Genomic DNA, 115,586 nt, shown 5'->3' with positions numbered 1-115,586 from the left:
ATCCACTATATAAACATTTCCCCACAGGGAGGAAGCCAGTCCTGGATGCTATAGGATTTGGTGAACTTCAGAAACAGCAGCAATGTGTTACATTAGCCTTCCACATTGATTAGTCCTCATTCTAAAAGCGTTTTCTTTTGTAAAATTAGAGTGAAAATATACTGTTTGAGAATATAATATGAACCATACAGGTTGGAACAATATGTATGCTAAGTAGCCAAGCAGGGTTGTGCATACATTTGCTGACCATATTTATGAGGCTAACTACCTCCACATGGCCCTGAGATGGACTGGTGACCCCACCTTTTGCCCGATGTAAGCTAGGATTGGCTCCAGCGATTTGTACACGGGATAAGCGGTTGACAATGGATGGATGGATGGACTACCTCCACACTGCAACTTGAGAACAAACAACATTTGGTCTGGGACATGCAGCTTTAGCATCAGTCTTTTGGCACAATATCACAAGTAGCCATCAGGTGCACATTTAAGACACCTTTTCCAGGATTCTTGTTTCAAACAAGTCAGCTGGAAACAAAAAAGTCAACCAGAGACTGAGTGTTCAACCAACTCATCCAGCAAACATTAACTTAGTTAGCTATTTGCTATAACATTAGCTAAGAATATCTGCCTATTGTGATTCAGTGTGTGGACTAGAAATGAGAAGCCTGCTTTTGAACTCAAGGAAGTATTTTTCAAATTATTGGGAATTACTATGGTAAATCTGCCAACGTTATCATTTAACATCTATTTATGTGTTGTAAAACCTTAGCATGAGTAACAAAGGCTTAACGAACAGTTTCTTCAGTGCTTCCTCAAATTTTTTTTAATTTGGAAATCAAATCTGTGAAGTGGAGTTTATGTTGCTTTGATATTATGCTGTTCAGCCTCTGATTCTGTGCCTGCCCACTGTTCAAAAACACCTTTCAGGCACAACCACAGTCAACGACATGAGCCATATTCTGCTTTGTCCTTGTTCAGCGTGCCTGAGCGTGTTTTCCAGCTAGCTGACCTCTGCCACTGCTTAGAAGGCACTTTCCAGCTATTAGACTAATTTGTTCTGGGCTCCTGCAGTCCTGCACAAGGAGCAGTGGAAGGGGTTTCAGAGTACAGTGTACCTTCACAGTGGGGTTGTAATTAGCACAGACTGAAGCGCTGTGCGTTACCTACCCCTGTGCAGCACGACAGATGACTTGAATGATAAACACAATGTGCACACGTGAGACAGCATTTAAAATTACATTTTAAAAATCTGAACAAACATGAAATATGAAGAGTGTTGACATTCGGTTTTATGGAAGGATATTACAGTGTGAGTAGGATCACTTAACTGTTTCATTTAACCTCTTAATGTGTTTTTATTTTATTTTATTTTATTCAGTTTTGTTTCAGTGCAATTTTAAAGGGGTCACCACTTGACCTTCAGCTCCTGTAATAGTGTCAGTACTCAATAAGACAACTTGTAACATTGGCTGGAAGATTAAATGGGTTCAAATGTGTGTGTGCAGCTAATGTGTGTGAGTGCTTGTACCTGCCTGTGTAGGACGGGTCAATGTCACCGGATCACTGGGAATAGCCTTCTTATCTACCTTGCCGTTGCTGTTCCTCTTGACACAAGGGACGGTTGTCAAATGAATCAAAGTTTAAAGGCCTCCGCCACAACAAGTAACCCCATTACCTTTGTGGGAGGATTGAGAGATGACTCCCATGGACTCTTCCCTATTAATAATTAAAAACACTGATGCTGTTGTCACTTTTCATAAATCATATTTAACAATGTGGTGATGGAGGGTTTGTGTGTGTTCGTCAGTGGGCACTTTCATGTTTGTGTCTGTGTGTGCGCTGAGAGATGTAAAATGCACAGGAAATGACCTACATCGTGACCTTAGCTGTTTGATGATGGATTGCCATGTTGTTTAACATCCATAACAGAATTCTACTGTTGAGCTGCTTACAATTGGACCAGTGGTTTCTTCCACAGGGTGTGAAAAACTAAACCCGATGTTACATTCACTCAATAAAAATGCGTCAGTAAAAATTAATCAATGTCTAAAACATAATTGGTGTAATTGGTTTTTATGCTAATGTTGCGTAGCACCAAGAAGTGAGAGGTTTGTTTACCTGCAAAATGAAAACTAATAAAATGAAAAAACAAAACAAAACATGATATTAATAGAAACCAATTTGCTGGTCACTCTGCCAACAATTCAGCAAATGAATTTCTGCCTGTGAGTGTGTGTGTGAGTCTCTGAAAGAGCCATTCCAAACCTTCCTCAAGGCACTCAGCGTTATCACGAAGGACAGAAAGGTAATATGCTGTCACACTGACACCTTTGTGTCTTTGAGGCTCCATGCATGTGCGTGACTTTGTGCGCTAACCTTTATATTTGTGGCTATACTTTCGTGTGTGTGTGCGTGCATGTGTGCAGTCACATCCAGCCTCTGTGCAGGAGCCCATGGGACCTCTGTGAAACATTGTTGACAACCTGCAGTAATTACTGATCTGTGCTCTGATAGCTTCAGCCACTGAGTCTGAGGATGAGCGATAAAACAGTAGATAGTTTTCAATCTACCAGTTTGTCATATATAATAAATTGTCCCATTTGATCATCACAGAAATCTGCTCAAATAAATTAATAATGCACTCCACCAGAAAGCGTTTGTTGTTGGAGCAAAAAAAAAAATTCAGACACTTTCCTTTGCAGTGACTTTTAACTTTGCTTTTCCAGTTTCTCTTCTTCTGTGAGTCACGTTCCTTTGACAGAGTGGCGCAGAGATGAAAATAGATGGAAATAATAAATTCACTGTGCACGTTCTTCTCACACAGGCTCTGTAGCTACAGTGCACCTGATGACATTTAGATAGTATTTGTGTTTCTCTGTGGGTGACCCGTGTCAAAGAGCAAATCCTCTCTTTTCATCTCACTGAATCTCTAATTACAGTGCAGTGAATCATGTTATTTCCTGCTATTGATATCTTCTCACTGAGTCATTCGCAAGCCCATTCAATTGCAGAAGGAGCAGGAAATCAAGTAAATTGTGTACAGCTGATGTTAAGAATGTGACGCATTTCTTGTGGCATCTGTTTGTATTATCAGACCGCATGTTTTCAAGCTTTAAAAAGAAAAAAATCGCTATTTTGGCAGGGCGTGTCCTGCTAGCAAGCTAGCATAATGGGAAATTATCCCCTCAAAGGCAAAGAAAAAACTTTAGATCAAACAATTTGCATAATGAGGCTGTTATAATGTAGTTCTGGCATGAATGGGTTAATTGAGATGATTTCTAATTGTGCATTCACACTTCTTCTCCAGTGTGTTGCTATAATGCATGGCAATGGGAGGTGTGAGAGGCTGTGATTGCATGTGGCAAGCTTTGACCATATCATGTATTTAGTGCTTTTGTATTTTCTTTCATAACTTTATTCTAAAGCGTTAACATCAACCTCAAGTGATGCAACCATTCCCCAAACATCAAATGAAGTGGCTGTAATCAACCTCTCACCAGCTCCTGAGAAAAATAAATATTTTTATATTTCATCACAACTCTGCTCACTATTTATCTTTGTATGAGCATCTATTGTTTCCCAAATTCTCCCACAGCTGGACATAAGGCTCCAACTGTGGCTTTGAATTGTTGGCCTGGCTCCATAGATTTTTACTTTTTACTGCATTTCATTCACTTTAATTCTTTATGCTTTATTACTTGTGGCCTCCACATTGACACCATTAACATGTATTAGCCAATAAATAGGTGCACTGAGGGGTACCAAAGTTATGATGCATCAGCTTGACAACAGAGCTGTAAGATGAAGCATTCCAAATTAAGCCAGCCAAATTCTGTGTGAGTTTTTTCCAAATCACTTGTCTTATATGTTGATTTAAACTTGACATAATGATTTAAACTTCAACAGAAAATTTATTAGTTCAGTTATACTTTCAGTGACTCTGTTTTTATCATCTAATTTTCTGACGTTGCTCCCGTCATTGCGGCCAACTATTTTTGGCCACCGAGTCTGTTCTCTGTCATCATGTTGGCAGAGTCTCCCTGTTCATTGAGCTCTGTAGGAAATGAATGGACCTCTAGTGACTTGCTGATCACGTTGCTCACAGTGGGAACATATGGTGGAATCTTCGAAAACTGAGAGAAACATGTTGCTGCAACAAAATCGGATTCTCAAAGGTCACTGTGTTTGTCTGTTGTTGTCTGTATTTGTTTTGTAATTACACATATATCACAATGATGCATTGACGAACAGTGATATTGGACAGAATGCAAAAGTAATTTCCCATACAGTTAAAACAAATCATCTACTCTATGTCCAACATTTTTTGTTGCTCAGACTGTGTGTCAGTACTGTTTCTGTGTTAGTTTTGTGTCCATTCTACAACAGAATCACCTACTGAGAGAGGCCGAGGGACTTGAAATCCTTCTCCACCAAATGAATGGCTTTAATGTAACAATTAACATCTGGTCATGCAACTGATTAGCTGTATATCACACTACTGAGGCCTGGTAGAGAGCTCTGATTTGAAAAGTTAACATTTCGAGCAGTTGGGGTGAATCAGCAGGTAGAAACACGACCAATTTAAGTAGTTTTTGGATTTCTTGACCCCAAATCAAACAAAAATAAAGCAAAACATGATGAGTTTTACTAAGCAAAACGAACACCCATGGTTTTGACTGTGTATGCCAACTGCATTTAGGTTACAGTTTGTAAAGTAACCTCTTTCACCTCGCAGAACTCTGCTTCCTAAAGCAATGAAAGGTTAATGTTCTCTCTGACCTCCACTTGACACTATCAACATTTCTCTGCACTCCATCCACTTCCTGCCCTGCTGCTCCACTGCCAAAATGTTTGCAAACCCTGCACTACTAATACAGGATAGATTTGGACTCTAACATACCTCTCAAAATGTCCTCTCATGTGAATATCACATCCAAGAGGACCAAGAAAATACACTCTACAAGTGATGTTCTGGAGGACAATAAACCTCTCATAATAGAGAAGTCTGGACAGCATTTTCCCCCCACACAGATGCAACTGGCTCTGCACAAACACATGTTCTAATGTGATGAACGATGGAGCATATATCCCCTTGGTGCATTTTGTTTGTGTTGGTGTGAATGCCATACTCAAACTCTGGTGTGGACCAAACAATCGCTCTCTGGTTCCCCTCGAAGGGGTGATCTTGGATCACTGTCAAGTAAACTCTGGAGCAGATCACTTCTGGTGTGAACACCATTCGAACCAATAACAGTAGGCATGCTAATTGTATGTATTATTTCATTGGTTAAAACTGCTGTTGGATATTGCATCAATGAATCGAGGAAGACACAAGAATATGTACTGAGACAGGCTCATCTAGAGCTTTACACTGGGGACGCTGGGGACATGTCCCCACCACTTTTTTAAAGGATAATTTGTTAAATATTATCCGAAAAATAGCTTGCACCAAGAAATGTTAAATAACAAATGAAAATGCTTTGAGTAAGCTTAATTTGCACAATAAGAAAACATGTAATGCAATTTGAATATAGAAAAAACACATGTGCATTGTCCAAAAAAGTAACAAGCTGCTGATTACTGCATTATATTCCATTATATTTTTATGTTTTAAATTATCACCTGCCACCTTAATTTTGTTTCCCTTTATATAAATAAAGACATTTCCACCATAAATTGGTGCAGAAAATGTCTCCAGAATGCAGGAAATTAAGAGTTTGATGCTCAAAATCTTCTGCGGACCCCAGACCCTACCACCCATATATTTCATCAATGAATATTTCTTCAAAATGCTGTGAAAATATCTTCTTATTTACTTCTATTCTTTGTCTTGTTCTCGTGACCATAGTCTTACATCACACCCCTAATCTCAGACCTTGTGTCCCCACCACTTTTCAACACAAAGTGATGCCCTTGCTGAAACAATTGGTCAATCAACAGAAAAATTACTTGCAACCTTTTTCATCATCAATTAGTTGTTTCAAAACAAGACATTTGAAGATGTCACCTTGTGCTTTAGAAGTTGTGATGGGTATTTATTCACTTTTTTTATATTTCAAAGACTAAACAATTTATAGATGAATCTAGAAAATAATCGGCAGCTTAATCAAAAATCAAAAATAATCTTTAGTTGCAGCCCTGTCTCATCTCTTTCCCTTCTCATCAGCATAACAGTGTGAATCACATTAAAATACTCAATTTGATTGATATTTTTGATTTTGTGGAGTCATAATCAGTGTGAACAAATGAACATACGCCCACAGGTTCACAATGCTATTTTAAATCAATGCGGTTTATTTAGTTCCTGCAGCAAGTTTCTGATTTTCCTCACATGCTATAATTAGTTGCATCTGCTTGATTGCATGGATTTTCTTTCTTCGTTTAGTGTTTCGGAAATATACAAAGTGTAATGAATAGATAGGTACAATAAACTCAGGGGATGAGTTGAACCCTGATCTATCATCAATATGTATGCTGGAGGGATTATTGGTGATAATCAGGCACAATTACACATGAAGGAGGTTTTGTTGAACTAGATGTTTGCACACATTAATTCTTTGCTGCCACCACTGTAGGTGCTTATTTCTTAGCAATGGCCATGACCAGGCTCTGTACTCAGGTGGCAGACAGAGCATAGGAATTTGAATGCTTATAGTGTATCCTCTATCTCTCTGATGCTACAGCAGCTGTGAGCTCAGCCGTGATACAGCCACTAATTAGACACAATGGTTTAATCAGCCTTACAAAGCACAGTCAGTCAGTCACTCTGACAGGCTCCTAATGAACCAACAAGTGTTTGTAGTGAAAGGAAACCTCATACTGTGTGCAAACTCTCTCGGTCCTGTGAATGGATGAAGAAGGGAAGTCTTGGTCCCTTGAGAGGATTTCTTTTCTCCTTACTTCCCGCAGCATGTTGCCAAAAGCTGATAGATAATTGACAATGCTGATAAAAATACAGAAGATGCACCTGATTCTTGGTCAGCAAGTGCCTCGAGGATTATACAGAGCAGTGGGAGAAGATGATAAATGCAGACACCTACATGATTCAATATAATAACTGCAGATGTCATAGCGACTGTCCTTCACTTTAAGGAGGGCTATTTAAATAAATCCCGTTATCAATATGCTGAGGCAGTTTTTACATCACAGGGAAAAAGACGTAGAGAAATAGTGAGCGTGATTGAAAAAGTGAATGACAAAGAGGAGTCAGACGGACAAGGAGAGCGAGCGAGATGTAAAATGGTGTCTAACAGAGATGAGAAACAAAGAAGGAGGGGCGAGGAGATATGATAATAGATTCACTACAGAGCCAAACCAATTTCCATTCTTAACCTCATCCAGACCAGCTGATGATTAAGAACACAGATGGGGTCACCTTGCTCCAGCTCGCCTTTCTCCATCCCAAATTGCAGACACTTATGGATTCATGACATGCACATAGTGGGTCACTCTGAATTATATGCCAATATATAAACCAGTTAATAAGTGATATTTGCCAAGATAGCATATGTATGAGAGTATGTAAAGGAGGCAGAATGACTGAGCTTGATCTTTTCCTGTGCTGTATGCGGAAGGGTAGAGTTTAGAGATCCACATTTATAATCAGGAGACTTTGGTTGTGTTCAAGAGGTGCTGGAGTTCACCTGCATGTGACCTCAGAGCTCAAGGTTATTTTTGCACTTGTCATGCAGATCTAAAAGAGGGAATCCAGTAATTAAGTATTACACTTTCAAAAAGTTGAAGGGCTTGTGAGAGACAGATTTTTGAAAGAATAATTGGACATTCTGGGAAATACACTTCTTCACTTTCTTGCCAAGACTGATGCCGCTCTCATGTCTGTACGGTAAATATGAAGCTATCAGCAGCAGCTGCTTAGCATAACTTATCACAGAGACTGAAAACAGGGGAAAACGGCTAGCCTGATCTGTTCAAAGGTAACAGAATCTGCCTACCAGCACCTCTGAAGCTGAGTAAATAACATGTGATATCTTGTTTGTTTAATCTGTACAAAAACAAAAGTATGTCAAACAAAAATATATAATGTGTTTTTTTTACGTGGGGTTAATGTGCTGTGCAGTTTCCTGGAAGTTACAATGCCCAACCAAGAAATAGTTAGGCACATAACCCCTGATTAAACCACGTCATTTTTACACTTTATTTGGTACATTTGTAAGTTTTTGTATGGATTAAACAAATTAGATATAAAGTGTTAATTAGTGGGCTTTACAGGTGCTGTTTGGTGGACTTACGGGAAGAGCTAGGCAACCTGCTTCTAGTCGCTGTGCTAAGCTCAGCTCAGCTAGCTTCATATCTACTATACAGACATTGGAGTGGTATCAATTTTCTCACCTAACTCTTTGTGAGCAAGCAAATAAGCATATTTCCCAAAATGCCGTACTATTCCTTTCAAAAGAATAGTCAAAATTGAAGCAGTAAAGGCCACGAAACCGTGACTTTGTTTAGGTCACACCCCAAAACTCTGAATACTACAATTCCCATAATGCAACTCAGTAGCGCCTACATTAGACCATGTCTTCCTGAAGAACACCCACATCTATCAAACTCCTCAACCCGAGTTTGTAATTTCCATTAGAAATGTGAAGTCCAAGCTAAGATAACCCTGATGACATCATCATGATTGTTTTCTCAGACTTCAGAAAGCACATCTGAGGCCACAGAAGACATTTTACAGCTGTTTCCACAGAATAGAAGTTCCTAGTAGTTTTAGGAGTGCCTGGTACTCCTAATGAGTAAGTACAAGTGTAAAAAAAATTTGTCTGTAACACATTTGCTTCATTTGGTTCATTTTATCCCATTTCTACAGTTTTTAGTTGTTGTATGAATCAATTAAGCTAATTAAGACCAGACAGGGTTTGTAAATTAAGCAGATTCACTTACCAGCAGCAATATTTTACTAATTTGTTTTCGTATGTTTGTTTAGATCAGTTTGAATGCTCACCAGCATACAATACTGTTAGTAGTATTAGTAGTAATAGTAGTAGTAGTAGTAGTGGTACGGTATAAATGGAGTAAAATTGGCAACCTTCAAATGTGTAATTGGAACATATTACTCTGTTTCAGCTTCACAGTTCCATTAAAGAGTGACAAACCATTCCAGACTGAGGTATTTATGCAGCTTATGTATGTATTTATTGTGCACTTTTATTATTTATTGTGTTTTTAATTTTGCACTTTTCCACATGTCCCAGATGGTCACTTTTGACACTTTTGATTTCTTATATGTTGTTTAATGCTTTTGTAAAGCGCTTTATGACTTATGTCTGTGAAAATTGCTATATAAATTCATTTTACAGAACATCAGATGAGGACAGGATATTGCTCTAAATTTGTGGAGTGCTCTTTAACAGTATACAGTTTACATTTGAGTTGAGGTTTGACATGAAGTTTGCTGTTTTCTTTGTCTTATCAGTCATGCTGGATATCACTGCTCATTCAAACTTTCCAGTCAGTTCTTCCTCCAATTATTCCAAACAAGCCAGATTTGCTGCTTTGAAAACTCCTCGAGCAGCTATGTTTCTTCACTCCAGGACCTTGTTAGAGCAGTATAGTAGCAGGATTTTGTTTTTCAGGACACCATTATTAGAAGCTAATCTGGTATTCAGTGAAATCTCACACTGTACTGATCTGAGGAAGGGCTGTGTTGCTACAACCAACAGATCCATCTCTTCTTTCATCCATCCCCCCCTCTGATATCCTTTTTCTTCTGTGGGCTCATTTATCCCATTTTGGTATAGCCTAGTGTAATTGACTCCCAAGTGCAAAGTAGAGCTGAAATTGTTCACACAAGTACCAAAATTTCCAGTGTTATAGCAGGAAAATGGCATGGGAAGTCTTTTTTTTTCTTTTTTCTTTTTGAATAATTGCGGCCATTTTTATTACAGTAGGTTTCACTCCCTGATGTGAGTTCTGTCTGATCCTTCAGGAATATTTTATACATATTTGGTGTATAACACTTCACATTTTCAACCAGGTAAGCTACAGCCTTCATTCTCATGAGCCCGCTATTCAGCTTTAGTGATTGTTGGTCTTATATTTAATATTATAATTAGCTGAGAACATTCAAATAATCCCCCAAATGGTGAAAAAAACAGTACAGGAAAAGAAATCTTGTCCAGAGGAAAAAAACAATTAACAGCATAATCAGTGGGACCTACTAGCAGCTCTGTAATTGCTGCCTATTCTAACTGACCTTGTTATCACACACACAAACTCACACAGAGGTAAATTCGCTGGCCTTACAGTGACAATGTCCCCCTGATGTTGGAGCTATTTCCATGTGATTTAATGTGTTTCCGATTATGTTACACTATCAGTTAAGGCCAGGTCTCTGGACAGGAAATTAAATATAGGACCTGAGAGGGACTAAATTTTGGTTTGGTATTTCAAATAAATTACAGTGATCTATTGGATTATGTTCCTGATTACAAGTTTGATAACTGTAACACAGGCTACCGGGTATCCTGGAATCCCATGCACACATACACCCCACCTCGCAATCTTATTTTGCTCCACCTGAAGGGCACACGTAACATGATTTACATTAGAAAACACCACATAACATCCTTCCTCCAGCAGCCAATTTCCTTGTGGTGGCTGTGCAGCCCGACGACTTAATAGGTTCAGTGGTAACCCCGTGGTAAATTGGTTGCTCTGCAGTGGTTAAGGGAGTAATCTATGTGGCTGATTGCGGCCCACTCACCTGTCCTGATCCCCGGGGTCACATCATCAAATGGGCTGGTCACACCGCTACCGCTGCTGGCCGCCTAGCAGATGGCTAATTGAACAAGCCGGGGCTTTCAGAAGGCAGATAGAGGAGATGAAAAAAGCTGACTGAGGGACAAAGGACGAAGGTAGGGAGGAATGGAAGGACGGATATAAGGTCAGGTGTGAAAAATAATACATCAGTTATTGTCCAAAGCTGCATCATGCATCATGTTGTGACTCTATGACTTAGATGCCATTTGATTTCAATTTAACACTTTTTTCATGTGTGCTAAACATAATATTATGTAATGCTTGTATTGGATAACATGGAGCTCAATTTTTCCACATTACTGTCAGGGAGCAGGGTGGAAGACTTATTTCCCCACATGCAGTATAATTAACAGTCAATGCCCACTGTGTTATTGTATAGCCCAACAGATTTTGGGAAATCCCATATGGATTCCTACCAAACGTAAGATGAAAATATCTATACCAGTCTCTGTTGGGTAAATATGAAGCTAACACCATGACAGTTAGCTAAGCTTAACACAAAGACTGGAAACAGCAAAAACAGCCAGCCTGGCTCTGTCCAAACTCAAAAATACATCTAGCTCACTAATTAACACATTTAACACTCATTGTTTGACAAAAAACAGAATTGTGAAAAATTATTTCTTGGCAGTTAGAAATATTGTTTTACCTTCGGACAGAGCTAGCTCCTCCTGCTTTCAGTCTTAAAGCCAACCTTCTCCTGGCTGTAATTTCATATTTTGCATACTGATATGAGCAAGGTATCGTCTCATTTAACTCTCTACATTAGAGATTAGCTAAATATTATTAAAATAGGAAACAAGGGTGGTAAAATGATCAGTAGCCTACATGTGTATGCAACATCTCTGGAATATTTCTAAATTGATGGCTTGTGTGAACTCTCTTCACACAAAGTGTCTTGTCTGGTCAGAGCAATGTGGCCATGTGGCTAGATATTAGCTGTATGTACAGTAAATTTGAAGCTAACGCCAGCAGTTAGCTTAGCATAAAGACTGGCTCTGTCAAAAGTTAACTAAATTCAACCCTAAAGCTCACTAATTTGCCGACTTCTCGTTTGTTAAAGAAACCAAAATGTAAGAGTGCATAACATACACAACATAAGACATGTGGTTCTGGTTTGTTTGAGTATTAAAGGCAGAAGGACGGGCATACAGTGTATGCACGGAAGCCGTGTTTCCACCAAATCTCTTCTCAAGGAACTAAAAGGTTCCTTTAGCCCATTGTTGTTCCAGCGTTGTCTAAAGACCTGCAAAGATTAGGCAAATTAACCAGCTGAAATAGGCCTTTACGCCATACAAAGCGATGCACAGGCACCATTATTTAGTAACCACTATCCATAAGCAAAATTTATATGTATAAATGAACATCAGATTTGATTGAAATATATTGAAAAACTATAGGCTATGCTTTTTGTGTGGGAGTATAATGAAGAGACACAAAATAAAGTTTGTTACAAATTTTAATTACAAACTGGATAAAGACATCAAGTTATTAAAATAACTGAACCACAGAGAAAACAACACAAAAATAAAATCACAACAATTTGGAAGGTTATTAAGACATTTCCAGCCAATAATAATAATAATAATAATCCTTATTTGTAGAGCACTTTTCAAAAACAAGTTACAAAGTGCTTTAACAAGTGTAAAGAATAATACAAAAAAAACAAGATAAGAGCATGAACAATTAATATAAAATTAGTAAAATACAATAAAATAAAAGGGATAAAATAAAGTCAAATAAGATCGGGAAAAGCTCTCCTATAAAAGTATGTTTTAAGAAGGGACTTAAAAGAGTTCACTGACTCAGCCGACCTGGTTTCCTTGGGCAGGCTGTTCCAGAGCCTCGGGGCCCTGACAGCAAACGCTCTGTCCCCTTTAGTTTTCAGTCGAGACTCTGGAACAGACAACAGACCTCTGCCCGAGGATCTCAAGGTACGTGCTGGTGCGTATGGGACTAAAAGGTCAGAAATATAACAAGGCGAGAGGCCATGAAGAGCTTTAAAAGTGATCAATAGAATTTTAAAGTCAATTCTAAAACATACTGGGAGCCAGTGTAATGAAGCTAAAATAGGAGTAATGTGGTCATATTTCTTTGTTCTGGTTAAAAGCCTGGCAGCTGAGTTCCGGACAGTCTGGAGTCGATCAATAGATTTTTGGGTTAAACAGGTTGTTGCAATAATCCAGGCGTGATGAGACGAAGGCGTGTAAAATGGTCTCGGTGTCCTTAAAAGTTAACATAGATCGAATTTTTGCTATATTTCTAAGTTGATAAAAACATGATTGAACAAGCTTTGTGGTGTGCTGCTCGAAATTGAAATTACTATCAAACCAAACACCAAGGTTCTTTGCCACAGGCTTAATGTGATTTACTAGGGAACCAGCAGATGGCAGTATTTGATTTGCCATCTGCTGAGACCCGGTGACCAGGATTTCTGTTTTGTCTGAGTTCAGCTGGAGGAAATTATTTGACATCCATTTTTTAACTTCACAAAGGCAGTTGTTAAGTGAACTCAGCATTCCAGGGTCTGTGGATCTGACGGGCAAGTATATTTGTGTGTCATCAGCATAAATATGAAAAGAAATGCCATGTTTATGGATAATATGTCCAAGGGGAAGCAGATACAAGGAAAACAAAATGGGTCCTAAGACGGACCCCTGAGGCACACCATATTTAACTGGACAGAATGAGGAGACATAGTTGTTTACAGACACGCAAAACTTCCTATTTGACAGGTAGGATGAAAACCATTCTAGGGCAGTACCAGAGATCCCCACCCAGTGCCTCAGTCTGTCTAACATGATGTTGTGATCAATGGTGTCAAAAGCAGCGCTAAGGTCCAGGAGTACCAGGACTGAGCACATGCCTTCATCAGCAGACATTAAAAGGTCATTGGTGACTTTAAGCAGGGCAGTCTCAGTGCTGTGGTACTTCCTAAAACCAGACTGAAACTTTTCAAATGTTTTGTTATTTTCCAGTACAGTGAGCAGCTGTTTGGACACAATTCTTTCTAGAATCTTTGCAATAAAAGGCAGTTTTGAAATTGGTCTAAAATTATGTGGGAGGGAGGGATCTAAACCAGGTTTCTTTAAAAGTGGGTTTACGCAAGCCGTTTTAAAATAATCAGGGACACAACCAGTAGATAGGGAGCTGTTGAAAACAGAGATCAAATGGGGGCCAACAGAATCCATTACTTTCAGTAAAAATTTTGTAGGTATTACATCAAGTGGGCTGGAGGACACTCTCATTTGTGATACTGTTTTTAAAAGCTCAGACAAGTCGATGGGATAAAACTGGTTAAAACTCTCTTGTTGCTGGTGAGGAACCTCTGAGTAAGAGGCAGTGGGGGTAATAGAGGCTCTGATTGACAATAGAGGCTCTGATTGACAACAAGAGCTGCAGATCAGCTGCCAGCACTCATGTCTGTGTCCGCCTGAGCATCGGAGGAATATGATTTTTAACGAGCTTTATTACCTGGTGTAATCAACTGTTCCGCTTGTTTTGGAGAGGAGGAGACTGACTTCAGCTCTGTGTAAAAACGTCCTGATTGCTGAAAACTTAAAACAACAACTTCGGACCCACTATTTAGCGTAGACTACCTCCATCAGCTGTTTGCTGTAAACACGCCGCTGCACGCTGGTTGCTATTTCTGTGCAATACATTTAATGTTGACGTACGATCTCAGGCGGACATCGGCGAGATTGTGTGTGCTATCTGACTATTGATTGTGATTTGTTTGTTTGCAAACAACGGCGGAAAACAGCTGACATGCTCGATTAAAGCCAGTGGCCTCTACTGACCCATTCAGAAGCCCCACCCCCCGAAAGTACTGGTACTTTCGGAAAGAACTACCCCCCGAGCAGGGACTTTTTGGGGGGTAAAATAAAGACCCTAGAACTAAATTTAGACCCTGGTCCCTTCAGTGGAAACACAGTGAGTTCCTCCAAAGGTTCCTAGTACGGGGTATAGTTCCTTTGGTCAAAATGCGGCTAGAGTCAGAGAGAAGAATAGGCAGAGGTGAACAATGATGACAAAGTAAAGGTTGAGTGAGGTAGCCAACAGGATGAAAATAGATACAGTGATGTAAGGTTTAGAAAAGAGAGGAGAGAGAACAAGTACAATAGAGGATTCTATTAAATATTATGCAAAGAAGAAATCAGTCAGGCTGTAGGGTCATTCAGTCAACATGAACTATATCAACCTTTTGAAAAACGCTGTTTGACTAACCACTGCTTTCCTTTTGCCAAGCATGACCTGTGGACTGTGGGTCTGAATATTTATAGAGACAACATGCAGAGGAAGAATCTCTGCTGCACATTATCCCAGTGAGAAATTCGTCTGCTAGTCCCTCTCACTGCAATAAATGCTTTACAAAGCATTTTTCATCTAATAAAAATATAATAATAATGCACCACATGCAATTTTTTCCCAGCGAGAGATCCATTTCAGCGCTGGCTGTGGCCAGTTTCCCTTGCTCCGATTATCACAGTGGCACTGAGCTTTTCACCTTGAATGTCCAGTCATATCTGCAGTAAACTCGACATAGTTAATGACTTTTGTTTGAAGGACAAAATGTTTAAAAAGGAATGATTTGCAGTGAATCACATGGCATATGAGTTGTTTTTGGAGATGCTCTGTCAGATACTAACTTTACTTTGCTTTTTCCTGATAAATCTTTTACCATTTGATGTGTGATGGCAAGTTGTACTAATTAAGTTCCTTTCAGCTTCATTTTTCTGTCACTTGGTGTGATTATGTGTGATACGCTTTCTAGTTTAACACAAGAAGGCTGGAAGGGAGACAGGTGTGCACTGTCAAATAGTCAAATGTTCAGGCATTTGGGGAGTCAAGCAGAAGCTGTCAGACAGACAGGTAGTCACGCAGTTCAGCCTTTAGTCAGGAATTCCAAATGGGTTTTCAATGGTTTTCAGATACAAAGGCAGACATTTTGGAAATTCAATGTTGATGCAGTCAGACAGGCAGTTAGACTCAATCAGGTGTTCAGACAGGTAGTCAGTCAATGCAGATTTTTATGCCAGTCAGAGAGACAGACAAGCAGTTAGGAAGGTAGGTTGCTGTGTAGGGAATACAAATAGCATTCAGTCAGTGCTGTTACAGCCCTACAAACACAGCAGATTAGCCACTCTCCGCTGACCAGAAACTCTGGACGAGCCAAAGAAGCCACTGAGAATGAATGGATCATTTAACAATAGCTCCCTCTTCTTGGAATGGGTGGAGCGGGGTAGAGGTGGTGGGGAAACGACCATTATGGCTGCCAGAAAGACAACTGTGAACACTGGAGAAATGAGCATGGCAAGGTTTGTCTTGGTTAGGGGCACAGGATTTGGTGATGCAGTTGTGCACAGTGAAAGCCTTGAGCTTAGGGGAATGTACATGAAGATCTATGAGGTATATTTTGTACTTCATGTGATCACAATGCAGACTGAGGAATGAGTGTTTGGTTAAATTAACTGGAATGGTGCTGTTTCAGCATCATTAGCCAATCGCTGCCCATTAATTCTATTAGAACCAGTGTTGTGATGCAGTGTTTCTGGTGTGGACATTATCCATGATGTTCTCTTCAACAACATTAGTGATCAGGCATTCTTAAAATAGATCACCTTTTTTACTATCTGCATTAAGCATAGAAGGAAATTGTGATAGCATGGTAAGAGCAAAACAGCACGTTATTCTCCTCAATTCTATTCAAACAATTTATTAAAAATACAACATGACCTGTCGTTGCACTGCATTGTGGTTGACTAAAGCTAGTGTGGGTGGAGAAATTATATCTCTGTCTCTTCTGTGATGAATTTGTATCTGTTGCTTAGGGGCTGATGTCAAAACCTGACACCATGATGTTCACATTTAACCACCAAAGGGTAGAAGTAGTGTTGTAGTAAAGACCACCCAAACCGAGACCAAGTCAAGACCGAGACCAGGGTGTATTGAGACCGACAGAAGACCAACACTTTGAGGAGCTGAGACCAAGTCAAGACCAAGAGCAAGGGAGGGCGAGACCGAGTCAGACCAGACCAGTCCCCCTCACTACATGACACGCGAAAAAATGTGGAACATCATAGGCGCTTCTCAAACTGATCTGAAAGATCCACATTCCCATAAAAAACAACCACACACTAAGAGCTGAAATCAATCATATTTATTCAACACTCCTTAACTGAACACTTGTGCAAGCATTAGGTTTTCTCTTTGACTCTTGTCTTCCTTATTTGATCCTTTATATTTGATCTGCAACTGTGTATTCAAACTCAAAATCAATCTCTCACAAAGTTAACGCTGCATTAGCTATTTCCCTCAATATGTTAACCTGACAAACCCCTGAAATTAGGTAATGTGGTCCCAGCCGTCTCAATAAGTGTTGCAGAATTTACAGATTGCCGTGTGTTTTCTTCCGGGCGAAATTTTCACAAATTTGTTATGGTTTAGGTAGCTAAATGTTATTACAAAGATTTTGCTGACATATCCTTCTGGTCCCAGACAGCGACAGTTTCTCCTGTTTCCCACATTTACTTTCTTGGAGTGTGTGTTAAGGCGGGCAGGGAGGGGCGACAGCCATTAACGGTAAGAACATTTTTTATGACTCACATTATTGGTTGCATTTGAAGCAGTAAGTTCTACATACATTCAAAGTTTAGATGTTAACAAATAAATCAGAAAATGCACAAACAGTTGACCAGACAGTTGACCAATGTGGCCGAATCTGAGACAAGACAGAGACCTTCAAAAAGTAGTCTTGAGACCGGTCTCGAGACCCAGACCTATCTCAAGTATTACAACACTGGGTAGAAGTTTCAGTACAATTGTGGTCAGTACCAGTCTGGCGTGGGTTGCACCACCTGTTCATTGAGTTCAAACTTCTCTTACATATAATGTAAATCTTTAATAAGTGGAAACGCATCGCTGAATTTAAAAGGCACCACACAAATGTTGTTATGCAGAGAAAGTTGTTACTAATTATTTGCACCAGTTACGGCCAGGTGTAACTGTAACTTTAGCTAACTGAATTTGCAAACTGGCAAAACTAACATTAGCTTGTTAATATGTGTCCCAGGATTATCTGTGATTGACAAGTCGTTACCCTGGTGACCTGTCAATCAGGCAGGAGTGACTCCTACCCACGGCACTGTGTAAATTTAACCAGCGCCGTTGAAAAAACGTATAAGGAGTTGGCTGTTGACTTTCTCTGGTGAGTACATTTAGTTTAAAGACTGTTGTTTGCTCGAGAAAATCATCAGCCCTGTTAAAATGACAATGTGAATTACAGATGCACACACACGGCTGTTAGCTCCGCCGACTTGTCCAAATATAGTCATGTCTGGGACATGGCGGCACCCTATCGGCCAAACTCAAGGCTTCAAAACCGCAGTCCACAAACCAACGGGTGACATCACAATGACTACGTCCACTTATTATATACAGTCTATGGTTTGACTATATCTTGGGGGAAAAAAAGCTTGAAAATGAACTTGCATACAAGTCAGTGGAGCGCAACTATGAAAGTGTCTGACCTCAGATCGAGACCTATACTACGCTGTGACTGGCCAGCTGTGTATTCGGAGTGTGGCTTAGTGAATGATCAATTGCAAATCACTATGTCTAGTGATGGTTTCATAATCCAGCTCATTCTTCACATACTAACTCTGAAATGCACATATGTCATACCTACACTTATACAGGATTGACCCAATTAAGTTTATTATATTGTTGTCCTTTGTTAACTGTTATTTTTGGCAGTTTTATTATAGCTTCTGCTGGAGCACTGCCGATTTTTACTAAAAGCTCTATTTTAGCTTAGACATAAACTTCTAATGGTACAACCAAATTTGGTAATCACTAGTTTGAAACAAATCAAGTCAAGTTTTATTGTCAAATTTACAGTATAGCAGATATAGTATGTAATGCTGCAATCATTTTCAATATTGTGTGTGCGTTTCAAAAATTTTCAAAGTGAAATAAAATAGCATAGTTATAACAATAGAGAGAAAAGTCTGTTGTTTCGGTGACGGAGGTCTTTTATGATCCTCTCATCCCTCGTTCTGCACCTCCTGATGTAAATGTCTTGTAGGGCTGAGAGTTGACATATGATGGTGTGTTCTGCTGACCACACCATCATCTGCAGGGCCAGGAAGTCCCTCTTGGTGCTGTTCCTAATAAGATAAGATAAGATAAGATATACTTTATTGTCCCCGAAGGGAAATTTGTTTTGGACTATGTCCGTTCTGCAGCTTTACAAGACAACACAAAATACAGAAATAAAGCATCTCTCACACATATTCTCATGCAACACAACACATGCTGTCATATACATTAGACATTTCCCTATATAGTAGCACATTGACTCCTTCTTCCGATGCCAGTTTTGATTGAACAACCCTGTCGGCTGCATTTCCCGCAATGTAGCACAACCCTTGCACAATGAGATATTGGCGGTGATGCTGCCTGTCAGGATGCTCTCTATGGTGCAGCTGTAGAATGTCTTTAGCACCTTGAGGGGTAGCCTGAAATCTCTTAGGCGTCTGAGGTGGTAGAGAAGCTGACTGGCTTTCTTCTCCAAGGTGCCCTCTTGACTGGGGAGGACAGCAGGGGTCCCTAGCTAGCATAGCTAGCAAGTATAGTTAGTGTAAAAAGAACTTAGGTAGTAAATAAAGTCAAACAAAATGGCATTTCAGATTGATATGCCTTTTTCACAGCAGACATTTTGACTTGTCACAGCAGGAAAAGCATAGGTGTTGCAAATGACATTAACGATTTATCTATTCAAGCGTGCCAGCTGTCTTTCATATTCTACTTTATTGTGTTCTTTGGATCTGTGAATCTGTGCTCACCACAGAGACTTATACATATATTCAAAACTCTGCAAACTCCATCAGCTCCTCTAAATTCTCCTCACATACCTCCTTCTGCCAGGTTGTTTGTTAAGGTATTTCGCCTGCTCACGGCCGCTAAATGATAGAGAGAGATTTATTTCAACTCCTGCTCAGGTCAAAAGGCTTGTTTTGCTTCCGGATGCAGTTTAATAATACCCATAACGAGGGCTGACAGAGAATTAATATAAATTAAAATGGACCAAAGAGTGCCTGCAAACTTGTCTTCATTAATAGGTAAGTGACAATATAATTTTTGTGGGCTACTCTTGCCAACAGGCTCATACAATAAGCTCTGTGCAGGCTGCCGTCCTATGAGTTATTTCATTGTTTTTGAGCATAATTAGCTTTTGATAAAGCTTTATGAGGGGGTGTAGACGAAGGCAGGAAAGAGGAAGGGTAAAATAAAAGTGCTCTAACAGGGTATTAGCCTCTGGGGGGTCTGAGCTCTTCACATTGTGTATTAGGTTATATTAATTTGGAGAGCGGTATCTCTTGCAGGGAAGGGGGCCTTTCTTTGATGTGCTCTCCTCTGCGGTTTCCCCTGAACCATTTTTCATGTAGGTGCTCCGCTCTGTATTGATTAAGCCTCATAAATTGTGAAAGAGTATAGGGGCGATGGGGAGGCCTAAAAGCTGCCCTAAATAAGTTAATGCTGGGGAGCGAGAGCCAGCAGGGAGCAAAGCAGCAATGAGAGCTTCTTCTCAGAGCGGCTCATTTGAAGGCACTGCTGAGACCATGTATAATCCCCTTATGAAATTAACTAAACATGCAAGGAGCTCTTTATCCATGTCTGCCTTTGTCTCATACAAATACAGATATTGGCTATGTGCACACTGGTGCTGAAAACCTAGATTTTTTCCCTCAGATTTTCTGCAGATTGCATTGTTTATCATCAGTGTGGAAAGCAAAAAGATGCACAGAGTTGTAGTTTTTCAGTTCCACGTTGAAACAAATAAATGTGGGATCGCAACACAGGCTAAGCCCTTAAGATACTCATAGACACTAGTTTATTCTATATTGTGTCGTAAATTTAGATAATGGAGACTTATAAATCTTCGTCATTTAGCAGAAAGTTCTGTATAGGCTGTGGACACCACTTTTTGTGTTCCGTTGTGGGATTTGTTTGAGGCACTCAAATTGCACATTGTAAATATAGTGCACTATATATTGTATTTGATAACTCAAACTGAAATTTGTCAGTGTTACCATAGCAACAAGCAAATGTGTCACTTTTTTGTTGCTCAGAGTCTAAAACTATAGATCACCATATTTCAGGTATTCCTGGTAGGATTTGATCTAGGTTCAGCTTAGACTGTCTAAGCTGTTAAGAGCTGTTAGATGAAAATTTGTAATTTGAAGAAACACATCCTCCATAAGAAATACTAAGACTTGTAACTGAAAACTTTCAGTCAAATTAGCGCTTGTCAAGAACTTACCCAGCAGTTTTCATAATAATGTCATCCTCTGTATGGAGATGGTTTCTCCTTTTCATGCTAGAGGAGGAAATCATCTTTGCCTCAGTCTTTAGCCTAATACAAATCATGTGAGATTTGTTCAAGTGTATTCTTTCACTAGTGGGTAGATTCCCTATGTTTCTCAAAATGACTGTGGCGCACAGACAGCCAAACGAAATATGTTAACTATTGCTGGAGTTCTTTGTTATTACATGACAATGACACAACATATAGAATGAGAAAGAAAATCTTTCATTGCGTGAATTAAGCAGAAGTCTGTAATATCTGCTGCTCTTTTCAACACCATTTCAAAATAATATAAAATCACTTACATTGTTGAATAGATATGAATATTCAGCCTTATCAAGTCAGATATAAGCAGCAGTCTGCAATTGAGCTGTGAATGCCAACACACACAATCAGTCATGTGTACCACTGTATATGTTTCCTGCTGTGTATGTTGTTTGTCAAGACTGAATATACGCTCACAGACATGTGATCTGATGCCACAGATTCTGATATATTTAGATTAAAACCACCTCTCTCCGTTTCCCTGTATCACATTGGACTGCTGGCTGTCATGTTAGTGTGGAGAGGACAGAAAGATGAATGTCTGTGTTACTGTATTTGTTTGGTGCTGTGTACACTATATTAGAATGTAGGCTGTGTTTGTGGTGAGTGTCCTACATGCGTGTGCGTGCGTCCTCCGCCTCATCCCATGCATGGAAACAAGGTATGAGTTGTAATGGCAAAGCAGGGAGCCACAGTCATCTGTCTTTGTTCAACGCTGATGTCCTGTTATATATCAGAGGTAAAGATGAATGCAGTTAATAGACTGTGACACAGCCATTAACTACAGCTGTAATAGAAGTGTAATGGAATCAAACAGCCATTTCTCCCCTCAGCGTAGGCCGGCACAGGTAAATGTTTAAAGACCAGACGCTGTTGAGGCACCAATTTCTTCCTTTCTCTCTCTCGTTATGTTTCTCTTTTATCTCATGGTATTTGCTCTTTTCTTGTGCGTGTGTACGCATGTGAATTGCCCCACCCCACCCCACCAATCCCATGCATCAGCCCCACCTGCCCCACCCCTCCTCAGTTCCTCCCCTCCCATGACGTTGCAGTCGTCCTTGAACCTCAATCAGCCTCCTCACCAACATCAAAGCCAACAGATAAAAGTGTCCAGTTGTCCATTGTCCTGGTGATACTCACTGCCGGCAGACAGGCCCACTGATGTCTACTTTTAGCCCTGTGTCTTGGGGATAAAATGTGACATATCCTGCCCACTCTCTACCCGCTGTAACTCCTTGTATATTCCTGTATGAAATTACAGTATTGATTGGTGAAATTGTCGTTTATGGTCTAGCTCTAGAGTTTCAGGAGATAATGGAAGGGGTGTTATGCACCAAACTGGACAGAAAATCATTGAAAATGGAGAGCAGTCATCTTTGCACTATAATAATATCCATGTATGAACAGTGTGGGGAAGGATCACTGCGAGCTTACATGAACTTGTAAATGGTATAAGGTTTTTCAGTACGTACATTAACAATGTTTGTTATTGGTATCGAAATCCTACTTTCATGTGATTTTGACTTTATGCATTTCTGTGGGCCTAAATGTGTTCAGTTTTATGCTTGAACTGTTGTTGTCAACAAGCATTTGACATTTTCATCTAAAGCCAAAGAATTTTCAGTACATTTCCCAGCAAACATAGTGCTATATATAGTAAACTGTAATGTAGAGATTTCACTGATACTGTACAGGAATACAGTTGGCACAGTTGATACAACCCGTTTTTTGAAAGAAACTGACTTGTTGACAAAAAAACTAAAACATCCAGGCCTCTGTATCTACAGATACCAACCAAAGGAATATGCTTTGCATCCAGAGAGGGATAATGGGGTTCAGGTGCTGTTGCTCATCCCATCAGAATACTCTTCATCTTCTTTTTCCTCCTGTCAGCGTGGCCCTACCACTAATCTCCACAGATATACATGAAGGAAAGCAGGTCCAGAGACATATACTGTAAATGAATATATATCTACACAATGCAGTCTGTGGCAATATAGTTACCTTGATGACTAGGTGGTTTTAATGTTTTTATTGTTGCATGTTATTCAATGCTTCTGCTGTATTTATTTTTGCTCACACTTAGCTCTTTATGAATGTACACTTTAAGGATGCAGTTTAGCATTTTAAAGGTGCCCTGTGGAGTTTTCTTGTAAACAAGTTAGGTTTACATTTGGTGTAATTTTGGTGTGTTTTCGAAAACACATTGTTTGTGTCCTCAATGTCTAACAAAAATGTGTTGAATCCATTTCCTGCTTTGTTTACATTCATCTAATTCAATTCAATTCAGCTTTATTGGCATGAATGTAAAACAACAATATTGCCAAAGCTACGAAGCTTTCTTCTTCACTGCCTTTGTCGCTGCGATAGTGTAAAGCCGATGCGCACGTGTCCTCGTGCATGCATGGTACCAACTAAACAGGGACTCCCTTGTAAAAACATTACTCCATACTGCTAGTAGTCAAAAACTCCACATGGTACCTTTAAGAAAATTAATTGTACCTCAATTGCCCATAGGGATTTGTAAGTGAGACAAGTTGTGCCAACATATCTTTCCAAGGGATTCTACATAAGGAGATGGAGCATTGCAGAAGTAGACCATTTTTTGGAGGCACTTTTGTGGACCCGTGTCAGTCCTGTACCAGAAAATAAAAGTATAATCATCTTGAGCCTTTTTCCAAATGAACAAGCACAGAACCTCTCTAGAAAATGAGATGTGTGACAGGTTAATTTATTAAATTATCTTATTTTTGATGAAAAAGTCAGATTTTGAGTAAAACTGAGCTGGCCAAAATGTATTTCAAGAAACCATGATGTCTGTTTGTATCCAAACCATTATTTTGAACTGTGTTTGTATGTCTGACTGTCAAAAAAAAACAAACAAAAAAAACAATTAACACCTGTTTTCCACCTATTTTCCCACCTTTCTCCATCACACCAATCGATTCTGACCAAAATATACAGTACACAGCCTGACATGCCTGTGTGCGCGTCTCTCCAATACAACGCAAAATCAATCAGAAAGCACGTCTCCAAAATATTGATGATAGCTCTGTAATGAAATATGCCTTTGACCATTGACCGCTACCTGGGCTCTTGTCAACTCATGGATAAACTGAGAAATATCTTTAAAATGTAATATTATTGATATGCCATGTAGGCTGTCGTCCTTGGAGACATACTTGAAATAAAAATAACCTCAGCTTGATACCACGTGTATCTCATTACAATATGCAAAGATGTGTGCTGAAAAGATAAGAGTTGTGTGACTTTTAGTGCCATTGGCCTTGAAGGACAGTATTAGATGTCAGTGGCTTGTGAAGCAGTTGATGAGATTTTTGTCAGAATCAACTTGCATGATGGGAAAATATCATCTGAGCTGTTCCAAAGAGACTATTTATGCTTAAAAGCAAGACTTAGAACCAAAGACAAAATCACTCTCCACAATCACACAACTCTTTGCAGAGATTTTTTGTTTGCTAACAGGGACATATTTCAGGAATGATTAAGGGTGAATAAGCTCCATCCTGTCCAGCTGAGAACAATCATCCAAGGATATATGAATTGTGTCTGCTTGGTGTTTACCAGAGCTGTGTAGCTCCTGATTAATCAGACTCACCTGTTTTCAGCCCCGTCTGGGACTGGACAAACCGAGCAGCGCATCATTACCTGGTCTGATTAGACCTGGATGGCTGCAGACGGCCACTACGGGGCTCTCCACCTGCCTCTTCTGCCAATTGAAACTGCATCAGATCTTCCTGCTGCTCCTTCATTTAGCTTGTTAGCTGATTGGTTTGCCCATCTTTCTTTCCCACTTTCCGTCCTTCTTTAAAACAAATCATTTTAATTTCACCTCTTTCTTTAAATGTGTGGTCTGCATTTTTCTGAGATAAAAGCAAAATAATTCAAATGTTTAGATGCAACGAAGTCCAAAGCCCGAACTGAAGACTGATGTTAACATCGTAGTAGGCAGAGCGGCTCCACTGTTGGCTGAGACGTAAATCAAGCCCAACTTGTCCTTCCACCTACTGTCCCCCCATCAGTGTTACGAGTCATTGCTCTCTGGAGCACAATCCACCATTCTGGCCGCTTATGTGGCTGCCTGCTCGGGATTTAGTAGACTTGTAAATGATGTCATCCATAGTACATGCACATACACACTCAAGGCCTCTGTCGTTTCTCGTGCCTAAAAGTCTTGTCAGACAGATGGAGAATTACAGGCCTGAAAATTGTGGTTTGCTCACATTCTGCAAACAGTCACTCACACAAAAACACACTACGACTCGGACCGGAGACGTGCAAAAGGCAGGGCCCGAGCAACAGTCCATTTGACCTCTTTGGCTGAGCTGCCCCTCTGGAAGAAAACAATTATAATAATTGTTTTATCTATTCTGTTGAGGCTGCATAAATAAGAGAAAGCAATAATTGCTAAAGTTAGACTAAATTAAATGCCCATATCATCCAAACTTTTATTGCTTTGATGGGCATGACTCCTTGAGACACAGAGATGGGTCTGTGCGTGTTACACATTGCATCCAAACTTGCTGTTGTTGCCATTGTGTGAGGGCTCCGGTGAGTCTTTTGAAGTTCTGGAAATTATTAATGATGAATGGTATAACCAAAGGGATGCCCTGTGAATAAAAATCACGTTGCACAATATTGCCTTCTAGCATGAACCAATCTTTGTAAAATATTATTTCCATCAATAATAAATACCCAGTTGTTATATCTGTGCATAGTAATGTGAATGTGTTCACATCTTTACCATATATGTTATAGAGAGTGCTTTTCTGTAGAGGTCTGGAGAGCCTGGTGATCAGTAAAATAATTCTAATAGATATAGCGAAATATGGGAATCCATTTTGTAATTGTTCTGTAACCTAGTACATATTTTTACATTAAAAATTAAATATAGCCTTCTTCAGTCTAACTCCCGGGCTTCACCAGGAAGCACAGAGACGTGCCACTGCCACTAAAGTGCACTGTTGTCTCAGTTCATTTTTTGCAGTGTGAGATGAAGTAAAAAAAATAATTACAACTGTTGAGCCGGCAAATTATGTATAAGGTACTTGTTATTTTAAATAGTAGTTGTACGATCCCCAAGCTATTCTGAATGGAACATGCTGTGGACAGTGATATTCTGATTCTAATAATTCAATTTTAATATGAGCTGCAACCACAAGGCTCCAGACCAGACAGTGAGGTAGAGCAAGCTGAGCATCAGGAGACACATGAAACAGATACATATGAGGGTGGTAATGGTTGAGTGTGAGAGAATTATAATGGGCCACGCCAGTAAGAGTGGGACAAAGAGTATTGTATTCTTTATAATTCTAAACTGTATGTATGCCTATAAAGTGTCTGTGAAAAAAGCTTTTTAAAACGCTATAGAAATAAAATGGAATTGGATTGAAAAGAATGAAAGCATTTTGCCCCACAGTGTCTTTTTTTGTCTCTGGAAATTTCATAGACAGAAATGTTTATTATTGTATTTCAGACATTTTCTGGTATTCACTCATGGAGATAAGATACAATCAAATACTTGATTTTGTATCATACAGTAAAGTATGTTAAATTTCCAATTATTTGAATTTACAAAATCTACTTTTAAATTTTACTTTACATGATGTATACAATCAACTCAAGCAGTGTTTCCCACAGGATTTTAAGAGACTTTGGTGGATGGGCCTCGAACCCTCTCGGGGAGTCCGGGGCATGCCCCCCCCCCCGGAAGAAAATTGTGTACATTTTAAAGTAAAAGTCAACAAATTTATTTAATGTTTTTTCAGCAACCCTAATTCAAAGAATAGGGTTTTAATGTACACATGTAATATGTTTTATACTTTCTGTGAATATAATCCAATTAATCTTATAGACACCTTATTTTGAAAATCGGGCATCACATGTCACATGTGTATCCTTGCGCTAAATTCATCAAGTCCGGCCCAATTAGATAAATAATGTTGTATGTGGTTCTCATATCACGTAACATGAAGACTTCTTAGCCTCTCTTCAGGTAGGCCTCTCATACTGCAACACTTGTCTTTGTAAAGAGAGTAATTGACAGGATAAAGTCGCTAACCTTTCTGTCAGCTCGGTCTGGTCCGTTTCAGTGACTTTACCATAAAGGCTTTAATACGTGTGCACTCCAAATTTAGGAGCAGCTAGCTTAATCGCCTTCTCAAACGAGTGACAGAAACAGACCATTAACGTTACCGTAGTTACCTCAAAATGAAAGTTGTTGTCTCGAGTCGGATGCCAAAGTGTGTGAGCATACGAGCTTACAGCAGCGTGGAGCAGCTCCCACATAACACAACGTTAGAGGTCTGTAAGTTATTATAAGATGTGTAAAAATATTTTCGGTTCATTTTGAAACTATGGCGGAACAAATTAGACCGTGGCGGGCCGCCATGGTCTCGTTAATTAATGGGGAACACTGACTCAAGTTTGAATAGTGTGGTTTTCACTTTTTTTTTTACGTTTGAATGCTTTACATAGTTTCTGCAGAAGTAATTAAATTAAGGACCATTGTACCATGTTGAAATGGTGTGATCACCATACAGGTTTTTTTATTTATAAATAAACTGATAGATGGCAAAGGTCAAAACGCAAAATCATAGTGCTGCTGTTACAAGAAACTACAATAATGTGTTAACTTGCAGACTGTGTGCGTTTTTTAAAATTTCATTCATCTTAATTCTTAAAATCGCGGATAGTTAAACTATCAAATTTCACATCATACAGATAATTACTACTAAATTTTGGTGTGTGTTAGGTGTGCCCTTTTTTCAGATTTCAGACAAAAATGTCTTTGCACGTCTCTGCCGGAGTACACAGACGGAGTCAGATTAAGATGTTTTTCTGTCAAATGCATGGAGTTAAACACAGGGTTAGAAATTACAAGGGCACAAAAATGCCCTGACGTAAGATACCATAAAAATTTCACTTTAAGATTAAGAATTAGCTCTTTTCCATTACACCTCGTTCATATTTTATTCATTAATCTGTCAGTTTTTGTGCCTACATAATCTAGGGCTTCTTTCTACAGGGTGAGTACTTTTTGATCAGAAAACAACTGAGTATGCAGTATGAAGTGGTAGAAAATGTTGGCAGAAAGAAGTGCCAACTCCACACAAACCACTCTGCTAGCAAGAAAATAACTAATATGTTTAGAAAACTTAAGGAAGATAGTTGGTGGCAGAGAAAAACAACTGCATCCACTTCAATGAGGCCTGCTGGGAGAGGAACTTCTACTTACATTTATGTAATGAATATACAGTATTATTAAACCTGTTGCCTTTAGTACTGCTGCAGACACACTTGTATCCACACACGAACGGTACTGGAGAGAAGACAATATAGAGAATGAAAAGCAAGCGTGCACAAGCACTGACACACACACACACACAAACACACACATGCAGACAGGAGCAATAAAGCAGGCAGGCTCACCTTGCTGTGTACTCTGTGAATGAGATGTAAATGCTCTGCTCACCTTGCCACTGCAGGATCCTGCTGTGATCAAAGCGTTTTTAGAGACATGACTGCTCTGTGAAAATCTGCTCAGAAGAATCTCACTGCAGGTGGAGACACTGGCATTTTAATTACATTGTTTGTGTGAGTGTGTATGTGTGTGTGCCCGCTCAGATACACACGTATATTCATGTGAATGATTGTTTGTATGCATGCAAGTGTTGGCCGTACAAGGGTTCATATTTTGTGTGTGTTTGCACTCGAGCTTTTCTTTGTGTGTTTCCATATAGTACATGTGGGTTTGGATTGTGTGTGTGTTTATGTGCATATGTTAGAAGGCTAAAGTGTGACTCCAGGCTGCCAATGGTATCTCAAAGAGGCAGGTGGATCTCTTAGAAGCATCTTTTTGCAGCAGTAGCCAAAGTGCTCAGAGGCTCAGCCACCTGTTGTTTACATTACACGCCTCCAGACCATAAAGCGTATCATGCAGGTCTTTGTGTCAGCATATTTAACAATGTTTCAGCATTTGGGTCCCTTTTTGTGGTTCACATTTATAAATTCATTTGAGTGTGAAAGGTTGTGCGAACTATATCTGGGCGACAACAGATATTAGCAACTTCATAAATGGTTAATGACACCGACAAAACAACAGTATATGAAACCCACGACGCAGAAGAGGCCAGGAGAGAGAGAGAGCGCTGCCACAAAACTCTGCGGAGTCTTGAAGATAGTCAAACAATTTTCAAGACCAGCAACTTTCAAGTCTATAAAAATTGATCTGTTTGTCATGAGAGGAGACCCATTTGGGATTCCTCAAGCGTGAAATCTTTGTGAAATGGGTGTATCAATCAGAAAAACAGAGAGACAGAGATTGAATGACGATAGAGGGAAAGAGAGTGATGAGAAAAAAAGACCATATCGCTTTAATTTAGTCATTGTTCCAGCTTTCCTAAATCCTTTCAAGAAGAAAGGCATTCTTCCAGCCGTCTCTCTGAGCTAAGTGCAGCAGAATATCACTGCACTGTCACAGCAGATATGATCGGCTCCCGTTACATGTACGAGTGTGTGATGTCTGGTATCTTCTTCATGTTCCTAATAACGCAGAGCTGCTGTCGGATAAATGCTACAGTATTGGAGTAGCATCTGTTTAAATAAAAATGCACTGCAACTTCCGCATCCATTAGGCTGATTCTTCTCTGTGGATACTCAGATACAGCCAGGCCCAAAAGCAGCTCAACAAGCATCTGCTCATGTTTGCAAAGCTGCCAGAAAACATTATCCCCCAACAAAGTCACATTCTTGACTCTTGATTTTGAGAGCTTCTGAAGTGAGGTGGATGAAACCTTGGGTTATGGGTTATTGTACATCTACATGTACAAGTAAGAATAGGTACATTTATGGAGTGATGATGAGAAACCCAATGGTGGCAGATTTACCGTTCAAAACTCACAGTACTTTCTGAAACAATTGGCCTCCGATTTCATGCAGAAGTAAACAAAAGGAGGCTTTTCATTTCTAACCGACAACCGTGGAATTTGTTCGCTAAAATGATGAGAGCATGTCTGTGTTCCCTCCCTCCCTCCCTCCATGTTCCCCAGCTCAATATCCCTTTAATATGACACATTAAGGAGACCTTTCAAAGGGTTGAATGTTCTCAGCACTGCTTTTTCAAATCAAGTCAAATGTAGGTTTCCCTGGGTCAATATGTTGAAATCACCCACCTACCACCATGAAACCTATACCCTCAAATTTATGGGCTAGACCATTATCTTTACTTCAGACATTAAAATCACCACAGTGGCTGAACAGATTTTTACCATTCAAACTGCAATATCCATCTCCCTTTACTCTTTTGCAATTTAGACTGCGATGAGAGCCCTTGCCAATCTCTTACAGTGTTAGTCTAGATCAAAGACCTTACCTGGTAAAATCAAAGTAAAATACATTTTGCAGGCTAGAGCTAGTTAGCCCTAGTGTATTATGTGTAGTATTATAAAAGTATAACTAATATATTTTTTGCTCTAACATAACCCATGAATGGTTGGATGCTTACAGTAGAAAAACATACCTGGGAAAGCAAAACAGTGTTTAGATTTATATTCTATTGTATTTTCAAACAGGGGGATGAGAGTAACCGATGAGTTTTAAGAATTAATAGCAAGTAAACTTAGCCAAACAAAGAGCAGGACAGAGCCGCTATCGTAACTCTGATATTTTAGCAGTCCATGTACCAATCCTGAACAGGTATTTTTCAAACGTATGCAAATGTATTCTGCTTACATTAGAGCAGATAAACACACAGTTCACAATCCATTCCTGATACATTTGCTTTTCTGTTCGGGGCTGGGGTCATTTAGGAGGAATGGCGTAATTGTGGCTTTTAAGTGTATAGTGGATTAATATCATTACAACCTTCTGACTTAAGCGACATAATGGGACATTACCTGCAATATTATGGAAATAATCATTGAGCATTTTCAATTAAACCCAAAGTACAAGCGAGTTCAGGCCTTGCACACAATCTTTTTGTTTTCATTAAAAATCATTTAAATACATCTTGTTGATGGTATGGTCCTTGGTAGTGAATGAGTACCCTTAAGGACCTAAAAATTCAGTGTTTGTCAATTTTTTATAGCATTATATGCACGCATTAGCATTAGCATTAGCCGATTTTATTTTGTATAGCACAACATCACAGGTTCCTCTTAGAGGGATTTACAATCTGTACCACATACGACACATTTTGATGCTCAAATCCATCCATCCATCCATCGTCAACCGGTACAGGGTCGCGGGGATGCTCAAATCATACAAAGAAAAACTCAACAAAATACCTTTAAAGGAAAAAAAAAATGGGACAATCTTAGAAAGGGCAACAGGGAACCCTTTCATGTGGCAGTTCTATAAGATTTGAATGTGCTGTTGTATTGTTTGATACGGTGATGTTAAACTGCATACTGTGGCATGTAAACAATTTCATTCATCCACTTTTGCTTTTCAGTGTCTGCAAACCCTGATGCACAAAGTGTTTGTCGAGAGATTGCATCTTGTACCGAAATTGTTTGTTCTTCACTCCTTTGAATGATCTGTCATGATACACTGTGTGAACAGATTCACTTTAGTAGCTTGCAAGCTCACATTTTTTGAAGAGACAAAGAAACATAATACTTCAGGGTTCACCAAGTGTCATCCTTCTTAATATTTTTTTTGCAGCTTCTAGGAGAAGAATGAACAATACTGCATGCATTTGCACCCACAAGGGAAATCACATCAGTAGGAAAACAAGCAAGAGCAAAATTCAGAACTGCTGTCATTCCGACAGTCATGTCCAATGTCAACCGGTAACACATAAGCTTTCGGTTTTCTTCACCTCTTTAAGGAATCACATAATTTGCGATCAGATCATTCAGACTTCGAATGTGGTTGGAAAAAGCATTTTATGTCAACAAACCTGAAGAAGCAGCTAGATAACCTGCATAAGTTGCTATAAACCTGCTCTATTATTGTCTTAAAACAACAATCATAAGCTTTTGAGAATGATTCAAATTATTTATAATCACTATACCCACAAGCATGATTTTTGGTTTTCCAGATGAAATCCTTGTTTAATGTTTTGTTTACAGGTGTATGTATGTCATCATCAAATTACTTGTCAGTATTGCAGTGAGTTGCAGTGTGTTAAAATCAGTATGTTCCCCTCCAAATTTTTACTACAAAGATGATTTGGAGTGCAAATTTTGGAGTAGCAACACATCTTCATGCATATGTAGTAGAGAGCAAAGGCAGGCAGAAATACATATGACAATGTCAGCCCCTAATTTACACTCTGCTTTCTACAACTGCTGTTGACTGTGGTCCTCTGTGCTGCCACACCTTCACTTTGAATGTCTGTCACACTCCCTGAATGTTGTGAATGTGTTGTCAGGATCAGCAGTATGATAGTCATATCCGGCCTCTGTCTGAGAGGAAGATTCGGTCGATAACAATACATCCTTACTTGAAGCAGATAAGGAGCTGTCATGGAAACATAATGGCGAGCAATAGCCACACTCTCCAGCCATTATGGTCACAGAATGCATGTTATTATTAGTAACAGGGACACTGTTTCTGGTGAGTTTTTTTTAAGTTAAGAAATTTTAATTCTCCTGATGTTTTATGTAAGGGAACATAAGCAATATTGACACTAGGCTATTGTGCACATTTTGTCATTTCTCAAAATGTTTTGGACATATTTGTGAGAACAGCTTCTAATCGTTAATCCTCTAGGTGGGTGTTCGAAGGATTGACGTATGAGAGCTGCCGTTGTTCGGAGAAGCATTTCAACTATCTGGTGCACAAATGAGTGAAGAATGTCATACTCTATATCCTATAAATGCTATGAATGCTATGAATGCTATGAAACAAGGCACATTGTGTATGGGACCAACACTACGCCACACTGTGCCACATAGTGTTGGTTTTGTACCTTTAGCAATTACAATTCGCCCAGAAAGGGAACTCCATATCTGCAGCCGCTGCAACTCAATACTGTGTTTGTCCTACATTATACAAATATTTGAAAATTACAATTTTGACCAAATAATGTTCACATCAAAACAAACACCAAGGACAAACACACGTGTATCTTAATCCTAACCATACCACTACTCGCCTAACCCCTAAACCTAACTACTGCCCAAAACTCTGCCCTTTCCCAATCGGTGACATGACTTTAGTCTGAGATGTGTCCCCTAAGGTTGTTTGATCTACATGTCACATTTATCCAAACAATTGTACATGTGTGGTTAAATACCACTACAAGTGACTGAGAAAATATGATTTTTCATGTTTTGGGTTAACAGACCCTTTAACTGGTCTATTGGTGGGGGAAGAGACACTGTTACAGGATCAGTTGCAGGGTAGAAAAGGTGCACAGCTCAACCAGTAAAAGATCTCCCTCAGGAAGCAGAGTATGACCAGTAAAATGCAGCCATTAAGTCTGATTTTAGGAGTGAGGAGTGGCAGGTAAAAGCCCTAAAAACTGTCAGTGCCTGTGGTCAGCACCGCTCCCCCAGCATAACATGAGCTGAAATGAAGCATGATCTCCCTCCACCCACCAACCACCATCATCACACACCATCAGCAGCACCTGCAGCTCTGTTCCTCTTCCTCCATTTGTCATCAGCTTGGGAGAACAGAGAGAGAGAGAGAGAGAGAGAGGAGAGAGAGAGTACCTGAAAATGAGTGTGGTGGTAGAGATATAATTGCTTTCTTGTCTTTTTCGGTTCCCTCCCAAAAGGAGGAGGCATAGCTGTGAGTGACTGAGGTTATCTTCACCGCACTATCTGCTGAAGAAGCACAATAATGAATAGTGCATTAAAAGTTTGAGTCTGTGCTGCACAAAAAACACACTATCCTGCAACTACTGTACTTTAAAAACCACAATAGCCACTATGCAATCTTGAAAATGAAAAATAAAGGCCTTCAGGCAATGTGCGCAGAATTTCTTTTTATTCAGACAAAGCAAAGAAAAAGTAACATTCACCTATCTGTGGTTACAGCCTGACTGATTAATTTTCACAGTTTTTCAGTTATGTCACACGGTTTGCTACTGAGAAACACACCCTATAAGTAAATATACATCCAGGTAAACACAGAGATTAGCATAAGGAACAGAGGCTTGAGCAAATCATTCAAACCAAACAGGGCTAAGTAAAAAATAAGTAAAAAGTAAACGTGATAAATCTAAGCTCTGCACAGCATCTTGAATCATGGGTGTAAACTGGTTGGATGACTCCCTGAACTAAAACCCAATTACTGTAGTGTGAATGCGTGTTTAATTTGCCTTGTATGATAGGCTGCCCATCCATTACGTGGCTAATTGCCAACCAAAATAAAACATGCTATCACACCCCAAAGTCTGCATCATTGCGCCAGATTATAAAATTTCCTTGTGAATCATCTGGATAACGAAATGAAGAGAATGGACTGACTGAGCTGGGTACCTGAGTGTGTGTGTGTGTGTGTGTGTAAGAAGTGTTTATCTGTCTTAATGGAGGACCGGTTGTGTTTTCTCTGTGTGTGTGCGTTTTAGAACTTCTCCAGGACATCGCTCTCTCCCTTCTAAGCTCCCCATGGAGCGTAGTGTGGGTCTTGAACTCATCTTAAGATAGATCTGCACAAACCCCCCCACACAAACTTACTTTATCTCCACTGCAGTCAGCGTTAGGTCTCAAACAGAGGAACTGAAAATGTCTGTTCATTTACCCTCTTGTAGAAGCAATGCAAAGTAATCTGCCCTCAAATCAGCCAAAAAAAAACTTCCCTTCCTTAAGCCCTGCAGTCATTTACTCCTATATTTGCTCTTTTAGGGCCCCGCCTCAGTATATTTTCCTGATGAAGCTGAAGCAAAGAACGACTATGAGTAGATTTTCACATCGGCCGGCCCATGTGAAGTAGAAGAGACTGTCATTATGCTGTTCAGTGGAGCAGCAATATCTCTAGCTGCCTGGGGACATTGGGTGCCTGAGCATAGCCCGCCTGCCCTCCTGCCTGTCTGCCTACCCGCCTCTAAATGTCTGCCTGCATGTCTACCTGCCTGTCGGTCTGTCTGCATGGTTGCATGTGTGTCTCTCTGCTTGTGAGATTATCTGTCTCTTAGTCGTTCTCCCATATGTAGCTGTGGGTTTACTGTGCATGTGTGTGTCTGTGGAGAGGCACAAGCTGTACCCCAGGGATCGGGCTCTCAGCTTTGAGACAGCATGGCAGATAATAGGAGCTTTTTTAAGATTACTGGGCCTTGTTCAGTCCCCATCAGCCACTCAGTTTCTCCTCTTGTCCCAGCACCTGTTTTAAACTCAGCTGGCAAGGTTGTAGAAGCAATTAAACCGACACCCTCTCTGTCACTGTCACCTTCTTAATTTTTATTTTTCCTTCTGCTCACTCTCCATCTTTTTCCTCATCTTCTCCTACTTTCCTTTTCAGGTACTGAATATGGATTGGCAAAGGTTTCTGGAAGAGAGAAATTGGACATCAGCCACCCATCCTCATCCTTCTCCTCATTCCTTCCTTATCATCCTTCCCTCTCTTCTCTATCACGCCATCCTTCTCCTTCATGTAAGACCTTGACAGCTGTCCTCATGGAGGAAGCTGTAGCTGAGACTGAGACAAATTCAGATTCTGTCCAGTCCCATGATGCATTTTGACTTACTGCACAGGAGACCTGATGAATGATCACTCTGTTTGAGTGTAATTTTTGGCTCCTGATCTGCTGCCTCAGTTTCTTGGGGTATTCAGTAAAAATAGGCTACCTCACTTACAAGTAAAATTAGAAAACATAGCGTGTAAGGCATTACATTGATGCATGAAAGCAAATTAAAAGGGGCTATATGTATTTTTTATTTTTTTTTAAATGAAATGAATCCCTTTTTTATTCCTGTTTTTGAAGGGGTTGTAACCTCACGTAAAAATTAACCACTTACCGGGTTTTCTGTTACTTCTGACAACCAATATGCCTAATCCTATGTGAAGACTAGCTGGCTAACAACAAGCAGTTGCTAACATTATCGGGTGAAAGATACTAGCTGTATGGCTTTCCATTACTTCACCAACTAAGGCGACCAATATTCCTATCCTGTGTACCGCTGGTATTATGTCAAAGTGTAAATTTCAAGAAATTATGCAACAGCACAAAGCAAATGTGGAGCAGTTTGTTTACTAGCCTATAATGATGCAAGACAGAGGCAGCCAGCTAACTTTATATTAGCACGGATCTGCCGCTGTTTGCTTTCATTTTAGATTTATTGTCATTTTACCGAAAAACAGCTTCTCCACGTCTCAGTTGCTAACCCACATAATATACAATAATGCAACATAATGGGGCAGGACAACAACACAGTGGAAGACCCATTCACCATTACTTACTGCAGTCCAACTGTTCTAAAGTGTGGCAACAATCCAATTATAATATTCAGTCTAGCTTACTAACCGTTTCGTTATCATCCAATACATTTAGCTGCTGACATTGTTGAGCCTCTGGTGAAAGATAAACAAATAGTTATTGAAAAGCTGCTGGTTATCATGCAACCAGCAGCATGGATTAGTTCAAAGTCAAGCTGAAATATTACTGTAACGTTGCCATTGGGGTTTACATGAGTTTCCAGTACCTTGTAACTCACTTTCATGAGTTTGAGCACGCTTACGAGCATACCTTGTTGTTGTACCGCACTGCTAGTGGTGCGCTGAAAGCTACATAATGCCTCTTTAAAGCGCCTATAATGAATTTTTTTTTTTTATGAAGAATGGATCTCATGACTAATTTTATGTGAAAGGTGCTCACAGTCTGAACAAGTGTGCCAAATCAACTCACAGTAAAAGGCAATATGTCTGTGTTGTGTTTACAGCTAGTTACTACTGCCCCCAAGTGGCCAAAAAGTCAGATATGGCAGGTTTTATGAGAGAGTTTTATGAGACGATTGATGTCTAACTAACTGTGGAGCCGAAAGTCAGTTAGTTTCGCTTGGCTCTGTCGAATTTTCAAAATATGCCACGTCGTATCTCATGGTTTAATCCATTCAAAATGCAAATCTAAATGTAAAAACAATAAGTTGTGGTTTAATGAGGAGTTATGTGTTGTAACTATTTGTTGGCATCTGGTAGCCAAATCCAGGAATTTTTGAACAAACAAAATGTATCAATTTTGCATTTTGCTAAACTAAATGACACCTTCTTCAACCTCCACAGTTTATGCACAGACATGAGATTAATGTCGATCTAATTCTCATCTAATTCTCATCTAATTCTCATCTAGAAAGTTAATTATCATATTTCCCCAAATGTCTGGCTTTTTCAACCATGAGTCTTTTAGTGGCACATGATATGAGGGCTGCTCTTGTACTTTGTTGCTGCCATGTAAAATTTAATTCACATACTGTGCTGTGCAAGAAAGAGATCATGGGAGTTTAAAAGTGCCAAACCTTTCAACATATAACATACTTATGAAAATATTAAATTTAAGTAAAAATCTTTCAAGACCCTAACTGACACTTCAACACAACCTCCGTTCATCCATTTTAAAGATTTTCTCTGTGCAGTCGAAGGGGCTTTTAATGTCGCAATTATTCTGAAATGGAATTACTAGATAAAAATCAATCAATCAATAAATCATTTACTGAGTAAATAAATACATTTAAAATTATGGAGCAGTGGATAAGACACATGGCTTTGGTGTGAGAGACCCAGGTTCAATTCCCACTGTAACGAATCCACCAAAATGTCCCTGAGCAAGACACTTAACCCCTAGTTGCTCTAGAGGCGTGCGACCTCTGACATACATAGCAATTGTAAGTCGATTTGGATAAAAAAGCGTCAGCTAAATGAATAAATCAAAATGTAAAATCAACTAATGTAAGCAACAAATACAGTAAATGCAAAGACAAAAGAGCAATGTCAGGACACATTAATTATTAAAGTGATAGATCAAAAAATCAATCATCCAAAAAAGTAGAATTAACAATTAACAGTGCTGATCATTAAAAAGCACAGGCCATGGATAATCCAACATAACACCCCTTATTCCACACAGACCTGTCAATTTCCTTTACTGTATATTAGAAACACATAGTAAAAATGAGGAATAGGCTGAGATTACATTTAAACGGATAAAGTGGTTTAAATATAGCTAATGGAGGGACTTCTAGTGACATTAAAAACAGCCATTAGTTCATAGTGAGTTTTTTTTTTACTTCCGCAACACCCAGTGCTAATCCTGGCCCAGTGGTCCTCATCCTGACAGCCAATAAAATCAAGCCTGGCACCCACAGCCCAGCATTATTAGCAAATGCACAAGAATCTCTGCCTTTGCCTGCTGGGTCTGTCTCTCCCTCCATCTTACTCTTACTCAACACAGCGGGGCTACAATTCCCTCTGACAGGCTGCCAGCCCCAGTATGTGTGTGTGCACGCTGTGTGGAGAAGTGTCATGTGTGCCATGATACTTGTGCCACAGATGAGCTCTTTTACTAATTGTAGCTATTAGGCCTCAAGAGACCGTCCAGAGACTAGCATGGTTAATGAGGAGAGCACAGTGAGATAAATGAGACATTGTATATCTCATGTTGGAACAATGATCGAGTGACATTTGATGTGGAGTCGAGGGAGCAGCATGACCCTCGTCCAACAGCGTTGAGGTGATACTCCTTAAAAATGTTTTTGAATGGTAATAATTAAAATTATTTTCTTTTCTTTTTATATTCTTTGGGTGCTGATTAGGTCTTGTCCTAGAGATTGCTCAGAGGCTACAATGATGATCACCAATTCCACATGAAACACAATCATTAACTGAAATAGAAACAACTGTGTACAAAACAGCCAAACTCTCCTAGGCAGAAATTTCAAGGCAGACAGAGGTTTCTAGATGTGCTGCCCAAGCTCTTTTGAAGAGGCACAAAGAAACTTACTGCAGCAAATGAAAGACACATCATGCTTACTTCCATTTGCACTTGGAAGATGTCCAGCAGTGCCATCAGCTCAGAGCTGCAGAAAACACCCATCTCGGATAAGTCGGGTCAGAAGTGCCTGTCATGGAAGACTTGCAGCCACAAAGTCAAGCGATTCAACTATGCACAGAAACACAGGATCAGGGGTGCCGAAAAATTGCTGCAGGTGCTCTGAACTGATGAGTCAGAATTTTAAATATTTGGCTGTAGCAGAAGGCAGTATGTTTGCTGAAGGGCAACAGAGAAGCGTGGGGGAGGTCCCTTGCAAGTTTGGGGCTGCATTCTGCAAATAGAGTTGGGGTTTTAGTCAGAATTAATGGTCCTCATCTTCATAATGCAATACCATCAGGGAGGCATCTGATTGGCTCCAGATTTATTCTGCATCATGACAACGACCCCAAACATACTGTGAAAGTCATTAAGAACTATCTTCAGGGTAAAGAAGAAACAGGACTCCCGGAAGTGATGGTATGGCCCCCACAGAGCCCTGATCTCAACATCATCGAGTCCGTGGGTAGTTCTCCAAGTTTGGCTGAACCTACCTAGCGAGTTCCTTCTAAAACTATGTGCAAGAGTACCTAGAAGAAATGATGCTGTTTGAAGGCAAATGGGTGATTGATTTCATTTAGATTTCTCTTCTGTTCACTTACTTTCGTAATTTGTCATCTATCCATAATCTATTAACATGTCTATTTTTGAAAATATTCTTACTTTACAGCATTTTTTTCACACCTGCCAAAAACATTTGCACAGTACTCTAAATATGTGTATAATAACAATATAATATAACAAATATATTATTCATAGAAACAGCAAGGTTTTCATAAGCTAAGGGCTGGAGTGTGTAGAGTCCCTCAATTAATGAGGAAAAGAAAATCTTGCTGCTATAAAGTGTTCTATTCAGGCAGTAAAAATAATAGACATTTTGAGTTTATTTATTGTGGTTTGAAAGAGAAGATCTCTGAGTATTTCTGAAATCATAAAGCAGCAGATGATCCTTTACTTTGAGTAAAGAAAAACTGCTTTACAAAATACTCAGGGTTTTCACCTTGCAGCAAGAATATGCGCATCACCAAATGACAGCGAAAGGGATTGTGTGTCGTGTCAATGTTCAGTCATGTACGTATTCATTCAAGTACCGTATATTGTTAGACTGATGGTGACAAGAATGAATGGGTGACCTTTCTACACATATAGGAACTCTACAGGCAATGAATGGACTTCCACTGAGAAGGTGATCATGTTGCTCACTGTGTAAACAACACATGGTAGACTCTGTGTCAGGGAAATGTAGATGTGGACAAGTGTAGGTCTAATAAGCAGGGACAGTGGTGGCTCTGGGGTAGCAGAATGTACAGTTGAGCCCTCAGGAGATGTCGTAAATTCAATGAAACAGGGTGCCAGTGTAATAACATGTCCACCTCATCCTGTCATCCTGTCATCCAAACCCAGTTTCAAAATACAGTAGAAGCACACAAATAAGCTGTGTAGTGCGATATCCTGTATTTTATCGAGAAGAAAAGTTTGACAGCTTGAAAATTTAAGATATTTATTTCCAGCTTACAAATAATAATATTAATGTTAAATATAAATCTTTTGTACCTGTAAAAGGTTTGCAAAATGAAAAAGCCCAAAGTCCACCCTAAAGGGAGTTACAATCTCTCACAGAAAACACTGCTCCTGAACTGCTGAAACACAGCTCGATTGTAGTCCAGCCTTTACTTCTGTAACCTATCCGCGTCACTATGTAACACGCATCATAATGTTCGCCTACCTGCTATTCAGGCACGCCCTCATGAACACTGGTGAAGAAACACAATGAGCTGCAGCACACACAGTAACAAGACATCTGCCCGCTGCCTCCCCTCACCACCACCCTCCCTACTGAACGTTAGATACCCTCCAGGCAGTCAATGGATGTAAACCTGTTGTGTAGAGACAGTGCACAAAACTCTTGCTACACACACAAAAACACTATCATGGTGGAGAAAAAATAATTTGTCAGAAGTCAGAACACACACCAATGATATACTGATTTCTTAGCAAAAATTAATATTGATATCAGTTGGATATCAAGGATAAATAAATAAATAATAATAATAATGCATTTTATTTATAGGCACCTTTTAAAACACTCAAGATCACCTTACCTCACCATGGCCTTCCGATTCATTTATTTTCTTCTACTCACTGTACTGATAACATAAATGGTGTTGTCCCTCTGTCACACTACCATACATTCCTGTCAGCACAATGTTTGCCATTGGTGAGATGGGACAAAATGAGAGATTGCTTTCTAAAGGAGGCAGATGTGTTTTTTCATCTGCAAATCACTCAGGCTCTCACAACCTGCTAAGTGAAAGAGCACATACAGCGTGTACATACGACAACACCTGCAAACGAAATGAGAAAACACATTCTTCTTCAGGAAATGTGATTTAGAGAGACATCTTAGTGTATGTACTTATATTTATGTGAATTCTTAGAAGTAGATGCTTAAACAGGATTTCTGGATATGTGGAACATTTTCTGACAAATCACTCCCTGGGGACCAATTTGCAATCAGCACTCATATTACCACTGTGCGGCGGATTCTCTCAATGATGGTTTCAGCGATGAAGATAGCCACATAGTGAGACACGCTAGAGCCATTCATCCCTGTCTGTATTGTCAGTCATAATGAAGTTATGCTCTTCATTGTAACAGTGGAGATTGAGAAACATCAAAGCTTCTGTTCTTTGTCCCTTCTCAACTCTAGATGAATATATTCATCCCTTCCCTCTCAAACTGCTCCTTTTCTCTCTTGGCAGTCCCTCTCTGTTCTGTTTCTCTGTCAGGCTTAAATCTCTTTGCTGTCGCTTGCTGATGTTGCCATTTTTTTTCTCTGAAACTCATCACCGTTAGGGATTTCTTCAACAAATTCCCATCAAATACCCTCTTCTTCTGTCTTTTCTTTCAAGATAAAATCAATACCTGGACACAGCAGGAGGTGAGGAACCAGCCACCGGCAGCAACAGACAAAACTATTTGTATGTCTTAATTCAACTAAGAGGTCATTGGACCGGAGGCTTGATTTTTCATCCTCAGGACAAACAAACTGATCAGTTTAAAGGCTAGCTTGACAGACAGGGCTGTGGTTGATCAAAAGGCCTCATTAACATTTCAGTCTGCCACTGCCCAGATAAGAGAACAACGGCCATTTTGAGATGGCCGCCATCTGTCAGACGTGCTGGGCGGCTATTAATGATGGTGATTTTCATGCATGTTATCACAATCACCATGCGTCTATCTTTGAAATAACAGATGCCACAGGCTTAATGTGTCTACCTTTCTTTCGAATAAAACCAATAAAAACATTGGTTACCGTAGTTCTTGTGATCTTTTGCAAATTCAGAAGATGTACTGAGTGATCACTGCCTTTATGTGAAGGTGGAAAATCAAACATTAGCCAGGGTTTCACAGGCATATAAAATCTTGTATGTTTGTGAATTGAGAAGTCAATTCTTCATTGCACGTCAGCTGTCAGGATTTATTTCATCTGAGGATCAATAATCCACATCCTGAGAGAAAAAACATTTGCCTGATTTGTGTATTAAGGGGGTAGTTTAACGAGACATCCCTTCTATTATTAAATTGAGGGGCATACACAGAGCCGCGTCCATGTACAGCATCCCTCCAGCAGCTGGGGAAACATGTTGACAGTCAGATCAAATGAGTTATAGGGTCTCTTACCCTTTCAGCAACAGATCACGCCCTTGTAATTGCGAGGACGGAGAGGGGGCATGTCATAAATGGCAAAAGGGGGAGAGAGTGCGGGATGTGGAGGAGAGGAAAGGAAACAGACAGAGAGGAAGATGTGAGGCAGAGACAATGTGAGGTGAAAAAAGACACAAAGGCAGGGAGATGAAAAATAAAAATAAAACTGACCTAAAAAACTCTGAATGTGCTTGGACTTAACAAATCTCAACAATGCAGCCCTGTGAGAAATATAGATTTGATTTCACCTACATGTCAGCCAATGGAATTATGATTGCTCTTTTCTCAAAGCCAGGGTCTGCTGTATGTGTGTGTGTGTGTGTGTGTGTGTGTGTGTGTGTTTGACTTGTACTGCCTGGCTGTCATTCATCTAAAACGAACAAAAGTGAGTCACACTAGACCCAATAAGAGCAGGCTGAGAAAGGCATCAGATGTACAGGGACCCTGACTGCAGCTCCGCTGGTTTGACCGTTTAGTGTCACCTTCCCCGTACACAATAACGAACAGAAAACACTTGAGAAAAATAGCAAAATCTAATGATATCTGACAAATCTGTTATGTTGTATAGTATTTTCTAGGGCTGACCCCGAATAGTTGAAGATTTGATGCTTTGATGGACGGGGCCTGATTCGATTGTCAATCTCACAGTCGAAGCTTTGCAGCGAAACAAGGATCATGCCATTTTGGCGATATGGGGGTGCTCAACGTCTGATTCTCCCAATAAGTTAATATACAGCCTATTACAATACACATTTCAACGTTTAATGCTGTAAATATATGTAAATGTTTTTGAAGTGTGTGAATTAATCCAAAATTGTAACCCTAACCCTGGGTCATCAGTGCGCATTTGCAGGTGTAGCATGTATGTGTGCAGTGTCAGTGGAGGAACACTTGCTGAAGAGACGAAGCCACAGCTTCACTTGTGTTGTGCCGAGTTGTCCGCAACTCACGGGACTGTCGGATAATTTATCACCGTTGATGAACCACATAAAGAATATTTTATCTATTTATATTTTAAATAGCCGCGAGGAACCGCGACGTGCATGCAGTTGTCGGCAGCAGTATTGCACGTAAAACTCTGCACAAGACCGGTGAATGACAGGCGAGAGAGAGAGAGAGAGAGGGAGAGAGACAGAGAGAGAGAGAGAAAAGGGTCTTCAAAAAAACTCAGTTTAGCTGGAAATTTACAGTGTAAGTTGAATGAATAGAGAATGTAGTTCTGCAGCTTCCCCCACTCGCAATTGCCGTGCACAAAAATACACATGATTCGACTATAAGTCGACTATAGGCAGGACTTGATGATTCTGATTCGACTATATAAATCCTTAGTCGGGGGCAGCCCTAATATTTTCTGGCATCATTTAGCTCTAGGCTAAAAGGACCAACAAGTAAGGCTTTTATTGCTCCATAGAACAAAATTACCTGATGGGGGTCAATAAGGGTTGTTGATCTGTACCAGCAACTCAAAGATTACTCAAGGCTAAAAGTCTTTTTCTGTAACCACAAAACAAAGCAGAACAGTGTTATCATGCCTGTATTGTGCTGGGTGATATATTACCCTAACTAAACATTTCTGTTGTATTCCAGCTTTAATAATCTCACTCCTTTTTTCTTGGTCTTGGTCTACCAAATCAGTCCGATCAGAACAGTTGGCAGTGGTTAAGCAGGAAAGCCTACATTTAGTGTGCTTCTCTCATTTAAACGATAGGAACTGCTGTGGTAATGTAAAGTCTAAGCCATGCGATTAATTCAAAATAAGTCATTTTCAAGTGTGCACCTGCATGTGCAGGCGTGCATGCTACTTACTTATACTTAAACTTATCATACTGCTCTATTCAGGGGACAGATTCTCTGAGATGCTAAGAAATCGACATATGTTTCAACATGTGAGTGTTTTATTGATCTCTGTAGTATTGCATTTCATGCTAGAGGCAGGACTGTGGGTAAGCAAGGCAGCTGACTGGTAATATGTCCGTCCCAGTAGATGTGGAGGTGTTGGTGTGGGGCAACACCACTGTCTGCCCAATTATCGCTGTTAGGGACAACATAAATACAAGCCCAGCTTCATCAAAGGTGCGTTTAAACAACAACAAACAGCAAATCCCGAACACCCATCACACACTGTATTGAACAGGTGAAATAGAAAATGAGATGTGGTTTAACAAGCAGCCAGCCTACGGTTTAGAGGTATCGACTGACCAGCTAGCTTAACGTTAGCCCCAGGGACTGCACAGAACACTCTAGGAACCCTGTTATCACAGTGAAGCCTCTGGCTTCACACTCCCTTCAGTGCTGAAGTAAACCCATCTGATTCCTGAATGTAGGCTTTACAGTGGTGAACGTTAGCAATCCAGCTAAGAACTCCCAGCCTGAAATCAACACAATTACGTAGCACACGAGTGAACGAGCATGAACCAAGCTCATAACAACCCTCCATCAAACTACCGGTATAAGGCAACAATCAAGCTGATGCCCAAATTATCTAAGTAACAGAGTGTTATTGAGATTCATAACAGTGCGGTAATTACCAAAATCAAATTAAAAACAGTAATCACTTTACTGTAATGTGTCACTAAGTAATGTGTTCCTGCATGACTGGATGTTCTATAACTGAAAAGTGGCCATTGTGGCCTCAAGTGCAAAAATGAAATAATGCAAAATGCTAAAACATAGTATAAGAGTAGCACAAGTAAGAAAAGTCAGAGAGATATGAACCTAAATTTAGCCCATATTAGCCACCATTGGCTACTGATCATACTAAGCAAATGCTGTGTAATGAGTGTAGTGAATTGACCAAGGTTGCAAGTTCAGATTTTTTAGAGAATGAATGTGCTATTTCTTCTTTCATAAGTTGCCTAGTCTCACTTTAAATTTATTTTGTATACCTGTGTGTATTTCAGGGGTTAACAGAGTTCAGAGGCTACTGTGTGTTTGTGGAACTCAAAAGCGATTGGATGCATCAACTAAATCAGCTCCTGTCTGTCCCATTTTCCCAATCAGTCTCACTTTGGATACTGCAGCAGCCCTCCAGATATTTCCTCTGGCTGGCGATCAATAGTGGGATTGAATGATTGAAGACTAGTAATCCAATTTACTTTTTTACCCTCATTTGACCACAATCTATTCGGAGGCCCTAGATTGTTTTCCCTTGCTTTCCTTAATTTAAAGTGGGCTAACTGACAAATAGAGACAGAAGGTATTAGTGTCTTCGGGCCTGATTGTGATCACTGGCCACAGAGTACATCTACGCTTGGTTTGAATTTGTCATTGTACACAGACTCTGCTTTTCAGTGGTAGAGTAGTATCCATTTATGTGAATGCTGTTACAAATCAGCTGGCTTTCCACCGTATTTACCTTGGCACAGCATCCATTGCTCTGAGATGCACTGGACGCTGTAGGCACTCCTTTGAATTCAATCCTCTTTGAAAGTCTGTGGCACAGAACCGAACAGGGCCCTGACTCTATTATGTTCAACAAACAAGCAGCAAATATGAGCCCTGCCGAGAACCATTTCAAACCTATTTTTGGGTGATTGCTAGTTGTGTATATCTGGCTGATGGAGAACAAGGAGCTCTGAATCCATTGAAAGAGTTCGGAGACCATCGGCTAGACCTTTGTCTTGCAGCCTGGACCATTTGGGATTCAAAAGAAGACCCTGAACTTGTCCATCCTTGTTCTACACAGACCATAATACCTTGGTGGCTCATAGCAAACCATCTGAACCACCTTTCTTAATACCCTGTATTCATCCTTTGCCTTTTAGTGTTCAAGTTGCGTCTTGTCAGTGAAGAGCCGTCGGTGGAAGGAAATGAAATGCGGTGGGAGGCCTGAGAGAAAGCCTTTTACCGGTTTAAGATCGGCCACAGGTATTAAGCGGCCCAACAAAGCTCCGGCAAAAAGCCCAGGCAGGCAGGTGGGAGCTCAGACAACAGGGAATCAGATAGGGGGAAATCACTGAGATACACTGAGGCCCAGTAATCTGGGGAAAACAGAAAATTGAGGCTTTAATTTTTGCTTTCTGTTCAGAGGAAAATTAGCATTGCAGTGTGTTGCCATTTGATCAGAATAAAAAATCAGGAAATACTGATTCTGATTTCATCTTTTGCTTTTTCCCTTCATGTTGACATTCCCATCATCATATCTATCTCAGCTTCATCTGACTCTTTTCTGAGTCTGCACATTTAATCCCACCTCTATCCCCTCCCTCAAACCATTCTGTACCTCACATAGTTCAGAGGTTTTTCTTTTCATTTTTTCTTTTTTCTTTTTACTGGGAAACCGCAGGCAGGTGTTAGGAAACAAACCCTCTGCCTTTTTCTGCTCCTCTGGTGTTTCAAGCTCATCATCAGTCTAATGCAATCACAGCCGGCCACCTGCCCTGGCCACCGCAAAACCACCACCTATTACAACAGAGCTTTTGTCTTTTACGCACAAAGACACAGAGCTTTTGTTTTTAGAGGGACTGGGGATGGAAAAGTGGAATGTAGGAATGAGAGGTGGGAGGGGAGGTAAAGAGACAGAAACTGATTCCAGTGCAGGTTTGTGCGGCCTTTATGCTGAACTAAATGGGATTATTAAAACACATACATTATGAGCACAGCTTATTCACCAGAGTTTCATTTCAAAGCTCTTTTACATTTTGCTGTTGTCATGTGAAAACCCCATCTTATGTTTTAAATTCAAGTGAAGGATTATATGTTTTTTATAGGTTTAGACAGTCCAACCCCCTCCAGCATATGAAACCATTTCAAAGAGAAAATATCTGTTGTCATGCTGAGAAATTAACATTTTATACACTTTAACGTTTCACCTGACAGATGACGAGTCCTGTGGGTTAAGAGGATAAAGCCAAGGCGTGTTCCTGAGTGTATTGATCTATTAACAGTTCAATATCTAACATAAAGGCAAGGGGCTTTAGTCACTGCAGTCTTGAGGGAAATAAGACGTCCTTTGAATGGCAAAAACACAGACGGCAGAGGTCTTGCATGCGTTGTCCATTTGATAGTGTTAGCAGAGATGGAGTCTGATCTATGTATGTGTTTTATGAGGCAATAATAATTCAAGGTTTGTCGTATTTTACTCCAACTGATCATATCCTCCACCGCCTATGTTGCAGTAGATATCATAAAGGATCATCCTGTAGTAGTATAGAACCACAAAAACAATACAATTATGAATGCACAAAGGACAGACATAAAGGCATGCATGTTTCATGGCTCATATCACGCGGCATTGAAGTACTTTGGAGTACAGTAAGTCCCATTCCCTGAATGGTTTAAAATTTTAATACACTTGCCATCCCTTATGCATTTGCATGGTGAGACTATTTCTGCAATAGAAAAAAATCTGTTTGCTCTTCAGGTTGAGAAATGGATGAGGGTCAGACTTTATCTTTACAATTTTGCCCGACATTCTATAAGGAAAGTTGAGGAGAAACAGCCCTTCTTTCTCTCACTTCCCCGTTCAATAAAGCTCCCATTCAGGGGAGGAAAACAGTGGACGCGCCTTTTCTTTTTACCCTGAGGGGAAAGTACCTCACATTGAGGCTATCACTGAAAGGTCAAGCCTCTCCAAATCCCATGGAAACTCCATTCAGGATACACACTTCCCGTGCCATACTGGGCTCTGTCCAGCTATCCTCTCTGTTACAATAACATTTCAACAACCCGGCAGGGGGATATGAGCTCCAAAGGTGTAGAGAATGTCAGAACAACGCTTTGACCTTTTGATTGTCGTGAATATAGATGGGCATCTAACACTCGGTTGATGTCAGAAATGCAACCTGTGTCTTTTGTATTTATAGTGCCCTTTAGCTCTGTGGCTGCTCTGTGTGCGTCTTCCTTTAAAACACGCCATTTTAACATTTAAGCATAGTTATATAGCCTTTAAAAAATAGGATAACAAAGTGCCCTACAAAACAAAAAGAGCAACAGCAATAGAAACAAAATGTAATTGGAACTATGAAACAAACATCCACCAACACTGAAGCCTTCTCCATCTTTTTCATTCAAATTGAAATTAATACCAGATTTGGATCAACTAACCAATTGTTTATTTCACCAATTTGCTCTGGGGGTGGCAGTGGCATTGGCAATGTCAGTTGGTCGGTCCAACCCTTTGGTCCAGACTGAAATATCTCAACTATTGTGCTATTGGATGGATTGCCATTACATTTTGTACCAATATCCATGGTCCCCACAGGATGCCTAGTAATGACTTTGGTGATCCTCTGCCTTTTTATCTTGCACCAACCATGAGGTTGACATTTCTTTTTTAGTTTTAGTGAAATGTCTGGACAACTGTGGAATATGCTGCTATGACATTCATGTTCCCCTCAGGATAAACAGTAATAACTTGTCTGATCCCCTGACTTTTCCTCTACCACCCTCATCAGGTCAATTTGTTTGTAGCTTTATTTTTTCATTAGTGCTAAGTAGCGAATGTTTGCATACTAACACGTTGAGCGATGGTTATCATGGTAGACATCCCTGCTATGCCCTGCCAAACAGCATTGTCGTTTTGAGCATGTTAGCATGCTGATGTCAGCATGTAACTCCAAAATACCGCTGTGCCGAGTGAGTACAGCCTCACAGATCTCCTACCATCGTTGTAGACTCTTGCTGACAGACAGGCAGAACCAACCGGTAAATATAGAACCTATTTGGAAGAGACTACAGAAGAGACACCGACAACATGGCCATGGTTGGCTAGCAAAAAACTGTGTTTACACATTTGCAAATACATGTTCACACCTACACACTGCAGTTATTCACACTCAGAACCAAAGGCTTGCAATACACATTCTAAGGGTTGCAGTATACTCGAAAATAAGAATTTTGCACAATGTGTTGTCCAACCCCATCAGAAATCTGATGTGTAAGACATCTGATTGAAGGTTGGTTGAAAGGCAGGGAGACGTGACGAAATTTGGGAAAGAAAGTTACAGACACTGCCTCTACAATTGCAAAGTTGGCATGGTGTGCGGGGTAGGGGGTTTCCAAAGCTATTTCACCATCTGACAAGCAGTTGTGATGGAGTATACTGGCAGCTCTACACCTGATTGTAAGACTGGGGTCAGATTAGTACCTAAATCCCTCCCCACTTACTGTACACACCACTCGTCTAGTGGCCTTCTGAATAACGGTAACAAAGAAGGTAATTCTCCCTTTACTTACATGCTAGAATTTCCTGCAACAAGGCACTCTAACACTAAGTTTATCTTGATACAACTGCAAGCCAGCAAGTAAAATGTTGGCAGTAAAACAGACCCTTGAGTGAATGGTGCATTGTTGTTCAATTCATCATTGATCAGTGGCCATTTGGTTGAACAGATGTACAAAACTATCATAAAAGGGGCAACAATATAAAAGTTGTTTAAGTGTTTTTGTATGGCTTTATGACCCAGAAGCACAATAACTTGCTGAAACAATATCCTACAAATACATTTTATCCATTGAAATAACTCTAACTGCAGTTTTGTGGCTTTGTGGAAGCTTTGTGGTTCCACGCTGTGTATGAGTCTAAAGCCAGACTTGTACATCCACAAGAAAAACAAAGACAAGTGCCTCTTTTACTGTGTCACCATGACCGGTTATCCTCCTACACAGTCATCCGCAAGTGAGTACACACACACACACACACACACACACACACACACACACACACACACACACACACACACACAACACACTGAGAAGCCAAGGCAGTGTAGCCAAGTACAGCCCACTACCTCTGTGTTTATGCAGACATTTTGTGTGGTTCTGGCTGACAGGAGTGGGACTTTGTTGACACGCCAGGGGATGAGCGAAAGGAAGAGGAAAGCAGGTTTGTGATAATATGAGGAAAAAGAAGGAATAAGAATATAATGAGAGGAGAGCAGAGCAGAGGAGAGGAGAGGAGAGGATCCTCATGACAGGTCTACAGTTGGGAGTGTTTTGAAAAGAGATGAAGCAAAAGATGAAGAGGTGGAGACATCCTAAGAAGAGGGAGGCATGAGTTGCAAAGTCAGCAGTCAGGAGACAGGTGTGTGTGTGCGTGTATGTGTGTGTGTGTACATGTGCATTGTCAACTATGAGTATCCCGGATGGAATAGGTTCATACATCATTCTCCTAATGGCGTTGGCCCTGACTCAACTCTTTGAGATACCTCTTTTTCTCTCTCATTATTACTTAACAACTTCAGGATCTGTCCCCATTTAGCTCTATTTTAGCTCAGCTGTCATAACTGTTAAGATTTTCCTGCGAGCGATTCCTCCACTCCCACTGCATTTAGCAACCCAAACATGTCTCAGCCGAGCAGACCAATGGATTAATAGTGAGATTTCAGTATTTTCAAGCCATCAGGATGTTATTATCCTTTTCAGGTCCCAACATGAGGTTTTGTTCTTGCGGCACACCCTCTACTTGTGAAAGCGGTCTGGACTAAACCCATAAAATGTTCTAATATAAATGTTGATTTTGTGAGATGATATCTGTAAGAAGGGTCATGTAAAAGTGTAGAGAGAGCAAAAATTTGTTTAGCAAAAGGAGCATGTCACACGATAAGAATGTTTTTTACTGAAATGGTGGTTACAGTGATTAATTCTAAAATATTGCATGAAATTGAATATGTGGGCATGTGGAAAAACAGCGCTGAGAATAAAAGGTACAGAGGAAGAGGTGCCATAGCCTTAAACTTTAAATTAAATTTTAAATTAAACTGAGAAAATTGGGGTGCAACTACAGACTGTTTTCATTATTGATTCATCTGTATGTATAAAATATTGTTTAAAAATGTGAAAAATGGCCATTACATCTTCAAATAACTTGTTTTGTCCAACCAGCTGTTGAAACCCCTGAAGGTATTCAGTTTACGACAATATAAAACTGAGAAAGGCAGCAAATCCTTACATTTTAGAAGCTGGAATCAGGGACTGTATGGTATTTTTGCTGAATAAAAAATAAAAGCATAAAAGCTTAATTGTCAAATTTGTATTCAGTGCTAACTTAAAACACTTGGATTTTGTGTTTTGGTATAACAGCAACTGAAATTTTGGGAGACACGCTTATTTCTGTTATAAAATGGGCTCAGGAGCGAAGGGAAAGAGAGAGGAGAAAGCTACAAATACAAGACGGTTAGCTTAGCTTTAAAAAAGATGGTTAGCTGAGCTTAAATAAATATATTAGCTTAGCTCAAGGCATAAAGATTAAATTCAGACTACTTAATTCATGCCTTAAGGGGAAATTTGAGGCAAGCAAATTTTCAAAGACAAATGCACACAGAATGTATTCACACAGATAAAATGATTGATGGTTGATGAATAACTGATTGGTCAAACAAACAAGATGTAACTTACTGGTAGGCGGATTGTGCTTTCTTTGGATAGAGGCAGTCTAGTCTTTATGCTAAACCAAGCTAATCATGATGGTAGCATCATATTTACCATACAGACATGATCCGTCAGTCAATCTTCTCATTTAACTCTCAGCAAGAAAGCAAATAAACATATTTCCGTAAATTTTGAATTACTCCTTTAAAAAGCTTTGGCCTCCTGATGATACAGCATCATTTCAAAGGTGAGTCTACAGGTCAGGGAGAATCTCAGGCAATCAGAGTAAAAGTTGATAAGCAAATTGACCACAGATGACTGTTATTTGTCGTGGATTGAGAAGGGTGCTGAGGGTCACTGCTATATGTGGACCTGAGCAGTGAGCGCAATGCTGGAGAGGCCTGCTGGTGGTCGACAGAGCCACACTCTAAAATAAACACATGCTGCAATGATCCAAACAGGAACACTCATCCATCCAAGCCAGCCTTCATTAAAGTGGTTTGCCCAACCTCTAATTATAGGATTATAGGGCAGCCAGCAGGACAAACACAGCAAAGGCCTCTGGTTGGATGCAGCTGCCCCAAAACACACTGATCACTGTACCTAGTGACCCAGGTATCCACCCACAGGCATACACACACACTCTTGTTCAAACCCCAAACACTCATTTACCCAGTGCTTTCTCTCCCTCTCTGCAAGACGTTGTACACACTTCTCAGAGTTTGAACTAACACACTAACACACACAAGCCAAACCAGACATATACCTGGGTAAGTATAGTGCTGACCGTGTGCCTCCCAAACAGACTTAAAAATAACCCCAAGGTGGAGCAGCAAGGAGAGTCAGTCCTGTCTGATAGCAGGGGGAGGCAGACAGGGTCAGGAGAACTCTTCTCAATAACATCTTATTATAGCCACAGACAGTCTGGGCTTTTAAGATGTTTAAGAGATGACCCTGGGGAGCCTGTATCACCACTTAAGAGTCCTGATTCGAGGTGGAACAAGCATCCTTTCCTTTCTTTTCCACTTTCTAGATATTTGGTATAATGTGGGCAACTTTAGATTACATCATTCTTTTTGGTCCTTCATTCATTTCCTCTGGGTTTAGATGAGGAAATCAGTTTCCTGGTTGCTGATATGACTGAAATGAGGAAGTCATACCCTTAGGAACTGTACCCACAATTTTAATTTGCCTGGGTTTTCAGCCACACTAGTGCCAAGCCCTAGGAATGGCAGTGTCGTTTGGTCAGCCAAACCACAATTTTCTAACAACTGTTGCATGAATTGAAGTTTTGTTCAGACTTTTATGGTTCCCAGAGGATGAATCCTAATAACTTTTCCTCTAGCGCCATGAACAGGACAACATTTTTACTTATACCGTGAAATATCTCTGTCTATTTGATGGATTGGCACAACATTTTTAGACATTCATGGTTCTCAGAGGATGAATCCTACTACTTTGTCGGTCTCATGACTTTTCCCATAGCGCTACCATGAGGTTGACATTTTTGGTTTTAAGTAAAATATCTCAACAACTATTGGCTGGTTTCCATGAAATGCTAACATGCCAAACTAAGATGGTAAACATGGTAAACATGATACCTAAGTACAGCCCTATAGAGCTGATAGCTTGGCTATGCTGTATGACTGACTTTTAGCCGTGTTGATAGTGAGTTTCTTCATGTCACGTTTGCACCCTGCCAGAAAATATATTAAGAGGAAACAACTGATTTCTAGACATTTCATTTTTTTTCACTGTTTGTTTGTTTTTACATTTAATTTATAGTATATACTTTTTTGTGTGAAGTTGTGCTCCACTTACTGGCATAAAAATATAGGCTGCAGGTAGCTTTAGTCATCAACTCACTGATTGTGATTTTACTAATGAGAACAAAACAGCCCACTTAAATGTTTTGTTTTTTTTCATTATTATTTATGAAGGAATACAGTGTATATTTTGTAGATACACTAATACTGGTGTAGAGCTACTGATCTCTAAAGCACTGCCAACATGTGTTTTTTTAAGCCCTCGGGCATCATCTTGACTAACAATGAATTCTCTATGAACATTACATTTCTTCTAAATGAGATTCCAATTATTTTTATCAACAACTTCTATCCTTCTGTAAGTAAGAACAATGTAATGATCACAAAGAGAACACACATCTCTCTCACTCGTCCGTAATATGCAATCAAGCAGAATGTCAACTTTGCTTTGTGCTGACACCCACAATTGATAATTGTGTAAACAAAAGGCGCATCATTCATTCAAACATTATAAGGAAATAGATGAAAAGGGATAACAAAAGAATACAAACAGTATCAAGAACAGCCATGCAGTGAAAACAAAATAAGAGCCACTTTGGGTGAGAACCATTCAGAAAGTCTGATGATTTCAAACTGTCACCAGGTCACCTGTGATTACTGTTGCTTTTACAGAAGTGATTATCATTCAGTTTAAACATGTCTGTGTTTACACATCTGGCTTCTGAACTGAGCAACTGTAAATATAGGTGAGGAGAGCCTGAAAGAGGAGAAGTAGGAGGGTCGAGGAGACGAAGGAGCAGCGAGAGCGAGGCGTGAGGCTTATTGGGGCCAACAGAGGGCATTGTTATCTGTAATATCCATTCAAATGTGCCGTATCAGATGCAGTGAGTGCGGCGCTGTTCAGGGATGGAAATTAGTCTTGTTCCCCACTCAGCTGTGGTCACGCCAAGGGCAAATTCAGACAAATGAATTTACTCAGACAATACATATGGAACGCTGGCGATACAGAGGGATGCATGAAGTAAACAATGGAGGGATGTAAAGCAGAGAGGTCCATGCCTCCAGTCCAACCCGCCGTCAGTTTTTTTTTCTTACAATAATAAACAACTGTCAGCATTTTATTTCCATGCAGCTTCAGGGTGACTTTCACATTTCATTTTAACTAAATGTACCTTTTAAAAGCCTTTTAATGTACAATTTGCCGAATGCTGCCATGGTTACACCTGCTGCAGAAATCATATGATAATTGTAACCATCCATCCCACAGCTGAACCTAAAGTGATAACAAAAAAAAAACTAAAACAAAAAAAACATGCTTTTTGTGGTGTCTTGTCTATAATTTGATACAAACCTGCTTTTTACGACATTCTCTTGTGCTGCTGTATCAAATTGAATTCTCCCCTCTGGGAGATCAATAAAGATCCATGTTATCATATCTTAAACAAGAAGTTAAAGTGAGACATAATCCAGCAAGGGACCTTTTCAAAAGTCTTTAGAAGTTAAGAAATGCTGAATGCAACCAAACCTGTTTAGTCAGCCATGAGGTCACCACTAAAGATTAAGAAAAATCAAGCAAAAACAGCAACAAGAAAAAAGTTAGGGTATTTTGATATATAAAACTGTCATTCCTTTTTAAATAAAGGTATCTTATGATATGGAATATCAGCAAACTAAATGAAAACGTTTTTTCATTTTTCATTTTGAATTGAATCACCACTTGCCTGAATCTATTTGGCATTTGTACAGTAGCAAACCTCACCTTTCAGTGTGAGAGTGCAGATAGGGAACATGGATAGTGTTATCTTGCTATCCACTTTGCTATCTCACTGAGAGACACTGTGAAGTGTAGAGGACATAAATCTTGTGTATTTACGACCTGTGCTGTAGTCAGCTATCTGTTAGGATACCCTGCCCTCTTCCTCCTCCTCCTGATCTTGTCTGTACAAGGTCTGGGTGCTTTTAATACTGTTGTCACATGGGATATCGGAGGATGGCGTTTCTCACTCAGCCTGTTATGTCAGAGATTTTGATCAGAGGGAGCTCTGTAGAAAAAGGCTTGGCCATAGAAAATATTAATGTCCCTTTTCAAAGGCTGAAATGGGACACCAGAAAACTCCAGAGTTGCATCCGTTTGTCTGTGGATTTGTTGTTTTCTCGCATTGTGCTTTGTCATGATAGTTTGCATTTCTTCCCAGCAATGGAGTGAGATCATTAATTTGGAGTTGTAAATTGTCATCTCACAACAGTCCACTTCCATTACCAGATCTGAAGCACTAATGTCATTTGACAGCACATAAAATTAGAGGAAAAAAAACGGAAACGTGTTGACGTGTCAGCCCAACAGCGAGAGAGCGAGAACATCAAGCAGTCCCGTGGATTCCTCAAGAAAAGCTCAGCTACAATTGCACAAGACAGCCCTTGTGAGGAACCACTGACCCAATGACTGCTGTGATCCATGTCTGACTGACATCAATACACATTCATCTCTGCTTGTTTCACCTCAGGCTAGTAGGCCACAGGCTACAGTGGCTGGCGTGAGATCTGGACAGGCAACAAGCATCACTTTGTCTTCCACACTCGCGCTATCACTGACATCAAACACCAGAGGAGGCGATCTGATGGACCTTTCGCTTTGTTGGGAATTAGTCACTGTTAAAGGGCCCCAAAATGTCAGTGGTCAGTGTACCTTGTATGCAGCCTACACTCCCTGTTACACAGTAATTTCAATACTTCCTTGAGGAGAAATATAACAATCATTTCTCTGTCAAACACGATAGACAATAGACAATGCAGTGATTTGCTGAATCTATTGTTAGTCGCTTGACACCTGATGCTTCTTTCTGGAACAAACCAATCAGCTGTATCTCACACACACACACACACACACACACACACACACACACACAATTTGAGCTTCAGATTAGCAGATCTTTATGCTGCTGTTTTAATTTTGTCTCTATATCAGCTTCATTAACATTCACAACTAATGTTTTGTTCCACTGGGTAAATCCCCCCATAGAGCCTATCTTAAGCCATCTCCACTCTTCTCTCTTATGAATCTATTCTGTGTTATTACAACAGCCCCCCCCCCCCCCCCCCCACACACACACACACACACACCCCCCACCCCATGGCCTCTTTTTAATTATAAACTAATCTAGGGAGGTAATCACAGACAGCATGATCAGTTACTCATGCATATATGCCACACTATGAAATGCAAGCTGTTTATTACCCTGCCTCTTTACGGCCACTGGGATGCATGGATGCAGCCATAATGCTGTGCCAATTAGCTGTAAATTAGAAACATTAGTGCACTGACTGCATGGAGATTTGGTAGCCTATAAATGCTCCACGTGTTATATATAGGTTAGAGGTCAGAGCAGCAGAAAAGCCTAAAGTCGATTTATTTCTCGCATGCATACGTCACTTTTTCCTTTAGAAATGTGCTTTGTGGTTTTCATGTCATGCAGCCTTTCAGCATTATTGAAGATGTGATTGCGGTTGAGTGGCAGCAGTGCAGGATGGAAGTGGATCCTCAGACTGATGAGCGGTCTAACAGGCCTGTCTAATGTATCATCGATGGATTGACTGCCGTCTCCGAGGAGACATTTCATAGGGATTCCAGCAGATGAATTTCAGGGGGAATAGCCCGCTCTGCCGCTGCTTATGAGCCCGACTGAATATTGCCCTGTGAAAAGACGCCCTCTTCTTGCGCAGCCGGGATGTGCAGGGAAGATTTATTGAAATACAGACGAGCAGTTTATGCTTCTCTCTCTCTCTCTCTCTCTCTCTCTCTTAGCCAATCTGCGCACAGTGACGCTGCGCAAAGGCTGGATCTAGTATTGGCTTCATCATCATATTTAACACACCCACCCGGATTCACACACGCTACAAGAGGTGCATTCTCTTATCCTATTCCCTTACTCCTGGAGGTTGCCCGGCCCCTGCGGGAGGATTCCTGTCTCCTGTTACCTGTGCAATTCATTGCGTAGGCTCGCCTCGGGTGATTAGTGACTCGACGTGACAGAATTACGCACCCTGGATCGCTTGGGTGGATGAGAGCGCACACGTCGACTACTTTTCGGGGACTTTCCCTCAAAGCATTTAAATGTGAAGTGCTGCCTACATTTTTTTCCCAGGGCCGAAGTCCCAGCGGGTCCACGTCTGCTCTTCCCCGGATAGAGGCTGGATGGTGAGACCGATGCGCGCCCTCGAACATCTTGGAAACGCACGTTTAACGGATCGTTTCCCCCGCGTGTCACAGCTTCTTTTGGATCCTACTCACTTGTCGGCTTCTATGTATTCTCCCTCAAATATATGGTGGTAGACAGGAGAGGGGAGAAAGGCAGTGTGAAGAGGATGTGGCTTGCGCAAATCAACCGCTGGTCTGAACCGACTCGACCTGTTTTACCTGGACGCTTGCGGATGATTTTGCACTTCTGAAATCTCGCCTGGACCCCCGCGCTGATAAAGCAGAGACTCTGATGCTGAATATACAAAGGCTGAACACTGAATCCTTTACTCAAGACGGCAAGTGAAGATGGGTCCTACGTGTTTAATGTATATTTCGTTAGATTGGCGTCCAGTCTAATAAACATCATCAGCGATGTAGTCAGCTTGTTCATCTGCGTGCTGATCATTTGCAGTAAATACTCACATCTGCTCAAAAGGGAGACCATGAAGATGATCCTTCTGCGCAAATTCCGGTTCTTGATCCTCATGGTGTTCCTCATTGCATGCTCGATGCACATAATGATAGACTTGTTACCAAAGCTGGAGAGGCACAGCAACAGCGGCTGCTCATGCTCCCACACGCCGAGCGAGGAGCCCCAGAGCTGGGGGAAGCAGGGCTGGCCTAACAAGCACACCCTGCGGATCCTCCAGGACTTCAGCAACGAGCCCAGCTCAAATGTTTCCTCCCACTCCCTGGAAAGGATCCCGGTTACAGGCGACAAAAGACAGGCTCTCAGGAGGCTTGAGCATCACGAGCAACGCGGTGACAGGAAGAGACAGTTCATCCAGGACGCCACGGTGACCAAGAACATGCCGGTTAAGGGTTCAAGGTTGTCGGCTCTCTATGACCACCCCTTATATAAAAGATCCGTGCCGCCTCTGACAGACGAGGACACGCTGTTCAACGTCAACACGGACATCAGATTTGACCCCAAAGCAGCAGAGGATCAGGCATGGTAAAGTGTTTGCTCATAAAGACAGTTGTGTGGGTAAACCTGAAGCAAAGCACAATCAAATCTAATGCAACAAAAGCTAAAAATAAACATTTCAGAATTTGTCTAAAGATCAAAACATCACATGGAAGGGCTTAGAGTTTAGTGTGCACATAATAATAATAATCATTAATCACATTATTGTAATTCTGCATGTGTGCTCCTCAGCTGTTGCACACCTGTCACTCTGTTCGTAAGAACCTCACAATCCTCTGTCTGCTTTTCAACTTATCCCCCTCCTCTTCCTCTCCTCGCCCAGGAATACTGAAGGCAACGTGGACGAGTTCAGCCCAACAGGGGAGCTGACGGCCGACTCCTACCCGAACTGGCTCCGCTTCCACATTGGGATTAATCGATACGAGCTGTACTCCAGACACAACCCGGTCATTGATGCTCTCCTGAAAGACTTGGTCACCCAGAGGATCACCAGCGTCGGTGAGTCATAAAGAAACAGGGGGGTGGCAGCAACAGCAGCTAGCAGGAGGGCTTCTGTGCGCAGATGGAGGGTCAGAATTGCACTTTACTCTGAAAACACAGTTTGCACTTCTTTTAGGCTTCACAAGTCATCATAACATACATTTTTAGAGGTTTTAGCATAGTCAAATTCGTGCTCATATTGGTGCCTGTTAGCCATATGACACCAGCTGGAGGTTAAATAGTTTACCCACCTTTCTAGTTTCAAAGCCACATCATTGGTTGGCGGCCTATAATAAACAAGCTACTAGTGATTCTTGATTAAGGACTCTTTGACAGGCCACTTCTCTACTGATTGACATCGATATTGGCTTCTCATGGATTTAACCCGTGCCATTTTGGCTGTCCAATCGTGAGGTGACTGTGTGCGTGCGGAGTTCAGTTTAAAGACTATATGAGAAACTGTGTCAGCAGTGGTGCCAGATTTGACTGATTCCAAGTAGCCCAATCAGAATGATGGTGGTGTGTGTGTGTGTGTGTGTGTGTGTGTGTGTGTGTGTTCAGACAACCTTGCCTTTAGACAACAGTAAACACTCGATCTTTATAACAATGTTACATACTTATAATGGACATTATAAGGGGCTGGACTATTATTATTCCTACAGGAAATCTGCCTTCCCATGCCAGTAAATAACCAAACCTTTGCGCATAGCTGCAGTCCAACTGGCATTGGGGCTCAAAGTCCTGATGGTTTCAAAGTATGAAACTTTGACAATTCATAACAAATCATTGGTACATGCTAGCACTTTGCAACTTTCACCATAATATAGGCCCAGTTGAGCAGAAATGTTCAGATGCCTTGAGCTGAAAGGAATTATGATGTCCATAACACTGTTTTTCTCAAAAACTGTAAAATGAAGTAAACCTATCTTCTTGCACATTATTTGCTCAACTGACACCAAATTTGCCACACTGCATCTTCGGGCTGCCCTCCAGCCAGGTCTTTGAATGATCAAAAATTTAGCCCACAGTGCATCAAAATGTTTTACTGTGAACAGCTACTGCTAATTCTCGCCAAATAAATCTCCAGTGTTTATGGCAAAAACAATTGCAAAATTTTGATGTCAAATATCTGAATTTTAAAATATCTGAATTTAATGGACTACACACATTCTTAGAATTTTGTCTTAAAAACTGAATCTTTGACAGTAGTTTGAAATCTGCCATTGCGTCCAACCCTGGTGATTGTTTAAGTCATGTGTGTGCAGCCATCTATGGCTTCTCACTTGGCAGGTACTTCAACAAGATCATGACTTGCACTTGATGTCTAAGGTTGGTTGTGTGTTCAGGATAATGCAGAATAAACACTCCAATGCCTACTCAGGCATTGTGCTGTGTGGTTTAGAGACGCATGACTTCAGGGTTTAATGATAACTTTGGTCTGGACAGTTCTGCTGATGGACCCACCTGTATTTATCATTTGTCTTGCTCTTCTTGTTTTGTTTTTTTCATCTTCCTTCTCTTCCTCTTCTTCCTCAAAATGTCTGGCCCCGACTCACTGCTGGGGCTGCAGCAGCTATAATTGGGTTTTTTCTTCTGTTCTGGAAAGGAATTTGGCCCTTCAGATCTTCCCTGATTTGTGAAAAAAAGAAAATACAGCATTCAGAAGACGCACCTCTGGTCTTCTGTTTTATTAGTTTACTAGTATTCAGTCACTGTGTGCCGTGGCTATACAACTGATTGCCCTGTCAGTCTCATTCGTAATATCTGGAAAAGAGAAGCTGCTGACGTGACTGCACCTCTATTTATATGTTTTCAAACAAAACATACAGGTAAGAAGTGTCAGTGGTAACACTAGGCCAAAGGGAAATGTTTGCCTTTAATGGAACTGGTTCTGACAGTGAAGAGTTAGAGGAAGTGACGAAGCATGTGCACGTTGCTGCCACAGGCTCTGACGACGGTAACACACACTCAAACACACACACAAGGATGCATTGAGATGGAAGTCAGCTGCAGGCTATCGTACAACAAGCACTGGATCTGATCAGCCTTCACGCTCCTGCCTTACATAGCTGAAGGAATAATACAACGGGACAGTCTTGTCTCATGTATCCCCCACAAAGTGTCACAGTAGAGTACATCAAGCTTGAGAGAACACCTGGTATAGATACATGGGATCATACAGACGCACATCACGGTTTGATTCAAACCGAGCTCCAACGCTTTTTATTTGATCGGCAGGCGCATGGTAAATCTAGCTTTCTACAGAAAGCCGCAAAGCCTTCGCTGCAAGTGCAAGTAGATACCTGACAGAGTCGATAATCCATGCTGGGGCAGTTATATGGAATCTATTTCTGCATTTTTTTTTTCTTTTTGGGGGAGTTGTGTTTCTTTTTGGCACAGTCCGGCTCCCACATTCCAAGAGTGCTTGTCGACTCAAGGTCGCCCATCTTGCGCTCGTTGTTAAAAGTGATTGCAGATTTCAGGTCCATCTGCCAATGAGAAAACTGTAACTGGCCTAAAGTGAAGATTAAACGCTTATCTGGGAGTAGGATTAGCTGTTTATAAACTAGCATCCCTGTCTGGTCATTAAAGGAAGAATTTCTTTATTTCTTTTCTGTCTCTCGACTCCAGATGTTCTCCAATTATCTCAGATTTTCTCCCTCTTGCTTTCTGTCTCTCAGGCTGGGTGGATAGAGGAAGCAGTTCTCAGCGTCTCTAGCCAACTAAATACATGGTGGCTCAGTAATTACAGAGCCTTAACACAGGCCTGGGGCAGAATACCAATAGATGCCAATAGCAGCCGGTTATTATGTAGACTCAAGGATAGGAGTGCTTGGATGTATTATACACTATAACCTCTCTTGAGCAGCGTTAATCAATGAAGACATAGCGTGCAAAAGCAACAGATTTGATAAATGTTATTAAAGATGATAGTGAAAGGCTGTAACTTTGACGACTGCAGTGCACAACCCAAAAAGAGACAGAGGTAAACACTGCCGCAGCATGAAGTCTCGACAAATACGGTCTGAATTAAGTGGAGGTTGAAATAATTGTATTCATGGTCCCTGTATACAGCTGTTCTGCATGTGTGAGCTCCTATAGTTAGATTTGCTTTTATTTAAAATGTCGCCGACACATGCGACTTCACAGAGCAGCAGGTGAGGTCAGACGGACATTGATCATTTTTTATCTGTAAACATTTTGCTTGTCCTCATGATTCCCATATGTAAAAATAAATGAGAACATTGATTGAGGCAAATCATTCTTTGGCAAAAGGCCACCCAAACATTGTTTTCAATCGATCAGTTGAAGAAAGAACAGACACAGTGGCTAAACTGCTCTTTTTTTTTGTTGAGAATTTCGTTGTATTCTAGCTCCACATAGTCCTCTCCACAACAGCCCAGTCCCATGAGTGCCTTTAGACTGTATTATAATATACAAAGAGCGAGAAAACATGAAGGATGAATAGAAACAGAAAGAGAGAGAGAGAGAGAGAGAGCGCGAGATGGACCCTCCAGAGAAGAATACACAGAGAAAGTAAACAGCGTCATGCGAGCACTGGCTGTCCTTCACCCCCTCACTCTGCCTTCCCATCAAATAAACACTGTGACATCAGCACTCATGCACGCACACATACACAAAAAGACTCACAAACACACGTCTATGCACATTTGCAAGCTCACACAATAATGCACTTCTCCAACATGGCAGTGGGAATTGATGTTTCAGGTTTCAGGTGTACAATGTCTCTAACAATCATATCAGTTCCAGTCAGTATTACATTACAATTGATATGAACAGAATATAGTCCTATTTTATAATGTGCATGGACTTTTGGTTAGTCTGGTTCCTGACACTGAACGATCGATAACTAAGGGAGAGCACTTTTCAGTTGAAATGAATAACATGGAGTTAATCAAAGTCATTTATTAGGAATCGTCAGCTTTAAAATGCTGTTTTATATTACTGTGCCTTTAAACATTTTCTTGTTTTAGACTGCTGGTTGGACTAAACAAGCCATTTAAAATGTCACATTGGGCTTCGGGAATGCGCTGGTCAATGTTCACTATTGTCTTTTATTTTAATCATTAGTCATTCATGTATCATGATAATTTGTTGTAGATCTGAATTAAGTCATTTTTCTTTAACTTTTTTGAGTTGAAGGCAGTTTTATTCAGTCATTGATTACAATGTTGGACGGTCAGTCCTTAGCATTCCTCAAAACTAGATTTGGTTTGGCTAGATTGAATTTTGAAGGTCAGCCTGGATAACTTGCTAACACCACTAGCTAATATCTAGCCTGTCAAATTGGCCAATTTGTTGTGTAACTAAAACTAAACTCCAGTGGGTTAAGTTGTGTCAAAGCACAAACTACTAAGCCCATTACCACAGCTCATTTCTTTTGTGTAGCAGTAAAATATTTATATTTGCCTTCAGTTAATGTATTATTAATAGCAGTATTGTCTGTTTCACTTCAACAGCAATGAAGTCTGGAGGCACTCAGCTCAAGCTCATCATGACCTTCCAGAACTACGGCCAAGCTCTCTTTAAACCCATGAAGTAAGTGCTTTTAAGTAAAAAAATGCATTTTATCTCATGTGTTTAAAATATAGTTCCCACTCGCTCTGTTGTCCCTCTGGTTAAACTGCGCTCTCCTCCTCTCCTGTTCAGTGTGTGAGCCACTCTCTTTAAGAAAAGGCAATCTGGTTTGGATCGTGGTAAAGCTTGAGTGCCATTTCTGTGTAAAACACCAACTATGCAGCTTTCTACCTCCACTGACTTCCTTTTTGCATTCCACCACCTACTCATTCTCCTCACAACATCAATCTCATTTCCTCATTCTCCTCTCTATATCAAATTGCTTTCATTTCAGCACAACCTTGATATTCGACTGAAGGCCGACATCATTCTGCAGTGTCAGAGCCAAATATTGAGTAGGCATTTCACCTTATAGGGCTGTCAGGTGGCACGGCACATCCTTTCGTGGCCATGTTGGAGGTCCTCAGCCCTCAGGCAACTCTGGCTGTGTCATGTTAGGACTGATACGTCTGATCAGTTTTCTGTGGTTTGATAATATCAAACCATCTTGTCTGCATTGTCACTGTCTTGTTGTCAGCACGTGATTTGTGGACTTACAGCTTGTAGTGGTCCTAATCAAACAGAGTCTGTACAAAATTAACAAAAATGTTGATTTGTCCATTGCTTTTGTTCATAACCAAGTATCTGCAAAATGAATGACCCGTCCTCCCAGCCTCAGCTGTATTTTGTATGTAGTGCTAATGAGCAGATGTTAGCATGCTAACACCCTAAACCAAGATAAGAAATATTAAACCTGCTAAAAATCAGCATGTTAGCATTGTCACTGTGAGTATGTTATCATGATACTGTCACCATTTAGCTCAAAGCACCACTGTGCCTTAGTGCAGCCTCACAGAGCCGCTAGCTGAAGTGTTGTGGCTTGAAACAGCAGCATTATAGAGTGGAATTTCTCCCATGTTGGTTCCTGAAATAATCATAAATACAGCTGAAAAAGATAAAAAGTACCAGTTTAACTGCTGAGGTTAAGGTATAATTTAAGGTATGTATTTCTGGCTTACTGCCCGGCTAGCTAGCTAAAGGCAGCAGCCATCACTCACCGCTAAGCCAGGGGCTACATATTTTGTCATTATTTTACCATAGCTGATTCTCTGTAATGGTGCCAGACATAATTGCTGGGAACTTTGTGATGCAACCACAAAGCCCTTGTTCCTTGCCTCATCTCCTTCTGAATACTATTCCAGTTGTGATATGTGAACATCCAACCAGTGAACTACAGCATATCATTAATGTCTCACATAAAAAGGTGAAGAGGAGCGAGTGCAACACTTTCCTTTTCCTTTTGAACCTACGCTTACCTCTGCACCCCCTGTAATGGAGCTTGGCTTAACTTGTAGAGGAGATAAATCTACCCAAAACTGCCTGACTGGTAGATACTGTGTAGTATTTGATTAATTCACATTTCCTTTATCCACACTGTCATATTTAGACGATAACAGATCCCAAGAGAAGTGCTCTTTGCCCCTAATCCCTCCTCGACTGGTGGATTTAAATGTCACCCCTCCTTTGTTATGGTGATTGTAATTTAATTGTGGGTTAATGGTTTTCTACACAGGCTGTTGTCTGGCCCCTGCACGTCAGCATGGAGAGTGGGGTTAAGCCTGTGGATGATAGGTAGCGAGGTTTTCCGTGGGAGGAAAAGCTATTCAGAGACTGTTGTAATTACTGCTTCAATCGTACCACACTAAGTCAGGCCAGACGCAACAAGCCTGAAATCATCCTGACAGGCTTGGAAGAGGAGAGATGAGAATGAGGTGAGAGGAGGGAAGGGACGGGAGAGGAGAGGTGTGGAGTGCAGGAGAGGACGGAGGAGAGGCGAGGGGGCAAGGACAAGAGCAGATACGGGGCTAAGGGAGAAAGACAGATGAGGAGACGTGGGCAGAGAGTGTTGTCAATACACGCACAGAGTCAAAATCCACTGATTATCTCGGTGCACTGCCTAGAATTTTAACCCAGACGGAAATATGAAATGACATTTTCTGAGAAAAGCATGGGGTGATGGGGTTGGATGTAAATCTGTTGCTTGACAGTTGTGGTTGTCAGAGCCGCAGTGATGTTTGATAATCCTGAAAAACGGCAAGAGTGAAAGGAGGGGCTTTTCATTCCCTCCTGCTTGAATGCACTTGACTTTAACAAAATAGGGCAACCCATGCTGGTGTGTATGTGTGCTAATTTGGACTGCAATCAAGGTCTTCACTTGATTTGCACAGTCATTCCCTCTACATACAGCATTTCCCTTGCAGAGATCACACATACACACAAGCCAATGTCCACACACATCCACTTAACACCCAACATCATCTCCTCGTTCCCAAATCTACTGGTGTGTTTCCACATGGTGCATCAAAGAGACAGAGGCTGAGAGATCAAAGACTTCTCCGGCTGTGCTCTTCGACTCGGCTCCTCTCAACTCTAATGCAAATGTGTGCCAGGCAATCAGGCAGCAGAGGCAGGCAGGCAGGCAGGCAGGCAGGCAGGCAGTGTCTGCAGCTCTGTCTGCCGTTTGTTTTTCTCTCTCGCACATTCTTTAACGAACGGAGCAGATGAAGAAACAGGCTTGCCATATCGATTGTTTAGGTATTGCCTTTTCTTCTTTTCTTTTCTCCTCAGAGAGAAAGAGAGAATAATCAGATACTATGGTAGGTGCCTCTGTTTTGTGCCAGTCAGGTAAAACACACAATAGCGTGATTTCACAACTTACGAGACAGAGATCTTCTACTGTATTGAGACACCGCAAAGTGGCATGCACTACCTGTCCACTATGACGTAACATAGATGAGTCACCTCACTGAACTCCTGTCTGCGGCCCAGTTTTCCAGACTTGGAATAAACTCACTTTTAACTAGCCTAACGTAACTTAAGCTTTGTTTTGCAGTATTTGTTAAGAGTACAGGTCTTGTGAAATCAGAGAGGCTTCATACGATGGCACTAAAAATCCCAGCTGATGCCCAGCCCTGTGGTGCCTACGTAGACAGATGAAAACATTAAAGTGGTGCTCTGTGTCACAACAACTGCATTGTAACCTGAATAAAGATGACTAAGCTCAATTATCATCTTCATCATCCTCAAATAACCCTGTATTTTCTTTTCTTTTCTTTTGTTCCTGTAAACAGTTTACGCTGTCAAGTTGGGAGCATCTACTAAACATATGTTGGTAAAAACATGTAGATTTTTCACATAGCTCTCTAAATATGCAGCATAAAGGCATTTAGACACTTTACCTGATTTCTACCTCAAATGGAACAAAATGCACGTTGATGCTTTGGTATAATAAGAACAAAATAGTCCCAGTTGTCCCAATACTTAGTCTTAGGGTGCAGCTATGCTGTAGCTTGTAGGCTCAGCTCAGTGTTTTTCAAATTGAATGTGAATGTGTGTGTTAGAATACTGCTGCTCAATTAAGTGGTTGGCCGAAAGAATAATGTATGAAAAATACTTGCATGCAATTTTTCTTTGTATTTGTTACTGAATACAGAGTGTACACAATTTTATTAACCAATTGTGAAATACAATCATCAGAACATATGCAAGAACTTCAGTAAGTACTGTACAACATAATGTGGTACAAAGGTGTACGTTTGGGTTCAGAAGTGGAGTGTACAGCGATACAGTGACATCTGGGGCTCTCTTCATGTATGTAAGTCCAACAAAAAAAAAAATAGACATGTACCCCTAATTTCTGACAAATTAAAGCACGAGCACATCAACTAAGCTTAAATAGTCTCCATAGCTACTATAAGTAAAGATGTAACTTGTTATTTAGAATTAGCTTATAGATAAATGTGGCTATTAACTTCTGGACAGGTAGATGATTGATCATTAATATAAATACTAAATAAAAGAGGGACCTAAAATAGAACTTTGAGGGACACCGATGATGATGTTCAATTTCGTGTACCATGTGTCTAATTCTTGTTTGCTGAGTAGTGTTCCTAGTTTTCCTGTCGAACTGTGTGTGCCCCCAACAACTTCCACCAATCACAGGGTTAGGGCATCTGCTATGTAAAAGTCCACCTACTCATGAAGCTTAATATTGCTTTGAGTGCACAATAACTTTTTTTCTCTTTTTGATTACCAAGTATATAACACAACTTAATGCTATGTTGCCTAAGGCGTCACCAATTATGACCGTTGTGGCCAGAAGCTATGAGAGAAAATGACTACAGTTTGAGACTGAATCAGTAGCCCAAGGCGGCACTCTGTAGTGCTGTGTAAAAACATGTACTTTTTGTAAAGTAGCTCTGGGAGGACTGCTCCACCAACAAAACATTTTGTACCTCCAAAAGCTTACCTTCAAGTTCAGATAATACTAATACAAATAATGTGCCTTTTGCTGTCAGAAATGTCCATGTACCTTTTAGTGCAATAAAAAGATTTGCATGTAATACCAAAGGACCAACATGGACCTTTGTTACAAGTACATCTGCGTACCAAAATAGACCTGTGCCGCATGGTGTGTTTGAGTCCTGACTGTAACCTTGCACTTTAAAGTACTTTGAACCAGAGTGTCTGGTTTGAGAACACTGAAAGTGAAAACAAAAACTTCTTGTTTCTTTTTTAATTTATTTTAGTTTTTCCCCCTTCTGTTATGACTTTGTACTGGTGTGAACTGGGGACACATGATTGTAATATTTACAATGAAATTAGTCTCAGAGCACACCATTAGATGATGAGCGCAAATGATCAGGCAGGGGAAGGACTGATGATTGATATAATGATGGTCTTCCGTTCCTTCTCGCTTCTGTTTAATTGTATTGCTTGTCAATCAGCCGACTGCTGCCTCAGTCACGCGCTAATCAATCCAAGTGTTCCTAGAAGAGATATCTGCTCTTTCCGCTGCTCCTCCCGACTGAGCGATCTATATCGGTGCTGATTCACGTCCATGAGTAATTTTTGATTGACACATCGTAGCAAGAGATGGGAGTCACATAATGTCACGTCATTTGTCAATAACATATTCACAGCAGCACAAATAACAGCCTGGATGAAATGTCTGTGTTAAATGTGAAATATTAGTGGGAAATTGGCTGCATATAAGAGTTAATGTTGTATCATCAAGCTGCATCAGCCGTGGGAGGTGAAAGAATAAGATTGAGGGAGCTTTGTCTGAAGATGGGGTGGGCAAGTCTTAACAAAAACCCTTATTATCCTTGCTTAAAGCTGCCCAGATTTGTCCTCGAACAAGGCAAAGACTGAACACTGAGAGACTGATGAAAGCCAGGACAATTCAGTGGTTGTTCGTGTCTGTCGCCAAACAAAGGGATGTCAAACAAACTGACTCCTATGTGGACAAACATCAGTTTTTGCCCCTCATTTTTTAGATATATTTTGTCAGTTTGGTATTTTGTTTGTCAGTGTGTGTGTGCTTGCTTGTTTACTGTGTGCTATTGTATTCACAAGGTCTTCTGTGCCTGTGCTCTGACTTTGAGTCAGGAAATAAAGGGATGAACCGCCTCAGGACAAGTCATTCAGAACACAGATGATGACTGCAGCTCTGTTTGGAAATAGAGGAAATTCACAGCAGCACAGTAGCAACGCTAGAGCTGGGGGAGGGGTGTGGGCTGTCCGCATCATAAGTAATTGGTTATATACAGTGCATATAGTAATTACAGCCTGTACTGTACATGCATGTGGTATATAGGTAGCACACTTTGAATGTACTTCATTGTAATTCTAGTAAAGGTTATATTTGACATAGGCAGTTTATGTATACAAATGAATATAATATTCAGCAATTCTATATATTTGTATCTCAGCAATCATAGACATCTCCCAGCTATCACATTAAAGTTTCTTATAATTAGTATGAGTCTACCTGGACTATGAATGCAGTGCGGCATGCACACACTCCGCATATTAAAAGGAGCACTCTGGGATCATGAACAATAGCACAATATTATAATTGCTTGTAAACGCACTGGCTGACCTCAGGAAAATGCTCTGTTCTATTCATTTGGGCTCTACCACCGGTTCTGTTGGTAGACAAAAGAAGTTGAATAATTAATCTAAAAATTACAGCCACTGTGAGATGCGTGATTTAGCAGCACTTAAGGCTCTGCGCTGCTCGCTGCTTAATGTTTCGACTGCTATAATTGTTTCACCGGGGGTAAATTGTGCGCTATGCAGTTTGTGCTAAAGCAGAAACGGGCAGAACGTGGAAGCTTTTATAACAGAATTATTGGAGGAACAGGAAAAAAATCTGTGTTCAAATGCTCAGTTTAAAAGAAATTACTCACACAAAAGCACATGAAGAACAGTACACACACAGACACACACACACACACACACACCAGTCATCACATGTACTGTAGATGAAATTTGCAGTGGCTGAACAAATTTTTCAGAGTGCAGTGAAGTGATACCAATGATCAAATGGAGCCCTCAGGCTTAGCAATCTGACCCCCTTACCATCTTCCCTGCAGAGACTGTGACACATTGCAGGCCATTGGTGCACCACGGTCATATAGTGTACAGCCACACTGTGTTTTCCCCTATATGCGTTAGTCTGTCTGGTCTTAGCACATGCAGAGATGGAGGAAAACTGATGAAACAAAAATGGCAAGAATCCGCTCTTAGGAATTTAATGCTAATTAGTTTTACTCACAGTGGATACCAGGCAAGAGCAGAACGGGTGCAGTAGCAGAGCATCGTTGCTAGAGGATGCAATGACTTCCATGTCAGAAAAATTAATATAATTTATATAATTTGCGGAACAAGGCTGAGTTAGACAAAGCTGCCATTTTGCCAGATTCACATTGTTTGAAATGTGCTGAAAAATTAACCTGCTCATTTTTTTCCTTTTCAGTTTTGGCATAACATAGCCCAACTGAAATAATCTATATTGGAAATGGTAGCTGATGTAAACTCTGTTAGGTAGTGCATGTTTTCTATAAAAATAGAGAGGTATTTCATGGATAAATTGTACGTGTTTCAGTGCACATTGGTCAAAGAATGGCCTACATGGGAGTCTTTTTAGGACATATCACTGGCCCTTAAATACTAATACTAATACTAAAATGAACCGCTTTGCCTGTACATGGGTTACATGTTATATGAATTTTACCAGGGTGCCCTGGTATGTCAACTGTTGCTGCCCACACATCAAGGCTGAGTCCTTACTGCAGTCCTGGGCCCGAATCCTACCCAGGCTTTTTGCTGCATGTCATCCTCCCTCTCTCTCTCTCTCTCTCCTGCCTTTCTTCACTGTCTCTGTTAATTTAAAAGCAGAAAACGCTCCGTCATGGACCTATTTACCAAATACCCTGAAATACTATAATCAAAAATAAAGCATAAAATGGCCCACTCTGAAAATAATCTCTTAATATGAGGCTGAAGTTGTCATGGTGATGGACAGTAAGGAGTGCAGCCCTATGCCCCGCCGTACTGTAGAAAAACATGTTAACAGAACAACAGAAGCTTATGCAACTAATCTATGGTCTAGTGGGGATCTGGGAAAAAAACTGCACATGAGGAAGTACCCTACTGTAATAATCTGCTAATGTACTGTTGGCGTTCTGCCATCTACAATAATCAGCCACCATGATTTATGTAGAATGCAGATATTATTAAGCCAGTGATGTTTTCCCAGGTAATGTATTCTAACACACAGTGCCCGTTTTAATCAGTGTGGTTGATTAGCATAATCATTAAGTCTGACATGTCTGGTAAGATGCTAGCATCCACTCCCTGTCTTCAATTTTACACTTTTTTTCTCACTCAACATCAGCATCCAGTTTTCTCACGACTCCTTCACTCTGCACCGCTGTCGCTGCAATTGAGATTTCAACGCGTGTATGTGTGTGTGTGTGTGTGTGTGTGTGCGCGTGTGCGTGTCAGTCTTACTGCCACCTCTGACGGCTTTGGACATACAGCGTTCCAAACTGTCAGTAGTTGCCTAGGAGACAGAAAGTGGTCATATTTCTTTATCCTTGTGTGCTGATTTGTGTATATGTGTGTGTGTATGTGTGTGTGCTTATACTCACTTTGCAGTGATACTGTTATGGCAAATTCCATGCAGCCCTTGTTCAGGCCTTCCAGGAGCAGAAATGTCTTGACGATATTATCAGTCAACTGCCCCCTTCAGGTAAATGTTATCAGCTCTAATGTTGTGCTGAAAGAACGATAACACAGTGTTGCAGCCAGCAGAAATTACAAGCCAGCATCCAATCTACATATCAAAGCCTCTGCTAAATTCCTCTGCCATCTGTGTGTGTGCGTTCGATGTGTGTGCGCATTTGTGCCTGAGCAACCACACACACACACACACACGCACACGCATGCCCGTGCTGCCATTTCTCTGCAATCTCAGAGGCAAGTTGTTCCTGGCCCGTCTCAGTTCATCCCTGATAAACTCATTCATTGTTTCTTAGAAATAATAATAAGATGCTTAATTACTCGCCCATAAGACCTGATCCAGCTCCCTGTGTCTGGGGGAATGCAGGCTTTGATACCATCTGTCATCTTGTCTCTTTGCTTTGGAGGAGCTGTCACTCAAAGGCAGGCTTTTCTCTCTGTCTGTACACAGTACACCTCAACAGCTGATGTGACAATCGCAGCAGACATTGATTCATCTGGTCCGGGCCCGGCCTGCCGCGTTGCCATTCTTATTGAGGAGCAGATGCTGAAAGCAGAGGAGCAGAGGGTGTGTTATGACTGGAAATGAGCCTTTCATGTCTTCTCAGAGTCAATGAACAAAGAGAGAGAAGGACAGTGTCATGTGTCCTGTATATGGGGTTGCATGCTTGAGTTAAGTGGAAACGCCAGAATTTTCGATCGCTCAGATTACACACTGAATATTCATGAAGCTAAAAATGAACTTCATTAAAAATATATGTAAAGCTTAGCTTGTTGTTGACACCTTTATTGGTGTGATTACACCATAAGATACTTTTTGAGGGGCTAATCTGTGTTAACTTTATTACATTTTTGTGTTTCTCAGTCTAGTCTAGTCTCAGGCTGCATGATTACAAAAAAACTAGGCCGCGTCAGACTGACTCACAACTCGCTTTTACTGGACAACGTTTTGGAAACCTGTCATCTTACGAGGTTAGAGATTTTGGCAGTTGGATAAATCTAAATAAATCTAACTTCAGTCCCTTTAACTTTAGCCAAGAATCATGGACTTCATTTACTTTCTGTGCTGTTTATACCACTTAAAAGCATGTGAGGAAATAACTGAGTGTGAGCATCAGTCCTGACTGCAGTTTGTTTTGCCCGGCTGCCGGCTATCAAATGTCAACATCCTTCTCTGTGCGCCATTCAAACCATGCGTTTTTGGGTTGCTTCCTGCAGTTGGCCTAGATACCTTTTCACTTCTAAGAAACAGCACACACACACATTTGGAAGAAGCATTTCCACCTGTCTTGGTTCGGTTATTTGAGCTTGAATGTTCTAGCCTAGTAAACTTCTTAACGCTCCCAGAGTTTGATGAAACTGCTCTAAATGTGTTTTTGGGGAGTGTCATTAGTCTAGTTAATTATATTGGGAGTCTGTGCCTTGATTTAGCGGTTAAAGAGTGATTTTCTGAATTTGGTCAAACATACCTTTAAAAAAGTGAACCAACCAACCTTTCACTTTTTTTTATCTGGGTGCTGCGATGACCCGAAGGAAGAGCCGTGCTCTGTGGTTCATATAAAACACGCAGTATCTGTTATCCTGCCACGGGGAGTGAGACAGCTCTTGTTTTATAGAAGTATCCAGCGTTTTACTGTGCGGTGGATCTTCAGTCTGGTAGAGCTCAAGGTTTCCCCTGTGATCTTCCTCCTTGCTTTCTGTCTTCACCATCACTGGCCATTAAAGCTTCCCTACTCTTCACACTGTCCCGGCGGCAGAAACTGATCCTTTTTATAAGCTGTAGTTAGTGTCAGGGAAAACACCTGAGGGCGATCATTAGACTGTAATGAAGCAGGAGGTAAAACACCATGTTCACCCGTCGCTCTCCAACATTCCTGATTGTCAGGTTTAATTATAGCACCGCAAGGTCTTTGGGCGTCACATTTTTTTATCTAATTTCTTCAACTCACCCTCCACCTCTCCCTTTCAGCAGATGGACACTTGGTCTAATTAGGCTTTCTCTTCCCCCTGAAGAGTGGCCCTCTGAGGGAGGCGTTCAGGAGTGCGGCATTATGAAGGCATGTTGTGATACGTAATTAGCAAACAGCAGAGCAGCAACTAATGTTATGGTGGGAAAGAGGTTGTGTGAACCACAGCTGTCAGCGCTCTGGCTATGGTATAGATGGGGATTAAACAACATCTGTTCCACACGGCTGCATACTGTATGAACTTGATTAAAGTAGTCTGCTCTTACAATTCGATATCTGCATACCCCCCCTCCCGAGCTTCACCACTGACGCCCTCTTGTGAGGAAGTCGGTTAGTCAAAACAAGTGATGCAACCAACTTCAGATTGGAAGATTAAAAAGCCATCCAAGTTTCAACATGAATTGCTGCCTCACATGAAACAGGATGGAAAAGGTTGCATGTATCCCACCGTACCAGTCGGCCTCTGCACTCAAACAACTCTGCTTGCTTAGAACTGAGCATAATTTAAATGTGATGACAGCATGTAATTTGTTTCACTTTGGATGTGCTGCTTAAGTAGCACGATAATGCACTTAGACTGAGTTGCTTTTTTTTTTTTTATTGGCACACTTTAATTTTAACTGTGTATAACAACTCAGTTTCATCAGAGTTTATAGGTGTGTTATTGGCACGAAATGCAAATGTACTCATTGCTAAAATGAAAACATCCAATAACAGATTATACATGGTCTCAAATATCAACCGTTGTGCAATGTGACAGAAATTACAAAAAAATATGGCACTCTCTTCTCATCAATTTCAAAATATATTGACTACTGCAGAGCTAAGACCTGTTTTCATCATGGATACCTTGTGCCTGAAGCTGTAACAGGTTCAAAGCAAGAAACTTTATGAGCAGAATTCTTATTAAAATTGATGGCTTTATTTGGTCACTGAGGGGCAGTGCAACAAGCTGCGAACACAATATTGACCATATTATCACCTTGTACAGCAGACAGGCCTAACATGCTGTTAACGTACTGCTAACTGTGGCCAAATATGTGTTTAAAAAAAGCACTCCTATTTGGAATCAAAACTCAGTCAGGCTTTGAAAACTTATAAATTTGGCTAACTAGCTAGCCAAACATGGTATGACTGCATTGCAGCCAAACAACCACCAGCAAGGCCATCAGTGAAAGCAGATTAGAACAACTTTAAACAACAATAACTGTGTTTTTTTTTATTTATACTACTATTTTCTCAAACTGACTGACACAAAATGACTATTGTAGCTTTAAATGTCACTCAACGAATTGTGTTGGATCTTGGAGCATAAAAATCACCTACACTAACATATTGGCAATATCGGCATATTAGCATTGTCCATTTCAATGAGGATGTCAGATTCAGCTAAAAGAAGTACAAAAATGACAGTGGGATTATTCGAATGTTGGGAGTGTTTTTGCCCTACCCCATCTCCCCAGTCCCACAGATTATTATTGTCAGTGGGGTGAGGATAAAGAAAGGATAAAGAAAAGACCATATGGTCGGGCTCGCCAAAGGATTATGATTTGTTGTTGTTTGCAGAAAAAAAAAGAGAGAGAGGGAGGAAAAGTGACTTCAGGATAGTTAGGCCCAGCGAGGAGAAAGCAGCTTGGCAAAATGGCATGGATTAGAGTGCTGCGAGAGAGAGTGCTTTTCCTTCCAACTGTGATGCTGCGCTGTGTGTTCAGTTAACTCAGTGCAGCGTTGGTGTTTGTCCAGCGCTTATTCAGATATGAGCTTCGGAGTCTCAGTTTTTGTCCAAGCACGAGCAAACTTCAGAGGGGGCGTTGCTGACTCATCATTCAAAGTAATGATCCAGTAAAATCAAAGCCCAGCGTCTGGAACAGTGCAGCGCTTTCACCTTTAATTCCACGTGTCCTCCCCTAATTCACTGTACATGAACAACTCAAGCAGGCGGACCACTTAAACATGCAGCCTGCACTACCCAAAACTCTGCCTCTTCTCAATATAAGAGTACAACTCATAATTTATTAGTCCGTCTGAAGACGGGCTTTCACGTCTGTCATACTGTGGAAGGAAACATTAAAAGCAGTTTGTTTGAGCTCTCAGCCAATATTCACACCTTTATTCTGCATAATGAGAGAGCTGCTGTTAAGTGCAACAGCCTTATTAAATAAGCAAATTTACAAATTTTTTTAACCGTGTTTTCTTTTTAATTTGCTAAATTAAATGTGCATGCATCTGTTGTCTTGGTGTGTACATCATTAGTAACTGTTGTTTTCAAGACAGTTTTCTCTCAAGTGAGAGGAGTGGCATGTTACACCAGGATTTTACTGCTTGGTTCTCGTTGGGAAAAGCCTGACAGCACACAAAGAACTAAGCGTTGGCTTGTTTATGCCTCGATGACCAGTTGGCCGTGGCATTTGTTCCCTCTGCATGCCACCGATCTGTTCCTGTAAACTTTGTGCTCCGTAAAAGTGCGTTTTAGGATTTGTGTTCATCAAACACACCACTCCTCCTTGTTTGAAGGATAGGCAATTTGCCTGTATTTTTTTGTCAAATTCAGACTGCTGAAGCCTCATATTAGCTTCAGCTGCACTGTTCATGGTATTGTTTTAAAACAGACTTGAATAAAGTGTGAAGTTATCCTTTAATATCTTTGGTAGGTTATAATCTATATGGTCAGACCATTTATCTTCCTTTGCTGCTCATCCTCATTCTTTGTCTTGCTTTTCACTATTTTATTTTATTTTACGGTTTTATTCACCTCTCTGCTTCTTTTGTAACCCTCCCTAGGCCACTTCCTGTTTTTCTCTGTCCCTTTTCTTCCCGTCACTCCTTTTTATCATCACTCCTTTTTCCTCCGGCCACACCTCTCAACCTGTGTTTTTGGGAGAACATAAAGCACAAGGAGAGTATAGGCCTACTGCTAGCTCCCTCCAACACACCTTCGTCTTCTCATTTTCTCCTGATATGATATGAGTGATTCAGCTGGGAGAAACAGGCTCACTTTGCGCTGTCTACTTCCCTGCTCTTCTGTTAGTTTCTTTCTTCCACGTACTCTCACAGCCCTCTCTGCCTGGAAAATCTGAATCTGGCGTTTATTGCTCCTTCTCTCGCAAAACTTGTTTTTCTCTGCTCATAAAGCCTCCCAGACAGTCCTTATAAATGCTTAACAAGGTCAGTTTTGGATTGTACTTTCCAGTAACGTCCATCCATTCGACTCCCTCTTGTTTTTGTGAGGTTGTAATGGTGGTGAAATAAAAAACGAGGTTGGTTCCTCTGAGGTTGGAGGGGCAAGATGAGCCTTTTCCCTCCATTTACTGGTCTTACATAACAGAAGAACTGACTCACGGCGTTAGTGAGATCTGATTAAGTTTGTTGCTTGTATGTTTTGTAATTTCGATCTCCTAGATACCTTCCTCATTCCATCCGAGCTGTGTTTTGTTTCTCCATCCAGTTTTTCTTCCCTCTTTTATAGTTCATTTCAACCTCTATGCATCCCTCTGCCATCTCCATCTCTCTCTCTTTCCCCCTGAATATTTTAGCAGCAGCGCTCCCTCCCTCCCTCCGTCCCTCCTTCCCTCCCTCCCTCTCTGCCTCCCTCCCTCTCTGCCTCCCTCTCTGCCTCCCTCTCTCCCTCCCTCTGCGCCCTTGCCATGCTAGTCCCATGGCTCCAGGATTTCCCTATGTGTATTTATAGTATATTTATAGGCGCTGAGCCCTGTTTTCTATCTGCTTATCAACAGCCACCGTATACCTCACCCAACAATTTACCAGTCAGCCCTGAGATTTCAGGACACCACAGGCCGTGGCTGTAGTCACCCACAGCTCACCAGACCTTGATGCCTCTGTCATTCACTACTTTTTACTAAAGTGTTCCCGAATCCCTTGGTTTATGTTCGACTGATTTATGTTTGTTTTTTTCGCAACCCAGTTTTTTATTCATTTCTTTCCCTCACTGTTTCTCTGCAAACCCACTTTTTGGGGTTTCTCTATCGTCAGCTCTCTCTCAAAATCGTTCGCAGCTCTGAGACTCTGAGTGCCTCGCTGCCTCTCAGTGCTTCTCCCCAGAAACGACAGAAGAATACCAGCTTTAACGGCTCCTCTCCTCTGTTCTTGTCATGTGTATATTACTTTAGCTATGAGGTGTGAACTGTGATCCTCAGAGATTTGTGTGTCATAAATCAGACGTGCCAGTCGCCTACTGGAGCATGTTGCCAAATCACATCACTGCACATTTTTACACAATCTGTGTGTTTCTGCTTTTGCAATACCATGTGAGTCAAAAGAGGAGACACACAGAAGCACACAAGTTTGATCCTGTTACAGTGGCATGCCACCGCCTTCGTATCCAGGCGGCAAATAGTATAATTAGACTAATTGTCTCAGCAATAAATTTCAATCGAGACATGAAAGAATTTGGGGGGGTTTAAATTACTAATTACTCACATAGTTTGCAGCCCATGTTCAGAGCGCTGTGACAAGACATTCATTCCGGAGACTGGCGCAATCGCGGATATTGGGTCATTTTAAGCCAGGATTGATTGAAGTAAAACTCACAAGTTGAGGCACAGTTAAATGAAATTGTGCACAGCAGCCTATGAATAAAAAAGCCCCTTACTAGCTTGTAGTGTGCAGTATGAGTCAGAGATAGAGAGAAAGAAAGAGGGAGAGGGTGAGAGAGGTAGAGACAACATGGGAGGCAGAGAGGATAAAGCGCTGCCACTTCAACTGGATTTAATGGGACGTTGCTAACGGATGTATGAATGGTTTAGCTTCTCCTGTCTAATTCAGCACCACTTTGTCCTCATTGTCAGCCATTCTGAAAGAGGCGAGGTACTATAGGTGAATACAGAGCATCATTTTGTGCCGTTTTAATGACATTTATATATATAGCTTGCGTCCCATACTTGATATTTTACACTTCCCATATTGAGCTAAGTGACTTTTTCATTAACAGTACATGAATTTGCATTTGAGAGCCCTTTGTGGATGTCTATTACTGTTTCATTTTGATAACAAAACAGACATTGCACAAAACAAGAGTACTTAAAAAAAAAAAAGATCTAGCAGGTGTTATATTCGACACGACATACACGACATATGACATAACTCACAAAATCCACCTTACTGGAGCTGGTGTTAAACATTTCAAAGGAATAGTTCAACATTTTGGGAAATACAAGTATTTGTTGCTGAGAGTTAGAACAAGAAGAGCGATACCACTCTCATGTCTGTATACTGAATGTGAAGCTAAAGCAAGGAGGCAAGTAAATTAGCTTAACTTGAAAACTGGAAACAGCTAGCCTGGCTTTCTCTGAAGGTAAAAACAGGTATGTCTAAAGCTCACTAATTAGCTGTGTTACGTCGTCTAAGTGTCAATTAATGAGCATTAAAGGTGTTTTTTAGCTTTGGGCAGAACCAGGCTAGCTGTTTTCTCGTTTCCATTATTTATGCTTAACTTAGTCCCTAAAATCCAAATCAGTGGAACCATCTCCTGGCTGTAGTTTCATACTGTAGTTAGCACAAAGACATGAACCGTGGTGTTAATCTTCACAATGCAAATAATTAAGAAAAATTATTTTTTTACAGGTTTTTTTCTTAATACTCAAGAACAGAAAAAGGAAATTCAAAATGTTTACCTCTGTTGCCTTATATTTATCATCCTTTTATGAAAGAAACTTGTTAGGAGAAGGTTTAATGATGCTTAATGATGATGACCTTTTTGTATCTGAACTTGGGGTACCACATTAAAAGCAGTCTTGCTGCTACATTAAACATTTCTGAATCAAATTTATGGTGATTAATAGATAGCCCCCTTTGTCTAAATTAGCATTCTTAACAAATCACTACTACCATGACCAGCATCTTTGTGGGGTTTTTGTGTTTCTTTCAAGTCCAAAGCCACAGGAAATGAGGAAAATCCATTAGGTGGATCCCCCCCCCCCCCCCCCCCCCCCCACACACACACACATTATACTGTACCCTGTGGGCCTGTATGACAAGGCAGAGGAAATGGCCAGGCATTAATGGCAGCTTTGATTACTCTTCTGTCACTAATGTAGCCAACATGAAAGACAAGAAGAGGAGAAGGATTCTTCAGCCACAATCAGATGCAATCTGATGGCATCTACACGTAGCCTGGCAATTTGGAGCTCACAGAAACGCTCTGGAGAACACACGTACATTATTCAGTCACCACAAACTTCCAAGCGCACACCTCGCATCCGTATATCTGGATAATCATTCATTATTAGGAAGGTTACAAGATCGTCACTCTCATCTCTGTCCTTCTTCCACTCTGTAAATACAGAAGGGGGACTGTGTTTCTGTATGCTTAGGTTGTTAGCGTTGTTATTTGCTGTTGGGCACATGGTTGGGTGTGGCAGCAGGTCAAGCAACCTACTCTAAGACGAGCTCTAGACTGCTAGAGAACGCAGAGGTGAAGTAGCATGCAACTGTGTCCACTGTTTAATACAGTTTAATACACACTTTTATTTATTTGAATAGAATTCTTTCTTTGCTGTAATTTGCGATGTCATTTATCAACAGCTGTGGTATTTGTTCTCTGCTCACTGAGGTTAATCTCAGCCAATGAGATTAGCTCTGCCTCCAGAGAAGCTCTGGCTCCTTTAAATGTTTGGATAACTACATTTCCAATTTGCCATATGCGTATCCCCAAGGGCACTGGTGTGTCATATAAAACCTGATCATGTGCTCAAAGTGCAGACATGTTGTTATCCATCCAGTTTACAATGGGAGCCTGTGCCCAGTGGAGCCATTTGTGTGTCAACCTGAGTAATATAAGCACAGCATGGCAGCCTGTACTATCCCTGCCGGCACATAAAAACATAGAGGTGCATATAAACTACACAGTGCCATTTAACAACAGAAAGACTGGCGTGTGAAGGAATTCAATTGAAATTACTAAATTTAAATTCAAATAGTTTCACTCACTCCATTTTGGGGGGAAAAGATATAAAAGCATATTTCCCAGAGAAGATCTTGCTGTCCCCTCTAATTGAGAAGCTGTAATTCGCCTTATTTGCCCAAATTATTGATGCTGGGCCTTGTGCGCTGAGAAGCTAGTGCAAAATAAAAAGCTGTCATCTAAATAGCAGGAAGCGAGCACTTTGCAGAGAGGAAGCTGGACTCATGTCTGAACCTGCCGTGAGAAGAATTTTTCCTTTTAAGTTTGTGTGTAATTTTCGTGAAAATAGTCATTTTGTGACAAGAACAATTTGTGAATTCTCATTCATTCTTAATTTGACATTTTCACAATGGGATTTCTTCAACCATTGTTTTGAATCAAAACCCATTTAAGAAGCTGACATTTTTAAGCCATATACACCATGTAAATGCATTTTAAATGACTTTAAGCACTTTACGACAAAGTTAATAATGTGAAACAGGACCCTGGTGCATTATAAGCTATTAAACCACATTGTGTCACGCTGCTGAGCTGATTGACCCCGGTGTGAGGTTCTGTGCTGTGTACCAGTGTTGATCAGCCATATCCAGCTGTTTCCAGATAGTCTGCTGCTTTGGCCTCAGCCTCTCTCCTGGGGAAACACACACACACACACACACTTCACAAGCATTCACTGTACACTCTACAGCATAAAGATGTGTGTGTGTGTGTGTGTGTAAGACAGCTGGTAGTCTCTGTCTCTGTACGATTTGAAATGCTACTTTTCCACCTGCTCAGTCAGCATCAAACCTCACTGGAAATAGCGCTGCTTGCAGTTCACATCTCTCCCTCTCTTTCCCTCTCGCCTGCTCCCCAGTCACAGATGTGGATGTGACTCCCTCGGGGGCTCTTACTCTGTGCCTGGGAGTTCATTTAGTGTCAGCTACGGCCTTATTGACTGGAGTCTGCACAATGGCTACAACATATGTCCACGAGACCGGCACCTCCACTGGAAATGAATCTGCTCTCAACAGAAACATCGCAGCCATTCTCCTCCTCCTTTCACTGCCTCCTCATAATTCTATTAGCATGCTCTATTCAGGAATGGCCTGATAAGTCGGCGGCACAATGAGTGGCGCGATTGCGAGCTTCTTCAGGGGTTTGGATGGCGCTGGCCCGTGTGATGTTTGAGAGAGCTGTGGCTTTGTTCTCAGTAGCGTAGCCTCTTGCTACTGCCGCTTGTACAGTAAGCTGCGGTCTATCAGCTCTAAGAGGCGCTTGATGAGCTTAGGAACGGCCTGTGTCTTTGCCGGGGCTTTCATGCTCTGATGCCACAAATGGTACGATATAGCATCTCAAGTGTGTGTTTGTGTGTGTGTGAGAGAGAGAGACACTAAAATGCACTTGCATACACATAAAAGAACCAAGAGACATACATAATATGGGAATATGTGCTTGTGCATGTGTGTGCTTTAATATGTATGTGTGACTGGGTCACTCTCTCACAGGAAGATTAATATTGCCCCGTGTCCATCTGCAGTGTGTGTCTGTGCTATTAAGCTGCGAGCCATAATCTGGAATGAACAGTGTCTGGCATGGAGACGGTCTGACTCTGTCATCATTAATGTTCTGCCTAGATTTTAAAAAAAAAAGGTCAACTTACCAACATGTGTGTGTCATAAAAGTGTGTTAAATTGTGTACAGTCAGGGGCTCCAAACTTAACTCCTATGATGCAAATGCGATGATGAACGCAGCCCATTAAGTGGCTGCTTCCATGAGGCTTCACTGGCTGTTGCAAGGCAGGACTGTTCACCTCATATTTAACCGGAAGAGACAGAAACATCGAAGGTTTGATGGAAAGACAGATTGAATGTCAGTTAAAAGTCTGAGGACATGTTAATACAAAACACAGTTTTAGTGAAGCCAACATCATTAAAACATAATTGTGCCTTGTTGCAGGCACAGATTATAAAAAATGCATTTTAAAGAACACATTCTCGCCTCCTCTCACAAGTGCTGCTGATTTGTTACCTGTTACAATTCTTCCTCCCATGTCGGATCCACCTCCTCTCCAAGTATGTCACCCCCCCAGCCCTTCTCCTGCATTGTATCCATCAGGATGTGAGCACGGTAACACCGGGCCTTCTTGGTAATACCTTCTAATAAATCCATTGCACGCTGTGAGAGCAAAAGGGTGGATGAGGGGATTGAGGGAAGGAAGAAGAGAAAGTACGACGGGGAGGAAGGCGGGCATGAATAATGAAAAGCGCCAGAACTCACGCTGTCCCATCAGGCCCGACGACACCCCGGCATCCTCCTGTGCTGTTTTGGTTACAGGCAGATGAAGGTTTGCGTGTGCAGAGGGAGAGGGAGATAGAAGCGGAGAAGAATGGTTTGGGAAGTGAGCGGATGGATGTGTGCTACGTGCTTTGAGTGCTAAGGGCAGAAGCTGAGGAGGGCAGAGCAGCTGATAATTAGCAGTAAATGTTGTTCAGGGAGGGAATTGGCTTGGGTTTCATCTCAGGCGGTTCTCTGTTTGTGTCAGAGAGTTTCTCCTGTTCGCTGCTATATATAAACAATATTATATTACATTTCATCTGATCCCAGTATCACCGAGAAAGTCTCTGTGAAAATATTTGTACATTTGTCTGAACAAAACCCAAAGACAGTTTACAATAATATATGAAGCTGCAGCTATCAAATGACATTTTTGCTTGGAAGATGACTCATTTTCTGTCAATCAACTGACCAATTGATTAATCGATTCTTTGAGCTCTATATTTTCTTATCTGTCATACAGCTTTTCATTCATGACATACCAAAGTAACCAAAGTAGCTTCTCGGGTACAGCAGAAACTGTAGGGAGTGGTGTGTTATCTCTCAAATTTTCATCCAAATTTCAACCATGCTGTGGCATTTGGATTTAAATAAATGACCTCTAAAATCAGAAGCCCCTGTCCTCCTCAGGCCAATCAGTGTAAAATGTAAAATTCTGAAATGCAGCACCAGAATGCCAAGTCTGTTTTTCCACCATCACTCTCGAGGTTTAGTCATAAAACGGAATATATGGATGGGGTATAATTTATGAGAAGGATTTAAATAACGTCCCTTGGATTTGATAGTATTCCTTTAAAAGTGGATGTGTGACTTAGCGAAATCTGAGCTATGCATGGCTGTAGTGAGATATGGAGCTATGAAAGACTGCTGGTCTCCACCCACACCTTTCTCGCTTAGAGAAACAAATACATTCGACCTCAACCTTATTCTTTGGTAATAAAAACAGTATGCGTTTTTGACTAAACACTCTCATCCTGCTTTGATATTGCTCTGCTAGCTGCTACGACCCACAAGCCAATATAACAAGAGATAACTGATAAATTCACAGAACAACACAGGGTTAGGTTAAAACTTGAAAGTATCATTTTTATTTATTTGTCTTTCCAAAAAAAGTCAAGTTTTCTTCTTAGACAGTCTTAGACATCTCCCAAGATATTTCATTTCACAGGCAGGTGGAGGCAGTTAGATTTTATATTGTGCATAGTGCAACCTGATAGCCAAACTGCATGCAATGAACATTTCTTTGCACAATAGCCAGCTAACTAAAGATCATGATCTTGTGAAGAGTTGAACGTCCATTTGCATTTTCATAGCAGATTAGATAGACATAATCAAAGCAGCCTTTGAAAACACACAGCAAACATCTGACCAAAAAAGGAAAGAAAAAAGGAAAGGAAGAAAGGAAGTGATGTGACCATACCATCAGAGTGTACAATGAAGACTTGAGGTCCTGACATGTGTGCACTGTAACAAACCTGCAAAAGCAGACTTTCCTTCAGCACAGTTGACTGCCCTCGGGGTGGGGGGCTGAAATTCAGACATAAAACGAGAGAAAGAACGGCCATGACAGAGCTGTAAAGGAGCAGCCCTGTATGTAGTTACATAGAGGCCAGAACCATAAGCTTTTGTGGCTGTACACTGGAGAGGAAAGCTCAGTGTAGTTGAGTGAGCTCACAGATGATAGAGAAAATTGCAGCTGAGTGTTGAACAGGGAAGGTCCTCTTACTGTTACACAAGGTAGGGATAGCTTTCAGTAAGGCTTGAAACTTAAGAGACTGAGTCCTCTCTGGTTAGGATTACTGTTCTAACCCTAACGTAACCTAACACTAATCAGAATCCCTGTTCAATTATTTATATAAAAATGTCGTAATAAATATATTTAAGAAGGAATTATTTAGAAATACATTTTGATGGACTATAAGAAGCATCTTGTGGTGAATAACATTTTTGCTTTTGAACATACAAAACATTTTTTGGACTGTTCGAACAAGATAAGGGGCAGAAAGCTCCCGAAGGTAGCGGTGCATTTTGGTCATCTTGACTCTTGATATTGGCTTGCAGTTATAATATCTCACAAAAGCTGAGTATAACCCTCACATTTTTGTAAATATGTCATTATATCTATTCATGTGACAACACTGAAGAAATGACACTTTGCTACAATGTAAAGTATTATTCAGTGTAAATTTGCTGTCCCCTCAAAATAACATCACACAGCCATTAATGTCTAATCCGCTGTCAACAAAAGTGAGTACACCCCTATTTGCCCATATTATTGATATAATAAGTGAAAATGTTCAAATTGGACCCAAAGTGTCAATATTTTGTGTGGCCACCATTATTTTCCAGCACTGCCTTAACCCTCTTGGGCATGGAGTTCACCAGGGCGTCACAGGTTCCCACTGGAGTCCTCTTCCACTCCTCCATGACGGCAACAGGGAGCTGGTGGATGTTAGAGACCTTACGCTCTTCCACCTTACATCTGAGGATACCCCACAGATGCTCACTAGGGTTTAGGTCTGGAGACATGCATGGCCAGTCCATCACCTTTACCCTCAGCTTCTTTAGTGAGGCGGTGGTCATCTTGGAGGTGTGTTTGGGGTCGTTATCATGTTGGAATACTGCCCTGCGGCCCAGTCTCTGAAGGGAGGGAATCATGCTCTGCTTCAGTATGTCACAGTGCATGTTGGCATTCACGGTTCCCTCAATGAACTGTAGTTCCCCAGTGCCATCAGCACTCATGCAGCCCCAGACCATGACTCTCCCACCACCATGCTTGACTGTAGGCAAGACACACTTGTCTTTGTACTCCTCACCTGGTTTCCACCACACACGCTTGACACCATCTGAACCAAATAAGTTTAACTTGGTCTCACCAGACCACAGGACATGGTTCCAGTAATCCATGTCTTTAGTTTGCTTGTCTTCAGCAAACTGTTTGCGGGCTTTCTTTCGCATATTCTTTAGAAGAGGCTTCTTCTGGGATGACAGCCATGCAGACCAATTTGATGCAGTGTGTGGCGTATGGTCTGAGCATTGCAGGCTGACCCCCCACCCCTTCAACCTCTGCAGCAATGCTGGTAGCACTCATAAGTCTATTTCTCAAAGACAACCTCTGGATATGACGCTGAGCACGTGTACTCAACTTCTTTGGTCGACCATGGCGATCTTCTTATAGCCTAGGCCATCTTTATGTAGAGCAACAATTCTTTTTTTCATATCCTCAGAGAGGTCTTTGCCATGAGGTGGCCTGTTGAACTTCCAGTGACCAGTATGAGTTAGGGGTGTGCATCTTCACTGGTCTCACGAGTCGATTCGATTCCAATTTCAGGTCGATTTGATTAGATTCCTCAATGCATCACGATGCATCTCCTCAAGGGTGTGAATTTCTAGGTACCTCATTACGATTATGAGGCTACGATAAGAAAAGAATAGGATACAGATGTATTTTTCTCACTGTTTGACTATTTAGCAATGTATTTGTAACAATCCAGAGTAGTAGGTAATAATGAAATGCAGCTATTTAATTTTACTTCATGTAGCTAACATTGCATAGCATTATTACTGACCTCTGCTGTTGCTATTTTTATTTATGAGGCTGCTGTTATTAGTATAGAGTCAGATACGTGTTGAACTACACACTCTACAATGCTCCAGCCAAACTACATTTACTCCACCTTAATATATCTGTTCCTTTTTTTGTTTCGTATAGTGTAGTAATATGTTTGTGTCAAATCATTGACGTGAGTTACATATTGACTTTATTGATCATGTGAAATTTTAGTAGCAGCAGTCACTCACTTAATAGCTGCCTGTCCGTGCTAAACGGGGAAAATCACACATATCCGTTGTGTGCACCGCACAGACGGTCCGAAGCTGCACTTCCACATTTCCAAGTTCCACCTTTTCGTTCAGTCGACATTATGTTATCAATTAACCCCTAGAAAATTGATTATTGACATTTGTTAATCGATTCATAATCGTCCAAGTCTGCATCGCGATGCATCTAAAAATCTATTATTTTCCACACCACATTATTTCCCTTTTATAACTAACCTTTAACCCCATGGCGTTTACCTGCATCTCATTATAGCAGACAATATGAATCGTTTTCCTGACCCTACTTACCTACCAAGGCGCACAGTCCCATGGATGAGCTGCTCAATTCCAATTACATTGCGGTGATTGCAACACTGTCACAAAGGCTACAAAGGCTGTTCAATGGTGCACGGCCACACACACACAATCACGCACGCTGAAGAGCAAGAGTGGCTGGCTATTGTTGACGCAAGGAGAATTCAGAGAGGCTACATCAATCTTGTCATCAAAAATCAACATGCTTGTTAGTTTGTGTCTGTGCTTTTGTGTGTGTATGCATGGAATTGGCTGTGCCTTTGTGTATGTGTGTGTGTGTGTTGAGATTCACCTTTTGGTCTGAGCGAGGTTTTACTGGACTGTGGGTCGATAGATCAATGTTGAGTGGAAGGCACACACTCAGCAGAGCCAGAATAGCTGTGGAAAGGCCACAGCAATCAGTCTTAGCCAAGCCTGTCCCCTAATCATCCAGTGGAGATTCTCATTCTGAATGGAGGCTATTTTTACAAACTGGCACTTGAAGCACTCCAATTCAAATATGCAGCAATTACAGATATGGATAATTGAATGTGATGACGCATTCACTGTCCATCTTAAACTGTGATTGTTTTATCATGTATTGCTGCTGTTTGATACTCTTATTTACCATTGAAAACATGACATGTTTGAATATTAAAGCAGCAGGTCAGACTTCAAGTGAATCTAATAATACTCTGCTAGCTGCCAAGGTTGAATGGTAAATAAATAAATAACCCTGATTAAAAATGGCTAGCATTCATCAAGAGAGCTGCTTTCTCTACACCATTGAGGTTGATCTCAACCAATCAAATTGTTTCTGCCTCCGAGAGAAAAACTTATTTATTTACTTATTTAAGTTAAGGTCTGCATTATATAAACATCTTTGTTATACTTCCTTTTTAACAGCAATAAAAATATTTCATATAATTGTTATTATTGTAGCTTGTAGAATCATTTTAATTAATAATTTAGGAACACTTAGGACATGTTAGTTGTTATTGTTACAAATTGCTGCAAAAACCAATGAATCACTTTAATTTCACTTTATAAATAATGTCTCATCTGCTAGGATTTTACCCATTCTAACAGCAAGGCTCAGTGAATGGTCGGTCGATCGGTTGATCTAGCGCTTTGGTCCAGACTCATAAATATTGTTAATTTGTGCGAATTAGCAAAAATGTTTTCATGCTAACAGGTTAAACTAATATGATAAACATAATAAATTATAATAATAATTATACCTCCTTAACATCAGCATGTTAGCATTATCATTCTGAACATGTTAGCATGCTGATGTTAGCATAGCTCAAAGCAGCACTGTGCCTAAGTAGGCCTACAGCCTCACAGAGCTGCTACCATGGCTGTAGACTCTTTGCTTTGTTTTAATCTACTTTAGATAGATGCTGGGGCTATCTTCCTGAATACTGAAATTGCATTTCCTGACTTCAAAATCAAATGAAGTAGCCTATAGTAACTGTTTCCTTAAAACAAATTTGGATTTAAAAGCTTTTGAGTCAGCACTGCACTGTAAAAACATTGACCTACGAAACAGTAAAAATCGCTGATTTATTCGAACTGTGCAAATCAGTACTGTGTTCACCCCTTGACAATTAAATTCCTGGAAGTTGTAGCCATGTATTACAATACCTATTTCAAAGGCACAATTTGACTTGCTATACATTCATAGCATACAGCGGTGTAGCATAATGTGATCAAAAAAAGCCCAGCATGCTACACTGTTGAGCAGCTCTGTGCGAGCTGACTGATGGTGGCACCGCTTCATTGATGTTGTTCGTTTGAAAACTGAATGAATGGTGGAGATTAAGGATCATCTTTTATGCCATACAGGGAAATTCATCATCTCCCCTTCCCACTTGCAGAGACACACGTGTGTGTAATCCACCTCTGCTTTAGAAATGGAGATTAGAAAACAGTTCAGTTGTCCTCTTATATGGCTTATATGGGAATTCAATGATGCATGTTTAAATTTCTGTTTAGGGATTCAGTTTAAATTTTCAGCACGTTTTTATTGTGCCTTCATGTTTCATTTCTTGGAGTTGGTGAAAGGAAAATGGCATTTTTTCTCTCTGTGGGAAAAAAATATTTCAATTGCTCAGCAGTGAATCTATTTATCTATCTATATTATATCTCTATAACTTTTCCTCCATCCATTTCTCCACACTTCACTCATCCATTCCTGTCTCATTCTGTCCATTCCACTCCACCTTCGAAGGAATGGCATGTGTTTTACAGTGCTTAATTGCATTGCCAAGCTCAATTTTTAATCCAAGGTAATTTAATTAACTTGGAGCCCTTTCTGATTTCCCGCCGGCCTTGATGCATTTGAAATTAAATAAAAGTGTGAATATTTCCTCGGAAAATTCCAGCACCGGAAGGACGACTCCTGGAAGTGTATGCTCTCATGTAGAAGAGCTGTGTGCTCTGCTGTACCTGCTGTATGTGGGTCCACCCAGTCACACCATGAAAACCATATTCCAAAAAGTAAGCCTGGGAGGAGTCTATTTTCTTCAGATCCAGATGGAGAGAGAAGCTGACAGTCAGAGGGAGTAGGGTTGATGTTGTTTTTTTTCTTATCGAGAAAGACTTACCGAGACAGTAAGGAAGATAGAGGTGCAGACATGAGAGGTGGGGCTGTATTAGGACATGTACTGTTGAGAGGAGGCATCCTGCTGTCAGAGGCAGCTGTATATCTGTCTCAGATTATGTTGAGATGATGGCTTCATCTTTATGGCTTGTTTATCTGCCCAGGATATTTACAGGATGACATACAACAGCTCAGACAGCAGGAGAGGATGAGGAGGCCGATGGGGAGCATTGTAGCTGTAGGGATATTACTGTGTACTCTGCGTCTGTGTTTATATGTACGTGTGCCTCTCCATGAAGGCAAAGAGAATGCAAGGTACAAGATAGATTTATTTATCGTCTTACAACACAAGTTATATACAAAAATTATACACACTAGATGGGGGGATAAGTCACGTCACAGAAATAAAACTATTTTACATGGTGGAGTGCACACGCATTTCACCTTTCTGCCCGGTGTCTCTTGCCGTCATCTAAAAAGCCTCTCGATAACAATCTAGTTTAACATCCTTCTTCCAGCGTCTCCCCCCTCCTTCTCCTCCTTGCCCTCGTCCTCCTCCTCACAGCTTACACTCTTCATGGTGTCTTGCCACGCGCTAAAGCTCTAATAGCTGTGTTTTGCTCAGTGATTTTCATTTAGGACTATTCTTTGCTAAAGCACAGGGCCTCTTTGAAGTGGCTCCAGATTGAAAAAAAACCCCAAACGAAGGCTGCTGTGTTGTGAAAGGGTTGGCTATTTATTCATGATGGCTTCATTTACATGGTGTTGGCCCTGAGGACACAGTGGCTGAACTTGAAACAGGATGTAGTTTCTTTTAAAATCATCTCTATTACATAATTCATTAAATTGACATTGTCATTATTCATATGCATTGTGATATATGTGAATCATGGCTATGCCTATGAATTGGTCTCAGAAGGAGGTTGCATTTAACATGAATACATAGCTGTTTTCCATGGCGAATAGCTCATTTCTAGATAGGAGGCAATCTGTAACTGTGATTTTTTTTGCAATGAGTGTGTATGTGTGTGTTTCTTTACTTTCATCACTTGCCAGTGTGTCTCTTTTTTTTAGCCTTATATATGCCTGTTTGTGACTCTCTCTTGTTCCTTCTGTGTGTCTATCCTAAATTTGTATCACCCAAATGTGTGTGTGCGTGCACCTACCTGTATGTGTGTGTGTGTGTGTGTGTCGATGTGTCAGAGAGAGAGAGAGAGAGAGCTGGAAGGAAACAGCTGTCTCCCTGTATGTCAGGCCTGCGATCTGAAGGGGTAAGGAAGTAAAGGAGGAGGAGGAGGTGGAGAAGGAGGAGGAGGAGGATGAAGAGCACTGCAGTGCCTGGGGAGCTATGACAGCCATCACATTTCGACACATAACCCAAACCACACAAAAAGACATGACACACACACACACACCTGAATCGCGGTGTGAAGGTTGTTTAGAGAGCCCTTGGGGTGTTTGTGGTGTGCTAAAATCCTTGAGTGAAATCTTTTACAACGCCCGACTCATCATGGCTGTACTGATATTTTCAGATTGAAATCAGCTGGCGTCTTTATATATGACTGTTTTCAGTCAAGTGTTTCAATTCTGTAATTGTATGTATGGGAAAACCTTTGAAGAAACATTCAGCCATGATGGGTCCCTTAAACTCTCTACTGTTCAGTGTTCAGTGGTAGAGGGTATATTAAACCTACTGTAATTACTAGTAATTTCAAATGAGTAAATAAAGCCATTAAACTATTTGACAGCAGATAACATGGCTGATATACAACTTTAAAGAAACAACTTGTTGATATGGACTACTATACCTTTCTTTCTTTCCTTCTTTCTTTTCTTCCTTCTTTTTTCCTTGTTTCCTTCTTGTTTTTTATTTGTCTTTCCTTTTTTTCCATCTTTATTTTCTTCTTTCCTTTCTTCCTTCCCTATTTCTTTATATCTGTCTTACTGTCTTTCTCTGTATGTCTTCTCACTGTCAAATGCAAAATGTCATCGCCGCGTACGACCTACAGAGCACTTACTCACATAAACTAACCTGTCACCGCTTCCCATTTGTGCGCCAAATCCTTTTTGCAGACATAAGATTACAGCGGAGGGTTATAGCAGCAACGCCAGTAAACAGTAACACACATCGTCAGATGCAAACGTGCAGGTACGCCTGTCTCATTTGTGAAAGGCTTTTTTTCTCAATTTATCAAATGTCATTGCTCAAAAGGTCAGCCTTCACACACGTTATGCTTGAGATAAAACAATGTACCGCCTCCTCTCATCTCCAGTCTCCCTGTGGTGGTGATGCTGTTTTTTTTTGTTGACCCTTAAATGGGATTCGCTATCTTACACTCTCATGCATTTAAAGAGGCCCCTTTCAGCTCAACACCCCCCTCTTGAGGTATTAAAAAAAAAATTTCAAGCTTTATTTCTTTCTCTCTCTCTCTCTCTCTCTCTCTCTCTCTCTCTGTTTGTGTGTACAGTACAGTCCATACACAAGCAGTGAATGGATATAGAAATGTATGTACAAGAGTGGCCATTTTCTGTGTGTGTGTGTGTGTGTGTGTGTGTGTGTGTTTGTGTGTGTGTGTGAGTGTGCTCTCACTTTGCTGTGCCCATGGGTTTGACGGATGATGTATGACAAGTGTGTGGAGTCAGCCCTTTGGTGGGAACCCACTGGGGCTGGAAGATGCCCTTGTCCTTTTATATTTTGCAGCATATCTTTTTACTCCTCTCTCCTGCTTCCCCTGTATGCTGTGGCCTAGGACCAACGCTGTAGGGTTATGGTGATCGATTGGCAGTTTGACTTTGAAACTACATAAAACATCATCTCCATGTTGCGCACAAATGCACTGTAACACGCTGCTACTTTGGGCATTACCTTGGATAAGATATTCACTTTTGCAAAGTCAAAGGAAACAACATTTTGATGATGTTTCCATAATTCAGCTCACTTTCAGATAAAACAGAATCCTGGAGATGGAAACTGGAGCTTGAGCAAGGGTTGTTGAAAAGTGAGCAGGGTGGACTAGAAAAGAAAATAAAGCCCACTGTGCATTTAGTTGTGTGGAAGGAATTCACAGTGAAATGCTTCATGCATAATGCTGAGCTATCACAACTTTTGATTCTTCATAATGAATAACATGTAGCCACAGAGATGAAGCGCTGATGTCTTTAAAAAACAAAGAGGAATACATGGATTTGGGATGTGAGCACCCAGAAGTGTGCAACTAGAGGAACATTTTGTACATATTTAGATATTTTGTGAAATATATGTGTTAACAGCTAGCAAGGTGAACAAGTCGCTATGCTACAGAAATTCACATGATGGCTGCAATTACTCTAAGCAGGGAGAGTTAAAGGAGAACTCCATTCCAGAAAGCCTACAAACAAACAGTGGCATGGATTTTGAAAGCCGTGGGTTGTTAATAAAAGATGTTATTACATTGCATTATGGGAAATTTAGAACCTGACCTTAAGAAAGGACTATCAGTCTTTTCCTCTAGTGCTTCAATTTTGGCCATTCTTTGTTTAATCTGTTTTGCAAGCCTCCCAGCTCCATGGAAAAGCAATACTAAATCGCTAGAGTGACTGAACTTTGAAACCTAGAAATCCTGCAACAGAGTATCAGCAAACTGCCCATAGCAATTCTTACACTGCATGTTTACCATCCTGGTCGGCTTGTGGAAGGAAAGTGACCAACACCAGATTTTATTTGGACAGAATGAATGTGATTGAGGCAAAATACCCTTTTCTGACTTTATGTCAATAACAGGGCAAAAGGAAATGCTTCATCCTTATCCTCCCTCTTTCCTCTCTCTCTCTTTCCTGCTGGTGTTGCAGAGGTCAGCTATGTGCTGTATGCACAGGTAGATTTTCCAGATGCAGCTCTCTCATTCACCTTTATATTCTCACACTGCTGTGTGTTTGCTGCCAGACCTCCGCGGCCCCACTGGCTGCTGGGGCCCCTTGGAGCATGGAGCGGGGAGCGGAGCCAAGAAACTGTCTGGCCACCTAGTGTAAACTATGTGTTTACAGCAAGGCCAGGGTCACACTGGGCATGCTCTGCTCAGTACGTCTCACCTGCTACTGATGATAAAGGATCTGATGTCAGTGTAGACAGGCTGCTATAGTGGCGCCACCAAATCCTACTTAAAAATACACTGTTTCTGCTGTCCTTACAGAGCAGCATTTGGCAGCTCTACTATGCCTTGCTGAGTTGGAAAAAAAAATATATGCTTCCTATGGCAGCTTGGTGCAAGATATCTACTTATCATTCAGCGTAAATCCTGCTGTGGATTTGTAAATATTTTAAAGGTTAAGCTCAACCAGGCAGTCCAAAGTTAAAGGGACGAGTAGCTCTTGAGCAACTAACATCTCTGCCCTCCTCTCTGTTTTCTCTGAGCTCAGTGCATACTATGTGCTCAAACATTTATAGACTTTATTATGTGGTCATGCATTTATGTATGTTTTCCCTGCCTTACATTGACGGTGCAGCTTCCTCCAAACAACATGCCCCTAATAGTTTTCTTGATCAGAACACACTCTGATTTGCCTGAACACAGGTGTCACTGTTTGAGGATTCAAACATGATGTTATGTAACGCGTAACAGCTGCATATTTGTTAGTTCAAAGAACACTAAGAGATATCTACTGTAGTTTGTCCTCTACATTGTCCCTGGTTATTCTCCCCATTTGGCCTCCAGTGCCTTTGTCACTGTTTATCACTTCTCCTTTCTTTACTTCTTCCTCTCTCTTCACTTGTCCTCTCTCCCGGTCAGTGGGGGGCATCATGCCATGCTCTAAATAACTTTATTGACATTTGAATTGGATGTGGAGCATGGTAATTATCCAGTCTTCCTGCTTCCTGGCTTGCATTCAGTGAGAGGGGAGCATCATTGCAGCCACATCTCACTCCGGGCCACAAGCAGAGAAATTTGTCTCAAATGCAAACACATGCTTGTATTCACATGTTGTTCAATCTTATTAGCATGCACTTACATAGAAATGCAGTGACATGAAACATGTACAACTCATCAGGTTGTGTTTAGGTGCATATAGGAGAATAAAAGCATGAATACAGGAGCTTTTTGTGGTATCTTCCCTATAGAGACAGCAATGTAGTAGGACTGTGTGAGGTATGCTTGTGGATATCTTTAAGGTCGAATGACCATGAATCATTGCACTAGAATGTTTGCTCATCTCCATGGCTCCTATACGCTCAGCAAAGTCTAATACTGGCACGTTAGTTAACTCCACTGGTACTACTTTTTTTCTTGTGAATGTGAATGGATTATCTTCATTGTACAATACATGATCATGTCAGGCAGTGCTTGAAATTAGCCAAGGGATGGTTTAGTTTGACATTTCCAGAAATACACCTATTCACTTTCTTGCTAAGAGTGAAATGAGATTTCATTCGAGATTGATACCACTCTATCACTCACTCACTACACATTATATTTGTAGATTAAATACGAAGCTTTAGCCAGCAGTTAGCTTAGCTTAGTATAGAGTGGAAATGGGGAAACAGCTAGCCTGGCTCTGCCTGAAGGAGAAACTCTAGGAATTCCCTACGCTTGACTAAGATATAGTCAGATACATAACCCCCATAAAACCTTATGTTTTGTAATTTACTAATTTTGTTGGGTCGCATGTTCATTTTTTAAATGAATTTCCTTAATCCATTCCTATAAGTGTTTACTGGAAAAGACTGTGGACACAAAAAGACATGATTTGTTAGTAGTTATACTAACATGTAGAAATGTAGTTATTGTGCATATAAAGGGTGTTCTAGTAAATCTGGGGTGTCACTAAAGGGATGTTGAGAAAGTGTTTAGTCACCAATTTGACTGGCTAAATTAGTAATTTTTACACTTGAGTTTTTCTATGGATTAAACAAAAAAGATATAACATGTTAATTTGTGAGTTTTAGAGCTGTTGCTACATTTAGACAGAACCAGGTACTGTGTTTCCTCCTGTTTCCCCCTGTTTCCAGTCTTTATTCTAAGCTTAGCTAACTGAAAGTTGCTTCATATTTCTCCTCTCACTCTCAACAAGAAAGGGAATAAGTGTTCTTCCCAAAATGTCTACCAATTGTTTTTGCCATCAGCCAGCCATTGTCACCTGGACAAATACAAGAGCAGATCAACAATTCTCAATGTAAAGTGGAGAAAGCTTCTTAAACATGTTGTTTTGAGTCTTTCCACCAAATGATTTTAAATCCTTCCACCTCACAATCACTTTACTTCCAAAACACAAGTTTATCCCAAACTTTGAATATTATAGTCTCCAGAAAACATCACTCATCACGGCCCTAAACAGATTTTCCTGACAAATAAATCCAGGACCTGACTTGGCACAAGTGTCCCCTTCGATAAAACAGTTGTGGTCCCTTCGTATGCTGGACTGAATGATATGGGCTTGTTGCAGTCGCTGAGCAGCACTGGTGTAAATAGACGCTGCTCTCCACTTTCAAAGTCAGTATCATTTTTCCTTGATGTAGAGCAATAGCTGTGTCCCTGAAGCAAGGCCATCCAAAAGAAGAGAACGATACAATCAACAGCCAGCGTTCTGCCTTTACTGGCAGCGCCGCAACGGCCGAACGCTGGTGAGGGATGAACATGAGAGAGGAGAAGCGAGGAAACTGAGACTGAGAAATGTAGAAAGGAGGGACCATGACATACTGCATATGTTAAATCTCATGCCGATCAAAGCAGTCTACGGTGAAAATGCTAAAACACATTCTGATTATCTGTTTACTTCTGTCAAACTGCCTGTCACATAATTGCAGGGACAGAGATGATGGAGAAAGACAGATTGAGAGCGATAAAGAGAGGAGGAAATTGATGAATATTTAGTGGATGAGTGTGTTTCTGGGCTCCATGTTGGGTTGGTTAATGACTGGTGCACATGTCAGCCACGCAGCTGTGGAGTTACAATCAGCCAGCCAGCTGAGGAAGGGTGCGGCGGATGGAACGGAGAGCGAGAAAGAGAGAGGCAGACAGATATAAAGTATTAAGCCGGGGACGCACAGAGAAAAGCAGAGAAAACAGTTCTGCGTGAGGGAGAGCAGAGAAGCGGAGGAGGTGAGATAGAGGATTTTGAGCGAAATAAACACAGCAAGGCATCCGGAGGGAATAGAGAGAGAAGGAGAGAAAGAGAAGTTGCCAAGATAGTTTCCATTCTTCTCATCCTCCCTCAACGAGCTGAAGCAGAAATGGCAGAGGCTGCAGTCCAAATCATTACAGTCAGCTGCCTTCCTGGAAAGTATTTACTGTTGTCAATAAAAAAGCAAAGAGAAGACAGTGTGTATAAAAGGAAAAATAACTGAAATATGCAGCTCCTCTGTGGAAGGATTGCAATTTGATGATGGACTTCACTGCTGTCCTTTTTTCAAAGACATTAACATATTTTCTATAGCCAGCACCTTCTCCAGGAGTCTTTTCACCTCCACTTCCTTTGACTTCACCCTTTTTACCCTGGCCATCCTGTCTGTCCTGCCCCATTCTGGCCCGTGTTCCATCAGCTCTGGGATTTAAGCCTTTAAGAGCCTCTTTTCCCTCCAGTAAGAGCTTTAAGGCAGAATGTGTGTGGAAAGCAGTTTTTTGGGGAAGGATCAGAGCCAGACAGAAATAGGTACAGATCGAGAACAGGAATGGATGCTTCAGGAGGAAGTCTCTGACCTTCAATTGTTCCTGCTTCTTGTTGCCCCACAAAACACCCACAGTAACTCTGGCGAGGGGCTCTTTGTGAGGCAAGGACACTAGTTTATTGTGCCTTGGTTATTGCTCACAAATGCTGTTTGCAGTATTAGGTACACAGGTGTAAACCCGAAGTGTTTTGTTACTGACCGGTCTCCTGGAAATGTGAAGTTGTGTTGCAGACGTCTAAATAACACATGTAGGTATTGAATCCACACCTGTATCGCTTTGTGAAATCCAGACCCAAATATTATGTTAGATCAGTTAACGATGAAACAATTAATAATTTAATCATGTAAGTAATTTGTCAAGCAAAAATAGCTCACCAATAGCATAAAATGTCTTATTCCTGCTTCTCCAATGTGAATTTGTTCCATTTTTTAGTCTTATATGAAAGTAAATTTGGCTTTTGGACTGTTGGCCATAGAAAACAAATCATTTCAATCTATCATTTTAGGACCTTGTAGACATTTTTTTGCCACTGACATTCTTTAGATCAAACAATAGTCGGCAAATTGATCTGTGATTGATTGATTGTTGACTCTCAAAATCTCGGCTTTGCATGACAGTTGCATACCTGACCTCTAAGCCTTTTTCTTTATGCCTCTCCAGGCAGACCCGGGAGCAGGAGACCCCACCAGACTTCTTCTATTTCTCTGACTTTGAAAGACACAATGCTGAGATTGCTGCCTTTCATCTGGACAGGTGAGTTAGCAACATTAGCTAGTCCTCCTGTGTTTGATTGTGTTATTTGGGACATTGCATTGTCACATCACACGTCTCCTTTATCATACGAAAAACACAAGCAGACGTTGCAGCTCAAAGGGGACATTTTTTAAGCACAGGCAAGCGAGGCGGTGGCCTAGGGTACCACCACCTAAAGGGGCAGCGAAGAAGACTGAACCACAAAACACAGAAACAGTGACACATTAGTGGACGTCTTGTCCAGAAATAGCCTGGATGCTATGAACGTTTTCAACTAAAATTATGTAAAGGGCCGACGTTCCTTGAACCTAGTTTACCTCTTTCAAGCCCAAGTACCTCTTTCCATCCTTGAGAGCCAACGTCCTGCAGGTTTTGTTCTACCCTGATTGCTAATTTGCCTCTCCTTGTGTCAGCTCATTAACCACCCGGGGCTGAGGGGAACAAAAACCTGCATAACACCAGACCTGAAGGGCCAGAACTGGGTGCCTGTGTTTAACAGAAAATGTTTAAGATATGTGTTTGTAAACCGACAACAATACAAATCCAAGTGTCTTGTATGCAGGCACAACTGCAGGCATACCCATTTCTCTTCTGTTCATGAACGCCCTCCATCTACTCTAGATTTCTTTCTCTGCACTTATTTGTACATTTCATTCCTTTAGAAACTCGTCCCTTTTTCTTTTTTTTTTTAAACACAGTGAGCGGTGTGAACCGGGCCCATACAGTAGAGGCTGTGAGCTCCGAGAGGCCATGAGTCATAGAGAATGAATGCCGCCCTCCCGCAGCTAGCATCTGACTGAACAATGACTGCAGCCTCCTTGCTTAGCTAACCACCACGCTCTCTGACTTCACTGACTTTACAAGGTTAACACTTTATGGCCGGCCTGCTCGGACTGCCTGCTGGAGAGTCTTTAATGAAAAGAGAAAACCTCATGAGGCTCTCTGATGGACGGGAGAAAGCAAAGAGTTTCAACCCCTGTGTTGCTATTAATAAAGTTCAGCTGACGTTACTATGGCTCATACATTATTATGAGCAGAGGGTTTATGTTGTAGTGTGAATACTGGTGATACAAGATGATACTGAGGTCACACACATACACACAGACATGTCCATTCACACACAATGGGGCAACAGAGGGAAGTGATGTTGAATCTGCTTTTCCTTCAGGCACAATGACACAGTTCAGGAGCAAATGCATTAGCAGCAGCTTTCTTCACCAGTCTGCTACACATCTGGCCCTCTACACACACACACACACACACACACACACACACACACACACACACACACAAAAATATGCTCACACACTCCCAGCATATGTGTGGGTTAAAGGGAAGAGGAGGAAACCAAAGGCATGAAAGGCCCTGTGCCCATTCTAAATATAAGCCAGGCAGGGTTTGCCAAAAACAGCGTTTTATTTTTTTCCCCTTATTTTGTCTGTTCTAAATTAGAGCCTGGTTACAGAGCTGCTGCTGCTGCTGCTGCTGCTGGTGCAGAGGCTTAGGCTACACTGCCTCCCAGGGGGCCCACAGACACAAACAGTCTCTTTTAAAAGCAGCATTCGTATAAGCGTGTGCACACACACACACACACACACAGAGCCACTTGTCTTTTCTTATATAGGCTACACTGCTATAAGCATCATTAATTATGTGATTGGATTTAAATGTGCCCTTGGTATTGCTGCATTAGGTGGGAAAGCAGATATAAAGACATACAAGGACCAATATCACCTTAAGATATGAAACCATATAGCTCCAAATTCATGAGACCCGCTGGCGATTTATAAATTTTTCAGCAGGGAACATGTGAAATGATGATTCCCAGTGTTGTTTGTGCACAGCTCTTAGGGGACCTCTCAATCAAACCCTGAATATAACATGAATTTAAAATGCCACGGTAGGAATAAGGTTTATCAAAGGGACCGAAGAATGGAAGAAAAAGCGTGGGTGATGAAGGGAATTAAAGTCGGCCCTTGCTGTTCCCTTTAGCATGGCAGCAGGCCCAGGCCCAGCAGGCCAGACGGTGCTGTGCAGTGCTTCATCCTGTGGACGAGGAAAGAGACATGACTGTGTGCGTTTGTCTCACTCCACCCACCGCCACGCTACTTGACGGCATCATTTGTACTACAAGCTCTCTTTTTCTTCCTGCTTCTTCACCAGGTTCTCCCTGCCTCTTTATCTCTCTCTCTCTCTCTCTTTCTCTCTGCCCTCAGGCCTTGGCCATTATGTGTTGTCAGGGGGTATCAATTTTTAAAGAACCCGTGCTGATGTTGTAGCCGGGTGGTACTGACGACATGAGGCTACACATGCATAAAATAGGCACGTGGCAAGCACACAGGAAGACAGCCACGGCATCTCTCAGTAAAAGATAGCTTTATTAAACCTTACTCTCTCCATCTGACATAGATACACGTAGACACTAATGTTAGTTTCCTGTTAGATGATGTAAAGTATCACAATGGCCAAGAGACATATAGGTTGCCAGAATGTCCTGGGAATATCTCGAAATATACAGAAAACTGTGTGAAAGTAAAAAATGTGTTTGATGTAGAATAGAAACCACAGGGAGGTTTACCACCATGTGGTGTGACTGTCAGGTTATTATTTATGTCACAGTGCCCCCTGTTGGCAGTGACATCAAATGAGATGAGTATGGTTGTCAATAAGGAGAGAATGCCCCGGTGGTGTAATACTGGCCTTCTAAGCCAGGGATTGTGGGCTTGAGTCCCATCTATGGTGAAAAACCTTTTCTGCCTGAATTTGCCATCAGGTGTCCATTTCTCTACCAGTTTTTTATTACATATAAAGCTCTATAATGTCTAAAACAAAGCAAGATTTTCAGGGTTATTGTCAGTGAGTAGTCAAAACTCACGACTCTATTGCCCTCTGTTTGTACGACTCCTGTAATTCAGTTTAATACCTACCATGATTTTGTCACAAACAGTTTGTCTCATTTTGAAGCAAACTCTTATGTGTTCATGACTTTGTTATCAATGATGCGTTCTATATCCACATTCATCACTATATTCCACTGCCAAGATGGCATAATGGATGTTCCTGTTTGCAATGGATGTACAGACAATTACCACTGGATTACTTTGATACTGAAGAAACCTTAAAACCTCATGATTCTCACTTCTGGAGTTTTTTTCTAGGATTTCTAAGTGGGTGTACAGATATTTGTTTGTGATAGATGTTGGACATAGTGATGTCCGGGGAAATTGTAAGTCACACTGAGCCATGTCTGTATGTTCAGATTTGACTGAATTAGGATTCGAGGAGTGCGATTTTTGACACAAATTACGGCAATTGGCTGAAAGTATGTTAACTGCCTCCATGAGCTGCGTGTCACAGCCAGTCCTGCAACTGCAGATCCTTGTTGGTGAACCCAAATTTACAGGACAAACTACGATAACTATATTCCTATTGTTTAGAGCACATGCAGCTGTCCCTTTCACGCTATCTGTGCAGCATCTTTGCTTCAGGTGTCTCCCTCCGCATTCCAATTCAGTTCTCCCACACACACCTGGAGAGCAGCTCACAGATTGAAAAGCTCTGCTGTATTCTGAGGGCAAAATCTAACCCCTCAGTACGTTTCTCTGTCCTGTAGGATCCTGGACTTTCGCCGTGTCCCTCCTGTGGCAGGCAGGCTTGTCAACATGACCAAGGAGATCCGAGATGTGACACGAGACAAAAAGCTCTGGAGGACCTTCTTCATTTCACCAGGTACACACTGAAAAGGAGTTATTGGTTTTCAGAGACACATCTGGAAGGAAAAAACATAATAACCAAGATACAGTGAGATTGATTTTGCTACACCCACAGAATTAATAAAAATGTTGCACACATTTCACTTGTGCTCAATTTAGTTCCTGTTGCGAGAACCCCAAAACTGTAATCTGAGAAGAAAACAAGTAATTAAATGGTGCAGTTTTTCCTCTCTCTCTTCATCATTCAAAAGTTAAAGCCAAGCAAAAATGAACACTTTCCTTCTTCGAAATGTAGAGTAAAGCTAGTTCTGTGCCCTGAATTACTGTGATATTCATTTGCATGGGATTAATATTGTCAGGGGACTTTTGCTCATGCCGAAGCACGACAGTTAATTAGCGATGCAAACTTTTCTTTATGTATTATACACATGGAAAATCTTTACAGGATTAAAAGTGACAGTGTCAACAGTCACTGAATGTCCCCAGGTTATTTAAATCTTTTGAAAGCTGCGTTTATATATATACACTCATATATATCTATGACACATTTAAAATATTTAACTGCTGAGTAATATAGTAAAATATACCCAGAATATATCTACTTCAATTTTTGTGTGACATTTTGCTGTCATTAACAAAGACTTAACAAACAACAATTTATGTTCTGTTTCCAATTCTTAGCCAACAATGTGTGTTTCTATGGAGAGTGTTCGTACTACTGCTCCACTGAGCACGCTCTGTGCGGGAAACCGGACCAGATAGAAGGATCCTTGGCGGCCTTCCTCCCAGACCTGGCCCTCGCCAAACGCAAAACCTGGAGGAACCCGTGGAGACGGTCCTACCACAAACGCAAGAAGGCAGAGTAAGAGATCGACCCTGCACTCAGACCACGCTGCATTCCCTAAATGAAGCAGAGTCCTGCAGGTTCAGCTGTCCGAGGACATTTATTACACTACTTGTCAGTTACCAGAAGCTATAGAAGTTATCACATTAACCACGTGTCAAAGCTGACTGACATCCAAAAGCAATAAAACAAGCTGTATATAGATATAGATCATGACATGGAAGAAAACACTTATTGTTATAAAAAAACACAATTTCCCAAAATCATCAAGAATAAATTGGAAAAAACTTGTTAAAAGGGGAGATTAATTGGGTTTTGGTGATGCATACATTCTAATAAATTAAAAATGTAAACAAGATGTTTAAACTCTTCAGATGGGAGGTGGACCCGGACTACTGCGAGGAAGTTAAACAGACTCCACCTTACGACAGTGGGACAAGGCTGCTGGACATCATGGACATGACTGTCTTTGACTTCCTCATGGGTGAGTTGACGTGACTGACACAACACAAACAACAGGTTTTCCCTGCATGGGTGGATTATTTAATGTATCCTAAAGTGATTCACACAAACAACTCTTATTTGACTGTCCTATGGTGGTTTAAGCACTGTTTTGGAAGCCAATAATGGGCATAGCATTGTTGTACGCCAACACATATGTAGGGTAAACAGTATAACATGTAAGTTACCTTTTTGTTAATAGCGTTTGCTTGAATTCCAACACAGGAAACATGGATCGCCACCATTACGAGACGTTCGAAAAGTTTGGAAATGAGACCTTTATCATCCATCTCGACAATGGCAGAGGGTAAGGTGCTGCAAATAGTTGTACCACATAAAAATAAAATATATTTTTTTATAAAAAGCTTGCTCTAATCGAGTGATAAAGACGCAGCTAAACTGAAGAAGCATTTCTTGAAGAGAATGATGGCAAACTTTTTAAAGTCATTAACCTTAATGTGTTGGCTTAGTTAAAGATGCAATGGGGGCTTAAAAAAAAAAAATCATCATTAGGCTTCAGTGCATTACAGTATATGATTCAAAAACTGTAAATGTCATAATGGGCACATTTTGAAATTTGAGTTTCTAAAAAATCTAAATCATGTTTTTCAGGAATAGCTCATTAAATTTAGAAATGTATGCACCCTTTTTATGAAAATACACAAAACTGCATAAAACGATGGAGAAGAAATATGCAAAACAACATAAGTGTATAAGCTGCTGCCCAGCAATCCCACTAATCAAGAACTTGACACAATGATAGTTGCAGACAACCAGCAAATTTCACAACAGCAGAAAAAAATATAAATACCAGTCATCGCCTTTAATAGCATCCATGCTTCTATCTTTCACCCTAGCTTTGGAAAACACTCCCATGACGAGGTGTCCATTCTGGTGCCGTTGACGCAGTGCTGCAGGTAAGACGTCTTTGCTGGTGATTTTATGTAGCTTGATAAGAAGGGTGCAATGGCTTTATTGATCCCAGTGCAAAATGGAAGTAGGATTTCCACACGTGATTACTTGGCTATTAGAATTGCAGAGTATGTGTGTTTAACTGCGCGCTGACTCTTTCCCCCCCGGCTGCTTTCTTTCTGCAGGGTAAGGAAGTCGACCTACTTGCGTCTGCAGCTGCTGGCTAAGGAAGAATACAAGCTGTCCACGCTCGTAGCAGAATCCCTGGTGAGGGACCGCCTCAGTCCCATCCTCATCCAGCCACACCTGGATGCTATGGACCGACGGCTACGCCAGGTCACTACATAATTATTATATACAGTGTGCATCGTTTGGTTTGAATCTTTAAATGAACAGTTGTTTCCCCAGAGTGAGAAGATCAAAGTGATCAAATAGGTAATAGCCAGGAGATTGTTAGCTTAGCTTTGCATAAAGACTGGAACAGTTGGACACAGCTAGTCTAGCTCTATCCGAAGAACAACATCAGCCTACTAGCACCTCTAAAACCAAAAAATCTGTTTTTGTCCAGATTAAACAAACTAAGCTAAGCTAAGCTAACCGACTGTGGCTGTACCTTCATACGGTATTTAGTGTACAAACCATAGACTGTATATGTATCTCATTGAACTATCTGCAAGAAAGTGAATTAGTGTATTACCCAAAATGTTGAACTGCTACTTTAAACATCCAGGTAAAAAGAACGTTAATTAAACCTTTCCTCTCTCTGTCTTGTGGTATTTAATTGTCACTAGGTGCTGAATGTGCTGTCAGAATGCATTGAAAAGGAGGGCTACAGTTACGTTGTAGAGGACGACCTCCAGGGGCACCAAGGGACAGACCATGCCCACACTGGCCCACGACGGAGGTAGCTATGTTGGGGTGCTGGCAGCTGGATAGGACTGAATCCCTGAAGATTGGAGACTGGACTGAGCAGATCTCTTAAAACTGAATTGGCCTCCTGTAACACAGATGAGCTCCCTGTACTGAATTTCTCAGAGATTTCTTTTGCTGAACTTACAGGGAAGCACACCTGCCTGAGGTTAGTATAAGCTGTGTGGAAGTGGAGGCCTGCTGGATAGGACTGGACTTTGACAAACAGTGCAATGACATGTACTGATGCTTGAGATGCAGATGATGTCGAAGACGTCTTGATGGTTCTGGGGCCAGGTCACAAACGAAACTGAACCTCCCCCGCCCTCCTCCCCACATCACCCAGGCTCCTTAAAATATCCAGCCCTGACTCTAGTGTAGGATAGTGTCACCACAGCTGACCCAAACACCCACCGACCCACCGCAGCACTACCAAACCATGAAAGTCTTGCAAGAGACGCCTTCTCTGTCTTGTTCAGTACCCTTTTTTTGAATTCAGTGAATTCTGAGGGACCCCACCCCCCACCCCCTCTTCACAAGCTGAATTATGTGTGTTTATACGTATTGTTGGTATCGCAAGTGGCAATTGGTTGAACATTCACGGTGGAGGTTGAGTTCCTTTTGTCTTAATTATAAAAATGATGTTTTATTGCATAGTGTCTTGCCGATTCAGCTTCTATCATTGGTATTCAAGATGGAGATATTTGATTGGAGTGCGGGTTTACTCCTGGATTAATTTTGTCCACAAATGTTACATGTACTTGAGAGAGTATTTATTAAAATTCATATTTATTGTTTGAAATGAACACCAATCAGTAACACTACATCGTCCGTTTTCTGTTAAACTGAACTATTGAATTTCCATCAGTGGTGTACTTCCTCATTTGTCCAAAAGAGGGCAAACTGAGCATGTACAAAAGTGGCTGCCAGTACCGTGCCTCTCAGTAAAGGTAACCCTCTCCATATCTCACCTCTCCACAAGCATTGGTTTGATCGGAATGAGCAAGTCTCTGCCTGTGTTTACACCATTTAATCCCAGCTACTGTTTCTTTCAGTGCAGCAGATATGAGGTTAGATATATGGTACCAAAAGCCAAATGTGACACTAATAGTTTTATATTATTGTTTCTTTGTAATATACTATTTGATGTCCAGATGTTGCTGTTGTGGAGAGATTATTTTTCAGGATGTATATTTCATTCATAACCAACAGCTGATAGCTTAACTGTTGGTGTCAACGATTCAGTCACTGGCTGAAAGTTAATATATACAGTAGGAAAATATAGTGCCTGTGCAATGATAGAAATACTTGAATGTCTGGTTTCATAGCGGGAAAAGGTATGAACTCCTCCTGGGTACGAACTATAGATAAGATACGGAGGTCTACATATATACGTGTGTGCTGACTCCATTTGTTCCATAAGGTTTTATTATACAGCCTAAGTTTCCATAGTCCTGTGTCAGATCAGTATGTGTGGAGGTATGGATGGATTCATGGAGAACGTTTAGATAATGTTCTTAAAAGGGAAAATGCTTCTTTTTTATTCAAATCATTGTTTCTGTTTTTGTTGTTTGTTTTTTTATTTTTTTTTTCTTTGCATCATGGTAAAAGTGCAATAAAACAAAATAAGCAGAAATTATTGTGAGTCAGTGTTTTCCTCAGAAAGAACCGCTTGTGCATTTGTTTAATTTGTATGTTTTAATATTATTTCAGAGATGATTCATATTTAATCATCACGGAAGATAACAAACGTAATGTAGTTAGTAAAGCCTGGGTGATCATTCATGGTTATAAAACATGAATCTCCTCTTCGTGAACATGAAAACACAAGAATCATCCAGCCAGCAGAAGCATTTGGAGAAAATAGTGGTTGTCATTTAAGGTGGAATCTGCACTTAGACATCCCTTTGGACAGAATAAGAAATATTACACACAAAAATGTATAGATTTCTTTTCCAGGAAAAATTAATTCCTGTAAAGTTTGTGGCTGTGTAGCACTAAAACCTAAATATATTTCCATCACTGCAACTACAAGACTTGGAAAAGTTCCCTTCACTGTTTTCATTCCCAAACCTGGTAAACTGACTTTGACATGGAAAATCTGTTGCTTTCAAACATTGCCCGCTTAATCAGCTGAGTCAATGTACTGGTGAAGGGATTGATCAAATAGGCTGATAAAAGGTTGGATAAAAAGGATTTCATGGTACCTTGGAAAAGTATTTTTTAGCATTTTTGAAACACAAAAAAACAGTAGTTTATTTTGATACATGGTGTGGCTGCTGTATTATGAAGTTTAATGTGATACAATTAAAATGTGAGTATTTGGTATCTTATTTTGAAAATACACTTCTCTTTGCCCATCTCTGACAGTAAGTAATTACTTGACCTAAACTTGTGACCAGGAATAATTAAAACAGTAGAATAAAATCAAACAGCTTCTTCCCTCATTCTGCATTTCATTCAACAATTCAACCTCTATTTTCGTCCTTGCTAATGCTATTTCAAGCTTTCATTAACACAAATGGTTCTGTAATGCAGTAAACACCTTCGGGACTAAAGCAACATAGAACATTATGATAAAAAAAATAGTAATGATAAGAAAACAACATTATAAACAAGATAGATAACTATATATCTATATGTAAACTAGCCACGTGAACAGTGACTCAAGAGTCACAAGTCATACAAGTCACAGACAACAACATATAGAAGACATTTCGCCACAACAACAGTGGATACAAAAGATAAAAATAATTGAATACAAATAAATCACTGATAGATAAAAGGCTGACTGTAAGTAAAGCAGCTAAAACAAAAACAGAACACGCAATAGATATTGAATGAAACCTGAAAAAGTGTTTTTTGTACAAACACAATACATGTGAAACAAAACTTAATATAGATGATGCATTTTACAGTTATGTGTAGTAGTGACATTCGCTTGTTTGCTTTTTTATTAGAGTGAGATGAGATGACCTCATGTCCTGTGTGCGTTAAGTAGTAGAAACAGGGGGAAACAACTCGCCTGGATCTGTGTGCCTGCCATCAGCTGAAAAGCTCCCTGATACTTTTGGACAGAAAGCAAATTAGAGCGTTTCCTGACGATTCCTTTTAAAAATATGTCCAATGTTAAATATTAAAAATAAAAATTGTTAAATCAAATGTTTTGTCAGTCAAGTCATAGCTTGCCAAAGAAAACAAGATGATATTGAGATTAGTAACTATAATGTGTCCACAGACAAACTTGATTGGATGCAAAAATTAGACACTTGTGGGCTTGACCAACTTTTTCCGCCCTTACGCCCTTAAATTTTTTATACATAAGTTCCTCTTTTGTGAGAAATGCGGCACAACTGCAGCTTTTAACTCCAATCAAGATCCACAAAATAGACCTGCATGAGTCAGAATTGTTGGTGTTGGTACAAAATGAATACCCAGGGGAACACAGGCCTGTTCTGGAGGTCTTATCTGTAGCACTCTGTAACCTAGTGTAATTTGACAGTGAATGGTGGCAGTGAGGATGGCTGCACAGTACAGTGCAAAGGAAAATGGCCCTCAGCCCCAGCTCTGTGCATAGGCATGTTTACAGTTCCCAGTGCACTGTTGTGTTTTAATAACCTTTCCTCACAGAACAGCCCCCGGAAAAGCTACTTGGTTGGTTTACATAAATGCATGTACACACACACACACACACACACACACACACACACACACACACACACACACACAGGCAGACAGAGCCATGAATGGAGGAAGCGGAGTCTTAGACAACCATCAGAGGGACAGAGAGTGACCAGAGGAGAACTAAGGGCTGTAATCGCTGCGGCCGCCCGCAGACAGGACGCCAGAGGAAGCCTCGTCATGGGAGTGAACAATGAGGTGCTTATCTGATCTCAGTTCAAACCAACCTGATACAGTGACCTCCTCTTCTCCTCTACACTGTTTCTCTCTGTTGGTCCTACTTACAGCTTTGTATGAATCAATCTGTTTTTCTTGTCTGGAGTGAACAGACCCAGGCAACCTCTGACAGTGGAAGGAGCCCATGTTGGTAGCTATTTGTCTAATGAAGTCAGTTATGTTGCTTTGTGGTAAAGTACATAAAGCAAAAAAGAAAGAAAAGGGAATAGGTTAACCCAGTAGTGTAGTACTCAGTGGTGGTGGTGCAAGTATTCCCAACCATTAACCTAACTAAAAGCAGGAATTGTGCAAATACTCCATTTAAAGTTAAAGTCCTGCATTGAAAATGCCACTTATGTAAAAGTGCTTAATTATTATTAGCAAAAGTAAAGATATATTAGATTTTTATTGATGATCCATTAATTCATAAGCAGTCTGTATGTGGTCATCTGTATTTCCCTCTAAACTGTAGTGGAGTAAAGTAAAAGTTCCTCAAATTAGTACTAAGTACCTGAAGAAATGTACTTTCACTACTGGTAGTACTGAGGACTACATAATAGCACTGGTTGAGCAAAGAGAACACTGAATTATTTAAACATAAGGTGTTTGTTTAAAATGGAGTTCATTACATTTACTTATTCAGCTGACGCTTTTATCCAAAATGACTTACAATTGCTATATACACTGTGTCAGAAGTCGCACACCTCTGGAGCAACTAGGGGTTAAGTGTCTTGCACAGGGACACATTGGTGGATGTGTCGTAGTGGTAATCGAACCCAGGTCTCCCACACCAAAGGCATGTGTTTTATCCACTACTCATACAAATATGTACTCAACTGAAACATGCTTTCAGTTGAGACATGTTAGTGTAGCTGAGCTGATACCAAACGCATGTGTATTTAAAAAGAAAAAAACTGACAAGCATTTCAGAAAACAGCTCATCAAAACAGAACACAAAATGACAAGCAGCTACTGATTTTGCAAATCTGGGATGGACTTTCTTCAGTTCTTGATTTTATTTGGAAATCTTTATTTGGAAATCCTTTTTGACCAGACAACAACATTATGTGGACTGTTAAAAAATGTATTTTAAAAAAGAGACAAAAGCACATGATGATTTAGACTTAAAAAAATATTTCATTAACTGTTAAAGCGGTCAAAAGTGACGATATTTAGACTTTTAGTCCCGTATGGTTCAAACTTCAAAAACACTGGATCCTACACTTGGGGTTATTTAGTGGCCAACTTCTCAAGACTGACCTTCATGTGTAAAACAGGTGGAATTCCAATTTAACATTATTATATCATTATTATATTATGATATTGTCTGTAATGTCCCGACAGGAAAGGTCTAAATATATTTAGGCATGTTTATTCATAGGTTTAGAAGTAGAACAACTTAGTCAGTGCAACTGACCAGGCACTGATAAAGATCTGGAGTTATTCCCTGGGCGCTGCACAGCGGCTGCCCAGCGGCTGCCCAGCGGCTGCCCACTGCTCCCTTGACGGATGGGTTAAATGCAGAGAATGAATTTCGCTACATGTATGTGACAATAAAGTATCTTCTTCTTCTTCTATACAGAGAGAAAGTGTCCTCAATGGTCACTATGGCCCTGCATGGTTACAACTACCGTCCCTTACCTATAAGTCAAAACCCCATCCATGCGTAAGAGAAGAAGAAGAATATCATGTGGACAGATGCAAGACAGACACAGAGAGCAGTGATATCAATTGAGATTCCTTTTCATGTTTTAAGATTCACTAAAGCTTTTTGTGAAGCCACTTGAAAAATCTGGGCCTACCCCTAAAATTGAGAACAGCGTTGACCTTTCAGCTGCTTCATTAACCTATCAGAAACACAGAGAGAATTGCTTTAATGTCTCCGGGTCGACCGCTGTAGCGCCTATAGCCCTCTCTTGCACGAGCAGGCCCACACACAGAGGCCTGGCAGACCTCAGGCTGTTTTCCTGGCCTCTGTCGCCTCACGGGAGACCTCCAATTGCCCCGTTAAGAGCCTTCAGAATACACATCCCCCTGTTTTATAGACACGGAAACAATTTATGGCCATTATAGAGCATTATAGATAGCATCTACAAAACTTCCCGTTGTTGACTAAATGTCTGCCAGAGTGGACACACACACACCCCAAAGAGTCAACGGAGAAAAAAAGAAAACAAAGATGAAAAGGATGTTGTTTGTTGGTTTGGGGTTGGCTGTTTCAAGTACAGTTAGAGAGATTAGGCTATAAAAAGAAGCAAAATAAAACATGAAGGCTGCCTACGAGTTCAGCGGACCACCCAGAATCCTGCTGGAGGTGGGGGAGAGGAGCCGTTTGTCCAGCGCACCCGCCCCAGGTTCAGGTGACTGTGAGACAGCCTGGACTGGACCAGCTTAGTCGAGCGCACGTTAAAGACCACTACACTGACATTGCCTATCAAAGTCTGTATACAGGTGTTGGGGAGTACTACTCCACACAGTGTGTGAAGAAAGTTGTATAAAGCCTTTTGTGGCTTCAGAGGGAGCTGTGTGATGTCTCATAAATTGCTTAAGTGATGTCACTTGAGTCAGTGTTGGGTGGGGCTGAAGACTACAAGTTTGAAAATGACAAAATCTGCTGATGTGGAGTTAGAAAGACGTGAGCTTACCAGGCCTCTGTAGCCCGCTACTTATCTCTACTTGAGGCTTGCGGCTTGAAGCAACGTTAGCAGTAACCAGCTTAACACACCCCAATCTTAGACTGAAATGTCAGCGGTCAAGTTGCATTGCAGGTAATGTAGGTGCCAGGTTTTGACAAGGAAACAGAATGCACGGTATCAAAAACACAACATCTCTGCTTCTGCTGCATCGATTTTCACTGTCCATCGTCAGTGCAACAACATTACAGAAGTGTAACACTAAATTGGTGGAATATGGTTGTCTGATTTAGACCAGGATTTGGGAACTGACAAAAGATAGCCTCTATTCATTGCTCAACTAAGGCGAACAGACCCCACAGCCCAGGGTTGTTGTGTACTTACAGAAATAAATATAAAAGGGACGGATATAATACATAGCTACGGGCAATTTTTGAGAACTGAAGCCCGCTGGCTCTGCACTCAAGCATTTCCTGTTTGCTAGACTTTGCATTTTTACTCTGTACTTCAGAGGGAAAACATCCTTCTGTTCCACCAAATTTAACAGCTGTAGGTGTGGTTGTAACTTTACAGAATTACATTTAAATCACACAAACATAGCCTAAAACAAAACAAAATGGAGCATTAAAAGAAACTAACCTGTTAGAGCATCTACGATAAATAAATATCCTATAGGCAATATATTTAAAGTGAGACTTTGTTTTAGTATAGTATTGTGTGCAATGAAAAGGTCATTTGAAAAATGAGATGCAGTAGGCCATCTTCAACTTTTAAATTGGCCCTGTCTTGAATATCCCTCATATATAAGTGTGAATAGATAGATAAACAGAGAACAGAATAAATATGAAATCTGCACTGCACTGACCAGAACAGAAGAGTTGAAAGAGCTCAGAGAGGTGGTACTGAGTCTTAGGACCTGCAGCCGTTCCTGGAGACCAGCTGGGACCAGAAAGGGGAGACAGAGGGGAGGGAGGAGGGGGGGGGGCCGGAGGCAGCCGTCATCAGCAGAGCTCAGAGTGAGTGTCAGCTGGCCCGAGCAGAGCATGGTGGCAGAGCAGAGCAGCAGGACAGGGTGTTGCTGCTGGACTTTGGCCAGGAAAGTCAGAGGAGCCGAACACTTTGGATCGTACGTCCGACTCCTCAAGGTTTAGATATGTTTGATAACTCTCACTACCCCTTCAACTGTTTTAACTACGATGGAGACGGATACCCTTCCTCTAGCACGGACGAAGAGAAGAAAATGTGTAGACCCGCGTACAGGTATGGACGATTTTCTATTCATCTTTTTTATGTAACTTTGACAAAGCTACCAGCATGTCATATCGATTTAGTAGGATTTAAAAAATGATTATTTCCTTATTTTTATTTTTCCTTTCAAAAGGGTAAAATTGACTTTGTTTTCCGTATGACTTGAGTTTTTCAGTTTGTACAAAACCAAAATAATTTTTACCTAGTTCAGTTTTACCATTGTACACAAAATCTATAATAGCTTTTACTAACTAATCAAAAATGACTTCGCTTTAAGAGGCATACATTGATTTGTATGATATACAAATGAGATATACAGTGTACAGTAGTTGACTGTTATATTTAGGCAGCTCAGTGGTGCGCTGTAGATCAATATCTCTTTTACATTAAGTTGATTTTTGTATTTAAAAAACTTAAAATTTCTGATTATTTTCAGACTTGCTTATAGTTATGTACATTTCTTTGTTTGTTTTTTAGCAAACAAAAGAAATATATTTATTTCTGCATACCCAATACAGCAGATAAAATGTTTTATATTTTTTTATTTGCAGTAATAACAATGCAAATTAAATTAAGTTCAGTTTGTTGCAAAGGAAGGGGTTACCATTACTTTTCTGTAAATTGAATTTTAATAATGTCAGAAGAAAAGAGGTAAATAATTACTACTTTGACACACAAAACAGTGTGGTCTGCAGGTACAGTAGATAGAATAGTTAACACAAGGCTTACGAGACTTTATAATGTGATATCTTTTTTTCAACAAAAGTGTGTGTCTGTCTGTCAGCTACATAGCTCTGATAGCCATGGCCATCCAGCAGAGCCCCGAGCAGCGGGTCACTCTGTCGGGCATCTACGAGTTCATCATGAAGAGATTTCCTTACTACCGCTCCAACCAGAGAGCCTGGCAGAACTCCATCCGACACAACCTGTCTCTCAACAGCTGCTTCATCAAGGTATGCAAAAACCCACTGGGAAATGCCAATTTAACAAGATGTTTTAGGGGTTTTGTGCCTGTTAAAGTGAATTTTACTTACCAATTTTACACAATTTTAGTCTTTTTATTTTTGTTTATTAATTATTTCTCTTTTTATCCTTATACAAGAGAAGGAGAAATAGTAGTAGTTTAGTGTTTTTTTTCCTTTTCCCAGTAGTAATAATGTATTTCTTAATTTTATTATGGGTTAATCATTATCAAGTATTTTCATATTCCCCACAGGTTCCACGGACAGAGGGAAATGAGAAGGGAAAGGGAAACTATTGGACTTTTGCCACCGGCTGTGAATCCATGCTCGACCTGTTTGAAAACGGCAACTTCCGGCGTCGCCGGCGCAGGAGGAACATGAAAATCGGCTTCCGTGATTCGGGAGAAACCCCTTTCCACCACTTGGAGAGCCACAGAAATCAGCACGCACCTGCAGCTCGGCGCCATGAACCTGACTCCACCCTCTGCTCTATAAGCCCAGAGAGGCCGAGGCCGGGCCCCCAGCAAAACCACCGCATCCCAAACCCCACCCAGCAGGGGAAACCAGAGTCAGAGATCAAGTTTAGCATTGACTACATCCTGTCCACTCCAGATCCGCCCCTGCTTGGGTCCAGATCCTCCCACGGCCCTGTTCACATAGGTCCCACAGGGCCGCCCATACATGTTCTGGAGCCCCAACATCTGAACCTGCACTTCTGGACTCTGTAAGAGGAGAGGAAAGCAGAAAGTGAACTTATTCCTTCATTATCATCTGTGTCCAAAACTGGGAACTACTGTAAGAAGACAGAAGAAAAACTCCACAAGCGGAATTTTACTGACTTGAAAATGTAAATGATGAACAAAGTAAAGAGGTACAGTATTGTGTGATGCATTCTAGATGGAAACTTAAAGAAAGCATCATGTTGTCTAAGAATTCATCTGAAAGATAAAATGTGAACAATCCAGAACAATCCAGTAAAGCATTCATATTGTCATTATACCGTATGTGCAGTGTCCAGTGCTGACATAGATTAGGTTTACAGTATTCTCTATATGTATATACACAAGTGTGTGTTTGAAAATATTTTAAAATTTTGCTCAGATTAGGTAAAAACAAACTTCACTTCTTGGATTTATTGGATTATCTTCAGATGATAAATTGAGATGGTCTTCTTCATAAAAGGAGGATTTATTCAGAATCTTTTTCCTTGTTACGTGTCATTCATGCAGGTTCTTCTTCTTCACAATGGCAGATTTGGTCATATTTTAGTATGTATTTAGAGTGCAGCATTACAAACTTTCTTCCTCCAGCAGATGAATACAATAGCTGAAGACAACTTTGCAGTGTCAGACTCCGCACAGTGAGGCT

General features: G+C 40.8%; 2 protein-coding genes across 2 annotated transcripts; both read left to right on the top strand.

Moving 5' to 3' along the window:
- Positions 1-57,838: 57,838 nt before the first annotated feature.
- fam20cb (FAM20C golgi associated secretory pathway kinase b) lies at positions 57,839-107,114 on the top strand. The gene is made up of 11 exons (XM_038735345.1): positions 57,839-59,163; positions 59,459-59,634; positions 64,098-64,176; positions 98,507-98,599; positions 102,213-102,328; positions 102,994-103,174; positions 103,531-103,640; positions 103,883-103,964; positions 104,515-104,574; positions 104,755-104,905; positions 105,361-107,114. Exons 1-11 carry the CDS (start codon positions 58,652-58,654, stop codon positions 105,475-105,477), a joined length of 1,677 nt encoding a protein of 558 aa, XP_038591273.1. The 5' UTR covers positions 57,839-58,651; the 3' UTR covers positions 105,478-107,114.
- Positions 107,115-112,055: 4,941 nt separating this feature from the next.
- Positions 112,056-115,222, top strand: foxl3 (forkhead box L3). The gene is made up of 3 exons (XM_038734972.1): positions 112,056-113,268; positions 114,041-114,209; positions 114,473-115,222. The coding sequence occupies exons 1-3, from the start codon at positions 113,162-113,164 to the stop codon at positions 114,944-114,946; spliced, it is 750 nt and encodes a 249-aa protein (XP_038590900.1). The 5' UTR covers positions 112,056-113,161; the 3' UTR covers positions 114,947-115,222.
- The last annotated feature ends 364 nt before the right edge of the window (positions 115,223-115,586 follow it).

This window comes from Micropterus salmoides, unplaced genomic scaffold (genome assembly GCF_014851395.1).
Source record: "Micropterus salmoides isolate LMB-PRFRI ecotype aquatic unplaced genomic scaffold, ASM1485139v1 Ms_hic_scaffold_21, whole genome shotgun sequence".
In the NCBI taxonomy this organism is placed as follows: Eukaryota; Metazoa; Chordata; class Actinopteri; order Centrarchiformes; family Centrarchidae; genus Micropterus; species Micropterus salmoides.
The sequence above is the reverse complement of the archived record's forward strand: the minus strand, read 5'-3'. Positions and strand labels throughout refer to the sequence as shown.

Excerpts from the sequence above, each read along its gene's own strand:
- foxl3 (XM_038734972.1), top strand. The coding sequence starts at position 113,162 with ATGTTTGATAACTCTCACTACCCCTTCAACTGTTTTAACTACGATGGA. Across the intron at positions 113,269-114,040 it reads ATGTGTAGACCCGCGTACAG|CTACATAGCTCTGATAGCCA; the intron begins GTATGGACGATT and ends TCTGTCTGTCAG. Across the intron at positions 114,210-114,472 it reads TCAACAGCTGCTTCATCAAG|GTTCCACGGACAGAGGGAAA; the intron begins GTATGCAAAAAC and ends TATTCCCCACAG.
- fam20cb (XM_038735345.1), top strand. The coding sequence starts at position 58,652 with ATGAAGATGATCCTTCTGCGCAAATTCCGGTTCTTGATCCTCATGGTG. Across the intron at positions 98,600-102,212 it reads GCTGCCTTTCATCTGGACAG|GATCCTGGACTTTCGCCGTG; the intron begins GTGAGTTAGCAA and ends TCTGTCCTGTAG. Across the intron at positions 103,965-104,514 it reads CATCTCGACAATGGCAGAGG|CTTTGGAAAACACTCCCATG; the intron begins GTAAGGTGCTGC and ends CTTTCACCCTAG.